Genomic DNA, 143,715 nt, shown 5'->3' with positions numbered 1-143,715 from the left:
TCCCCACTTAAAAGACATAGTCTGGCTAAATGGATTTTTTTTGTTCGTTTGTTTGTTTTTGAGATGGAGTCTTGCTCTGTCACCCAGGCTGGAGCGCAGTGGCATGATCTCAGCTTACTGCAAGCTCCGCCTCCCAGGTTCACACTATTCTCCTGCCTCAGCCTCCAGAGTAACTGGGATTACAGGTGCGTGCCACCACACTGAGCTAATTTTGTATTTTTAGTAGAGATGAGGTTTCTCCATGTTGAACAGGCTGGTCTAGAACTCCTGACCTCCGGTGATCCGCCTGCCTCGGCCTCCCAAAGTGCTGGAATTACAGGCGTGAGCCACCATGTCTGGCCTGGATTTTTTTTTTTAATGATGCAACTATATGCTGCCTACAAAAATACTCACTTCAGCTGTAAAGACATATTTAGAGTGAAAGTAAAGGGATGAGAAAAGATATTCCATGCAAATGGAAAACAAAAGCAAGCAGAAATAGCTATAACTATATCACATAAAACAGGCTTTAAGTCAGAAACACTGAAAAAAAAAAGACAAAGAAGGTCATTATATAACCATTAAAGGATCAATTCAGGAAAAGGATATAACAATTCTAAATATATATGCAACCAACATTGGAGCATCCAGGTATATAAAGCAAATATGATTTGATCTAAAAGAAGAGGTAGGCCAGGCACAGTGGCACATGCCTGTAATCCCAGCACTTTGGGAGGCCGAGGTGGGAGGATCACTTGAGCCCAGGAGTTCAAGACCAGCCTGGGTGACATGGCAAGACCCCATCTCTGCAAAAGTACAAAAAATTAGCCAGGCGTGATGGCATGCGCCTATCGTCCCAGCTACTGGGGAGGCTGAGGTGGGAGGATTGCTTGAGTCTGAGAAGTCAAGGCTGCAGTGAGCTGAGATCGTGCCATTGCACTCCAGCCTGGGTGACAGAGTGAGACCCTGTCTCCTAAATAAATACATAAAGAGATAGACTCCAATATAGTAATAGTTGGGGACTTCAACCCCTCACTCTCAGCAATGGGTAGATCATCTAGACAGAAATCAACAAAGAAACATTGGACTTAAACTACTATACTCCAGACCAAATGGACCTAACATTTACCCAACATTTCATCTAACAGCTGCAGAATATATAATCTTCTTATCAGTACATGGAACATTCTCCAGGATAGACCATATGTTAGGACACAAAACAAGTCTTAGAAATTTTTTAAAAATCAAATCATTTCAAGTATCTTCTCAATAAAAGGAGAAACTTTGGAAACTGTAAAAACACCTGGAAATTAAACAACATACTTTTTTTTTTGAGACAGAGTTTCCTTCTTGTTGCCCAGGCTGAAGTGTAATGGCGTGATCTCAGCTCACCGCAACCTCTGCCTCCCGGGTTCAAGCCATTCTCCTGCCTCACCCTCCCAAGTAGCTGAGATTACAGGCATGTGCCACCATGCCTGGTTAATTTTGTGTTTTTAGTAAAGACGGGGTTTCTCCCTGTTGGTCAGGCTGGCCTCGAACTCCCAACCTCAGGTGATCCGCCAGCCTCGGCCTCCCAGAGTGCTGGGATTACAGGCATGAACCACCATGCCTGGCCCATTTTTCATTTCATTTCATTTCATTTATTTATTTATTTATTTATTTATTTATTTATTTATTTAATTTTTTGACAGAGTCTCACTCTGTTGCCCAAGCTGGAATAGTGGTGCAATCTCGGCTCACTGCAATCTCCACCTCCTGGGTTCAAGTGATTCTCCTGCATCAGCCTCCCAAGTAGCTGGGATCACACATGCGCACCACCACAACTAGCTAATTTTTGTATTTTTAATAGAGTAGGGTTTCGCCACATTGGCCAGGCTGTCCTTGAACTCCTGGCCTCAAGTGATACACCCATGTCAGCCTCCCAAACTGCTGGGATTATAGGCATGAGCCATCGCGCCTGGCCAACAGTATACTCTTAAATGACCACTGGGTCAATGAACAAAATTAAGAAGCATATCAAAAAATTTCTTGAAACAAATGAAACTGGAAACACAGGCCGGGTGCTGTGGCTCATGCCTGTAATCTCAGCACTTTGGGAGGCTGAAGTAGGCGGATCACCTGAGATCAGGAGTTTGAGACCAGCCTGACCAACATGGAGAAACCCTGTCTCTACTAAAAATACAAAATTAGCCAGGCGTGGTGGCGCATGCCTGTAATCCCAGCTACTCGGGAGGCTGAGGCAGGAGAATTGCTTGAACCTGGGAGGCAGAGGTTGTGGTGAGCCAAGATCATGCCATTGTACTCCAGCCTGGGCAACAAGAGCGAAACTCCATCTCAAAAAAAAAAAAAAGAAAAAAAAAGAAAATGGAAACACAACATACCAAAATATATAGGATACAACAGAAGCAGTGCTAAGAGAGAATAGCAATAAGCACCTACATCAAAAAACTAGAACGTTTTCAAATAAACAACCTGACAATGCTCCCCAAGGAACTGGAAAGGCAAGAACAAACCAAACCCAAAATTAGGTGAAGGAAAAGAATAATAATGATTACAGCACAGCAAAACAAAACAGAGTGAAAAAAATTTAATCAATGAAATTAGACATTGTTTGTTTCAATGGATAAACAAACTGCTAGCTAGACTCACCAAGAAGAGAGGAGACCCAAATAAATAAAATCAGAAATAAAAAATGAAACATTACAACTGTTTCGAGAGACATACAACAATTCATCAGAGACTATTATGAACAACTATACACGAATAAATTGGAAAACCTAGAGAAAATGGATAACTGGACACATACCAATATTGAACCAGGAAGAAATAGAAAACTTGAAGAGACCCATAACGAGAAATGAAATTGAATTAGTGATAAAAAGTCTCCCAAAACAGAAAAGCCCAGGACCAGATGGCTTCACTGCTGAATTCTACCAAACTTATAAAGAAGAAATAATACCAATTTTTTCAAACTATTCCAAAACAACTGAAGAGGAAGAAATTCTTCCTAACTCATTCTGTAAAGCCAGAATTACCCTGACACCCAAATCAGACAAAAACACAACAAAAAAAGAAAACAGCAGGCCAATATCCTGGATGAACATCAATGCAAAAATCCTCAACTAAATACTAGTAAACAAAATCCAACAGCACATTGAAAGGATAATACACCATGATCAAGTGGGATTTATTCCAGAAATGCAAAGATGGTTCAACATACATAAATCAATAACCGTGGATGCATCACATCAGCAGAATGAAGGACAAAAACCATATGATCATCTCAATAGATACAGAAAAAGCATTTGATAAAATTCAACATCCTTCATGATAAATATTCTCAACAAATTAGGCATAGAAGAAACATATCTCAACATAATAAACTCCATAAATGACAAACCTACAGCAATCATCATATTGAATGGGGTAATAGAGGAATGCCTTTCCTCTAAGAACTGGAAGAAGGCAAAGATGCCCACTTGCATTACTTTTTTTTTATTTATTTATTTGTTTATTTTTGAGATGGAGTTGTGCTCTGGTTGCCCAGGCTGGAGTGCAATGGCGCAGTCTGGGCCCATCGCAACGTCTGCCTCCCGGATTCAAGTGTTTCTCCTATCTCAGTCTCCCGAGTAGATGGGATTACAGGCATGCGCCACCATACCGGGCTAATTTTTTTTGTATTTTTAGTAGAAACGGGGTTTCTCCATGTTGCTCAGGCTGGTCTTGAACTCCTGACCTCAGGAGATCCGCCCACCTTGGCCTCCCAAAGTGCTGGGATTTCGGGCGTGAGCCACTGTGCCCCACACACTGTCATCACTCTTAATCCACGTAGTACTGAAGTCTTAGCCAGAGCAATCAGGCAAGAGAAAGAAATAAAAGCCATCCAAACTGGAAAAAAGGAAGTCAGTCAGACCAGTGTGAAGGTAGTGAGTTATCTCAATCTCACAGTAAGTTACGGATTGAACTCCTTGTTCTGCTCTTTCCCCACTTCTCACTACTGCACTTGAGTAGTCTTAAAAAAAAAAAAAAAAAAGGCAAATTGTCCCCCTTTGAAGATGACATGATACCTCACATATAGAAAAATCTAAAGATTTCACCAAAAATCTCTTAGAACTGATAAATTCAGTAAAGTTGCAGAATACAAAATCAATATACAAAAACGGAGGAAAAAGACCTCTACAATAAAAACTACAAAACTGATGAAAGAAACTGGAGAGGACACAAACAAATGCAAAGACATCTCGTGTTCATGGATTGGTGGATTGAATAATTAATATTGTTAAAATGACCATACTTTTTTTTTCTTTTTTTGAGACAAAGTCTCGCTCTGTCACCCAGGCTGCAGTGCAGTGGCACAGTCACAGCTCACTGCAGCCTTGACCTTCCAGGCTCAAGTAATCCTACCACCTTGGCTCCCGAATAGGTGGAACTACAGGTACATGCCACCACATCCAGCTACTTTTTATTTTTATTTTTTTGTAGAGATAGGGTCTCACTTTGTTGCCCAGGCTAGTCTCAAACTCCTAGGCTAAAGCAATCCTCTGGCCTTGGCCTCCTGAAGTGCTGGGATTACAAGCATGACCACCACGCCCAGCCGTCAGGTTCTTATTCCTATGTGGGGGCTAAAAGAGTTGATCTTATGGAGGTAAAAACTAGAATGAGAGCTGAGCGCGGTGGCTCACGCCTGTAATCCCACCACTTTGGGAGGCCGAGGCGGGTGGATCACCTAGGTTGGGAGTTCGAGACCAGCCTGCCCAACACGGAGAAACCTCGTCTGTACTAAAAATACAAGAATTAGCCGAGCGTGGTGGCGCATGCCTGTAATCCCAGCTACTCGGGAGGGTGAGGCAGGAGAATCGCTTGAACCCGGGAGGCGGAGGTTGCGTGAGCCGAGATCGCGCCACTGCACTCCAGCCTGGGCAACAAGAGCGAAACTCCATCTCAAAAACAAACAAAAAAGCAAAACAAAACAAAAACAAGAAAATAAACAAAGCAGCACACGGAGGTGGGGCGGCGGAGCGGCGGCCGGGAGGAGGAAGGGAGAGGTAAGAAACCAATGATAAAACAAATGAAGCACATTGTTAACAATAGGTGAATCTGAGCCAAAGTTAAACGTGCGTTCTTTTGCGCTATTCTTGCAACTTTTCCAAATAAAACGTTTCTTTAAAATCATGTTCAGGGGACCTGGATTCCAAGCCGAGCCCCTTTTCTCACTCGGTGCATGACCCTGAATGAATTCCTTCCTCTCGGTTGGTCTCAGTGTTTCAGCACAGATGGTTCTCTCTGGGTCTGGTAATCAGTGTCTCACAACTCTTCGTTTGCAGACAGGGCTTTGGAAGGAAGACGGCCCTTCGTTTCCCCCAAAGGGTCTCAGCCCGCCGCTGATTTCACCATGACTTCCCCCAGAGTTCTGCCTGTCCTCTTTCATCAGTCATAAACTTGCCCCTACTCATTTTTGCCACCAACTGGACGCCCACCTCCTCTTTCCCGGAGCCCTAAGGCTCACCTTGCCTCAGTCTTAGCCGCTATACAGGATAGGCACGTGCATTTAGCCCCCAGGAAACTACAGCTCCCAAAAGGCTTTGCGGCAACATCGTCGCGGTGATCACCAAAGAAAAAACGCTTTTCTTCGCGGGCCCGCCGCTGCATAGCCTTTTGGAAGTTGTAGTTCATCTGTTAAGAGCCGTGGAACCATGGTGAGGTTCTAAGCCACCCTTCCCAGAACTCACAGCTCTCGTCCCCACCAATAGGAAGCCTGGATCTTGGAAAGCGGGCGAGGCAGAGGAGCGCATGCGCAGTATGCGTGGTTGGGGAATTCATGTGGAGGTCAGAGTGGAAGCAGGTGAGAATGGAGGGGGCGGCAAAGGCCAGTCTCTGGGCGTCTCTGCAATCCTGTGCTCCATGATGCGCACTTTGGGCGAGGAGAGTGCGTGCGTGAGTCCGACTTGTGAGGGAGGGGAGAAGGGGCTGAGCCCGGGACGAGCCCGGGGTTGCTTAGAGTAAGGGAGGTGTCCATGGGGGCAGGGTGAGGAATAATCCAGAAGCCATTAGAAATGGAAAGGGCCAGGTGTCCCAGCCTCGGAGAAGGAAGATTTAAATGCACTGGACGAGATAAAGGTAGTCTCAGGAGTTGAGGTCTGGGAAGTAGGGAGGGAGGATTTGAGGCTGGAGCGGGCAACGACGGTGGGGCGGAGCGTTAGAAAGTTAGATGCTAGAGTGATTTCTAGTTAGGTCAACTGTGCTTATGCCCACCCCGCCTCAGCCCCACCCTCCCAGTTATTCCAGAACTCTTTGTCCCTGTGCAACTAGTTAGAGCCTTTCTCCCAAATGGGTTCTTAAGTTATCTTGGCCCCAGGATGTCATCCAGCTCCTGCTTCCATAAGAAGCAGGTCGTTCCTGATACACAATGTTGAGAAGCAGTATGGTGAGGGGGAAAGCTGTGTCTGCTAGCATTAGACTTCTGGGTTCTAATTCTGGTTCTACCACTTAATAACTGCAATCTCGGCTTCTCATGTAACCTCTCTGTGTGCCTCTGTTTCCTCTGTAGTAATATGCTTCATAGGGTAACTGTGAGAAGTAAATAAATTTCTTTTATTAGGCTACCTGATATAAGTGTTAGCTGTAATGGTTACTTTTTTGGTTGGCATCAACATGTAGCACATTTTTCGAGTTATTTTTTCAAACCGTAATTGCAGCAATCCAACCACACAGCCTCTTTTTGGGGGCCTACTTGTCCAGGAAATGAGAGGGTGGTTTAGTATGGTGCTAAATTCTCTATGGATTTCAAGCCCATGCATTGTTTTCATTATTGAACCAAGTGTCCCAGACACCTTACTTTAAATGGTTGAGGAAAAAAAGAGAAATCAGCCAGGTGTGGTGGCTCATGCCTGTAATCCCAACACTTGGGAGGCTGAGGCAAGGGGGACACTTGAGCTCAGGAGTTCAAGACCACCTAGGGCAATGTAGTGAGACCCCATCTCTGCAAAAAAATGAACAAAATTAGCTGGGCGTGGTGGCTAGCTAATTTAACACTTCTGTGGACCCTGCTACTTGGGAGGCTGAGGTGAGAAGATTGAGCCTGGGAGGTCGAGGCTTCAGTGAGCTGAGATTGTGCCACTGCACTCCAGCCTGGGTGACAGAGCAAGACCCTGTCTCAAGAAAAAAGAAAGAAAAGAAACGGGGGGGTGGGGGGGAAAGCAGAAGAATTGATAGTACACTTTACAAGCTACAAAGCATTATTAGGTATCCTTCAATGGATGATTTAGCACTTTCAGGAATGGGGAAATAAATAGCCTGGTTGAAAAGTGACTGTTGTGTGTCAGAGAGGGCCTTCTCTGAGGATTTGGCATCAAGTTTGATTGTATTTTGTTTTTATCCCCTTAGGTGTGAGAGGGTCCAGCAGAAGAAAACATGGCTGCCAAAGTGTTTGAGTCCATTGGCAAGTTTGGCCTGGCCTTAGCTGTTGCAGGAGGCGTGGTGAACTCTGCCTTATATAATGGTGAGGCATGGAGGGACAGTGGGTCACTGCACTTTCCCGGGAGATTTCTGTTGGTCTGCAGAGCCCATGTGACACTCTTGATGGTAGCTGCTGTTGGTGAATATGTTTGTGGCCAAGAGGGCTCATCTCTTGCCATTTCATACCCTAGGACTGCACTGTTACCAGAGCCCCTGACCTTTCAGTCATAGGTTCTCTCAGAGCCTTTATTCAAAAAGAGCCTCCCAGCCCACTTCCTAGTTGGGTGTGTCCAGTGGCTCCTGTCAAGGTGAAGTGAAGCCGCACCACCCAAATGCTGCTGCGCAGTGTCTGGATTGCCCTGGCTATCTGAAATGGAGATCTCATTTGTTCTCCTCTTCTTGCATGTGGAATAACAGCAAAGGCTGCAGATCTGTTTGGGCGACCTTGTCCAGAACAGGAGCTTTTACTCTGCGGAATTTGGATAGTTTCAGAAGAAATATCTTTGAGATGCACTGCCCAGCTTTTAACAGTGTAGGAGGGGGATTAAGCTGGGTTTTCTTTCACTTTACTGTGGAAGCTTCCTCATTGGTCAAGCAATGGATTTGACCTGACTGTATCTGTAGGACCCCCTTTAACTCTGACATTCTAACACTTTCACATGCTGCAAAGCAGCAGTAGATTGACCCATCTGGTGTGTGGCTGGCTGACAAGAGGAGCTTTACTTTCAGAGTGAAGATTTGGACCAGTGATAAAGTTCAGAGAGGCAGCTGATTAGAAAAGCCTGCTTGGCTTATATGACACATCTTAGCAGTTCTGTGATCCTTTTGGCCACACCTGCCACTAGACAGTAATTGCCATCATAAATTTCTCTCTCTGCCAAGACAGCTCTATAACCCCTTAAAACTTTAGAGGAAATAGAGCTATTAGGAAGAAAGAGTGGGACCTCCTAAATGTAGGATTCCCATAATGAGGGTGCTTCTTCTGGGAGCACTAGGTTAAATTGGAGCCCCTTGGATATGTGGTAACTGGGAAGACCTCAGTAAGTTTTAGAAGTTTTGGTAGGTGATTCCTGGAAATATGTTGGTGGGAGTTCAGGGATAGAATGGTCATTCAGAAAATCAACAGCCAGTTCCCTCAAGGAGAAAGGATGCTAAGGAACAGATCCTATTTCCTGACATGTGGAACAGGAAGTGATTGCTTAGTTTTGTAGCTATTTAGAAGTCTCTAGAGACCAGGAGTTGGGGAAGACAGAGAGAAGAGGGGAGACTTAATAAGTGAACAGAAAGCACCAGGGCTCTTTCAAAGACATGATCCTTTTGTTTAAAGGATGAGAAGATTTTTATGACATGTCATTATCCTTTCTTCCTAGTGGATGCTGGGCACAGAGCTGTCATCTTTGACCGGTTCCGTGGAGTACAGGACATTGTGGTAGGGGAAGGGACTCACTTTCTCATCCCATGGGTACAGAAACCAATTATCTTTGACTGCCGTTCTCGACCACGTAATGTGCCAGTCATCACTGGTAGCAAAGGTGAGTCTTGCCTGTGGTTCAGGCAAAGTAGGGAGTGTGGAAGAGGTGCTCTGCTCTTTTGTGTTGCTGGAGCATGTGTGGGATACCAGGATCCAAAAGAGTTTGGACTGTACATCACAGGAATGACTAGACTACTTGCCCTGGAGAGTTCGATATGGAATCTTAGAAATATCCACTTATGGCCAGGTGCAGTGGCTCATGCCTGTAATCCCAGCACTTTGGGAGGCCGAGGCAGGTGGAGCACCTGAGATCAGGAGTTCGAGACCAGCCTGGCCAATATGGTGAAACGCTGTCTCACCTAAAAATACAAAAATTAGCCGGTGGTGGGGGGTGCCTGTAATCCCAGCTACTCAGGAGGCTGAGGCAGGAGAATCGCTTGAACCTGGGGAATGGAGGTTGCAGTGAACTGAGATCGTGCCACTTTACTGCAGCCTGGGCAACAGAGTGAGATTCTGTCTCAGAAAAAAAAAAAGCCTGCTTCTAAACTTCCCACCTCTTTGGGATTTCTTTCTGTACTGTTTTGCAGTTGTTTTCAGGATACATTATGTACCTATTTCTAAAACTATTGATAGGAGCTTCCAGAGATCAGGGAGTTGTCGGTATTAATACATTGCCCACCTCTCTTGGTGCGCAGTTCAGGGCTCTGTCTCATGGGCGCTTGGTCTATATTGTTGACGTCTGTAAGCAAGCCATGACAGTGCTTTGGCTCCTTGCAGGCCTGAATTGTCCAGGGGAAGGTATAATTCTCTCCCTGGATCCTTTAACTGGCCCAAGTAATGAGAAGCAGAACATAGATGGGTCTATTAACCTCTTATATGTGTTACACATTTGACAGAGTGCTTTTATGACTGTTTTTTCCTTCAGTTTTCCCTGACATTTCCTCAAGGCCCAGAAAGCAAATGAAATTGTCCCCATTCTCACAGACAAGGAAATAAGCTCAGGTTGGCTAAGGCTTAGAGAGGCCACATCATTAGTAAATAGCCTGGATCTTTGGACTACTCGTCTAACACGGTTTCCACCAGACCCAAACTAACCTCTCCAAGGCTGACTCCTGACTTGGCCACAATCACCAGAGCCTGGAAAGGCCTCACCCTACAATTCTTAGCATTGGCCTGTCTATTGTCTTAAAATGTTCAGTGTTGCAAGCGTTACATGGCGCCTGGTAGACATATAATCTGAATTACGTGTATCTGAGGGCATTCAGGGGATACCAACAAGCTGCTATCACTGAATGTTCTAAGAAATGATAAACTCTTTGTGATGCTCTGTTGGGTTCTCTGCCAAGGAAACCAGGCGTACCTATTCCTTGCCCTCTAGGATCTTATAATCAGCAGATTTGCTTATAAATTGTAGCCAATTTGGAGCCAGGCACAGTGGTGCGTGTCAGCTACTCAAGAGGCTGAGGCAGGAGAAATGCTTAAGCCCAGGAACTTGAGTCTAGCCTGGGCCACATAGCAAGACCTTGTCTCTAAAAATAAAAAATAAAAATTACCAGGCATAATGGCTCACACCTATAATTCTAGCATTGTGGGAGGCTGAGGCAGGTGGATCACTTGAGCCCAGGAGTTTGAGACCAGCCTGGGAAACATGGCGAAACTCCAGCTCTACAAAAAGTACAAAGATTACTGGGTGTGGTGGTATGTGCCTGTGTAGTCCCAACTACTTGGAAGGTGTAGGTGGGAGGATCAGTTGAGCCCAGGAGGTCAAGGCGGCTACAGTGAGCCTCGATCTTGCCACTGCACTTCAACCTGGGCAACATGTGACCCTGTCTCAAAATACATACATAAAAATTGTAGCAAATTGGAGTAGGAGAGGTCATATAAAAGACCACCTGTGGCTAGGCACGGTAGCTCACACCTGTAATCCCAGCACTTTGGGAGGCTGAAGCAGGTGGATCACCTGAGGTCAGGAGTTTGAGACCAGCCTGACATGGTGACACCCCATCTCTACTAAAAATACAAAATTAACTGGGCATGGTGGTGTGTGCCTGAAATCGCAGCTACTTGGGAGGCTGAGGCAGGAGAATCGCTTGAACCTGAGGTGGAGGTTTCTGTGAGCCGAGATCGTCCCATTGTACTCCGGCCTGGGCAACAAGAGCAAAACTCCGTCTCAAAAAAAGGAAAAAAAAAAAAAAAAAAAAAAAAGCACTTGTTTTCCTACAGTGGTTTTTATTTTTAACTCCAGTGTTTGTCCCCTACCCTAAGATTTACAGAATGTCAACATCACACTGCGCATCCTCTTCCGGCCCGTCGCTAGCCAGCTTCCTCGCATCTTCACCAGCATCGGAGAGGACTATGATGAGCGTGTGCTGCCATCCATCACAACCGAGATCCTCAAGTCAGTGGTGGTGAGTGAACAGGGTCCCTTAGCCTCAAGCCCAGAGCACCTCCCCAGAAGGGTGCCGGGTGGCAGGAAGCGCTTGGCAGTGGGTTGGTTGGGATGTGGCTGCAGTTTCCTGGTTCCTTTTCTGCTTCCTCATTAACCTGACCTGCCCTTCTGCTCCTCCCTTTGAAACCAGGCTCGCTTTGATGCTGGAGAACTAATCACCCAGAGGGAGCTGGTCTCCAGGCAGGTGAGCGACGATCTTACAGAGCGAGCAGCCACCTTTGGGCTCATCCTGGATGACGTGTCCTTGGTAAGATCCTTCGGGAGACCAAGGGGAAGGGGCTGCAGTTCTCGTTAGGTGCCTGGCTCCATTTCTGGGCAGACGCTATTAGGTCCCTGCTTCTGTTTTGCTAGATGTGAGACTTGAAAACACAGAAACATGTTGAGGCGAGGCAGTCTCTGTGGGTTTTTCAGTTGAGGGTTCTTTTGCCTTCCCCCTGCCACACACATTTTTCTTATGACCTTTGGTTGTATCCAGATAGTCCCTAACCACTAAATGTTTTACGTTCTCCAAACTGTGTTACCCAGAAAGTGATGCCTTGTTAACCCTGTTTAACACAGGCAGAAATTGTCTGGTAGAGACCAGAGAACAGCTCGGGTAGTCTTTATCCCTAGCACAGACCTCCCAGCCTGACCCCTGGGAGTTTCCTAACACTTACGGTCTGAAGCTCAGTGATGTAAGTTCTAGGAACCCTAGTGAAAGGTGATAGAGTGTAAACGAATGGTTCGATTCCCCCAGGCCTGGTATAGGGGGCAAGGGACATCTCTGAGGCGTAAGCTATCCTCTTGAGACACTATAGCTTGTGAGTTTATGTGACATTGGATGTCATAACTCAGACAGAAAGCAATACAGGCAGGATAGCGTTTCAGGTTGAGGAGGGTGAGGGGAAGGGTCGTGTTTCTAGATTCTCTGGGAAAAATCATTTGGAGTGATTTGTTCGGGCAGTGAGGTAAAGTGCTTCCTGTTCAGTTCTCCCGTGCATCGCTAGGGAAAGGCACCGCTTCCCCCAGCATCTGTGCAGCTGTTTAAACAGCCACTGGACAACACCCAGTGCTAACCCCGGGACACTGCTCCACCTTGCTCCGCCTGCTGGAACCCGCGGGGGTTTGGGGCTCCCTCTGCTGGCAAGAGGCCAGGCTGCAGCCGTTCTGCAGGCCCTCCCCTGGTAATTACCACGAACCTGAACACCTTGGCTGTGAGAAAATGCTGCGTAAAAACCTAAGGGAAAAGTTGGCATTTTACTAGACTTTAACCACATACTCCATTCTGGGGAAATGTGGGCTGACCACAGGAAGCCCTGTCTAAGAGGTGTGAGAAGAAAATTAGGTTTCATGGGGAATTCGCTGCCCTCAGCTGGCCCTTTTAGAAATAAATTTTATTCCTTAATTACACATTTCATTTTTCATTTCTCAGGATCAGATTTTCTTACCCAAACTTTGACTGAGAGACTAGAAATGGATCAGGCGAAGTACAACAGCTGCAGTTAGAGTTCGGAGCTTAAACATTCTGGGAGAGAATGAGACCAGGATTTACTCATCAGGAGCAGTTCGGGGCTGCTTTTTTAAAAGCGGAGGCTGGGAGAGCGGAGGAAGTGAAACAACTAGAATCTGATGGCAAAACCAATGCTCTCCTCTTGATTCTTTTTCAATAAAAAGTAGGATGAATAAGTAAATTGCTCTAGGCTGGGCATTAGGAATGCTGAGGTCCCTTCCCATTGTTTGTGCTATGGTTAGGGACAGTCACGTCAGACCTGACATGATTAGGGAAGGTCTATGGATCATCAGACTTCTAAACCCTCAGCCCAACCAATGACTTTACCTGCTTTCTCTTTGTTTTAAACCCTTTAACAGAACCATTCACATTGGGAATAGCATGATTTGCGTTCCACCACCCCTCGTCCTCTTCCTGTTCAGTGGTGGAGCTGCTGTGGGAAGAAGTGGACTGGTTAATCCATAAGCAGAGAGCATCAGGCTCTTGGATCCCTGGGAACCAGCAGCCTCCCTCACTCTCAGAGGCCCCGTTTTGCATCTGGCCTTCCTTGGGCTTTGAACAAGGCATCAAAGGCCCTTGGAAGAGCACTAGTCAGTGGCGGGGGTCTTAGAACCCACAGTTCTCCTCTGGGGAGGTGGTCGATTGAATAGATACCTTCTGGTGCCTGTGGGCCCCATCAAAAGCCCCAGGCGCCATTTGCTACATGAGGTCACTCGCTGCACTGAGAGTGACAGAGTAATGTACAGGAGCAGTTGGGCAGCCATAGATGCTGGGTGTAAACTCAGTTTGGATACAGATACAGAGGTGGAAGAATGTTCTGGCCTCACAGATGCCTCCAGCTGCTAGAGCCATTGCTGGCCTCTTCCTTCCAGCGGCCGTGGAGGCGTCCCAGCAGTGCTGTCTAAGCAATCACACTGCCTCATCTTGTGCTCTCTCACTCCCCTTAGACACATCTGACCTTCGGGAAGGAGTTCACAGAAGCGGTGGAAGCCAAACAGGTGGCTCAGCAGGAAGCAGAGAGGGCCAGATTTGTGGTGGAAAAGGTGAGCATTCAACCAGATGGCAGGAGCCTCTCTCCCCTTTCTCCTGCACTCAGCTTCCCCATTTGCTGGGTGGCCTGGAAATTCATCATCTGTCATCCCTTCTTCCGGGATAATCGGAAGGGGCTTGAAGGAATTGTACTTCTGCAATTGGTTCCAGAGTCTTCGGGGGCTAGTCAAGGATATGTGGAGTTATGTTCCGAAATCACCGAAGGGTAATTTTTCTTCCACTTCTCTGACATCAAAAACACTCTCTTACACATGAAAATGTTTCTCCTGGAGTATTTTCAGCTTCACTGAGAAGTCATTTTTAACCATAGTTACATAGTGAAAGCTGACAGCAAAAAAGATCAAACGTTGCACCAGATGTGCTTTCGTCACTAGATTTTTTTCTAGTGCTAAATCCATCCAGATGTGTCAAAGAATGCGATGGGACACAGTGTATTTGCGTAGCAGCCTGGTCTTTCTGGTATTTGCAAAGACGTGTTTATTGTTGTCCCCCTCTTCCCACCACCAGTATCCCTAATTGGTGGGGAGATGGGGGCAGCAAGAAATAAAATGGGAAAAGAGGAATAGATTTAATTTTGGAGAATGAAAACACTGTGTGGGCGGGGACTTGCGTTGCTTTGTATCTTCCATAACTTCAGAGATTATAATAAGTCTAGTATAGTGCCTGGCGATAGTAGGTATACAGTAAATGTTTGTTAAGCAAATAGACGCAGGGCCCAGCCATTTCAAAATTGTATGTAATTTCAGGGAGGCTTAATACTGTCCTCTTCCTCACACTCCTGAAGGTCACACATTTCAGAGAACTGTCTTCCTCTTAATATTGGTAGGGCAGGCCTAGGAGGTCTCACTGTGGGTGCCTGGATTCTGGTCAGGAATTAGCCTAGCCCACAGGCAGCTCTAGGAACAGTCACAAGTGCATGCTGCTCTTCCTTAGCCATCCTGAGGTTTTTTGTTTGTGACAGCGTCTCCCTCTGTGGCCCAGGCTGGAATGCAATGGCATGATCATAGCTCACTGCAGCCTTGACCTCCTGGCTCAAGTGATCCTCCTGCCTCCGCCTCCCAAAGTGCCAGGATTACAGGCATGAGCCACCACACCTGGCCCTGTCCTGGCTTTGATGAAGTCCTTTAGACTTGGGGCTAGAAGGAAAGATGAGCCTTGAGGGTTGATTCCATTTTTCTTTTGCTTCTGTTTTCCTTGGTCTTGGATCCTCCTGGCTCAGAGTAGAGTTGTTAAGCTAGATTGCAATTAATATTAACGAGGACTTTGAAATAAGACAAATATTCATGCAACCAACAGAAATGTATCTCTCCCGTGACGAGTGAGCATGAAAGGGAAGGGGAGGACTGGTGGGCTGTGTGCTGTGCCTCCCCCCGCCATCAGGAGGAGGTAAACTCCCCAAGTTCCTCCAGGAGCCTGGGAAGGTGGCTTTCTGGTGAAGGGCCTTTGGTTGTAGCCTGACATGCGGTGCCCTGAGGTTTGATCTTAGTCTGTCTCCACCTCCATTCTTTTAGGCTGAGCAGCAAAAAAAGGCAGCCATCATCTCTGCTGAGGGTGACTCCAAGGCGGCTGAGCTGATTGCCAACTCACTGGCCACTGCAGGGGATGGCCTGATCGAGCTGCGCAAGCTGGAAGCCGCGGAGGACATCGCATACCAGCTCTCACGTTCTCGGAACATCACCTACCTGCCAGCGGGGCAGTCTGTGCTCCTCCAGCTGCCCCAGTGAGGGCCCACCCTGCCTGCACCTCCGCGGGCTGACTGGGCCACAGCCCCGATGATTCTTAACACCGCCTTCCTTCTACCCCCACCCCAGAAATCACTGTGAAATTTCATGATTGGCTTAAAGTGAAGGAAATAAAGGTAAAATCACTTCAGATCTCTAATTAGTCTATCAAATGAAACTTTCATTCTTCTCACATCCATCTACTTTTTTATCCACCTCCCTACCAAAAATTGCCAAGTGCCTATGCAAACCAGCTTTAGGTCCCAGTTCGGGTCCTGCTGGAGCTCCGGCCTGGGCACCAGCATTTGGCAGCACACAGGCGGGGCAGTGTGTGATGGACTGGGGAGCACAGGTGTCTGCCTGGGTCCACGTGTGGCCTCTGTCCTGTTGCTGATGGAAGATTTGCATATGAGGGCACATGTGGCTGAACTGAGAAGGCAGGCCTCCGTCTTCCCAGCAGTTCCTGCGCAGATGCCGCTGAAGAGAGGTGCCGGGGAGGGGCAGAGAGGAGGTGGTCTATCTGTTACCATAAGGCAGATTCTCTTTAACTGTGCGACCAGCGGAAACAGGTGTGTGTGAACTGGGCACAGATTGAAGAATCTGCCCCTGTTGAGGTGGGTGGGCCTGATTGTTGCCCCCCAGGGTCCGAAAACTTGGATGGACTTGGATAGTGAGAGAGGAGGCCTGGACCGAGATGTGAGTCCTGTCGAAGACTTCCTCTCTACCCCCCACCTTGGTCCCTCTCAAATGCCCAGTGGAATTCCAGCTTGAAGGATTGCATCCTGCTGGGGCTGAACATGCCTGCCAAAGATGTGTCTGACCTACGTTCCTGGCTCCCTCGTTCAGAGACTGCCCTTCTCAGGGGTTCTATGCCTGTGCTGGGAAGGAAGCAACCATGGGAAGGAAACAAATGTGTATAAACTGCTGTCAATAAATGACACCCAGACCTTCCGGCTCAGCCATGAGTTGGTTTTTTTGTTTGTGGGAGCTGTGGGATCAGAACAGAGTGTTCTAGCAGTTTTTGTGTGCACATGTTTGCATTGCCAGCTGGGACAGCGTCTCCAGTAAGGCAGAAAATGCTTTGTTTTCAGAAAACACTTTGTGCTGTGTTCCAGATCCATCCCCAACCCGAAGGGAATCTCTGTGGTAGCAGGTGAGGTTTGTCATGGGATGGGCTAGTAGGCGGTGAAGGTGGGTGGAGGGCAGTTAACTTGTTCTGTGTGTTTTGGTGCCGCTACTCACTGGGAGTTACAGGCCTGCCCACGAACTGCCAGCAACACCTTCCGCCAATGCTAGGGAAGTGGTTGACGTAAAATAATGTGTCCAGTAGTCCTCAGTTAGATGGCTTGGGGTGCTCTGCGGTAGGTTTTTTTTTCTCTTGTTGTCTTTTTTTCTTTCATTTTTTTGAGGCAGGGTGGGTCCCACTTTGTTGCCCAGGCTAGAGTGCAGTGGGATGAACATGTCTCACTGCAGCCTTGACCTCCTGGGCTCAAGCGATCCTCCTGCCCTAGCTCCCTGAGTATCTGGGACTACATGTGTGTGCCACCATGCCCGGTTAATTTCGTATTTTTTATAGAGACCAGGTCTCACCATGTTACCCAGGCTGGTTTTGAACTCCTGGGCTCAAGTGATCCGGCCTTGGCCTCCCAAAGTGCTAGGATTACAGGCGTGAGCCACCGTGCCCAGCCAGTGGGTTTGTACTGCTTATTGTGCTTTGCTTTGATGATAGGGAAATTGGAAATGCCTTGGCATTTGACGGGAGCTGAGTTTGTGCATTTTGGATGGTGGGGAGGGAAAGCTGGCCTCAGGTTGAGAAATGAACTGTGTCAATCACCCACCCCAGATCCTTCTAGGAACAGAGTGGAAACAGCATGCAGTGAGTGGACTGACTGTGCTTTAAATCTGCTCTTCATTTAATCCCCGGGCTCACCACCTGGCCACGGAGAGGGGTCTTTAAAAAGACTCCACAGGCTGCTCTCTGACCTGGCGTCCGTGTTTCCTCCCCCAGAGTGATCGGTCCACCACCTGTCAGCTGGGGAAGAGGGAGACCCGATGCACAGATTTGGGGTGGAGCCAGGGATTGAGTTCTCCCAATCCCTGCATCCTGCACCCCTCCCAGGGCCTCCCAGCAGCCATCCCGGGAGCAGACAATAGTGCGTGATGGGCTCCTGACCCTCCGCTGAACCTCAAACCTTCCTCCCGTGAGCCTCCCCCCCATCCAGCCCATCTCCCTGCCACCTCGCCAGCATCATTTATCTCAGGCCTCAGGATATCTCTTCCCACTTTGTCTTTTGCTATAAGAATAGTGAGGCTTTCAAATGATGAGGTGCCTGAACTCAAAGCACGTTAAAGATTGGAGCAGAAAGAGCCTAATTCCTAAATAAGTTCCAGACTGGCTTCCACTCTGCGCCCTTCCTCCTTTTCCTGCTGTTTATTGCTTTGGACACCCTTTTGGGGGTGGGAGGGCGGGAGGCTCCTCTGTCTTTCCCAGGCTCTTTTTAAAAGAGCAGTTGTGTTTCCTGCATTTGGCGGGAGATTGGATTTCAACCTCCAGGTGTCTGTAGGGGAGCCCTGAGCTGCAAAGCTGCCCTGCACTGCTTTGAGGTTGCTGGTGCCTTCAGGTCAGCCCTTTCAGTGGCAGGCGGGCCAGGTTTCCTGCTGGCTTTGCCATTAGCCTCCCTGCCAGGGATGGCAAAGGCACATCCCAGTGGCAGCCCAGGGGCCTCATTTTGCCTTGACTTCCGCCAAGTAATTCTTTTCACAAATGTTCAAGGGCTGTTAACCAGCTTCTTAGCCCCTGATGGCCTCTGGGTTTCTCTAGAAGCTGCCACAATGGGCCTTTATCAGTTCGGGATTCTCTGGGCCTTAGATCAAAAACCATGTCCTGTCCTGGCCAGAGAAGGGAGAGCAGGAAGTGTCTTCCTCCCTCTCCCCTTTGGTCGGGATGAATAGTTCCCTTGTTCAGGCTATGAAGGGCGAAGAAGGCAGTGCACCCTGGGCAGGGAGAGGAGAGAAAAACCCTCAAAGGGTTGCCGTTTTCCTGACTTCTGCTAGTTTTACACAACTTTCGCCAGTGTGGATTGATGGGGAGGAGGAGCGCTGTGTTCATCTCGATGGGTTTGTTTGAAATACAGGGAAAGACAGTGGAATAGTAGTCAAATCCCACCTTAGCAAATAATCTAGTTACATTCCAGCAGTCCGCCCGGGGATGTGCAGTTAGGACCTCCCCTTGACCTCTGCCATCCACCAATAATTGTGCCAAAGAGGCCACCCAGATTGAAAATTACCTGGGTGAGAAGGCCGCAGGAAGCTGCAACTGATTGGTCTGCTTCTTGTGGATCTTCCATTCATTCTGTACAGTGTTCCAAAGTTCATTTTTCTTTTCTTTTTCTTTCTTTCTTTTTTTTTTTTTTTTTTTGACAAAGTCTTGCTCTGTCACCCAGGCTAGAATGCAGTAGCGCAATCTCGGCTCACTGCAGCCTCAGCCTCTCAGGTTGAAGCGATTCTCCTGCCTCAGTCTCCTGAGTAGCTAGGATTACAGGCATGCACTATTACACCCAGCTAATTTTTGAATTTTTAGTAGAGGTGGGGTTTCAGCATGTTGGCCAGACTGGTCTTGAACTCCTGACCTCAAGTAATCTACCCACCTAAGCCTCCCAAAGTGCTGGGATTATAGACGTGAGCCAACATGCCTGTCCCAAACTTCATTTTTCTAAAGCAGATCTCGTCCCCTCCACAATGAAGAACCTTCAATCTAGTGCAATGTCTTGTCCTGACATTCAAGGTTCTCTGTGTACTGGCTACCCCTTTCTAGCCTAACTATGTTACTGCTTACCTCACAAACCTACCTAGTGGTTCTCACAGGGTGAGGAGTGCCGTTTCAAAATACGAGTGGGCTGGACGCGGTGGCTCATGCCTGTAATCCCAGCACTTTGGGAGGCTGAGGCAGGTGGATCACCTGAGGTTAGGAGTTCAAGACCATCGTGGGCAACATGATGAAACTCGTCTCCACTAAAAATACAAAATATTAGCTGGGTGTGGTGGCGGATGCCTATAATCCCAGCTACTCGGGAGGCTGAGGCAAGAGAATTGCTTGAACCCAGGAGGCGGAGGTTGTAGTGAGCTGAGATCGCACCACTGCACTCCAGACTGGCCACAGAGTGAGACTCCGTCTCAAAAAAAGAAAAAGAGAAAGAAAATATGGAGTTGTTCCTTTGGCCACATACATGCAAATCTACAAGAAAGGTGATACTGTAGACATCAAGGGAATGGGTGCTGTTCAAAACGGAATTCCCCACAAACCTTTCCATGGCAAAACTCGAAGTCTACAGTGTTACACAGCAAGCTGTTGGCATTGTTGGAAACAAGCGCAAGATTCTTGTCAAGAGAATTAATATCCTTATTGAGCACATTAAGCACTCTGAGAGCTGGAATCGCTTCCTGAAGCATATGGAAGTAAATGATCAGAAAAAGACGCCAAAGAGAAAAGTATCTGGGTTCAACTGAAGCACCAGCCTGCTCTGCCCAGAGAAGAACGCTTTGTGTAAACCAAGGGAAAGGCATCTGACCTGCTGGACCTGTTCCCTATGAATTCATGGCATAATAGGCACAAAATAAATAAAAGACTTCTGTACCATTAAAAAACAACAAAAAAACAAAAAACAAAAAAACAGAGCTGGAAGTTGAGACTCTGAGTTCTCCTCTCATGCCATAGGTCAAGTTATCTGCAGCTGCTCCAAATCAGGGTTTTCAGGGTCTAACTGGTCAACCCAACCACCAAGCCACCTCCCTCCCCAAGACCAATTCCTCAGAATAATATATATCTTGCTTCCTATGGGCGTCCACGTGCAGACTCTCCCCTCCCTGTCGCCTACTCATAGCCCACTCTCTCCTGCTTCTGTCTGGAACACCATGCTTCTCTCTTCCCTCCTCTAATTCCTGTCCCTGTCCCTGGGAAGCTCAGCTTAAAATCCCCCTGCTCCAGGAATTCACCTCTGGCTGACCTCTTCCAAGCCTTCCTTGTATATAAAATCTCCCTTAATAAAAGAGGCATTGGCTCTGGAGTTCTGGCAACACCAGGGTAGAGAATTTAATGAAATAGAGCGATAAGGCCTGCCCGGCCAGTAGGGACTGAGGTGCCTCGGTAAGGCCCAGATGCACATAGTCGAGAGAGAGAATGGGTAGAAATGTACTGGGGAAACCAGTTTATAGCTAGGGGCAGGGGAAGGAGGGGTGGCTCTCTAGCACCCTCTAATCAGGCCACTTCAGAAGAGAAGATAAAGCTGAAAGGGTAAGGCTACTTTGAGGGAACTGAAAGCTGTTGCCATCCTTGGAGACTGGGACAACCCACTTGGATTAGCCAGAAAAGCTATAATAAATGAAAGGCTTGGACCATCTGAGTTTGGCTGAAAGAGGTACAAACACTTTGGTCGGGAGTTGGCAAACTATAACCTGTGGGCCAAATACAGCCTTTCACTTGTTTCTGTATAGCTCATGAGCTAAGAATGATGTTTACACTTTTTTTCCTTTCTGACGTTTAACTTGAATTTTTACACTTTTAAGTGCTTAGAAAAAAGTCAAAAGAAGAATATTTTGTGACACATGAAGGCCAGGCATGGTCACTCACGCCTGTAATTCCAACACTTTGGGAGGCTGAGATGGGTGGATTGCTTCAGGCCAAGAGTCTGAGACAAGCCTGGGCAACATAGTGAGACCCCCATCTCTTAAAAAAAAAATCAAAAGATAAAAAATTAGGCATAGGGGTGCGTGCCTGTAGTCCTAGCTACTCAGGAGGCTGAGGCAGGAGAATCACTTGAATCTAGGAGTTTAAGGTTTTAGTGAGCTATGATCAAGACACTGCACTCCAATCTGGGTGACAGAGGAGACCTTGTCTCTAAAAAAATAATAGGGGCTAGCACGGTGGCTCACGCCTGTAATCCTAACACTTTGGGAGGCAGAGGCAAATGAATCACCTGAGTCCAGGAGTCCAAGACCAGCCTGGACATAGCAAAGTCTCATCTCATTTTAAAAAATAAATATAAATATAAATATTGTATAACATATGAAAATGTGAAATTCATACTTCAGTCCATAAGTAAAATTTTTTTGGAACATAGCTATGCTTCTCAGCACTACAACAGCAGAGCTGAATAGTTGCAACAGAAACCATATGGCTTGTACAGCCTAAAATATTTGCTACCTGTCCCTTTATGGAAGAAGTTTGCTGACCCGTGGCTGGGCATGGTGGCTCATGTCTGTAATCCCAGCACTTTGGAAGGCTGAAGCGGATGGATCACCTGAGGTTAGGAGTTCGAGACCAGCCTGGCTAACATAGTGAGACTCCATCTCTACTAAAAATACAAAAAAAAAAAAAAAAAAAAAAAAATTAGCTGGACATGGTGGCAGGTGCCTGTAATCCCAGCTACTTGGGAGGCTGAAGCGGAAAGCAGAGGTTTTAATAGGCCAAGATCACGCCACTGCTCTCCAGCCTGGGCTACAGAGTGAGACTCTGTCTCAAAAAAAAAAAAAAAAAAAAAGAAGTTTGCTGACCTCTAACTTAGGGAATTTGATAGCCTTGGAGAAGAGAGGGAAGAACCCCGGAATTTGTAAGTCTCAGGCACCAGGAGGGGCTGAGGGATTTAAGTCAGATACCAATGTAATTGTCACTAGTTTTTTATTATGTCCAAGGCTATGGTGATCTGAGAAGCAAAGTCACACTGGGGCCCTGGCACACAGATTTGTAACACCTGCTGTTCTCTGTGGCTTACACATGTTTCTGAAATGGCAGTAGATGAGAACAAGGGTAGCAAACAGGTAGGAATTAGGAAGGAAGGTTTCCTGGCAGTCTGAGGTTGAAAACTACTTCTTTTCCACTCCTCTGCTCTCCAGGGACTGTTTGCTGCTGGACTGTCTTTCCAAAGCAAGAAGAGGCCACCGCTAAGGAGGGGAGCCCAGTGCAGCGATGAATCCCAGACACTGGGGCCTCTGGAAGCTTTAGCCTCTGGGTGGAGGAGTGTCTTGACTAAGCCCATGTTGGTCCTGGACAACTAGAGACCCCAAAAGAACCTACAGGTACTCTTTATTGTGAACTGTGCCAGAACTAGTCTTTAAGAGGCATTCAAGAATGAGCTTTCTGTCTCTGGCAAGCAATCGCTTCTTTCCTTTGTTGCCTCTGCCAAGCTCTTATGTGCAGTGCCACTTCCCTCTTCCATGTCCTGCCTTTCCGCTGCTCAAGGTTCTCTTCAACACTAACTTTCTTTAGGATTCCTCTCCTGTCTAGCTCCACCCCCATTGAAACCACAACAGCACAGAACTGAAGAGGAGGCTTTCAGATCCTCAGGAGCACCCCTGCCTTTGGGCAAGAAGGGTGAGGAGGTTTGCACGATGTCCCACGGGGTATGAGTAGCAAAGCCAGGGTTGGAATGTAGGTCCCCAAACTCTCCATCTAGTGCTGTTCCTATCCCATCTCTCAGCTTCAAATGCTCCAATATTTGGGGCACCCTGGCATATAAATCCTTCCTTTGCATCCACAGATGGGAGGCAGCATGTGTCCTGTCCATTCCCTTCATACACACAGTTTCATCCCCAGCTAGACTGGAAAAGGGGGGAGATGGAGACAATGTCTTCTCTTTTGAAAGTCCCTTCATGAGCTGGGCGCGGTGGCTCATGCCTGTAATCCCAGCACTTTGGGAGATTGAGGTGGGCAAATCACCTGAGGTCAGGTGTTCGAGACCAGTCTAACATGTTGAAACCCCGTTTCTACTAAAAATACAAAAAATTAGCCAGGTGTGATGGTGCATGCCTGTAATACCAGCTAGTCAACAGGCTGAGGCAGGAGAATCGCTTGAACCAGGGAGGCGGAGGCTGCAGTGAGCCGAGAGCGTACCATCGCACTCCATCTTGGGCAACAAGACTGAAACTCTGTCTCAAAAAAAAAAAAAAACAAGCCCTTCATCTTCATGCCAGCAAACTACAGCAATGCTTGCTGACACTGTGAAACTGTGCTGGGCTGGACTTCCCAGGGTTCTCACTCCAAAAGGCAGTTTAGTGGAACTAGTGCAGGTTCCAGAACTAGAAAGATGTGCGTTTGGCCAGGCGCGATGGCTCATGCCTGCAATCTCAACACTTTGGGAGGCCAAAGCAGCAGGATCATTTGAAGTCAAGAGTTTGAGACCAGCCTGGGCAGCACAGCGAGACCTCATCTCTACAAAAAAAAATCAAAAAATAAAAAATTAGCCAGGTGTGGTCATGCATACCTGTAGTCCCAGCTACTTGGAAGATTGAGGTGGGAGAATTGCTTGAGCACAGGAGTTCGAGTCTGCAGTGAGCTACGATTGCAACAGTGCACTCCAGTCTGGTCAATAGTATTAAATCCTATCGAAAAAAAAAGCCGGGCTTGGTGGCTTATGCCTGGAATATCAGCAGTTTGGGAAGGTGAGGCAGGTGTATCACCTGAGCCCACGAGTTCAAGACCAGCCTGGGCAACATAGTGAGACCCCGTCTCTACAAAAAAATTTGAAAAATAGCCAGGCATGGTGGCACACACCTGGGTCCCAGCTACTTAGGAGGTTGAGGTGGCAGGATTGCTTGAGCCTGGGAAGTCGAGGCTGCAGTGAGCTGTGATTGCACCACTGCATTCCAGCCTGGGCGACAGAGCGAGAGCGAGACTCCATCTCAAAAAACAAACAAACAAACAAAAGTCTGGGTTTGTATTCTGACTCTGCCACTGAATAGCTTGGGAAACCTTGGGTAAATTACTTAAATACTTTAAACAGCCTTATTTTTTTCCTCAAGAAACTAAAGATATGAATATTCACATTGTAGTGTTATTGAAGAGTATATGAGGTGATTGATGTGAAGATGCTTTCAGCCAGAGCCATGATGCATTTATCAGTTTTACACGAGGACCTTAGGCACTGCTGTTGTTAGAAGGAAGGGTTCCGCCAGGCGCGGCGGCTCACACCTGTAATCCAAGCACTTCGGGAGGCTGAGGCAGGTGTATCACCTGAGGTCAGGAGTTCGAGACCGGCCTGACCAATATGGTGAAACCTGGTCTCTACTAAAAATACAAAAGTTAGCTGGGCGTGGTGGCATGCACCTATAGTCCCAGCTACTCGGGAGGCTGAGACAGGGAAATTACTTGAACCTGGGAGGCGGAGGTTGCAGTGAGCCATGATCTCACTACTGCACTCCAGCCTGGTCAACAGAGCGAGACTCCGTCTAAAAAAAAAAAAAAGAAGAAGAAGAAAGAAGGGTTCCATGGCCAGGCGCTATGGTTCATGCGTGTAATCCCAGCACTTTGGGAGGCCGAGGCAGGTAAATCACTTGAGGTCAGGAGTTCAAGATCAGCCTGGCCAACATGGCGAAACCCTATCTCTAAAAAAATAAATGCATAAAATAAATTTTTAAAGAAGGAAGGGTTCCATGGCTGTGGAAGTTTGAAATCCACTCTCCTAGAAGTGTTCCTCAAAGATTATTTTCATCTCTTAAGTCTCAGACTGAGCCAGGCAAGGCTGTGGCCCCTCTTCTCCACCAGATGGCAGCAACCTGCCTGCTACTAGCCGTGCCAGGCCGTGTCAACCAGCACAAGATGTTCAGAAAAATATCCTGGGGAAAGACTAGGAAAATGTTAGCGCCAGTACTGAAGACAAGTAAACAGGTCGAAGTGACCCTCTGCAGACGACTTCCTGATACAGAACCCCCTGGGCATCTGTGGCTGTAAATATACCAACTGTCCTGCCCCAGCCACCAGCCAAACTGGTGCTACCCATCTCTCTGCCAGGTGGGAGACCCACCACCCAGTTCTGCTTTAACTCCTTCTTAAACCAAGAAGACTCTCAGGGTGCTGGATACACAGCCTTCAGTAGCCTAAGGTGAGTATGGGGAGTATGGGCAGCTTACCCAGTTGTTAATGAATTAATATGGCACAGAGCGGGGCCGGGCGCAGTGGCTCAGGCCTGTAATCACTTTGGGAGGCTGAGGTGGGTGGATCACTTGAGGTCTGGAGTTTGAGACCAGCCTGGCCAAAATGGTGAAACCCTGTCTCTCCTAAAGATACAAAAATTAGCCAGGTGTGATGGTGGGCACCTGTAATCCCAGCTATGCAGGAGGCTGAAGCAGAAGAATCGCTTGAACCTGGGAGGCGGAGGTTGCAGTGAGCTGAGATCATGCCACTGAACTCCAACCTGGGTGACGGAGCAAAACTCCGTCTCAAAAAAAAAAAAAAAAAAAAAAAAGACACAGAGGTGACATCAGATTCTCTTTCAGAGGCCCCAGGAGTTGCCTTCCGATTTCCCAAAACACTCATGAGGAAGGGCAACATTAAATCTGATAGGCTAAGTACTTGGGGAGGCTTGACCTTCTATCTTGTGGGTGCTTTTATCAAAGAACAGACCTGAAAAAGGACAAGTGCTGTGTATACAGTTGCTCCATTCACTCATCCAACAGGTATTATTGAGTACCTACTGTGTGCAGTCCTAGGCTACATGCTTCAAGGGATTCAAAGATGAATTTGATTCAGGTCTTTCTTAAAGAAGTTAATATAATTTAGTCCAAATGACAGGTGATTGGGTCATGGGTATTGAAGTGTTGTATATGGAGTTTTTGTTTCTTCTTTTTCTTCTTCCAGATTTCTGTTCCTTATTGTTTGGCTCAGGCCAAAAATTAAATGATGAGGCCATGAAATGGGGAAGAAAGAGGGAAAGGAAATGGTTGGAAGGAAGCCAGAGAAGGCTCCAACGTTTGCCACAGGACTCCATGAAGTTGGCGGAGGACAAGTGAGCCCGGAAGGCTCAGCCCAGGAGCGTTCTTGGCTTTGCCCAGGAAATAATTCAAGGGGGAGCTGGTGGTGTTAGGCAGCAACTTTTATTGAAGTGGCAGTGTCCAGCAGCAGCAAAGGTACCACTGTTTGCAGAACAGGACTTTCCCATAGGCAGTGTGTCCAGAGTAGCAGCTCAGAGTCAGGGCTGCAGTCATAGTCATGCCCACTCTTAATTATATGCAAGTTAAGGGGCAGATTCTGTAGACATTTTTAGAGAAGGGGTAGTTTTCCAGGTTATCGGGTCATTGCCATGGGAAGGGGCGGTAACTTCCAGGTGTTGCCATAGCATCAGTAAATTGACATGGCATGCTAGTGGGCATGTCTTATGGGGAGGTGTTTTCACCCTGTCCCTTTTTTAGCTAGTCCTCAATTAGGCCCGGTGTCTGAGCTCCACCTCTGGAGTCAAGTCCTACCACCTGAGCTGAGTCCTGCCTCCTACCTCAAAGTGAGGTATAGAATCAGGGACACTGTTATTGATGTGTACAGATCTTAAAGCAAAGCATTTCTTCCATCATCTCCCATTGATTTTCCTGAAGAATTAGTGATCCTAGCTCTGACCTGTATGATCTTGCAAATACAGACTGCCTGATTCTTTAAATTGTCTTAAAAATAAAACTTATTGGTTTAATACATATTGTTTTAAAAGATACACACCGGGCCGGGCGCGGTGGCTCACGCCTGTAATCCCAGCACTTTGGGAGGCCAAGGCAGGTGGATCACCTGAGGTCAGGAGTTCGAGACCAGCCTGACCAACATGGTGAAACTCCGTCTCTACTAAAAGTACAAAAAATTAGCCAGGTGTGGTGATGGGCGCCTGTAATCCCAGCTATTCGAGAGGCTGGGGCAGGAGAATCGCTTGAACCTGGGAGGCAGAGGTTGCAGTGAGCTGAAATTGCGTTCTAGCCTGGGTGACAAGAGTGAGACTCTGTCTCAAAAAAAAAAAAAAAAAAAAGAAGATACAGACCATGGCTGGGCGTGGTGGCTCACACCTTGTAATCCCAGCACTTTGGGAAGCCGAGGCAGGCAGATCACGAGATCAAGAGATGGAGACCATCCTGGCCAACATGGTGAAACCCCGTCTCTATTAAAAATATAAAAATTAGCTGGGCACGGTGGCATGCACCTGTAGTCCCAGCTACTTGGGAGGCTGAGGCAGGAGAATCGCTTGAACCGGGAGATGGAGGTTGCAGCGAGCCAGGATCGTGCCACTGCACTCCAGCCTGGTGACAGAGCGAGACTCCATCTCAAAAAAAAAAAAAAAAAAAAAAGGCCAGGTGCAGTGGTTCACACCTGTAATCCCAGCGCACTTTGGGAGGCCATCTTAAATAGATAGATAGATAAATAAATAAATAAATAAATAAATAAATAAATAAAAGATACAGACCTTGAGGTCTCCCCTCTCGGCTTTGGAGACCCCCTCCCTCTGTCTCTATACAGGGGAGTTTCTTCCTTCTTTCTTCTCCCTTCTTTCTTGCCTATTAAACTCTCCACTCCTTGAAAAAAAAAAAAAAAAAAAAAGAAAAGAAAAAGAGAAAAAGATACAGACCTTGCCAGGTGCAGTGACTCACGCTTATAAATCCTAGCACTTTGGGAGGCTGAGATGGGCAGATCACCTGAGGTCAGGAGTTTGAGACCAGCCTGGCCAAGATGGTAAAACCCTGTCTCTACTAAAAATACAAAAATTAGCTGGGTGTGGGGGCGGGCCCTTGTAATCCCAGTTACAGATTGTGGTGAGCTGAGATCACACCACTGCACTCCAGCCTGGGTGACAGAGTGAGACACCATCTCAAAAAACAAACAAACAAAAGATACAGACCTAGGCTGAGCACAATGGCTCACACCTGTAATCCCAGCACTTTGGGAGGCCAAGGCGGGCAGATCGTCTGAGGTCAGGGGTTTGAGACCAGCCTGGCCAACATGGTGAAACCCCATCCCTACTAAAAATACAAAAATCAGGGTCGGGCGTGGTCGCTCACGCCTGTAATCCCAACACTTTGGGAGGCCGAGGTAGGCAGATCACAAGGTCGAGAGATTGAGATCATCCTAGCTAACACGGTGAAAACCCATCTCTACTAAAAATACAAAAAATTAGCTGGGCATGGTGGCACACGCCTGTAGTCCCAGCTACTTAGGAGGCTGAGGCAAGATAATCGCTTGAACCAGGGAGGCGGAAGTTGCCTTGAGCCAAGATCACGCCACTGCATTCCAGCCTGGGCAACAGAGGGAGACTCTGTCTCAAAAAAATTAAAAATAAATAAATAAATTAGCTGGGTATAGTGGCGGGCACCTGCAATCCCAGCTACTCAGGAGGCTGAGGCAAGAGAATCGCTTGAACCCAGGAGACAGAGGTTGCAATGAGCCTAAATTACACCACTGCACTCTAGCCTGGGCAGTAGAGTAAGACTCTGTCTCAGAAAAAAAAAGATACAGACCAGTCTGGGCAACATAGTGAGGCCTTCATCTCTACAAAAAAATTAAAAATTAGCTGGCCATGGTGGCACACGCCTGTAGTACCAGCTGCTTGGGAGGCTGAGGTGGGAGGATCGCTTGAGCCCAGCAGGTTGAGGCTGCAGTAGGCCAGGATCACGCCACTGCACTCTAGCCTGGGGGACAGAGCAAGACCCTGTCGCAAAAAAAAAAAAAAAAAATACGAAGTGTAAAGAATAAAACAGAATGAACCATAATTTCATTGTCCACAGGTAATATTTTCTAAATATATTACCTCACTCTGCAATGTGAGAAAGATAAATAATGAAAAGAGAAAGCCCTCCCACCCCTTTTCTCTCAAAATATTTCTAAAGTAACCAGTTAGGTTGTTTAAATTTCCTTCCAGAAAAAAAAAAAAAAGTCATGCATTCAGCAGCACATATATCTCTAAGCCTGTATATACTTATCCTCTGCTATTGTAATTATTTGCACAAAAGATCACACTGTACGTACTGTTCTGCACCTTGTTTTGATTTATGGAAGTATCTTGGACATCTTGCCCTGTAGCACAGACTAATCCACCTCATTCTTTTAAACGGCTACATTGTTTTCCCTCGTGTGGCTCTGTGATGTGTTGTCACCAGTCAGCTTTTGCTGTTTCTAACAAAACTGCAGTGCGTGCTGCCTGGTTCTTAAAAGGCCCAGCTATTTCTGCACACGATTTTCCCACAGGCCCCACAGTTGTGCCCAGGGCCCTAGGAAATAACGTTTTGGGTGAGGCGGAAGGCAATGCTTGGGCCCCTGGAGCTGCCCAGTGGCTTCGTATTACGAATGTGTGGCTTTGGCCTCTTTGGGGAAGTTGTCACTCCTCTACCTCCTGTTCGTGACAATCTGGCATGGCTGTTAGCAGGCTGGCCCTCAGGACCATGGGCTGCCCTGGGATGGAGTCCTTGCATCTCCCAGCTGGGTGAGGGCTTGCTGGGTCGGCAGATGGGCTCCCTGGGGCTCTTGGCTCAGGCTGGGGTTGCTCTGCTTGGTTGGTATTCACGGCTGCACGGTGCTGCTCTGAGATTCATAAATAAACAGGAAGCCAGTCCACTTCCTCCTTGCTGGGGTTGGTCCCCAGTCCTTATCAGCCAGTTAGCCCAGAGGGGAAGGAGCAGCCCAGGATTCAGAAGGCTACTTCCTGGTAGAGGTGCTGGGGGATTCCGGCCTCACTGCCAGGATAGCCTCCCCATCTCCGTGCACCTATCTACCCAGTATGATAGCCTTACTGGCAATCAAAGTTAGGCTCGAATTCTCCCCTTTGGGAAGATTTTTCTGATAAACCCTGCACTCTTATTTCTTTGGTTCTGAGGTCAAGTTCTTTTGAACTTGTAGGAAGCAGCTCTCTAGGTGTTTGTGTGTGTTTTCTCTCTGAAGGCAGCACTGACACATTTTCTTCTGCTGCTTCCCAGTCCCCAGCCAGCATGGCTCTCTATTCATGGGGCATGCTCCACAGAGGTTTGAAGACTGAATGACCAATTATAAAAGCGGTGCCAGACAGGGCTGCAGCCTCATCTCACCATGGGGCTGTAAAGCATTGCTTCTTGGGACCATGGGGCAGCTGAACAGGAGGGAGTGGTGAGGACAGTTACCAGAGTGTGAAGCTGAGGTGTGGCTGGGTGAGGCTGGCGATGAGAGCTGCAGATATTCTGTCTAGTCAACAAGTCCTGAAAGCCACTAGACCACATGGAAAATCAGTTCCCTAATTAAAGAGTCACTATATACATTATACTGGGGGTACCCATTTTAAAGGAATTAGAATTTTTAAAAATACAGTCAAATATAAACAATGCGGAACATATTTAATCTTTTGCAGTGAGACTCAAAGCCTCAAAGCACACATCGGGATACCACTGTGCCTCAGGCAATCATTATGACTATCAATTACTTTACAGAACATTAAACTTAGGCCTGCCAGCCTGGAGCGAGTGAGTCACTGTCAGTTGTTTTTTTTTTGTTTGTTTTTTGTTGTTGTTGTTTTTTTTTTTTTTTTTGAGATGGAGTCTTGCTCTATTGCCAGGCTGGAAAGCAGTGGCATGATCTTGGCTCACTGCAACCTCCGCCTCCCAAGCTCAAGCGATTCTCCTGCCTCAGCCTCCCAAGTAGCTGGGATTACAGGTATGCGCCACCATGCCCGGCTAATTTTTGTATTTTTAGTAGAGATGGGGTTTCACCATGTTGGCCAGGCTGGTCTTGAACTCCTGACCTCAAGTGATCCACGAACTCCTGACCTCAAGTAATCCACCCACCTCGGCCTCCCAAAGTTCTGGGATTACAGGCATGAGCCACTGCACCGGGCTTGTCAGTTGCTTTTTTAAAAATCTCTGCTATCACCCTGTTCAGTGGCCACCGTTTTCTGTTTTTAAGAAAGCTGGTGCAGAAACCAAACTAAAAAACACCACAACCAAACCCTAAATGCCCAATTATCTCTGCTTTGCAGCTGTACAGACTTCAAATCAAAGTTTCTGTATTAAGCACCTAGAGTGCAGAGAAGCGTGAGATACACGAGGGTTGGAGACCCGCAGGGGAGGACGGAGTGGAGAGTGATGGGTGGGCCTGGCTGGGGGCTTCCGTAGGAGGACATCGCAGCAGAGACCTTCAGGAATGTGCAAGAGGGGCCAGGGAGTGAGGGCAGAGCCCTCTGAGCTACATCTCAAGGCTGATGCAGACCGAAAGAGAAGCTCTGGAGGCCCCTAATCCCTCCGAAAGGCATCCATGTTTATAATGTGGATCACGAAAGTGGATTGAGGGATGATCCTGGTGGCTGTTCCAGGGACGTGTGAAATTCAAGGGGTTTTTTGTTGTTTTGTTTTGAGACAAGGTCTTCTCTGTCACTCAGACTGAAATGCAGAGGCTCAATCGTGCCAGCGTTGTTGTTTTTTTTTTTGTAGAGATGGGTGTCTCACTGTGTTGCCCAGGCTGTTCTCTAACTCCTGGGCTCAAGTGATCCTGCTACCTCAGCCTCCCAAGTGCTGGAATTACAGGTTGAGCCACTGCACCTGGCCTCAAAGGGCTCCTTCATCTTCATCTAGCGGCAGCATCCTGGGAGTAGGAGTGGGCATGGGGGTGGTGGTGGGGGTGGAGGGGAGGGTGGGAAGTTTAGCTCCTTCCATGCCCTGCACAGTTTCCAAAGTTTCAACCCAGGGCCAGTTTAGGTTTATGCTCCAGATATAGAGGAGGGGGAGCTCCATAGCTCCACAAAGATGGGTAGAGTCAGCACAAACACTGGGCCTAGAGTGACGGATGCGGACTGTAGCCTCTGAGGCTGGCAAAACACTCCTGGCCCTTCCAGCACACTGGCACCCCTGCCCAGCCCAGTTCCAATCAGACGAGAAGAGATAAGTGGAAACCTCAGGTTAAAAATACCCAGTCTTGTAAAGAGAAATAAGAACAGGAAGGAAGTGTGGGGAGGCAAGGCGGAATAGAGAAAAGGCCCCAGAGAAGGAGAAGATGTTCTGAGTGGCCAGAAGCTGATCAGGTGAAGCAGGTGTGGACACCCTCCAGGTGCCTGCCTGGTTGGTAGGCATAGCATGGGGTTGAGATGGGCTTTGCTTTCCTGGGCATAGTTCAGGCAGATCCTCCCAGAGAAATGGTTTTGACTCACTAATACCAGGATTCGGATCCCTTCAAACAGTCTCAGACCAGGAGATGAGTGGATGAGCAGAGGGCCTCCTCCGAGGATGGCAGGCCATTCGTGACAGGAGGGGAGCCTGTCATATCTGTCACTGTCTCTGAGGGGGAAGGGGCCAGCTAAGCCCACAGACCCTCAGCATTGGGAAGGGTGGAAAGAGCATTTAGCTGGCCTTCGGAACAGTAGCCACTCTTGTCAGAGAGAGTGGGGACAGTGAGAAGGCTGAGTGAGGCGGCACAGCGTTGTCTGTATGCCACAGAGGCTAATACTAGGGCTCTGGATCTAGGATGGCTATGTTCAACTCCTGAGACTGTCACCTACTAGCTGTATGACCTGGGACTAACATGTAATCTTTTTTTTTTTTTAATTTTTTATTTATTATTATTATACTTTAAGTTCTAGGTGTTTCAGTTTCCTCATCTGTAAAATGGGACTAACAATAGGTGACCTCATGGCACTGTAGTGAGGGTAAGTGAGCTAATACACCCACAGCTGCTAGAACACTATTTGGGCCCTAGTAATTGCTTTTTAAGCGTTAGCTATTGGGGTTGGGGTAGAGGGCAGTGCAGCAGTGGATAGAAAAGACGTACCTAACACCTCATACCAGTGGAACAGTCCTTCACAGAGAGGCTGACACCACAGCAGGCCAGGAGAAGGCTGGGGACAGGAGGCTGTAGAGCTCAATAGAATACAGGCCCGAGTGCTCAGGAACCAGTATCTCATGGAGGATACAAACAACTAAGCAACCACATTTGAGCATAACACAAGAGAGTTTCATACAAGTGCCAGGGTGCCGAGACACAAAGCAACTTTGTCTGCCTTTAGTGTTTGGAAGAGGCCAGGCAAGCTGGTCTTGGAGGTTAAGCAGGCTGAGAAGAAGGGACATGAAAAGATAGTTTAAGAACAGGGAACACAGTGTACAAGGCGGCAGCTCCTGGGTGGTTGGCCGGGGCTTAGAAGTGAGTGGTGTGGCTAGGGGTGACCAGCCAGGACTGGTCTTGCAACGCTCTGCCAAAAGTTTGCACTTTTCCCTGTGGCAGGAGGCAAACGGAGAGACTGGGAAGTGGGGAAATCAATCAGATTTGTGCACTTGAAAGATTTCCTGGCCAGGCATGATGGCTCATGCCTGTAATCCCAGCACTTTGGGAGGCCGAGGTGGGTGGATTGTTTGAGATCAAGAGTTTGAGACCAGCCTGACCAGGATGGCAAAACCCTGTCTCTACTAAAAATACAAAAATCAGATGGATGTGGTGGCGGGTGCCTGCAAACCCAGCTACTTGGGAGGCTGAGGCAGGAGAATCACTTGAACCCACGAGGCGGAGGTTGCAGTGAGCCGAGAGTATGCCACTGCACTCCAGCCTCGGTGACAAAGTGAGACTCCATCTCAAAAAAAAAGAAAAAAAGAGAGAGAAAGATTTATGTAGCAGAAGCGTAGAGGGTAAATAAGAGGGGAAGGGAGCAGTGACAGGGAGGTCCACTGGTTAAATGGTCCCAGCAGCGGTCAGGGCAAGAGACAATGAGGGAGGGGTCTTAGAGAACAGAGGGGAGGACTCTTAGAAAACGGATTTATCTGTAAGTATGACAAAGAGCAAGGGGTGGAGATCGGCAACTGGACATTTAGTGATGTCCTTAATGGAGATCGGGAATACAGAGAGGGGAGTGGGGGTCTCACTCCCATCACTCAGACTGGAATTCTGTGGCACAATCTCGGCTCACTTCAGCCTCAACTTCTTGAGCTCAGGTGATCCTCTCACCTCAGCCTTCTGAGAAGCTGGGACTACAGGCACGGACCACCACACTCACCTAATTTTTGTATGTTTAATAGAGACAGGGTTTCGCCATGTTGCCCAGGCGGGTCTCAAACTCCTGGGCTCAAGCGATCCACCCACCTCAGTCTCCCAAAGTGCTGGGATTACAGGTACAAGCCGCCGTGCCCGGCCTACAAAGAAGGTTTTAGAAAGGTAATCTTGAGGTGGCTGAGACTGCCAGGAGGGCACAGGAGAGGACAGAAATGGTGGCTGCCACCATGAGAAGGAGGTCCAGCAGGAGATGCCCTTCACACTGAGTAGGGCAAGCTTTACCATGATGCAGATATATGGATGGACACTGAGTCGTGGGCAGAGTGTAGCATGTGGGGTCTCCCGCAGGAGGTGTGGGAAGTGTACTGCAGTGGCTGAGAGGGCTCCCTCGCTCCAGTTCATGGCCAGAAATTTGCAAAGGATCACAGCTTACATTGCCTGGTTAAATTACATAATGGAGTATATGATCTATCATGAACTAAATTAACCTTTACAGAATGAACAAGGGGTTTTAAAAGATTCCAGCAAAAACCCTGCAGATTAAAGATCATCCTAATTTAGCAAGCACAGGCACACAAGAAAATGGAAAGGCTGGCCCTGCTCCTCACAGGAACTCTGCCAGCCCTGTTATGAGGCTAAAAACAGTGACAGTCTAATCAGGGCTAACAGGAAGATGGCCAAAAGATTTTCTTATTTTTTAATTTTTATGGGTATATAATAGTTGTACATATGTATGGGGTATATGTGATATTGTAACACAAGCATACAATGTGTAATGATCAAATCTGGGTAACTGGGATAGCCAGCACCTCAAACATTGATCATTTCTTTGTGTTGGGAACATTCCAAATATTCTCTTCTAGCTATTTTGAAATATACAATAAATGATTGTTAACTATAGTTGCCCTATTGTGTTATCCAACACTAGAACTTATTTCTTCTTTTTTGTAATTTGTAATTATCAAGGTGACTATTTGAAATGTGGACTTTCACATCTACCATTGTTAAAAAACAAACCTCACCCCAAATATATATTGTATCTTGAGGTCCTAATGAGAGTAGTTTGTGTATACAATGTATACATAATTGAACATATATTAAGGGTGCATGCTCAAATGTTATGACTATGAGATGTAACACCTCAGTTTGGGGGTTTTCATCTCATACAGAACTTGATTTGGGCAAAAATTCTTAAGTCATGAGTTTTGGGTCCTGGGGAATGAACTGGTTTCCTGCTTATCAGTTCCCCACATCTGAAATCCTATGTATTGCACTTACCTCTAAGAACAAAGGATGCTTGTATTCCAGAGCGTGGCTGCAATAGCTCATTTGTCCTTCATTACCTTGGTCCTCTCTTCCTTCTGGAGATGAGGGAAAGATTAGCTGAGCTCCCTAGAGAAAAGCTTTATGTAAACACAAAGTGTTGCTGAAGTTATTGTTTTGATTTTCAACAACACTAAGAGGCAGCAGTGGAGTATGGTGCTCCAAGGAGTTCTAATCAGGATCCAGGAGTGGAGCGGTTCTAACCTCTTAACACCATATGAATCCAGGGGTCCTTCTGGCGTATGAGTCCTATGGGGCCTGGAGGCTGCTGGGGCTTAGAAAAGATGACCCATGTGCAACACTTGCAGGGAATTAAAATAAAATAAAATAAAAAATAGAAAAGATGAAGCCCCCAAAGGGTAAGATTATCATTCTCTAAGAAGGGAAGAGCCCACCTCCTACTAGACAGAGTCTGAGATGGAACTGGACCAGTCACTGGTCAAGGAAAGGGTTCCTAGTGTCAGCCCAGGAGCCAAAGCCAGAGAGCTGATGTCTTAATGGAGACTTGGGTACCTGCATTCTACCTACAGAGGAGGCTGGGGTGGGGGTAAGGGGCCTTCCTGGCCTTTGTACTCTATTTCTCTCTCAAACCAATAATACACACTCATAAAATGTTATATTAAACAAACATTTTGGAGCTAGGGAGACAGGGTCTCGCTCTGTCACCCAGGCTGGAGTGCAGTGGTATGATCTTGGCTCACTACAACCTTTGCCTCCCCAGCTCAGTCAATCCTCTCACCTCAGCCTCCTGAGTAGCTGGGACAACAGGCATGTGCAATCATGCCCAGCTAATTTTATTTTTTGTAGAGATAGAGTCCCACTATGTTGCCCAAGCTGGTCTGAAACTCCTGGGCTCAAGCAATCCTCCTGCCTCAGCCTCCCAAAGTGCTGGGATTATAGGTGTGAGCCATCACACCTGGCCTAAAATAATTATTTTTATTTTTTGAAACACAATTGTGGGGCAATTTAATAGAGTGGGGATGATTATTTTCCACAATGTATGTCCAGAACTTATATATTGATCCCATGCCCTGTGTGCAAGGTGCTGTACTATCCACCATGGAGATACAGAGATGAACGAAACATCAGGATGCTGATGATTAAGATATGCACATGCCCACAGCACAATGTGAGTACTGGGGCTTGAAATGGTCTGAGGAAAAGGAAGCCAGGTTCCAAGGTGGATGAGGGTCAGGCATAATCATGGAGGAGATGACCTCTGGCCTGGGTGTTGAAGGCTAGGAGGGTCTTGCCAGGTAGAGGTAGAGGTGGAAGGAATGACATTCCCAAAGAAGGAGCAAAATCCCCAAATGGAAAAGTATGGGATGTGCATGACCAATGGTGAGTACTTCCTTCCAGCTGGCATCCCAAAGGTAAAGGAGAAGAGTGAATTTGGAAAGGTGGCTTAGAACCAGATTTCAAATGGCCACGTGCTAGACTACTAGATCCAGAGTTTATCTTCACTGAGCCATGGAGATACTTGAAAAGCTTTTGGACAGGAGAGGCAGTGAACCCAAAAAAGTTAAAAAACAAAACCAAACCTGTCCAGGGACCTATGGTGAATTAGTTTAAGGCCCAGACTGGACTTGAATCCAGATTTGGATTGACACAAGTGAGGCGCCTGGCCCTCACATTGACCAGACATAGATGGGTCTATGGGAAAGTGCTCCAGGCCAGGGGTGGGCAGACTGCTTCTCCCAGAAGCCCTGGATCACGAGTTCCCAAGTAGCTGGGTGTCTTACCCTGCTGCTGGCTTAGGTCTTGGAGCTGAATCTTCCCAGGGAACCTGGGTGGTGGACGAGCCGGTGGCTGGACTGCAGTTCTTGGGAACCCAGATGGGTTGGGCTGAGAATGGCAGAGTGTGGGATCACTGCAATAAAATAAAGGGAGAGGAGTCCTTGCGATGTCCTGGGGTGTGAGGCACACAGGGTGTGGGGCCTTGCATTCCTGGATGGTTGAGACGCCGCAGCTGATTATTATCATTATTATTCCTGTTTTGGCTTCTCCGAGCTTTCATCCTGCAGGACCCTGCCTTGCTAGGCCAGCATCACCAACTAGCAAGAGGCGGGGCAGGGCAAGCGTCTCCTGGCTGCAAGAGAACACAGCATGACTATGGGTTTCTCTCCCAGGGCTGAGCTCCTTCCTAACCCTGGAATAATTTCTCAAGGGGAAACTGAGGCACAGAGGCAGGGAATGATTTGACCACATTTCTGTAGCAGAGATTTCTTCTCTCCCCCATCACCTCTCACTCACTAGGCCATCCCTGTCCTCCCTCCATTGGGGCAGATCTCGCTGGCCTGGAGGGGAGCCAAAGAAGGTGTGGATTCTAGAAGAGAGAACTGGACTGCAGCCAGGACAGCAGAACTGGTACCCTCTGTGCCAGACGCTGCGGGCACCATGAGGTCAGGCTCCTGGTTTCGCGTCTCTCTGGAAGGTTCTGCCATATGGGTGGATCTTCCCCAATCCCCTGAGGGAAGGCAACACTGCAGACGTGCAAAATGCCCAGCTCCCTCCCGTCAGGGGCCAGATTCAGCATCCTGGGATAGGAAAAGCCTGGATCTCTGGATCTCATAAAGATGGGCCAGGCCCAGGGGCAGAGGGCCAGACGATGGCTCAGAGACAGGGAAAGGTGTGTATGTGTGTGCTGTGTGCACATTTGCTAATGCCAGGCTTCCAGTGGTGGCATGTCCCTGCCTGCTGAGATGAGATGAAAGGGAAAGAGACTAGAAGGGAATGTGAGTGACACTCTGAGGAGTAGGTGCAAGTAAGTGGAATATTCTACAAAAGCCTAGGTCCTGCCAGACAGTGGGTACCCCGAGGAGGATGGAGTTGCAAGCTGCAGGTGGAGACCCAGTTTCCTTCCTCAGTACCTGCTGTCCATGTGGACAGTAGCAACCTTTGGGGACATCTTCTGGCTTCAAGGAGAGGTGGGACAACACAGAAGGGTAGACTGAGGAAGTTGGAGGAGAAAGGATGATAAACACTGCTTCCGTGGCCTCCCCAAGCTCTGGCATCATCCCTGCCTCCCAGAGCCAGCCAGGCAGCCAAGCATTCGCGTGTCAATTTATTAAGCAGCTGCTCTGTGCAAGGAGCTCTGCTTGGAGCTGTGGGTGTAGATGGATAAGACATGTCCTCTGCCTTTAGGAGGTTCTCCCTGAAGAAAGACAGACCTTACTTTGACTTCACTTCTCTCCACACCATCCAACACCAGACTCCTGGGCTGAGCCCCAAGGCATCTTCTTCCTCCCTGGCCATTTTTGGCCATGACTGCACTGACCCCTGCCTCTGCCATCAGATTGCCTATCAGCTCTCTGAGATCACACGGGAACAGTGCTCACCAGAATTCTTGCTGGGTTTCTTGTTTGTTTGTTTGTTTGTTTTTTGAGACAGGGTCTCACTCTCTCACCCAGGTTGGAGTGCAACAGCATGATCACAGCTCACTGAAGCCTCAACCTTCCAGACTCAAGTGATCCTCCCCACCTCAACCTCTGGAGGAGCTAGAAGCACAGGCACATGCCCCCACACTTGGCTAATTTTATTATGTTTTTATTTTTGTAGAGACAGGGTTTCCTTATGCTGCCCAGGCTGGTCTCAAACTCCTGGGCTTAAGAGATCCTCTGTTTCGGCCTCCCTAAGTGTTGGGATTACAGGCGTGAGCCACCATGCCTGGCCTCTTGCTGGTTTCTTGACACCCACCCAGCTGAAACATTCAGCCCTCAGCCATAAAATTGTCTCTTGAGCTTGCCACTGTGATCAGGCTACTCCAAGACTCACTGTTTGTGATCCTACTGTCTTCCAGATCAAATACACCTTTCAGCCTGTAAAGCCACCACCCGCTTGCCTACTCATGACCTAAAGAACCTGCAGTGGCTCCCTCTTGCTTATTAGATACAATTTGAATTTTTTGGGCTATTTTCCAGGGCCCTCCTACATGTTTCAAGCACTTATTATTACCCAACAGTGTCCCTTCCTGTCCCCAGCACACAGTGTTTGTAATGTAACTCTACATCTGAACAAGAATGAAGACCTTTTTAAGGGAATCATTTTGATGTTTATAGTTGATTTATTCAACAAACATTTACTGAATAACTGCTATGTGCCAGGCACCGTGACAGGTACTAAGACAGTTTTGATGGTGACTAGGGCAAACATGCCTGCTCTGGGGGAGCCCATGAGCTAGCAGGAAGGACAGGCACTAATGATGAAAATAGAATGTGCTGGCCGGGTGCAGTGGCTCATGCCTGTAATCCCAGCACTTTGGGAGGCCGAGGAGGGAGGGTGGATTACTTGAAGTCATAAATTTGAGACCAGCCTGGGCAACATGGCCAAATCCCATCTCTACTAAAAATACAAAAATTAGCTGGGTGTGGTGGTGCATGCCTGTAGTCCTAGTTACTCAGGAGGCTGAGGCAAGAGAATCGCTTGAATCTGGGAGGTGAAGGGTGTGGTGAGGCTACATCACGCCACTGCACTCCAGCCTGGGGAAACAGTAAGACTCTATCTCAAAATAAATAAATAACAAAATAACAAAATAGAATGTGGTAAGTTGTCAGATGGGACAATTTTGGAGTCCCTGACAGTCCTGCTGAGCTGCATTTCCACTGTGGCCTCATAGATTTTTTTTTTCCTGCCTGGGTTCTTCACAGAGCAGAGTGTGCCTTGCTGGGAGAGAATGGAGACTGTTCCAGGAGGATGTTCACATGGCAAGCCTAGAAGGGCGCCAACCCCAATCTGTTCTTCCCACCATTGGTGAAGTCTCCCTCTTCCCAAATTCAGTGTCCTCTGGAAGTGACACGGGAAGCAGGGACAGAATTAAATGTCTAGGAATTCCAAAAGCAAACCCTTTGGATGATGAAATTATGAAGGGCTGCAAAAAGCACTTCACAATTTCACCATGTTAGGAAATAATAGTTCCCACCCTCTCCAGAAAGCAGCTTTTTCTGTCTTGTTGGGTGTGATCTATTCTCTTCTGTTCTGACTAAATTGCCCATGACAGGTAGTGCTCCCACGTTTTTGAAACTTGTCCACGAATGAAGGCTCTGACCCCTCATGCAGTTGTTTGATGCTGAGTCAGTGTTTAACCACTATAATTGGCAGAAAAGTCTTCCAACTGTCTCACCAAGATGAGATGCTGCACGTTCCACCCTCTTGCTTGTCTGCTACCCTCTGCAGAATGGAGAAAACAAGGAAAAGTTATAAAGTATTCTCTACTCTGAATGCTCCATAAAAACTCCTACAAAACTGATATAAGTAAAAAGCCACTGGATTTGATGACCCTCACTATAACTGTCAACATCCCCTATGGACAATTTTTAGAGGATGCGATAGGGAAAAGAAGAAGACACAGGGTTTGGGCATGCTTGGGTGCTCTCCGAGGGCCTTCTCCTGAGTGGGGTTTTCTCCCCACTTGGTGCCTTTGTCACCAAAGCACATTGGGCTGAGGGTAACATTCCTGGTCATGGAACTGGAATGGATCCCAAGAAGGCTGGGGCAGAGGGAGGATGTACATACGCAGCACAGCGGTAAAGAATTCCTTTTTAGGTGTGCCTGGGAAAAGTGAAAGTGACTCGATTACTGAAGGGAAAAAGGCATTGGAGAAAGAAAATTTTCTTTTCTTTTCTTTTCTTTTTTTTTTTTTGAGATGGAGTCTTGCTCTGTCACCCAGGCTGGAGTGCAGCGGTGCAATCTCAGCTCACTGCAACGTCTGCCTCCCGGGTTCAAACGATTCTCCTGCCTCAGCCTCCCAAGTAGCTGGGACTACAGGCTCATGCCACTATACCCAGCTAATTTGTTTGTACTTAGTAGAGATGGGTTTTCACCATGTTGGCCAGGCTGGTCTCGAACTCCTGACCTCACGTGATCTGCCCCCCTTGGCCTCCCAAAGTGCTGGGATTACAGGCGTGAGCCATGGTGGCCAGCTGAGAAATAAAATTTTCAAAGGCTGCTGCACAAAGTTTGTGGAAGTTTCCTAAATCAAAGGGCAAATCCTTTCCTCTCTCCCTTCCTTCCTTTTTTCTTTCCTCCCTCCCTCTCTTCTTTTCCTCTCACTTTCTTGCTTTCCCTCAGAGTCTAAAACAGTGAGTCCCCGCAGAAGAACGTCTTTGTACTTGCTGGAGTCCATAGCCTGGAACACCCTTCCCCTTTTATCTTCCAGACGCAATCTTACTATGCTTTCAGCTAAAATCTAAAGTTCTTTATGCCCCCTTCCCCATCCAGATAAGCTCTGGCTGAACTCTCATTTCTCCCAATTCTCATTTAATTTCACTAAACGACGTGGCTTGATATGATTACATAATGTCTCATGTTCTCCGGCTGTGTAATGCAGCACATGAGTCTTGTCTCCTCAACCAGGTTGTAAATGTCTGGAGGGCAGAGCCCAGGCCTTCCATCTGGGAGTCCCTCAGAACACTGAGCACAGAGCTGGGTGTGTAACAGGCCTTTACTGAGACCTTCACTTGCCTTTTGCTTCTCATTAAACATCAGAGAATTCATACTGGAGAAAACGTTTAAGTGTAATAAGTGTGCATAAGCTTTTATTTGAGTGGAGTAATCATATTCTACAACATCAGAGAATTCCTACTGGAAAGGAACCTTGTGTCTGGCTATGTCGTGGGAGAGCCCTCAGGGAATTCGGAGGCTTGGAAGGCACGCTTTACTCAATACCATGGAACTCAGTTACTTGAATGTAGTGACTGTGAGGAAACCTTCATTCAAGATGATATCCAACATCAGCAAGCATCTTAGAGAGATGAAACTATGACCCTAAAGATTGTGAGATGTCCGAACACGGTGGCGCATGCCTGTAATCCCAATGCTTTGGGAGGCCAAAGTGGGCAGATTACTTGAGCTCCCAGGAGTTCAAAACCAGCCTGGGCAACACAGTGGGACCCCATCTCTACAAAGAATTAAAAAAAAAAAAAAAAAAAAAAGCTGTGCATTGTGGTGTGCATCTGTGGTCCCAGCTAGTTGGGAGGCTGAGGTGGGAGGATCACTTGAGCCCAGGAGGTCCAGGGTCAAGGCTGCAGTGAGCCATGATCGCACCACTGCACTCCAGCCTGGGCAACACAGCAAGATCCTGTCTCAAAAAGAATGCGAGAAAGCCTCCTATAAGATTTTTACCAACTAACACCAGAGAGTCCACCTGAGAGCAAAGAATAGTGCTAGATGCTGGGGATACAATGGGGTACAAAGCAGGCACAGTTCCTGTCTTCATGAAGCTTGTCTCTAGATCCATTTCCCAAAGGGATTGATACTTGGAGAGGAAACATTATAGGGAAGGAGGGAGAGGGAAGGGAAGGGAATATTACAAAACTTTGGCCAGGCATGGTGGCTCACACCTGTAATCCCAGCACTTTGGGAGGCTGAGGTGGGCAGACTACTTGAGGTCAGGAGCTCAAGACCAGCCTCGCCAACATGGTGAAACGCCGTCTCTACTAAAAATACAAAACTTAGCCAGGCATGGTATTTCGGGTGGCTGAAGCACAAGAATCGCTTGAACCTGGGAGGGAGGGGTTGCAATGAGCTGAAATTGTGCCACTGCGCTCTAGCCTGGGCAACAGAGGGAGACCCTGTCTCAAAAAATTTTTTTTGAGAAAATAAAAGAAAGATTACAAAACTTTGATAAGCACCTTTTTCTTTTTTGAACCCAAAGCACTTTCATTTCTGATTTCCTTTGTCCCTATCTCTTACTAGAGAAGAGAAGGGATGGCTGACCTAATGCATGTTACTGATGGAGAGGTGGAGCTGGAGAGGTTGCATATTCCAGTCCAGGGCATCCTGGTAGGCAGGGTAAGAACTCATGTCCCTGGGGACCTTTATTTGATGAGCTGAGGACCATGCCAGGTGCTAAGGGAGACCAAAGGTGAAAAGGGAGGCCCTATCCCCTCACGTAGCTTACAGTCCAGTGAGCAAATGAATAGCTCCTTAAAAGTACAGGAGCTGCTTTAAATGGAGTGGATGTAAAACACAGCGGAGGCACAGGAAAAGGAGGCCTAAGTCCCTTTGGGGGAAATAGGAAAGGCTTCACAGAGGAGGTACTGTTTGAGCTGAGATGTAAAGGATGAGGATTTTGCCAGATAAACAAATAAGGAGAGGGTGTTCCAGGTGGAAGAAACAGCACAGGCAAGGGCATCGATGTAAGAAAGGGCATGGCCTATTAAGGATGCTGGAGAAGTTCCATATGCAAACCCTGGGGGAGTGAGTGGAGAGACCAGGCTTGCCAGGCAGGTAGGCAAGGGCCAGATAGCATGAGGCCCTCGAGTGCCTTGCAAAGCAGTTCAGACTTCCCTGTAAACAACGGGGAACCAAATTTATTTCCTACAGCCGCTATAATAAACTACCATAAATGTAGTGGCTTAAAACAACCCAAATCCATTACCTTACAGTTCTGGGCTTAAGTCAATCTGTCAGCAGGGTTGTGTTCCTTCTAGGGCTGCTCGCATTTCTTGACTCCTGTCCTTCTCCCACCTTCAAAGTCAGCAGTCACATCACTCTAATCTCTGCTTCCATAGTCACATACTCTGAAGCTCCTGCCTCCCTCTTCTAAGGACTCTTGTGGTTACACTGGTCCCATCAGATAATCCAGGATAATTTCTGCATCTCAAGATCTTTAATCACATCTGCAAGTCCCTTTTGTCATGTAAAGTAACATATTCACAGGTTCCAGAGATTAGGATATGGACATCCTTGGGGGCCATTGTTTTGCTCACGGTGGTAATCCCAGCACTTTAGGAAGCAGGTGGATCACCTGAGTCAGGAGTTTGAGACCACCCTGACCAACATGGTGAAAATACAAAAAATTAGCTGGGTGTGGTGGTGGGCACCTGTAATCCCAGCTACCTGGGAGGCTGAGACAGGAGAATTGCTTGAACCTGGGAGGTGGAGGTTGCAGTGAGCTGAGATCGCACCATTGCACTCCAGCCTAGGCAACAAGAGCGAAACTGTCTCCAAAAAAAAAAAAAACTGTCTCAAAAAAAAAAAAAAAAAAGAGCCCTCAGAAATAATACACACATCTACAGCCATCTGATCTTTGACAAACCTGACAAAAACAAGAAATCGGGAAAGAATTCCCTATTTAATAAATGGTGCTGGGAAAACTGGCTAGCCATAAGTAGAAAGCTGAAACTGGATCCTTTCCTTACTCCTTATATGAAAATTAATTCAAGATGGATTAGAGACTTAAATGTTAGACCTAAAACCATAAAAACCCTAGAAGAAAACCTAGGTAATACCATTCAGGACATAGGCATGGGCAAGGACTTCATGTCTAAAACACCAAAAGCAACGGCAACAAAAGCCAAAATTGACAAATGGGATCTAATTAAATGAAAGAGCTTCTGCACAGCAAAAGAAACTACCATCAGAGTGAACAGGCAACCTACAGAATGGGAGAAAACTTTTGCAATCTACTCATCTGACAAAGGGCTAATATCCAGAACCTATAAAGAACTCAAACAAATTTACAAGAAAAAAACAAACAATCTCATCAAAAAGTGGGCAAAGGATATGAACAGACACTTCTCAAAAGAAGACATTTATACAGCCAACAGACACATGAAAAAATGTTCATCATCACTGGCCATCAGAAAAATGCAAATCAAAACCACAATGAGATACCATCTCACACCAGTTAGAATGGCAATCATTAAAAAGTCAGGAAACAACAGGTGCTGGAGAAGATGTGGAGAAATAGGAACACTTCTACACTGTTGGTGGGACTGTAAACTAGTTCAACCATTGTGGAAAACAGTGTGGCGATTCCTCAAGGATCTAGAACTAGAAATACCATTTGACCCAGCCATCCCATTACTGGGTATATACCCAAAGGACTATAAATCATGCTGCTATAAAGTCACACGCACATGTATGTTTATTGTGGTGCTATTCACAATAGCAAAGACTTGGAATCAACCCAAATGTCCATCAGTGACAGACTGGATTAAGAAAATGTGGCACATATACACCATGGAATACTATGCAGCCATAAAAAAGGATGAGTTCGTGTCCTTTGTAGGGATATGGATGCAGCTGGAAACCATCATTCTCAGCAAACTATTGCAAGAACAGAAAACCAAACACCGCATGTTCTCACTCATAGGTGGGAATTGAACAATGAGATCACTTGGACACAGGAAGGGGATCATCACACATCGGGGCCTATTGTGGGGATGGAGGAGGGGGGAGGGATAGCATTAGGAGATATACCTAATGTAAATGACGAGCTAATGGGTGCAGCACACCAACATGGCACATGTATACATATGTAACAAACCTGCACGTTGTGCACATGTACCCTAGAACTTAAAGTATAATAATAATAAAAAAAAAGATGGAGTCTCACTTTGTCACCCATGCTAGAGTGCAGTGGTGTGATCACAGCTCACTACAGCCTCCATCTCCCAGGCTCTGGTGATCTTCCCACCTCACCCTCCAGACTAGCTGGTACTACAGATGTGTACTACCATGCTGGCTTTTTTTTTTTGTAGGGATGGGGTCTTGCTATGTTGCCCAGGCTGTTCTCAAACTCCTGGACTCAAGCAATCTTCCTGCCTCAGCCTTCTAAAGTGGTAGGATTACAGGGATGAGCACCGTGCTCAGACCCTGCTTCCTCTCTGTTGGCATAGAGAAATGAGGTCTAGAAGCTGCCCATCTGTTCCCACTTTACAGTGGGATTCTGTCTAGGTTGTTGGATAACATTAAAGAGTAGATGATATTTTGTTTTAGGCTTTCTGTCCTGAGATCTCTGAAAGAACTGTTCAATTTGACATGGAGGCCAATCAAAGACTTTGCAACATCTTTTTTCTTTTCTTTCCTTTTTTTTTTTTTTTTTTTGAGACAGAGTCTCGCTCTGTCGCCCCCAGGTTGGAGTGCAGTGGTGCAATTCCGCCTCCTGGGTTCACGCCATTCTCCTGCCTCAGCCTCCCAAGTAGCTGGGACTACAGGCACCCACCACCACACCCAGCTAATTTTTTGTGTTTTTAGTAGAGATGGGGTTTCACCATGTTAGCCAGGATGGGCTCGATCTCCTGACCTTGTGATCCACCCGCCTTGGCCTCCCAAAGTGCTGGATTCCAGGCGTGAGCCACCGTGCCCAGCCAGACTTTGCAACATCTTACCCATGCACCCAGTGCTTCTCAGAGTCAGTGGGCACCTGGTTCTGGATCCCTTGCTTCCCTAATACATTAAACCTCCTGTCTCTCCATTTCCTAGTACTAATGAATCTGAAGCTAGCAGAGTATCTTTCTCCCTCCTGTTGATTATTTCCTCTGGAGAACTCCCAAGGAGTAGATATGGTTCTCCTAGCAATGGACCTGCAAGAAAATGTACTAGGGTGTTCTTTTTTTATTTTATTTTTTATTATTTTATTATTATTTTTTTTTTGAGACAGAGTCTCTCTGTTACCCAGGCTGGAGTACAGTGCCATGATCTCGGTTCACTGCAATCTCCACCTTCTGGGTTCAAGCGATTCTCGGCCCTCAACCTTCCAAGTAGCTGGGATTGCAGGCAGGCATGTGCCACCATACCTGGCTAAATTTTTTGTATTTTTTGTATATATTTTTGTATTTAGAGACAGGGTTTCACCATGTTGGCCAGGCTGGTCTCGAACTCCTGACCTCAGGTGATCCACCCGCCTCAGCCTCCCAGAATGCTGGGATTACAGGCATGAGTCACCGTGCTGGGCCGTAGGCTGTTCTTTCTGTTTTGTTTTGTTTTGTTTTGTTTTGTTTTTTGGTTTGGTTTGGTTTTGAGACAGAGTCTCGTTCTGTCATCCAGGCTGGAGTACAGTGGCACAATCTTGGCTCACTGCAACCTCCACCTCCCAGGCTCAAGGGATCCTTGCACCTCAGTCTCCCAAGTAGCTTAGACTACAGGTGCATGCCGCCAGGTCTGGCTAATTTTTTTTTTTTTTTTTTTTTTTTTTTTTTGGTAGAGACGGGGTCTTGTCATGTTGCCCAGACTGGTCTTGAACTTCTGGGCTCAAGCAATCCATTTGCCTCAGCCTCCCAAAGTGCTGGGATTGCAGGCATAAGCCACTGTGCCCAGACATTCGGCTGTTCTTACATTGCTATAAAGAAGTACCCGAGACTGGATAACGTATAAAGAAAAGAGTTTAATTGGTTCACAGTTCTGTAGGCTGTACAGGAAGCAAGGTAACAGCATCTGCTCCTCTTCTAGGGAGGCCTCAGGGAGCTTTTACTCATTGTAGAAGGTGAAGTGAGAGCAGGCTTGTCACATGGCAAAAGTAAGACCAAGACAGCGAGTGATGGGGGTAGGGGTTGGTGGGGGGCGGTGCCACATACTTTGAAACAACCGGATCGAGAGAACTCACTATGGTGAGGACAGCACCAAGCCATGAGGGATCTGCTCCCATGACCCTAATACCTCCTATCAGGCTCCACTTCCAATACTGGGGATTATAGCTGAACATGAGATTTGGAGAGGATGTCTAAACTGTATCAGTAAGGTTTCCAGACAAAATACAGAACACCTTGTTAAATCTGAATTTCAGATAAACAGCAGATAATTCTAGTACAGGCTGAGTATCCCTTATCCAAATGCTTGGAACCAGAAGTGTTTTGGATTTCAGATTATTTTGTTAGGGATATTCAACCTGTATAAGTATATCTCAAATATTACTAAATGTTGAGTGCTACTTTGTTAACCAGATTATTTGATTAACGAGAACACTCCATTCCCTAACTTCACCAAATAATACTTTACTGTATGTTCTCTGATGCAACCTATAAGGCAGATTGTTATTCAAGCCCTGAAAGTTCCAGTACCTTCTTACAGATGACTTTGTAGTAATACAGGTAAGAGAAGAAAGGCTATGATTCTAAAGGAATAGGGGAGGGGCCTAAGGTCAGAAGAGTGGGGACTGGTCCCTCTTATTTCATAACATAGATTCTTCTGCTGCCCAGCTCTGAGATTCAGATAGGCTTAGCTCCTGCTCTAGATCTCACCTGCCCTTTCATTAATGGACAGCATCATGCCCCCGCCCCATGACCTAAGGACCACCATTCTGTTTAAGTACATTAAGGTTTTGTTTTCGTTGTTGTTTAAAAAAAGGTGTTGCCCAGGTGCAGGGTCTCATGCCTGTAATCCCAACACTTTGGGAAGCCAAGGTGGGAGAATTGCTTGAGCCCAGGAGTCCAAGACCAGCCTGGGGAACATAGTGAGACTGCCATTCCTACAGAAAATTTAAAAATTCACTTGAGGTCAGGAGTTCAAGACTAACCTGGCCAACATGGTGAAACCCCGACTCTACTAAAAAAAAAAAAAATACGAAATTTAGCTGGTTGCCATGGTGCATGCCTGTAGTCCCAGCTACTTGGCAGGCTGAGGCAGGAGAATTGCTTAAATCTGGGAGACGGAGGTTGCAGTGAGCCGAGATCGCGCCACTGCACTCTAGCCTGGGTGACAGAGTGAGTCTCTGTCAAAAAAAGAAAAAAAGAAAGAAAAGAAAAGAAAAAAGAAGGAAGGAAGGAAGGAAACTCAACTCAAGTCCCATCTGAGAGCACCAGCCTGAAGAATGGTGCTGCAGTGAAGAATGGCCTGGAAACACCCCTGATACTGCATGGCGAGGCCCTAATTGGCTGAGCCTCTGCTAGAGATGGGGCAAGACTTCAGGCATCTGCCCAGGCGGACCAAGAAGGGAAATTTAGAGCAAAGGCTTGAGGGGAGTAAAAAACCGAGTTTTCTCAGATTGGGGGAATCACATGGGATAGAGGTTGCTCCAAAAGCCTTGAGCAAACCTTAGTGCCAATTGTGGCTGGCCTTGCAGAGTTAAACATAGCAGCAATTACTACAAATTATTGTATATGCACCAATCCAAAGACAGACTTTGTATTCACATCTGGTAGATGAGAAAGTCATCATCATTATTCCAGTCAAATATCAAAGGCAGCAATATACAGTATGCGTTGTATAGTACCTTTATTTATTTTTTATTTTATTTTAGACAGAGTCTTGCTCTGTCACTCAGGCTGGAGTACTGTCACTCATGCTGAACCTTCCAGGTTCAAGCCATTCTTGATTCTCGTGCCTCAGCCTTCTGAGTAGCTGGGACTACAGGCGTGAACCACCACACCTGGCTAATTTTTGTATTTTTAGTAGAGACGGGGTTTCATCATGTTGGCCAGGCTGGTCTCGAACTCCTGGCCTCAAGTGATCCATCCGCCTTGGCTTCCCAAAGTGCTGAGATTATAGGGATGAGCTACCGCTCCTGGCCGAGTTTTCAACATCAAAGTTGTGTAGGCATCTACACAACTTGTGTAGGTGGCGATTTCTGCACTCATTTCATTTAAGCATCGTTTCAGAGACTTTAGATAATGCAAAAAATTAAAACAGTTTATGATGCCCTAATGGAACTCCGGATGTTATTCCTGTGTAAATGAACTAACCCAGCCAGCCAAGGGCAGGAGGCCTAGCGGACTGGCCACAGGACACGAGTTATGTCCTCAGGTGCACAAGAATTGTCTGTGTCTGCTTGCATCAGTTACTTTTTAGGAAAAGGTGGCCCTCAGGGGCCAGGGGAATTAATGAGTTAATGCCTACAATCTCTAGGAACAACTTTCTCCAGATAAGGTCTCATTATCGTTAATTGTTATTATTATTGTTATTAACCCAACTCCTAGGAAAAGCTGCCACAGCTTTGTTAACGACCTCAGGTAAGGGGTTTAATTAACACCTCCTCTGAGTGCTGAGGCCTCAGGCACCATGTTACCGCCCCCACACCCAGGCTCCACCTCCTCTGAGCTCCGCCCATAGGTCTCTCCACCCTCGGATCCTGCCGTTTCCTACCTGAGCTGCTTTATCGTTCTCACGCCTGCCAACCCCTTCCCCTTCCATTCCAGCCCCATGGCTTCCCCTCCCCCAAAATCTCATCCGCCCCTCACATACTTCCATTTGAATTTCCCGTCCCCTTTCCCCAGTTACCTACTCCCCCCAAACAGTTCTCACGAGCTAAGTCTTTGGGGGATCATGAAAGTGAAGAGTGTGTCCCTTGAGCCCCGCCGTTCCCCCTTGCAAGCCCCCTTCCCTGCACTGTTTCCCAGCACTTCCATCCCATCTCATCTCCATGAGAGCTGCAGGGATTGTTCCTCAGGTGGTGAGGCCAGTTGGGTTGGTTGGCAGGTTTAGGGTTACAGAGCTTGGCACCAACTACCAGGCCCGTGCAGCTGCCTTCTTTAATTAATTAATTCCAATTTTTTAAAAAAACCATCTCAATTGAACCTCAGTGCCTGCCTCTGGGGCATATGTCACATCAATTACAGACAACAATTAAGCTTGCTGCTTAAAAGGATTTGTGAGTCTCTTTAAAGACTCAAACACCATTCAGGCCTCGCTGCCTTAGATCCTTAGATCACTCTACTGGAGACAGAGCCTGAGGCAGAACCCCCGAAGGATGAATTGAGGGCTGCAACAGTCTGCTCTGAGATAGGAGGATAGGGAATTCTCTGGCTGCTGGTCTTTGCCCACACTACCTAACCCCAGGGTTCCCTTCTACCTTTGCTTAGGGATCCAGGAAGCGAAGCTATTGCAGGTGGGTGGTGGCCTCACTTCTCTAGGATAAGACCAATTTCTCTAAAATTCAGAAGTCCACCTCTTCATTGTCCTACTCAACTGTCCTGCATGGATAAGGATGAATCTCAGGCCCTCTAAAAATAGGACGGGTATTCAGTTGACGTGTCCTTTTTTCCAGCAGTAGAGATGGTATATACAGGATATACATTTTCATCCCAGTGGTTGGAATTAGGCAAATGGTTAAGGATGTTGCTCGAGGGCACAGATGAATTTTTTTTTTTTTTTTAGATGGAGTTTCGCTTTTGTTTCCAAGGCTGGAGTGCAATAGCATAATCTCAGCTCACTGCAACCTCTGCCTCCTGGGTTCAAGCGATTCTTCTGCCTCAGCCTCCTGAGGAGCTGGGACTACAGGTGCATGCCACCACACCCAGCTAGTTTTTTGCTTTGTTTTGTTTTTTGTATTTTTCGTAGAGACGGGGGTTTCACCATGTTGACCAGGCTGGCCTCGAACTTCCGAGCTCAGGTGATCCACCCGCCTTGGCCTCCCAAAGTGCTGGGAGTATAGGCGTGAGCCACCGCGTACGGCACAGAGATGATTTCTTAATGGTCCTTCATTCCCACTTTGTGTTACACTTGGTAGCTGCTCAGGGAAAGTTTACAGATTGTTGAAGACGAGGAGGGGAAAGAGTTTGCATGCAGTTACAAATATTTTTCCAGGTGCAAAGCAAGTAGGCAGAAATGGGACTGGCCCAAAACCTTAGCCTTATTAACATTGCTCTCTACTCAACCGGAATTTAAAAAATATCAGTAGACCAGGTAAACATGCCTTTCCTTATCTATTTAACTCAGTTATTTATTGCGTATGTGAGTTGACACTAAATCACTTTGTCCTTTTATGTTTGCCAGAATCGTGGCTGTCCATTTGAGTCCAAACTTTCAGAGGGCAGAGACCACATCTGCTTAGTTTGCTTTGTATGGTATCCAGCAAAGGGCTGCAGTAGGGTGTCATAGAGAAGTGTTGGACTTGGACCTTGGAGACCCACGTTTTAGTTCTTGCTGCATGGCCCTTAAAATCCAGACTGCATTTTTATTTGCTGTTAAAAACAAAACAAAACACAGCAAGGGGCCAGGTGCAGTGGATCACTCCTGCCTGTAATCCTAGCACGTTGGGAGGCTGAGGCAGGCAGATCCCTTGAGCCCAGGAATTCGAGACCAGCTTGGGCAACATGGCAAAACTCTGTCTCTACTAAAATATTAAAAAAAAAAAAAAAAAAATTGAAGTGGGAGGATCACCTGAGCCTGGGGAGGTCGAGGCTGCAGTGAGCTGTGATCGTGTCACAGGACTCCAGTCTGGGCAACAGAATGAGATCCCATCTCATTAAAAAACAAAACAAAACAAAACAAAAAACAGGGGCCAGATCTCCCAGCACTTTGGGAGGCTGAGGCAGGAGGATAGCTTCAGTTCAGGAGTTGGAGACCAGCCTACTCACATAGTGAGACCTCGCCTATACTAAAAATGAAAAGAATTAGCCAGACATGGTGGTATGTGCCTGTAGTCCCAACTACTTGGGAGGCTGAGGTGGGATCACCCGAGCCCAAGAAGTCAAGGCTACAGTGAGCTACGATCATGCCACTGCATTCCAGCTTGAGTGACAGAGCAAGACCCTGTCTCAAAGAAAAAAAAAAAGAAAGGAAACAAACCAAAACCAAACAGTGGAAAACAGTGGGAACAACATTTTCTGTCCTTCCTTCTCAGGATTGAGAGAAGGATTAAATGAAGCAATGCAGAAGAAAGATGTGTAGAAATTGCCACATAAATATGTTTTTCTAACACTATAAAATGCATTTTTTTGTGGGCTTTTTGTTTGTTTGTTTTGAGATGGAGTCTCACTCTCTCACCCAGGTTGGAGTGCAGTGGCGTGATCTCAGCTCACTGCAACCTCCACCTCCCGGGTTCAATCGATTCTCCTGCCTCAGCCTCCTGAGTAGCTGGGACTACAGGCGCCCGCCACCACGCTGGCTAATTTTTTGTATTTTTAGTAGAGACAGGGTTTCACCACGTGGGCCAGGATGGTCTCGATCTCCTGACCTCGTGATCTGCCTGCCTTGGCCTCCCAAAGCGCTGGATTACAGGTGTGAGCCACCGCGCCCGGCCCATAAAATGCATTTTGATGTTAACACCAGAGTAGTCAAAATTCAAATTCTGAGATGTTTCAAATGGAGAAGCTGATGTACAGAGACCAGAGCTTCTGGCTGCAGTCCAGGATTGCTGCAATGCTTGCTTTGAGGGCGGTATTAGGGTAGAAGAAAACTAGCTAAAACCAAACTTTAGACCTATGTGACATTGGCTATCCCAGTGGCTTCCTTATCTCTACAGCTGCACTTACATATCTGGCCTCTTAGTACATACTCTTTTGTTCTTCCAAGCATCCTGACATTTTATTTAATTAATTAATTAATTTATTTATTTATTTATTTTTTATTGAGGCGGAGTTTCACTCTTGTTGCCCAGGCTGGAGTACAGTGGCATAATCTCAGCTCACTGCAAGGGCCTCCCAGGTTCAAGCGATTCTCCTGTGTCAGCCTCCTGAAGTAGCTGAGATTACAGGTGCCCGCCACCAGGCCTGGCTAATTTGTTTGTATTTTTAGTAGAGATGGGGTTTCTTTCTTTTTTTCTTTCTTTCTATTTATTTATTTATTTATTTGAGATGGAGTCTTGCTCTGTCGCCCAGGCTGGAGTGCAGTGATACGATCTTGGCTTACTGCAACATCGTCTCTCGGGTTCAAGTGATTCTCCTGCCTCAGCCACCCAAGTAGCTCGGATTACAGGTGTGTGCCACCACACCCAGCTAATTTTTGTATTTTTAGTAGAGTTGGGGTTTTGCCATGTTGGCCAGGCTGGTCTCGAACTCCTGACCTCAGGTGATCCACCCACCTTGGCCTCCCAAAGTGCTGAAGATTACAGGAGTGAGCCACTGTGCCTGGTCCTGGCATTTATTTTACTATTTACTAAAATTCAAGTAGGGCTGGTGGGAGGTGGGGGGCCACAGAGTGAAGGTGCCCATGACCCATATCCCTTTAAGAATGAACATATACATACACTTGTGCGTGCATGCGTATATACACACAAGCCCTGTGACAAAAAACCAAAACTCCAGCTTTCTGAACTGTCTCCGGATACTGTCACTTAGAGATATGAGAAAAAGTGAGGAAAAAACGGGAATCTAGGACAACTTTATTCATTCTGTAAAAGGGGCAGTTTCTTGTAGGAAGGGCTTAGGCATGATCTTTGGATAGTAATTCTTAGGAAAGGAATGAAATTGCAATGTATTAATGAACATAATCAAGTCTTTAGGTTACAATCCTGGGTATCAGATCTGGAGGACCCTAATAGCCATATAACTCCCCCATATTTATTTATTTATTTATTTATTTATTTATTTATTTATTCATTCATTCATTCATTTGAGATGGAGTTTCACTGTGTCACCCAGGCTGGAGTGCAGTGGCATGATCTCGGCTCACTGCAACCTCCGCCTCCCAGGTTCAAGCGATTCTCCTGCCTCAGCTGCCTCAGAGTAGCTGGGACTACAGGCGCATGCCACCACGCCTGGCTAATTTTTGTATTTTTAGTAGAGACAGGGTTTCACCATGTTGGCCAGGCTGGTCTCAAACTCCTGACCTCAGGTCATTCACCCGCCTCGGCCTTCCAAAGTGCTGGGATTACAGGCATGAGCCTCCGCACCCGACCAGTCTTCCCTTTTTATAAAGCCTAAATGATGAAATGATTGAGTAAAGGTCAAGTATGAGAACCTAGGAGGCCATGACCAGGGCTCTGGCTCTAAGTCTGGTGCTGTAGGATGTGATATTAGTTAATAGGCAAGCAAGGAGCCATGGCCACTGACCCTGTATATGTACAGGTGGTAAAAACTATTATTCACTGGAGGTACATCCCTAGGAATTTAGGAAGTGAGGAAATGCAGTGAGCAGGGAGCTTGTATCAAGACATCCTGTTCACTTTACCAGGAACCAGATATCTCTGCTGCTGTTTAAATGCGTGAAGGTTTTAAGAATTCTCAAAATGTACAGAACTTTTAAATAATTTTAAATCAAAAAACAGGTTCTGGGCCGGGCACGGTGGCTCAAGCCTGTAATCCCAGCACTTTGGGAGGCCGAGACGGGCGGATCACGAGGTCAGGAGATCGAGACCATCCTGGCTAACACGGTGAAACCCCATCTCTACTAAAAAATACAAAAAACTAGCTGGGCGAGGTGGCGGGCACCTGTAGTCCCAGCTACTCGGGAGGCTGAGGCAGGAGAATGGCGTAAACCCGGGAGGCGGAGCTTGCAGTGAGCTGAGATCCAGCCACTGCACTCTAGCCTGGGCGACAGAGCAAGACTCTGTCTCAAAAACAAAACAAAACAAAACAAAACAAAACAAAACAAAAAAAAACGGTTCTGGGCTGGGTGTGGTGGCTCGTGTCTGTAATCCCAGCACTTGGGGAGGCCAAAGCGGGCGGATCACCTGAGGTTGGGAGTTCGAGACCAGCCTGACCTATATGGTGAAACCTCATCTCTACTAAAAATACAAAATTAGCCGGGCGTGGTGGCGCATGCCTATAATCCCAGCTGGTCGGGAGGCTGAGGCAGGAGAATCACTTGAACCCAGGAGGCAGAGGTTGCGGTGAGCTGAGATCATGCCATTGCACTCCAGCCTGGGCAGCAAGAGCAAAACTCCACCTCAAAACAAAACAAAACAAAACAAAAACAAAACAAAAAAACAGGTTGTGGCCAGGCTTAGTGGCTCGCACCTATAGTCTCAGCACTTTGGGAGGCTGAGGCCAGCGGATTGCTTGAGTTCTGGAGTTTAAAACCAGCATGGGCAACAAGGCAAAACCCCATCTCTACGAAAAAATACAAAAATTAGTTAGGTGCAGTGGCAAGCACCTGTGGTCCCCAGCTACTCAGGAGGCTGAGGTGGGAAGATTGCTTGAGCCCAGGAGGTCAAGTCTGCAGTGAGTTATGACGGCGCCTCTGCACTCCAGCATGGGTGACAGAGGGAGACCCTGTCTCAAAAAACAAAACAAAACAAAAAAACCCAAAAAAGAAAACACAGGGTTCTGCTGCTTTCTGCCCACTGCCTTAAAAGTTAGTGAAGAACTATCCAAGGCCAGGAAACCAGGATGACAGAAGCCTGATCTTCCAATGAGGTCAGATGTGGGAGCTAAATGTTGCCTTCAATGACTGCCAAGCTGCAGTGTCAGCAGCTGAACAAGGGAGGCACTGGAACTAGCCCTCTTGTGGTCTGTCAAGTGGTAACATTGGTTGGCAGCCCTCACCCTCTACCTGGGACAGATGTGTGAGGAGAAAGAGGTAAAGGAGGGCGGGCAGAGGAACTGAAATCTCCAGAAAGGAAACTTGCTAGCCCTGAGGCCCAAGGCCCTCCAAAGCACCAGATCACAGAGGCAAGTCCCAGGCTTCTGGGGAGAGAAAGAAAGAAGAAGAAGGAAAAAACATTGAATAAAGGAGATGGAGAAGGAGAACTGAATGTTAGAATTATTCTCCATCACATGCTAAGGGCACCTGTTTTCACTCCGTGGGAATAAATGGCGGATTCTCAGAGTGGGCCTGTCAAAGCCTCTGAAAGACCAGCAGGCTGGGAGTCAGGGAGGCTGGGGCCTGCTTTGGCTCTGCTCCACTGTTTACTGAACTGGGTGACTTTGCTTGAGCCATTAAACATTCCCTGGCCTGAATTTCCTTCATTGGGAATAATACCTGTCCTGTCTGCCTTGCAGGGTTGTTGGAAGGTCTGATAAGATAATGGACATAAGTCCGGACATGGTGGCTCATGCCTGTAACCCCAGCACTTTGGGAGGCTGATGCGGGTGGATTGCCTGAGGTCAGGAGTTCAAGACCAGCCTGGCCAACATGGTGAAACCCCGTGTGCGCTAAAAATACAAAAATTAGCTGGGCGTAGTGGTGCACATCTGTAATCTCAGCTACTCGGGAGCCTGAGGCAGGAGAATCACTTGAATTCAGGAGGCAGAGGTTTCAGTGAGCTGAGATAGTGCCACTCCAACCTGGAAAACAAGAGCAAGACTTCGTCAAAAAAAAAAAAAAAAGAAAAAAAAGAAAAAGAGATAATGGACATAACCTCCCTGCAAAAAACATACCTAGTTACTAAGAACCCTTCAGAGAGTTGAAGAGTCACAGACGCCGGGAAAGTCACCTCATTCATTAGCCATCACTCTGCACACCCTCTTCCAAGCTGGATAGCTCTGACTAGCAGAGGGTGGGGAATGGATCAAATGTCTAAGAAGGCAAAGCGAGACATCGATCTCACTGAGATGTCCCAGGCTCACCAGCCCCTATGGATACCATGTTCTTTCTCACATTGAATCTGTCTCTCCTTTTATTACTTCTGCTTATTTCCTCCTGTTCCACCTGAAGATTTTCTCTCTACCTGCTGAAATATGGTATCGTTTTTAGTGTTTATTCACTGAAAAAAACTCATTATTGAAAAACATGACCCAAAGTTGCCAAAATTATCCCTGGAGTCCAGAGACCAAAGTCAAGCATCTATTCTGGGAAGGAGTCAAGGACAGAGTCAACTCTTGGACCCCTTTGCTTAGAAAGTTTCAATCTTTTCCCTAACCTTGTCCCAGATTCAGGTCATCTTACTCCCTGCAGGACTTTGGGTCACGGGAGTGGGGTGCTTGTTGGAGTCTATTTTGTGTTGCTGTAACAGAATACCACAGACTGGGTAATTTAAAAAGAATAGAAATTTATTTCTTACAGTTCTGGAGACTGGGAAATCCAATATCAAGGTACCCTCATCTGGTGTGGGTCTTCTTGATGCATCATCCCCTAGCAGAAGGCAGGAAGGCAAAAGAGTGCATGAGAGAGCAACAGAGCAAAGGGGTCCAAACTTGATTTTATAACAGGCCCACTTTTGAGACAACTAACCCACTGTTTATTTTTTAAATTAATTAATTAATTATTATTTTTTGAGACAGAGCCTCACTCTGTCACCCAGGCTGGAGTGCAATGGCGCGATCTCAGCTCACTGCAACCTCCGCCTTCCAGGTTCAAGCGATTCTCATGCCTCAGCCTCCTGAGTAGCTAGAATAACAGGTGCATGCCACCACGCCCAGCTAATTTTTTTTTGTATTTTTAGTAGAGATGGGTTTCACCGTGTTGGCCAGGCTGGTCTCAAACCCCTGGCTTCAAGTGATCCACCTGCCTTGGCCTCCCAAAGTGCTGGGATTACAGGCATGAGCCACTGCGCCACTGCGCCCAGCCTGGAGATAACTAACCCACCGTTTATGATATTAATCCATTCATGAGGGCAGAGCCCTAATGACCTAATAACCTCTTATTAGGCCCCAGCTTCAACACTTTTGCATTGGGATTATTAAGTTTCCAACATGTCAACTTTGGGGGACACATTCAAACCATAGCAGTGCTATTTTAGGAAAAAGTAGCTGCATGTGTATTGAAAATGTCACCTAGGTATGGTGGCTCACACCTGTAATCCCATTACTTTGGGAGGCTGACGTGGGAGGATTGCTTGAGCCCAAGAGTTTGAGACCAACCTGGGGAACATAGGGAGACTTTGTCTCTACAAAAATTTAAAAATTATCCAGGTGAGGCAGCACACTTCTGTAGTCCAAGCTACTCCAGAGGCTGAGATGGGAGGCTCATGTGAGCGTGGGAGGAGGAGGCTGCAGTGAGCTGTGATCATGCTACTGTGCCCCAGCCTCGGTGATAGAGTGAGACCCTGTCTCAAATAAGAAAGAAAAAAAAAGAAAAAGAAAATGTTTATGTGCTATTGGGGTCAGCCTTAGCACAAGAACATTAGTTAAGTGTGCTTTTAATAATGGAAGGAGTTCCAATTAAGATAGGATTTGGATAACTTCAGGGAAGTTTGGTTTACGGTGGGAAAGGGAACCCTGACCTCAGAGTTGCTGTCTTGGGTCTTTTCCATCACAGACCTTCACCTTGCCAGGTACATTGCCTCTCCCTGTACCCTAAACACTTTCAATTACGGACACTCTCTCAGCTCTGAACTCGGATAAATGCTACCTTGTTAACTAATAGTACCATTTAGTATATTAATGATTAATAGCTAATTAGTCATAATACTGTAATACAATGGAGGCTTCCTTTACTGCAGCAGCTGTAGGTCTCAAGCACACACATCCCCTTCCCTATTCCTGGCCACAGGACAGGCGAGGCTCTAAATCTGTTTTTCTGAGCACCCTGGCAATCTCGAAACTGTTCCAGTTTTTAGCGGTACCATTCATATGGCGAATGACCACTACTGCTTGCATGCTGCCGAGCTGATTTCTGTCCCCTGTCACTCCCACTGCCCTCCAGGAACAAGGAGGTCAGCAGTCGTTAAATTTTTATTCAAAGTCTCTTTTACTTCCAAATCTCACATCGACCCACTTTTCTACTTTGGCTCCTTTCTTCACTTTACCTTCCCCCATCCTAATGCGCGCCTATTTTGTGGAATCCCACAGTAGCGCCTGCTACAACCCCCCGAACTGTTCGCTTTGGCTTCCTTTCAGCAACCACGCCCCCCGACCCAAGGAGAGCGCCGCGCATGCGCACCTCTCGCCTTTACCTGGGCGCCGGGAGTGGGCGGAGTGGGAAAGGGCGGGGGTGGCGCGGGGAGCCGGCGGTTATCTGGGCGGCGGAGCGCTCACAATGTGGCAGGAGGCAAAAAAGGTGCGCCCGGGCCGGCCCGAGGGCTGCGCATGCGCGCCGCCGCTCCCAGCGGCCGGGATGCCGAGTGGGGGGGGCGGAGGGAGGTGTCGGGATCCCTGTTGGGCGGGGGGGCCGGCGAGGGAAGGGGCCGCGGGCGCGCGCGCGCGCCCTCGCAGCCGCTCGCCTCCCTCCCTGCCCCCTCCGGCACACACATCCACAGACGCACACCCCCTCCCCTGCCGCCCGCCCCGTGCTGCCCGCCCCGCCGGCCCCGCTCGCCCTCGCGCGCTGGGAAGGGAGTCGCGAGACGTCGGAGCGGCGGCCACGTAGCGCTGCGGCGGCGGCGGCGGCGGCGGCAGCGGCAGCGGCGGAGGCCGGGTCTTGAGGAGCGGCCCTGAGGACAGACGTTGGGCAGGGGGGAGGGGCCGGCCCAGCCGGCGGTTGTGACTCGAGCGGCGCGGCTGCAGGCCCCCGCCGCAAGGATGGACCGCCGAGGCGGCGGCCGGGGCGGCGGAGGCGGAGGCGGCCGGCCCGGGTGAGTAAGGGCCCCTTCCCCCACGCACTCGCCACCGTCGCAGCGGCGCCCCCGGCAGCCCTTCCTCTCCGCCGCCCGCCGGGCCGGCCCGGGCTCCGGGGGCCGGCGTAACCCTTCGCCGAGGCAGCTGCGTGCGCTAGGCCGGAGCAGCCTCCATCCGGCTGGGAGGCCCCGGGCGCTGAGCTCCTCGGGCACCCAGCTTGTGCTGAGGGTGCCCCGCTCCTGCCCTTTCGCTCCCTCCCTCCCGGACCCGGGCTTGGCTGCAGTTTTGCAGCGGGTGCGCTCGCCCCGAGGCCTGAGGGGAGGCTGGGGCGGCACGGGTTAGCGGGCCGAGGGGAGATTTGCACCGGTCCTCCTGCGAGCGTTCTCCTACCCTGCAGCTGGTGGCTTGCACCCACTACCTCCCCCGCCCTGCGGTTGCACCCAAACCTCCAACCCCCGGGAGTATTGTGCCGCTAGCAGATAAAATGCGTCTGATGTACACCCGCCACCGGCCGCCCCACGCTCACACCAGTGGGTAATGCAGACCTTTCTCCACCCCCACCTCCTCCTCCCCTCCAATCAGACTCTGCTGAAGATTCTTAGATCGGAGACACCAAAGGTAGTGACACCCCTGTTACATCTCCACGTAACATGTTCATTGTCGAGGGATGTCTCCAGTAGAAATGATAAATGCTCCTGCCTCACCTCGAAGTCTGTCTTCAGGATTCGAGACCTTCTCTGAAAAGGTCCAGCTTTGATCACAACTAGAGCATCCCTCCCCCACAACACACAGACACACTCATACACTCACTTCCTGATTGCTGAGCAGCCCCTGTCACCGGGATCCATTGTCAGAAATGGCTTGTGCCAATCAAAGGAATGTGATTGTGCCTTTGGAGAAGGGTGCTTTCCACATCCACGTTCACGGGGTGTTCCTGCGTGAGTCTGCCTTTGCCCCCAGATTGTCCCCGTGTTCAAGCATCATTATCATAATGTTTCCCTTACGTGCATCTCCCGTGGACCCTCAGGAACACCTGAGTGATGCTTTTTTCCCAGTTAATTAGATATGGTGTGTGCAAGTTTCTCCTATTTTGTTGTAATGTTTGGGATCTATGATGAAGGCATAGTGTATTAGTAGGGTAGTATTCAAGAAAGAATGGGAATTTTTTTTTTTTTTTTTTTTCCAGAGGATGGCCAGGCCCGTATTGTTCTGGGAATGGCAACTAGCACATGCTTTGTTGACAACATGTGTGTGCTTAGGGATTGAGGAGCTGCTGTTGCTGGGATGTGTGGTGTCTGAGCTGAATACAGGTGATGTTGCCGAGTGGGGCTGTTTTGTGGGTGGGGCTTGACACTGATTATCAGTGGTGGCAGGCAGCTTGGTTGTTTATATCAGGACGGTGCACAGTATTCAGATAATATCTTTAGTATAATTTTGTTTAAACTGTTCACTAAGTTTTAGTGATCCTGTCTTCAGTGGTTAGTAATCTTTGGGGTCATGGAAGTCTTTAGAACCATCTTCTCCATTAAATAGACACATTTTGTGTGCCACTACAGTCAAATTGAAGCTAGTCCTAGGACTTCAGGTTAAGATCTATGTTACGCAAAAGTGAAAGGAGCTTGGGTTGTGTGTTTTGTTTAGTTGGTTAGTTGTTTTTCTTTTTTCTTTTAAGGATTAGAGTTACATTGTCTGGCCCTGAGCAATGAACAACAAAGTAGCTTATGCATGTAACCTTGTGTTTTGTTCTTTGATTAGGATAAGTTAGGTATTTGTAAATTACCATTTCCTTGTCTTACTGTAAAAAGGAAATGTATGTGAGAGTCTTTCAGAAATAGTTAAAGCTAGAGTCCAAATAATTTGCTTAGACTTGACCAATTGGTAATGTATGTTCCTGGCACCAGATTCTAAATGTAGCAAATTTCAACAGCAAAGTCCAAGGTCTGTTTTATAATGCCTATACCGAATCTTTATGTGTTGGCTGAAGTTGATCTGATCTCTCAAAAGAAGGCTATATCATTCTCATAGCGGTGTACCTGCTCCATAAAAAGGATTTTTTTTTTCAGCTTTGTTAACTGTGATTTCATGTCTCAATGGTGATGGTGCCATCAAAATCATTCATTTGGAAATTTTGTTTTAATGGAAGGATTTTAATTGTGGTTACGGAATTCAGCCTTCATATTTAGAATCTGGAACCTAGAATGAACTTTGCACCAGCTATCAATAAGCAGGTGATAAATATCAGCTATTTTTGTTTAAATTACTCTGCACCCAGCTTTTGCCTTTTGGTCGTATTGCAATCAAGAGATATTTATTCCAGCTTGTGATAGTGTTGGAATGGGTAGTAACTTTAAGCACAGTACCGGTTCTCTAGGAGCTTACGATTCTGACATTTTTCGCTTAAAGAATCCTTTGAGACCTTCATATTTTTTGCATTTGGTTGGGGGGGGGGGGGTTTCTGAGAAGCTAAGGAGTTTATGATATTAACTGACACTTTGGTAGGCAAGGAAGCCTTGGAATCTTGCCTATAGAACCTGTTCTATACACCTGAAGAATAGCATTTATTCTAATAATTATGCAGCGTATCCAGAAGTTTGAAAGCATGCTGAAGTTGCAAATATTGCCGTTTTTATTATCTCATAAACATGCTGCCAGTGCCTTATATTACAAGTTACATTTTTTGTTCATGTCATGCCTGAAGTTTTACTGTCTGAAATCATTTGGCTATTCTAAACCCAAACCATTTCAGAGTTGCAAATAGGTTACTTTTCTTTGTATATACTTTGTAGTATACTGACAGACCATTAAAATATCAGGGGACAGTGTGCTTCCTTGATTTAGTATTGCAGAACCTCTTCTAAACCAGTCACTTACCTAGTTAAACACCCACACATCATAGAGCAGCTGATCATATAACACATACGGTTGTGAGAACAGCATTCTCTCCCTGCCAGATTCAGAACTTGGAAGCTGGAAAACAATTGCATAGCAGTGAAACACTTAAGGAGTAGTGGTGCCAGCAGTTCACTCTCATTAATGCAAACAGCTTGCTTTAGTTTCTCCAACACTCTTCTTCAGACACCCTTCCCTTAGGAGGTTTCAGATCAGCAGCTCCTACTCAAGGGAAAACAGCACCTACTTTCTGCAACTGTGGTCTCAAGATCTGATTTGTGACACCCAGAGCTGTTTCCATTTCTGTTCTAAGTATGGGAAGTAATCTCGTAGTGTGGTAAGAAAATACTTTTCAAGTCTGTAGGAAAAAAAAGTTGATTAGTAATGCTACTGATGTGATTTTGTTTTTGAATGTCTGAAGCCTAACGAAGAGGTAAACTAGAATATGAACTTTTGAAGTCACCCTTTTCTCAGGGGTTTTAAATCATTTTACTTAAAAAAATGTGAATATACTCTTGAGTTTCATTTCCCTTGTTATAAAAAGTCAGTTGACAGACAACAGGAAAAAAAAGTGGATTGTCTTGTATTTTGAACCATAGCCTTTAAAACTAGTTATTCTAAAGGACATAACTGCACCTCCTTGTTGTGAAGTATTGGGTCTTGTGCTACCATTTTAGGTGTGATATTTTTCTCAGGTGTTGTTGTCATTTCAGACAATCAGCACTTGAGTTTACTTCAATAGAGGTGAACTGGTGCTGCGGTTAGTGACGTTAGCTGAAGAAGGCTCATGGAGATGATGCTTTGGAGCCAGGCATGACTAGATTTAAAACCCCAGCTCCACCATTTACTGGTCTTACGATATTGAACAAGTCACTTTGACCTCTCTGGCCTCAGTTTCCTCATCAACAGAACGGGATTTGTTATGAGGATTAGAGATATTGTATGCAAACTCCTAGCAGTTCGTGGCATATGATCATATTAGAGACTCAATACATGTTAGGATATGGAGCATGTTGGAGTAAAACTACAGATCATTTTGTCTTATGAGAAGATTTAGAAGTCTGGCACTGCGATCTGCATTTTTTTCATTTGTGCAGATTTGGGATGAAAAAATTGCAAATATTTGACTTGGAGTGTACCTAAGTCTTGCAGGTGCAATGTGCTTATGGGAACTTTGATTTGTTGCTCTATGGCTGGCTGAACTTGGTGGGGACAGTAAAATCTAGCTCCAAATTCTACAGTGCTACCCACAGGCTGTGCTTGTTTTAAGCCTATTCAGAGCTTATGTAGTGAAAGGGGTGTTTTAGGACATTAATGGGTTCTGTGTCCAGAGTTGAATCACGTGCAAAGCCTTGTATAAATTTTCATGGTTAATGCAAGCCATGAAGTGCTTTATAGAATCAGTGGCAATATCAGTTGTTTATTTTAATCTGTTTGTTTATATAGTAGTTATGTTTGATTTTTAAAAATACTTATGAACATTTTATCTAATACAATTTCCATTGCTCTTCTGAGATTTTGATTATAAACTGCTCTTGGGGCTATAGATTTGAGTGCTTTATGAATTTTTACTTTGGCAAGGAAAGCAAAGAAAAGTAAGGTCTCTTTACCTGTCAGATTTTATGAACTCTGCTTTAGGCCTATAGATTATATGTGTAGTTCCTTCTCTTGTTTTTTTTAGCAAAAAGGCAGCTTTATGATAAAGATGACATTATCTTTTTTTTTTTTTTTTTTTTTTTTTTTTGAGACGGAGTCTTTCTCTGTCGCCCAGGCTGGAGTGCAGTGACATGATCTCAGCTCACTGCAATCTCCTTCTCCCGGATTCAAGCAATTCTCCTGCCTCAGCCTCCCAAGTAGCTGGGATTACAGGCACGCGCCATCATGCCTGGCTAATTTTTTTGTATTTTTAGTAGAGACAAGGTTTCCCCATATTGATCAGGCTGGTCTCAAACTCCTGACCTTGTGATCCGCCACCTCAGCCTCCCAAAGTGCTGGGATCGCAGGCCTGAGTCACTGCACCCAGCCTCTTTAAAAAAAAAAAAAGAAATAGTTCAAGTGATTGATTACCTTGAAAAGTAAATTCAATTAGGGCCATGTATACAGTTTTAGTACATGCATACAGCTTTAAAAATAGGATTTCCTTAGGTTACTATAGAATGAAATTATTCTGTAATTTTTTGCAGGATAGCATTGTGATAAGTCCGTGAGCCCGTAAGAGTTACCTAGAGACTTTTCAGGTAAGGTAGACACATCAGTAATACAGTAGGATTTACCTCAGGAGAATCTGCTAATCCTTATTTTCTTTTATTATTGAGCCACCTGCAGGCTTGCCCATCAGTGGACTCAGTCACTAGTATGGAATTGCTGATAAAGAGGGATTGGCATATGGTGGCCTTGGACTCACCTTAGATTTTGCAGCATACTGAAAACAACTTAATTTGGCCAGAATGTATAATAACAGCCCTAATGCTGTGTGAGCCCAGAATGACTAAACAAACAAAATGTAGGTGATTGATTTACTATCATACATTTTGCTAAGTAAACTTTTTGTGAGGAGGGGTGGTTTGTTTGTTTGTTTTTTGGAGACAGAGTCTTGCTCTGTCCTCCAGGCTAAAGTGCAGTAGTGTGATCTCGGCTCATTGCAGCCTCTGCCTCCCAGGTTCAAGCGATTCTCATGCCTCAGCCTCCTCCAAGTAGCTGGGATTATAGGCACGTGCCACTACACCTGGCTAATTTTTGTATTTTTAGTAGAGACAGGGTTTCGCCATGTTGACCAGGCTGGTCTCAAACTCCTGACCTCAGGTGATCTGCCTGCCTTGGCCTCCCAAAGTACTGGGATTACAGGCGTGAGCCACTACCCCTGGCCTGTATTTTGTTTTTTACTGTTATTTTTCCCCAGTTCACTGAAGTCAAATGGCCTAGCAGATAGTTGGTTTCTTCTGTTAGTTCCTTGATAAACCAGTGACTATGTGGCGAGAAGGGATTTTTGGGAGAGAACAAAAACGGGAAAGAATGGCTACACAGCCTGATTTCTTGGTCTTTACTGTGCATGTGGCATCAGAGGGTTATGACTCTTAGCTGGGTTAAATAAAGATACACAGTGTTGGGTTATTCATTTTGTCTTTTAATGCTAGTGCAGAATATAGTCTTTAATACATTTATACTTTTCAGCTTTGGAATTTTGATTCCGTTTTTGGGGACTCAAGGAAACCTAACTTTTTACAGAAAAGTAGAGAAACCATAGGTGTACAGTTTGATGAATTTTCTCTGTATAATCAGTACCAAGAATAAGGAATTAAGATTAATGTCTTGGTAACCTCTCATGCCCTTTCCCAATTACTTCTCTCCCAGAGTTTTTCACCATCCTGAGTTCTGCAATCATAGAGTAGTTTTTTGAACTTTATATAAGTGGAATACATATAAACTTGTTTGTGTCTGGCTTCCTTAGCTTAAAATTGTGTTTATGAGATTTGTCCATATTGTTGTATGTAACAATAATTTGTCCTCATATAAACCACAATTATAATATATACATTGTATGTATATAATTTATTTGTCCATTGTATCATTGATGGAAATTTAGGTTGTTTCTGGTTTTTGGCTATCATGAATAATGCTACTGTAGTCTCTATATATTCTTTTATACTTAAAATTTTGATGTATGTGAATGTATACCTATTAATTTTTTTAAATTTAAAATATACCCCCCACTGATCCATAGGAAGATTGTAATATCCTTTTTTTTTCTTTCTTTTTTTTTGAGGCTGAGTCTCGCTCTGTTGCCCAGGATGGAGCACAGTGGCAGGATCTCAGCTCACTGTCCGTCCTCCACCTCCTGGGTTCAGGCAGTTCTCCTGCCTCAGCCTCCCGAGTAGCTGGGACTACAGGCATCTGCCACTGTACCTGGCTTATTTTTGTATTTTTTAGTAGAGATGAGATTTCGCCATGTTAGCCAGGCTGGTCTTGAATGCCTGTCCTTATGATCCGCCCGCCTCAGCCTCCCAAAGTGCTGGGATTACAGGTGTGAGCCACTGCGCCCAGCCCTGTAATATCGTATTTTAAACAAAATAATGAAGTATTTAGTGGGGGAAAATTTTAATATATTCTCAAAGACCTAGCTTGGATTTTCACAATATTAAGAGAATTCCCAAGTCAACCTAAGAGCAAACCCTGTATTCTTTTATCCTTAAATAAAGAGGGGCTAAAATGATGGAAAATGTATTTAAAATGATTATTACACTTGAGAGATTTGTTTTGTAGATACTGGGTTTTTTTTTTTTTGAGTTGGAGTCTTGCTCTGTTGCCCAGGCTTCAGTACAATGGCGTGGTCTCAGCTCACTGCAACCTCTGCCTCCCGGGTTCAAGCAATTCTCCTGCCTTAGCCTCCTGAGTAGCTGGGATTGCCTGCCACCACACCCGGCTAATTTTTGTATTTTTAAGAGAGATGGGGTTTCACCATATTGGCCAGGCTGGTCTCAAACTCCTGACCTCATGATCTGCCCGCCTCAGCCTCCCAAAGTGCTGGGATTACAGGCTTGAGCCATCACGCCCAGCCACTACTAATTATTTTAAGTTTTTATTTTTTATTTTGAGACAGGGTCTCACTCTGTCACCCAGGCTGGAGTGCAGTGGTGCCATCTTGGCTCACTGCAGCTTTCACCTCCCAGACTCAAGAGATCCTCTCTCACCTCAGCCTCCTGAGCAGCTAGGACTACAGGTGTGCACCACCATGCCTGGCTTATTTTTGCATTTTTTGCCTCACTCTGTTGCCTTGGCTGATCTCAAACTCCTGCTGGGCTCAAGTGATTCTCTCGCCTCGGCCTCCCAAGGTGCTGGGAAGATAGGCATGAGCCACCATGCCCAGGCAAATTTTTTCTTTTACTGTCTCATTTCATAATATTGAAATCACAATCCCTCATGAATTAATTATTAAAACTTTTTTATTTAATGTAACTTTTACAAGTAACATATATTTAAACTTTTTAGAACCCCAAAGTTCTAAACAAAAAAGCAACATGAAGAACTTAAAATAGTTCATCTTGTTTTGAATATTTTGGAATTTGGAAGACCTGTCAATCAATTGGTTGATGAAATTGTATGTAATTGTATGTAGCCATGCTCTTTAATAACTGTCGATATGACTGGGTGCAGTGGCTCATGCCTGTAATCCCAGCACTTTGGGAGGCCAAGGCAGGCAGATCACTTGAGGTCAGGAGTTCGAGACCAGCCTGGCCAACATGGAGAAACCCCGTCTCTACTAAAAATACAAAAATTAGCCGGGCGTGGTGGCGCAGGCCTGTAATTCCAGCTACTTGGGAGACTGAGGCATGAGAATCACTTGAACCTGGGGGGTGGAGGTTGCAGTGAGCTGAGATTGCACCACTGCATTCCAGCCTGGGTGACAGTTGAGACTCCATCTCAAAAAAAATAAATAAATAAATAAAGGAAGCCAGGTAACTTTCAGAATAATAATGGTGTTTTAGATATGAAGATTTTAGAATAAGTTTGAGTGGACAGGTTTTTTTTTTTTTTGGAGACGGAGTATCGCTTCCATGCCCAGGTTGAGGTGCAGTGGCGTGATCTCGGCTCACTGCAACCTCCACCTGCCAGGTTCAAGTGATTCTCCTGCCTTAGCCTCCCGAGTAGCTGGGACTACAGGCGTGAATCTTCTTAAAAATAAGTTATTTATAGTCTGCTGGTGGCTAAAGCCAAATTATCTTGGAATATAGCTTTTATCTGAAAGGTTATTCACAAAGGGAAAAAGCCTTTTTATATATTACACAGCAGAGACTTAGCAGTATAATTTTCTTAAAAGCAGATACATTTACCTTTTTTCCCTCTTTTTTATTATTTTTATTTTTGTGATATTAATGTGTCTTACCCTGCTCTAATAGAATATAATTTGGTTCTTTGAGATATATTTAAAGCTTGTATGATATAATAAGTTAAGAAACCATTGCTAAGTGAGAAAATGTTTAAACTAAAATTTGGAAATGATATGTATAGTAGAAATTATAAAATTTCATATGACTAATTTCTTCTTGTTGGATTATGGTAAAAAAATAAACACTTCTGCATCTATTCTAATTTGTCAGGTATTATTATAATTAATATCCAAAAGGTAGTTTGTTCTGCCTTCCAGTCTCTCCTCAATCCTTTCATCACCTCGTATGGAAAGTTAGATTTTTTTTTTAGATATTTTTTATTTCTTTAAAGATGATTTATGTCTGTAAGGCCAGGTGGTGCACTGTGTACTAAATACATGTTCACAGAAGCCAACTCTTGCAGGGCTGGACTGTTCTAAATCTAGAACTGTTGTTTATTTAATTCCCTCTAGCAGTATTTCTCAAACTTTTTGACTGTGATCCACAGTAAGAAGCAGTGCATGCGTGCCCACACATATTCACATTCATACCTACACCCACAACTGAAACAAAAACTTGGAGACAGTACTTACTCTTACTAACTGTGAGGCAATCTGTTAGAATTTTTATTCTGTTTTATTTCATTTAGAAAAATTGGGTTGGTACGGGCACTTTGAAAAAACCACTGCCCTATATAGTGCTTAACAAAATATATTTCCCCAGGAGGTGGAGGTTGTAGTAAGCCAAAATCACATCACTGCACTCCAGTCCAGGTGACAGAGCAAGACTGTGTCTCAAAAAAAAAAAAAAAAACAATTAATTTAAAGAATTTGGCTGGGTACAGTGTCTCACACCTGTAATCCCATCACTTTGGGAAGCCGAGGCGGAAGGATCAGTTGAGGATAGGAGCTTGAGACTAGCCCGGGAAACATAGTAAGACCTGTCTCTACAAAAAAATCAAAAAATTAGCTAGGTGTGGTGTAGTCCCAGCTACTCAGGAGGCTAAGATGGGAGGATCACCTGAGCCCGGGACGTGAAGGCTGCAGTGAGCCAGAATCATGCCACTGCTTGCCAGCCTGGTGACAGGGTGAGACCCTGCCTGCCCCCCGCAAAAAAAGAGTTTGAAATTTATAGGTATTTCTGGCTTTTAGAAACCGGAGACTGAGTACATAATTTATTTTAATTTTTAAATTAATATACAGTGAAATTGATATTTTGATATTCATACAGTTCTGGGAATATCAGTTTGTGCAACCACCACCACCACCACCACCACAGCCAGGACACGGAACAGTTCCATCACTCCAGATAACTCCCTCCCACTGTCCCATTGCACTCATACCCTCCCCTCACCCTGGGCAACTATCGATCTCTTGTCACTATAGTTTTGTCTTTTGCAGGATGTGACATGGACTCATATAGTATGTAACCTTTAGAGACTGGCTTCTTTTACTCATAGTAATGCCGCTGAGATTTGTCCAAGTATTTGGGTTTATCAACAATTTGTTCCTTTTTATTGCCAGGTAATATTCCTTTGTGTGGATATACCACAGATCACTTACATCCTTAACCATTTGAGGGACATTTGGCTTCCAATTTCGGGTGATTATGAACAGAGCCACTGTAAATGTTCATGGCAGGTTTTGGGGTGAATATAAGTTTTCATTTCTCGTGGGTAAATACCTAGGAGTGGGACTGCTAGGTCATATGGTATGTATCTTTAGCTTACAAGAAATTACCAAGCTGTTTCTCCATCCCTACTGGAAAGACAGAAAAATTCTACTTGTTCCACATTTTTGTCAGCAACTGGTATTATTAATATTTTTATGTAGGAATACTTCATTTTGAGCCTTATGAGAAAAATCTGGGTATTAGGCTCAGCTCTGCCATCAGCTAGCTGCTGACTTTAGAGGAGCCATTTAACTTTTCTGAACCTCTTGTTTCCTCATCTCTCATATAATAGGTTTATCTTGGATACATTATAAGTTCTCTCAGCTCCCAAATTCATTGATTTGGAAAGGTTAGTCCTTGGCAAGAAGAAGAGAGATTTGTCTGCTTGTGCAAAAAAAAAAAAACACAAAAAACTATTGACTGATCTTCTCAACTAAAGTACAAACACTATTAGTAGTATATATATTTACAAATGGAATTTATATGAAATAACTTGATATTTTAAATTACAGTTTGTCCATTGGCATTAAACAGTATTGTGGGCCGGGCACGGTGGCTCAAGCCTGTAATCCCAGCACTTTGGGAGGCCGAGATGGGCGGATCACGAGGTCAGGAGATCGAGACCAGCCTGGCTAACACAGTGAAACCCCGTCTCTACCAAAAAAATACAAAAAACTCTAGGGGCGAGGTGGCGGGCGCCTGTAGTCCCAGCTACTCGGGAGGCTGAGGCAGGAGAATGGCGTAGACCCGAGAGGCGGAGCTTGCAGTGAGCTGAGATCCGGCCACTGCACTCCAGCCTGGGCGACAGAGCAAGACTCCGTCTCAAAAAAAAAAAACAAAAAAAAACAGTATTGTGGTGGTGTATGTTATATCTGTAAGCTAAAATTATGTAGCTAATGTTGCAGTTAACATTGACAACCTGTGAACTTAGGGTCTTTTGGCCGTTGGCTTTTTGTTTATTTTTTGTTTTTGAGACAATCTTGCACTGTCACCCAGGCTGGAGTGGTGTGATTGCAGTGGTGTGATCCTAACTCACTGCAGCCTTGAACTCCTGGGCTCAAGTGATCCTCCCACCTCAACCTCCTGAATAGCTGGGCTTACAGATGTGTGCCACGGCACCTGGCTATTTTTTGTACTTTTTCCTGTATAGATCGGGGTCTCACTATGTTGCCCAGGCTGGCCTCAAACTCCTGAGCTCGAGCAGTCCTCCCACCTCAGCCTCCCAAAGTGCTGGGATTACAGGCGTGAGTCACTACATCAGACTACATGCTTATGTTAAAACTAAGGATTCTAGAAAAATATGAAGAAAAAAAAGTATGGCCTTCTCTGCCTGTACTTCTATCCTGAGACATCTCTCAATATGAGTGTACATATATATATATATGTCCATGGTTTTAAGTAGTGAAATTGCATGACGCCATCCTCACATGTTCTTTAATCTTTTTTATATAGATGTATTTCTATGTCAGTTATTATAAATCTGCATCATAATTCCGATGGCTATGCAGTATGCCTGTGTCTGTATGTACCATTATTTATGTTACAATAAAAAATGCTATAATGAATGCTCTTGTATACACTCTTTTTATACTTACCATCTTCTGGTGGTGAATTCTTCAATGGCTACATCCAAAAATATGCACCTTTCACAGTTAGGAAAATAGTGCTGAGTTCCCATAGTGTTATGATCTGTAAGCAGCCATGCCAGTTAATGTCAGAAGTCAGTCAGGTTTTCTTGGCATTAGCCAGTTTGGGATTTGTGCCATAAAGAATACTTACACGTGTTTGTACATGGATTCTAGTGAAAAAACCAAGTCCATTTGCTAATTGGTAGTCTTTACCAAAGAATCCTAATAATGTCTTAAAATATCAAAGTTTTTAAAAAATATATTTATGTATATAAATATATGTGTGTGTGTGTATGTGTGTGTGTGTGTGTGTGTATATATATATATATATTTTTTTTTTTTTTTGAGGCGGAGTCTCACTCTGTCGCCCAGGCTGGAGGGCAGTGACGCAGTCTCGGCTCACTGCAACCTCTGCTTTCTGGGTTCAAGCAATTCTCCTGCCCCAGCCTCCTGAGTAGCTGGGATTATAGGAGCCTACCAACATGCCTAGCTAATTTTTGTATTTTTAGTAGAGGCGGGGTTTCGCCATGTTGACCAGGCTGGTCTTGAACTCCTGACCTCAGGTAATCCGCCCGCCTTGGCCTCCCAAAGTGCTGGGATTACAGGTGTGAGCCACTGCACCCAGCCGTTTTTTAAAAGTCTCACTTTAAGGTGATAAAGCAGCCTGCCTTTTTAAATCAAAGAAAATCTGTTAATTGAAGTGATTATAACTCACTAACTCACTTTATGCTGTTACAATAAGTTCTCGCTACAATTTTGTTTGTTTGTTTGTTTGTTTGTTTTTAGACGGAGTCTCTCATCTCTGTCACCTGGGCTGGAGTGCAGTGGCGCGATCTCAGCTCACTGCCACCTTTGCCTCCCATGTTCAAGCAATTCTCCTGTCTCAGCCTCCTGAGTAGCTGGGATTACAGGCATGCAACACCACGCCTGGGTAATTTTTGTATTTTTAGTAGAGACAGCGTTTCACCATGTTGGCCAGGCTGCTCTCGAACTCCTGATCTCAGGTGATCCACCCACCTTGGCCTCCCAGAGTGCTGGGATTACAGGCATGAGCTACCACATCCAGCTTACAAATAATTTTTTTTTTTTTATTTTTGGAATAATCTTAAATTTACAGAAAAGTTACAAGTAGAGTGCAACCCTGTACCCATAAACTCCTCATGGTTTCTTTTGTTAAAGTCATAACCATGGTGTGTTTCTCAAAACTAAGAAACTGACATTGGTATATTACTATTAACTACACTTTATATTTCAGATTTAATTTGATTTTCAACTAATATCCTTTTCTATTTGGAAACATCTTAAGCTTTTAAACTCTATTCTGAAGCCTGAATATCTGTTCATAGATTCGCTTTGGTTATAACATAGATTGTACGTATATATGTACTATATATAATGTAGCTGGATCTCTGTATTTGTTAAACAAATGTAAGTTATCTTTGACATTAATTCTTTAGGAGTTATCTTTTGACATTCACAGATAGTTCTGCCCAAGGCCATTTTAAGGTAGGGCAGAATTTTCCCCACCCTTCTTGTATTCCATGCAGAAACATGATTTATCACTTCTGTGAGTATAGTTCTTGCACAATAGTACCCTTTTCAGTATAGTTATAAGCCCCTAAGTCCATTAGTATATGGAAAATAGCCAACTTTTGTTTACTAGGAAATTAACTGAGAGTAGTAGTCAAGAGTCTTCGTGCAGGATGGTTTCATGTCTTGCTCTGAGAAAATTTAAGTATTTAGTGATTCTTGAAGGAGAAAAAGCTACTGATCTTGAAGCGGAATGCCATTGTAGATAGGGTAGTACTTGGGTATCTTTCACTCCACACTTACTAGTGCAAAGAATCCCTGCTGTGGCAAACCATGGCATCCAAACTCACTGCATTACATTTTTTTTTCTTTCTTTCTTTTTTGAGATGGAGTTTTGCACTATTTCCCTGGCTGGAGTACAGTGGTGTGATCTCGACTCACTCCAGCGTCAGCCTCCCGGATTCAAGCGATTCTGCTGTCTCAGCCTCCCGAATAGCTGGCCTAGCAAATTTTTGTATTTTTAGCAGAGGCAAAGTTTCACCATATTGGCCAGGGTGGTCTCGAACTCGTGACCTCAGGTGATCCACCTGCCTCGGCCTCCCAAAGTGCTGGGATTACAGGTGTGAGCCACCGCACCTGGCCACTGCATTAAATTGAATAATTCCTTGAAACAGTTTAGTTTATGGCAGAGGAGTAAGGAATTGGCAATATGAAGTAGATATGGATTTTTCAAAAATCCCTTTTTCTCACAGCTTAAGAACCCTTAAGTATTCCTTCCATTAGCAAATCACTTTTTTAAATTCTTATTTTGTTTTGTTTTTCATTCAACAGTTTCATTCAGAAGCATACCACTTTTTAGAAAAAAAGAAAAACTCCCCTTAAGCATTCTAGGAAACAAAAATGCATAGAGATAACTTGGCAGTTCCATAAGAAAAAACACACTAGGATGAGTACAGTGTACGTACCTGTAATCTCAGAACTTTGGGAGGCTGTGGCAGGAGGATTGCTACACTCACTACACTTCCCTACCTGCCCCCTCTCATTTTAAAGAAGCTCCAGACAACATATCATATTATTTATAAAAACTTCCTGAGCATCATCAAGTATTCAGTCAGTGTGTATATGTCCCAGTTGACTCATAATTGTTTTTTCAGTTTGCTTGAATTAGTGTCCCAAGAAGTGATTGGGTAGGTTTGTTTTCTTTCTCTCCCCTCCCGCTTTGCTTCTCCATTCCTCTCCTTGCAGGGTTTTTTTGTGTTTTTTTGTTTTGTGTTTTTTTTGGTGGGGGGCAAGGTCTTGCTCTGTCACCCAGCCTGAGGCTCAGTCTTGGCTCACTGTAACCTTAATCTCCTGGGCTCAAGTGATCCTCTCGCTTCAGCCTGCCAAGTAGCTGGGACCAGAGGCACACACACACCACCATGTCCAGCTAAATATTTTGTAGAGATGGCGCTGCGGGAGGTTCTCACTGTGTTTCCCAGGCTGGTCTGGAACTCTTGATTTCAAGAGATTCTCTCACCTCGCCCTCCCAAAGTGCTGGGGTTAGACATGAGCCACCATGAGCAGCCTCCTTGCAGTTTTTTGTTGAGGAATCCAAGTCATTTGTTGTATAGTTTTCCATAGTCTGAATTTTGCTAATTATATCCACGTGGTGTCATTTGATATGTTCCTCAATCCGTTTTATTTCCAGTAAATTGGTTTTTAGATCTATAGGCTTGATAAGATTAAGGTTTGGTAGGGTGCGGTGGCTCACGCCTGTAATCCTGGCACTTTGGGAGGCCGAGGCGGGTGGATTGTTTGAGCCCAGGAGTTTGAGAACAGCCTGGGTGACATAGTGAGATCCCCATCTCTACAAAAAATACAAAAATTAGCTGTGTGTGGTGGCGCACACCTGTAGTCCCAGCTATTCGAGAAGCTGAGGTGGGAGGAGTGATTGAGCCTAGGAGGTTGAGGTTCTAGTAAGCTGTGATCATGCCACTGCATTTCCAGCCTCAGTGACAGAGTGACTGTGTCTCAAAACAAAACAAAACAAAAACTGAGGTTCAATTTTTCTTGCAGGCATGGGGCAAGATTACTTAATAGGTAGTGGTGTATAATTCTAGGAGATATAGAAGCTGGTTGCTTCTTTTTGGATATTGTTATGAGTCATTGATGATCTTTTTGCCTATATCTATTCATTAGGGGTTGCAAAATTTTATATATATTTAAAGACAGAGTCTGGCTTTGTCACCCAGGCTGGAGTGCAGAGGCATGATCACGGCTCACTGCAGCCTCTACCTCCCAGGCTCCAGCGGTCCTCCCACCTCAGCTTCTGGAGTAGCTGGGACCACAGGCATGTGCCACCATGCCCAACTAGTTTTTGTATTTTTGGTAGAGACCAGGTTTCATCGTGTTGCCCAGGCTGGTCTCAAACTCCTGAGTTCAAGCAATCCACACATCTTGGCCTTCCAAAGTGCCGGGATTACAGGCATGAGCCACCACGCCTGACCGCAAAATAATATTCTATAATTTGTTTTTCAGTTATTAGCTGGAATACTTATATAAAATTTCCCCTCAACTGTTTAGTTTCCTTAGGGTACAGATCTGATAGGAATGATTTTTGCCCTTCATTTACCTGTTTTCAAAAGAATCAGTTGGATGTCTTAGCATCCTCTAAAGGTGACCAGTGGATTTAAGCATATTTGGTGTGTTGCAATCCACGACTCTTATTAATCCTTTGATACTCAATTGTCCTATCTTTGCCAGATAGGCATTTATCAGGCTGGTTCCTCACGCTTTTTGACACAATCCTGATAGTTTTTGATAGCTTCCTTTCCTTCCCTTATGACAAGATATTCCAAACTCATACATTTCCTGCCCTGTTTCCTTTTAGAGGGAAATATCTAGAAACCATAATATGTTCTCAGTACTAAGATAGGCACAAGCTGGAATGCTAAAGTAGTATTTTAAAAAGAGCTACCTGCCCTCAAGGGCCTTGGTCTTTGACATTTTGATTTTTTAAATTCATTTGATTTAGTTTGTATACATTTTGATGTGATAAAATCAGAGTTGATTTCCTCTTTTTAAACTGAAGCAAATATTTGCTTTCATTATGTAACACGTACACATCAAAATAAGAAGAATGTCTAAAATAAGTTTGAAGCTAAAGATTAAAATCTTAATATACATTTTATAAACATGTGGCCCTATAGGTACAGTAATTTTTTTTGCTTGTTTGAGACAGAGTTTCACTCTTGTCACCCAGGCTGGAGTGCAGTAGTGTGATCTCAGCTCAGTGCAACCTCTGCCTCTCAGGTTCAAGCAATTCTTCTGCCTCAGCCTCCCAAGTAGCTGGGATTACACGTGCACACCACCATGCCCAGCTAATTTTTGTATTTTTAGTAGAGACAGCATTTCACCATGTTGACCAGGGTGGTCTCGAGCTCCTGACCTCAGGTGATCTGCCCGCCTCGGCCTCCCAAAGTGCTGGAATTACAGGCGTTAACCACTGAGCCCGACCTGTTTGTTTTTTTATAAATAAAGTAACCATGTCACTTGTCCAGACTGGGAGACCTGTGAGGGGACATCATTAGCATTATTCTAGGAGAAAGCAATGATAAACTAGGACTTTTCCCAGTAAACTAGGACAAATGCTTACAATCTATTTATAAATGAATTGTGAGACTGTAAGCCTCCTGAGACCAGGAATCCTGTCTGTTGTACTACACTTGTAGTTGTGGCTGCAGCACTTGGCACATAGTAGGTGCTTAATAAATATTTTGTGAATTTAATAGAAGTCTGATATTTTGAGGCTTGATGTTGATTTTAAGTGTTTCTTATGCTTACATTATGTTTGTGCTTTTTTCAACATCCTTTTGTTAACACTTGGCATCTAAATGATCTTAGGCATTGCATTTAAATGGGTTTGATTACTTCATTTCTTTTTATAGTTTAGGATTAGTTGTTTTGTTTGTTAAAGAAATAACACGGCCAGGCACGGTGGCTCACGCCTGTAATCCAGCACTTTGGGAGGCCGAGGTGGGCGGATCACTTTAGGTCAGGATTTCACGACTAGCCTGGCCGACATGGTGAAACCCCATTTCTACTAAAAATACAAAAATTAGCTGGGCTGGTGGCACATGCCTATAATCCCAGCTACTTGTGAGGCTGAGGCAGGGGAATTGCTTGAACCCGGGAGGAGGAGGTTACTGTGAGCGGAGATTGCACCACTGGCCCTCCAGCCTGGGTGACAGAGCAATACTCTGTCTCAAAAAAAGAAAAAAAGAAAAATCTAGATAACTTCCTTACTACCACCCCTCACTGCCCCTTCCAAAAAGTCACAAATCATCTGAATGGATTTTATCTTAAGGGAGAAGAGAGCATAGCAGTTAAAAATTTGGCTAATTCTTACTCTCAGGGCCGCTCTGACTCATTTTTTAGCCAGTGGGCCTTAGTTTCCTGCATTTATAAAAGAGACTAATAATTATTTGACAAGAATCTTTTTTTTTTTTGAGACGGAGTCTCGCTTGGTCGCCTAGGCTGGAGTGCAGTGGCGGGATCTCAGCTCACTGCAAGCTCCGCCTCCTGGGTTTACGCCATTCTCCTGCCTCAGCCTCCCGAGTAGCTGGGACTACAGGCACCCGCCACCTTGCCCCACTAGTTTTTTGTAGTTTTTTTAGTAGAGACGGGGTTTCACTGTGTTAGCCAGGCTGGTCTCGATCTCCTGACCTCGTGATCCGCCCGTCTCGGCCTCCCAAAGTGCTGGGACTACAGGCTTGAGCTACTGCACCCGGCCGACAAGAACTTTTTGATTCTTAGATATATGTGCTTTTTTTGAGGGGGGGTTAGGTGGGAGTTGGGGAAGGAGGGAATGCTAACTTGAACAATGTTTCTGTGATCAAAACTGTCTTTGATTGCCCTAGCCACATTCCTTGAAGATGTTAGCAAAAGTAGGGATAGAAAATTTGCTTTGATGGGCCAGGCACGGTGGCTCACGCCTGTAATCCTAGCACTTTGGGAGGCTGAAACGGGCAGATTGCCTGAGCTCAGGAGTTCGCGACCAGCCGGGGCAATACGGTGAAACCCAGTCTCTACTAAAATACAAAACATTAGCCAAGCATGGTGGCGTGCGCCTGTAGTCCCAGCTACTTGGGAGGCTGAGGCAGGAGAATCGCTTGAACCCGGGAGGCAGAGGTTGCAGTGAGCCGAGATCCTGCCACTGCATTCCAGCCTGGGTGACAGAGGGAGACTCTGTCACAAAAAATAAAAATAAAAAATAAAAATTTGCTGTGATGTGAGCTAATGTGAAAATTCTTTGATTTTGGTAAGGGAAGTATATTTGAAGAATATTATATATATTAAAAAACATGGTTAATTGAAATCTTTTCTTCAGCATAAATCAATGAAGGGGAATACATTTTTTTCTTGTCTTTTGAGACAGGGTCTCACTCTGTTGCCCAGGCTAGAGTGCAGTAGTGCAATCACAGCTCGTTGCAACTTTGAATTCCTGGGCTCCAGTGATCCTCCTGCCTCAGCTTCTCAAGTAGCTAGGACTATAGGCATGCATCACCATACCTAGCTGATTTTTAAGTTTTTTGTAGAGATTGAGTTTCACCGCGTTGCCAGGCTGGTCTTGAACTCTGGGCCTCAAGTAGTCTGCACTTTGGCCTCCCAAAATGTTGGGATTGCAGGCATGAGCCACTGTGCCCAGGTGGGAATTAAACTTAGTTATGTGTACCCACGGCTCTGGGCAACCTGCTTGGTTACATCCTTGGTTTGGTTATCTTGACCACACATTGGATTTGGGTTATTTAAAAAAAAAAAAAAAAAAGTTATTTTTTTTAAAGGCAAGCAAGCAAAAACAAAACGTTTATTAAGACTTTCAACTGATGACATCTATTTATAGCACATACATTGTGAAGAGCTGTGGTTTCCTTTAGATTAAGAAAGATATTGTATAAAAATCATCTCCCCACATAAATGTTTCCACCACCTACTCATTTGTCTGCAAGCCAGGAGTCTGTTCACTTCCTCTTGGGCTCTGTCACTTTGGTGTTCATAGGCTAATTTTTAGACATTCCAGTGCAGTTAGAATGTAAATGTCTATGGTGTGTAATGTTACTAATGGGTTTATCTTATATCCTAAAAGTAACTTCTCTGGAGTTTATAGGGAGATAGTGTCTTGAACAGGTTGTTCATTCAGAAATGTGGATGTTTGGGACTTTTGTCTTACTGAAATATGCAGTCATTCGTTGTACATTATAGAGAACAGTATTTTGGGAAAAGATAGTTAAGAATTACATGTGGGCCGGATGCAGTGGCCCATGCCTGTAATCCCAGCACTTTGGGAGGCTGAGGCGGGTGGATCTCGAGGTCAGGAGCTCGAGACCAACGTGGCCAACATAGTGAAATCCCGTCTCTACTAAAAATACAAAAATTAGCCAAGTGTGGTGGTGTGCACCTGTAATCCCAGCTACTTGGGAGGCTGAGGCAGGAGAATCACTTGAACCTGATAGACGGAGGTTGCAGTGAGCTGAGATCGTGCCACTGCACTCCAGCCTGGGTGACAGAATAAGACTCCACCAAAAAAAAAAAAAAAAAAAAAAAAGAATTCTATGTGGAAAAAATTCTTTGTATATTTGAACATCTTCCATCAGCTTTCCCAATTCGTGTTATTACTGACCAGTTGTTGTGCCAGTGACAAATAGCTAAGAATTTTATGTGATACTGAGGGGGGTTTTCTCCTCACAAGCAGATCATTAAATTGTCACGTTTTATAGTTCAGCCTTGAGTTGAAATCTTCATGTGGTCACCAGTAGCTGAGGTTTGTCAATATGATACACGTGTGTGTTCATAAGGACTATGCTTTTCTTCTTTTAAACTGAAGAGTTAAGATACGTTGTAGCGTGAAAATGTATTGATTTCCCCCCCACTCCTTTATCTGTTATCTGGCATTTAATGAAAAAAGTCTTGCTCGAAAGTTGCAGATCCCTTGAGGGCAACAAACACTATACTCAAAATGAAACTAGGTTACCGTTTCTGCAGCATGCAGTGGTTTGTGTCAAAAGCTGTTCTGGTCTTAACTTCGACATTATCCCGTTTTCTTTGAAGTGGTCATGTTTTAATTTGGAGTGGTTTTACATTTTAGAATTTCCTGAATTTAACATAAAAAATTTTAAATATTTTCTTATGTGGTTCTTGTACAGAAGTTTATAGAAAGCTTATCTCAAGGCAACATACTTCTTCAATAAGACCAAAGCAAAAAAATACTTCAGATTTGAGAAAATTTTTTTTTTTTTTTTTTTTTTTTTTGGAGACCGAGTCTTGCTCTTGTCATCCAGGCTGGAGTGCAGTGGCACAATCTTGGCTCACTGCAACTTCTGCCTCCCGGGTTAAAGCGATTCTCCTGCCTCAGACTCCTGAGTAGCTGGAATTACAGGCACCTGCCACCATGCCCAGCTACTTTTTGTACTTTTAGTAGAGATGAGGTTTTGCCATATTGGTCAGGCTGGTCTTGAGCTCCTGATCTCAGGTGATCTGCCTGCCTCGGCCTCCCAAAGTGCTGGGATTACAGGCGTGAGCCACCGCGCCTGGCCAGATTTGAGAAAGTTTTGAAGACTGAAAGTGTTTTAAGGGAATATTCCAAATGGTTTCATGTAGTTGTATTATAGATTTTCTTAGCTCTTAAAGTACCTGGGCTTTTGTGGTTTAGTACTTTGAGTTTGTGTTTTAATTATGGAATGATCTTTGTAATATAACCAAGAGAAAATTAGGCACTTTACTATTTTCTATTACTACTTTTTAAAAAGGTATCCTTTTTCTTTTTTTCTTTTTTGAGACAGTCTCAGACAGTCTCACTGTTTCCCAGGCTGGAGTGTAGTGGTGTGGTCACAGCTCACTGCAGCCTTGACCTCCCTTGCTCAAGCGATCCTCCCGCCTCAGTCTCCTGAGTAGCTGGGACTATTGGCATGCACCACCACACCTGGCTAATTTTTTTTTTTTTTTTTTGGTAGAGATGAGATTGTACTATGTTGCCTAGGCTGGTCTCAAACTCCTAGGCTCAAGTGATCTTTCCACCTCCGTCTCCCACAGTGCTGGGATTACAGCCATGAGCCTCCTTGCCCAGCCATCCGTCTTTTTTCTTTTCCTTGCCAGGCCATCCATCTTTTTTTTCTTTTAGTCGATGTGCTCTGAAATGAAGCAGAGTTTAAGATTGTGACTTTGTCATAGTTTTTCTTTACTTTTCTTTTTGAGACAGTCTCGCTCTGTCACCCAGTCTAGAGTGCAGTGGCCTGATATCGGCTCTCAGCTCACTGCAGCCTCCACCTCCTGGGTTCAAACGATTCTCCTGCTTCAGCTTCCCGAGTAGCTGGGATTACAAATGCCTGCCACCATACCCAGCTAATTTTTTATATTTTTAGTAGGGTTTCACCATGTTGGTCAGACTAGCTCGAACTCTTGGCTTGAAGTGATCTGCCCACCTCAGCTTCTCAAAGTGCTGGGATTACAGATGTGAGCCACTGCACCTGGCCTAACTTTTTCTTCTATATATAATTTTGTTGTTGTTCAGACAGGGTCTCACTCTGTGGCCCAGGCCCCAAGTGTTCCACTCCACTGCAGCCCCAGCCTCCTGGGCTCAAGCTATCCTCCTGCCTCAGCTTTCCAAGTAGCTGAGACTACAGGTACACTACCCTACCTGGCTAATTTTTTGTATTTCTTGTAGAGATGGGGTTTTGCCATGTTTCTCAGGCTGAACTCCTCAGCTCAACCTATCTGCCCGCTTCAGCTTCCCAAAGTGTTGGGAGTATAGGTGTGAGGCACCATGCCAACCAATTTTTGAAAGCTTAACGAACTAACCTCCTATAATGAATTCCAAAATGTATTTCTTTCTTTCTTTTCTTTTCTTTTCTTTCTTTTTTTTTTTTTTTTTTTTTGAGACAGAGTCATGCTCTGTTACCCAGGCTAGAGTGCAGTAGCGTGATCTCGGTTCACTGCAACCTCTGCCTCCCAATTTCAAGAGATTCTTCTATCTCAGCCTCTGAAGTAGCTGGGATTATAGACACATGCTACCACACCCGGCTAATTTTTGTATTTTAGTAGAGACCAGGTTTCGCCATGTTGGCCAGGCTGGTCTCGAACTCCTGACCTCCGGTGATCCACCCGCCTGGGCCTCCCAAAGTGCTGGGATTACAGGTGTGAGCCACCGCGCCCAGCTGGGATTCATTTTTCTATCTTTGGTAGAGATAGGGCTTTGCCATGTTGGCCAGGCTGGTCTCAAAATCCTGGCCTCAAGTAATCCTCCCGCCTTGGCCTCCTAAAGTATTGGGGTTACAGGCGTGAGCCACTGCGCGTGGCCCCAAAATGTTATTTCTGTAATAGAGTTTTGTAATCAGAGGTGATCTTTCCCTTCAGCAGTTAAACATGCTGTTTCTCCCATCTTTAAAAGTCCAAACTCAAGGTTGGGCCTTGAGTGAGTGAGACTCCGTCTCAAAAAAAAAAACAAAAAAAAAAAACACCGCAAATTCAGACCTTTTATTTGTTTTGAGTTCTACTCCAGCTCTGTTCCTCAGCTTCCATTCCCTCCTGATCACACTTTTAACGAGTGCGACCGGTTAAGTATCACCCACAGCTAGTGAGTGATAGCTCCAGAAGTCAGCCCAAGTCTGAGCCCTTAACCATTATGCTAATGAAGTCTGGTGTTTTTTCAGAGAGGAGGAGGCTGGTGGAAGGACAAGGGGACCTTCATGTTAAGGAATTATTGAGTCACTAAATTCGGTGGTCATTTTTCTTTGTCTTTTTTAACCTCTTGGCTTCTGTGCACTGCACTTGAGTGTTTTTGTTTTACCTCACTGTTAATTTCTTCTTTCTTCATTGTTATCCTTTTCTTTTTTGCCCTTGGGGTGCCCTAAGACTTGGTGCTTAACCCCTTCTTTTCTGTTTATCCTGTGTCCTCAGCCCCCAAATGTAAATGCTTTCTGTTTGCTGATATCTCCTAAATATATAGCTACAGTGTTGACTTTTCCTTTGATCAGGTGCTTCTATCCAGTTGGCTATTGGACAACTCTACTTAGTTGTCTAATTTGCATCTCAAACATGACCAGGTACATTATTAGGATGCTATAGACTTCAAGTAATAGAAAATCCTATTCAAAATAATTCACAAATAAGGAAAATATATCCTTACAAGTAACAAGATCCCTCAGTCTAGGGTTGGTTTAAATCTGTGGTTTAGTGACATCAGTCAAGACCCTAATTCTTTTCACCCTTCTGCTCTGCCAGCTTGAACATGTCTGTCTTGTCTTTTGGCCAGCACACATTATAGATGCAAGATGGGTACCACAGTTCCATGCATCACATCCAGGCAAGGTGACATCTAGCAGAAGGTGTTGATTCTCATTCTTATGCTTTTTAAGAGTTCAGAAACTGGTGGAGTGCAGTGGCTCATGCTGTAATCCCAGCACTTTGGGAGGCTGAGGCAGGAGGATCGCTTGAGGCAAGGAGTTTAAGACCAACCTGGGCAGACCAACACAGTAAGACCCCGTCTCTACCGAAAAAAAAAAAAAAAATAGCCAGGCATGGTGGCATGTTCCAGCTACTCAGGAGGATGAGGTGGGAGGATTACTCGAACCTGGGAGGTCGAGGCTGAAGTGAGCCGTGATCGTGCCACTATACTCCAGCCTGAGTGATGGAGTGAGACCGTGTCTCAAAAATAAAAAATTGTTGTATTTGGCAATCATGACTTATTTTTTGTGCATAGGTCTTGCTTCTCAACCTAACTTTAAGCTTGTGAACGTGAGGGTCAATACAATGATTATTTTAAAGAATAAATATTTTCTCTTTATATTAGCCTCTTGGTACTTTGCATGTAGATAATAGTCAAAGCTTGTGAATGCATGAATAGAATGTAGGAATTGGACAGACAGTGCTTAGTGTGTAAACCCATGAGACCTATAAACTTCACATTTTAATTAGAAAAGAAAAAGGAATTTCTGCATTCAGGGAAAAAAGGAGACATGGGCTCCTTGTTTTTTATTTACCTCTAGATAAAAAATAAATCACTTGTTTGAGTAGCAACAGTTTTAGTAACACAGAGTCCCATTACTTCTAAGAGTGATATACTGGATGTCTCGGGAAGATTCATAAAGCATAACTCAGTATATTTAGGGTAACAACTCAAACCCCAGTAATCAGTCTCTTCTCTGTGTTCAACTGTACCTCCCAAAAGGGAGGAAGGATCCACTGGATCAGTTTGCCAACCTCCAGTGTAGAAAACCTCTATTGAGTTAAATTTTGTTCTAAGTAAGCAACCTACAGAGTTGTTGGGCATTTTTGCTTTTAACTTTTTTTTTTTTTTTAAAGAGAGAGGGTATTGGTCTGTTGCCCATGCTGGAAGGCAGCAGCATGATCATAGCTTACTATAGCCTGGAGCTCTTGGGCTCCAGTGATCCTCCCACCTCAGCCTCTTGAATAGCTAAGATTGTAGGCATGCACCACCACACCTGGCTAAGTTTAAAAATTTTTTTGTAGAGATAGGGTCTCGCCATGTTGCCCAGGCTGATCTCAAACTCCCAACCTCAACTGATCCTCCCACCTCAGCTCCCAGTGCTGGGATTACAGGCATGAGCCACCATGCCTGGTGACCTTTAATTTTAACAAGTTATGTTAAAATTTAACAGTTGTGGCATTGTTACCAGATTTTATTTCACGCAACCTGTGACTTATGTACTTAAAAAAACAAAAACAACAAAAAACACCATTAAGAAAAGTAGACTGGGGCTGGGTGTGGTGGCTCACGCCTATAATCCCAGCATTTTGGGAGCCTAAGGTGGGCTGGTCTCACACTCCTGACCTCGTGATCCAACATGGTGAAACTCCATCTCTACTAAAAAAAATACAAAAACTAGCTGGGTGTGGTAGCGTGCGCCTGTAATCCCAGCAACTCAGGAGGCTGAGGCAGGAGAATCGCTTGAACTCGGGAGGCAGAGGTTGCAGAGAGCTGAGATTGCACCATCGTACTCCAGCCTGGTTGACAGAGTGAGACTCTGTCTCAAAAAAAAAAAAAAAAAATGGCCGGGCACCGTGGCTCACACTGTAATCTCAGCACTTTGGGAGGCTGAGGCAGGCAGATCACTTGAGGTCAGAGGTTCAAGACCAGCCTGGCCAACATGGTGAAACCCCGTCTCTAATAAAAATGCAAAAGTTAGCTGGGCATGGTGGTACATGCCCGTAATCCCAGCTACTTGTGAGGCTGAGGCAGGAGAATCACTTGAACCTGGGAGGTAGAGGTTGTAGTGAGCTGAGATCATGCCATTGCATTCCAACCTAGGCCTAGGTGACAGAGTGAGACTTTGTCTCCAAAAAAAAAAAAAAAAAGGCTGGGTGCAGTGGCTCATGCCTGTAATCCCAGCACTCTGGGAGGCCGAGGCAGACAGATCATGAGGTCAGGGGTTCAAGACCAGCCTAGACAACATGGTGAAACCTCGTCTCTACTAAAAGTACAAAAATTAACTGGGCATGGTGGCGCGTGCCTGTAATCCCAGCTACTCAGAAGGTTGAGGCAGGAGAATTGCTTGAACCCAGGAGGTGGAGATTGCAGTGAGCCAAGATTGTGCCACTGCACTCTAGCCTGGGTGACAGAGGGAGATTCCATATCAAAAAAAAAAAAAAAAAAAAAGTAAAGGTATCAATAGATATGACAGGTCTTAGTCTTCATGGATTTATTCTACATCCTTTTCTGCATATTGCCTTAAATGCTTTCTGACTAAGGCAGAGGATTGTGAATAGAATCATCCGAGGAATAGTGTTAAGTGTGCTCATGTCTCTATCTACCCTAAGAAAGTATAGTGGACTCTGTGTTGTGTTTAGAAAAACCTACCTATTCCATGGTTAAGGTTGTGGGGTCATTTCCATCAAGCATCATATTTATTTAAAGACTGTGGACTGTTTTCTTAACTCAAGAATCTCCAAACTGAGATTCATAAGCTAATTTTTGTGTTCAAAGAGTCAAATTGAAATTGTGGTAACACTTTACAGTGTAACCAAAATATCATAACTGGCTGTTATATATATTTGATTAGTAACAAAGGTATGACCTCAATGCAAATTCTTAGACACAGTTTTTTTTTAATAATAGGAGAGAACATGGTGGGGTAGGGTGGGGTAAGGGGTGTGTGATAACTCTTAATACTGAAAGGTTGGGAATTACCTGTGTGGCAATAGGTGACCAGATGAATTAGGTAACAGAATAGACACAGATAATCAACACAAACTTATAGAACATTAAATGTCAGTTGTGGAAGGGAATCCCTTAAGTTCATGGCTGAAAAAAACAGAGCTAGAAAGGTGGAATAACCTGCCCAGCAGTATGGAAGAGTTCCAAATAGAACCCATCCAGATCTGTTGACTCTCCACACTGTGGGTGTTATTTCCCACTCAGCCTCATTACATCACTGCTGTTAGGGCCCAGGTTGCAGTTTATGAGCTCTCCAGTAAATCGATAATGTCATTTTATACAAAATATTGTAATTTATTTTCATATGATCTTATTACTTCAGATCACCTTTGAACTATTTATATCCAAATAGCCTATTTGATTTTATTATTGAAATATACATTTACTATAAAATTTATCATTTTAAAGCATACAAGTCTGCAGTTTTTAGTTTATTCACAAGATTGTGCAACCATCACCTATATCTAATTCCAGAACATTTTTATTGCCCCCAAAAGAAACCTGGAGCCCATCAGCAGTCACTCCCCACTCCTCCCTACTCCCAGCTCCTGTTAATGATGATGTACTTTCTGTCTCTATTTGCTTATTCTGGCTGTTTCATATAAATAGAGTCATACAACTATGCAGCCTGTTATGTCTGGCTTCTTTCACTTAGCATAATGCTTTCGGGGTTTTTCCATCTTGTACCACGTATCAGTACTACATTCCTTTTTTTTTTTTTTCTTTTTCTTTTTGAGATCAAGTCTTGCTCTGTTGCCCAGGCTGGAGTGCAGTGGCAAGATCTCAGTTCACTGCAACCTCTGCCTCCTGAGTTCAAGCAATTCTCCTGCTTCAGCCTCTCAAGTAGTTGGACCACAGGTGCATGCCAGCACTCCCAGCTAATTTTTTGTATTTTTGGTAGAGATGGGGTTTCACCATGTTGCTCACGCTGGTCTCAAACTCCTGAGCTCTAGCAATTTACCTGCCTTGGCGTCCTGTAGTTCTGGGATTACAGGCATAAGTCACCATGCCGGCCATTTCTTCTTTTTGAGACAGGGTATCGCTCTGTCGTCCAGACTGGAGTGTGGTGGAACGATCATGGCTCACTGCAGTCTCAACCTCCCAGGCTCAAGCAATATTCCCACCTTAGCCTCCTGAGTGGCTATGACTACAAATGTGCACTGCCATGCCCAGCTAATTTTTGAAAAACTTTTTGTAGAGACAAGTTCTTGCTATGTTGACCAAGCTGGTTGCAAATTCTTGGGCTCAAGCGATTATCCCACCACAGCCTCCCAAAGTGCTGGGATTACAGGCATGAGCCACCACACCTGACTTCTTCATTCCTTTTTATAGCAGATAATATTCCATTGTATGATTATATATTTTGTTTATCCACTCATCAGTTGATGTATATTTGGATTGTTTTCACCTTTTGGCTATTATAAATAATACTTCTGTGAACATTTGTTTACAGATTTTCATATGAACATATATTTTTGGTTCTCCTGTGTTTATACCTAGAACTGGAATTGCTGAGTCATATGTTAACTCTAATTTTTTAAGGAACTGCCAAACTGTTCTCCAGTGTACCATTTTATATTCCTACCAATAACATATGAGGCTTACAATATCTTCACATCCTCTCCAACACTTGCTGTGTTGCAATTTTTTATTATAGCCATCCTAGTAGGTGTGAAGTGGTATCTCATTGAGATTTTGATTTGCATTTCACTCATGACTAATAATGTTAAGCATCTTTTCCTTTACGCATTGGCCATTTGTATATCTTCTTTTCTTGTTTTTGTTTTTTTTTTTCTTTTTTGTTGAAACAGTGTCTCGCTGTGTTGCCCAGGCTGGAGTGTAGTGGCACAATCTCGGCTCACTGCAGGCTCCACCTCCCGGGCTCATGCCGTTCTCCTTCCTCAGCCTCCCGAGTAGCTGGGACTACAGGCACCTGCCGCCACACCCGGCTAATTTTTAAAAAATTTTTTTTAGTAGAGACAGGGCGTTCACTGTGTTAGCCAGGATGGTCTCGATCTCCTGACCTTGTGATCCACCTGCCTTGGCCTCCCAAAGTGCTGTGATTACAGGCGTGAGCCCCCGCACCTGGTCCTTTTGTGTATCTTCTTTAGAGGAATGTTTTCATATCCTTTCCGTTTTAATTTTTTAAATTATTTTATTTTGGCCAGGCGCAGTGGCTCAAGCCTGTAATCCCAGCACTTTGGGAGGCTGAGGCGGGTGGATCATGAGGTCAGGAGATGGAGACCATCCTGGCTAACACGGTGAAACCCCGTCTCTACTAAAAATACAAAATATTAGCCGGGCGTGGTGACAGGCGCCTGTAGTCCCAGCTGCTCGGGAGGCTGAGGCAGGAGAATGGCGTGAACCCGGGAGGTGGAGCTTGCAGTGAGCCGAGATTGTGCCACTACACTCCAGCCTGGGCACTCAAGTCTGGGCGACAGAGTGAGACTCCGTCTCAAAAAAAAAAAAAAAAAAAAAAAAATTATGTTATGTTATGTTATTTTCAGACAGGGTCTTCTTGCTCTCTTGCCCAGGCCGGAGTGCAGTGGTGCAGTTATAACCCACTATAGCCTTAACCGTCTGGGTTCAAATGATCTCCTGCCTTAGCCTCCCAAAGTGCTAAGACTATAGGCATGAGTCTTGTTAATTCATTTCTGACCATAGATATGCTGGAGAAATTGGGAGAAAAGGGGGTAGGGAGAAGAAGGAAAGATGGTAGAGAAAAATTTAATTTACAAACTTTGTCTAAGTAAATATATGCTACAGGCTGGGTGCAGCGGCTCACACCTGTAATCTCAGCACTTTGGGAGTCCAAGGCAGGAGGATCACTTGAGGCTGGGAGTTTGAGACCAGCCTGGGCAACATAGCAAGACCTCTGTCTTCAAAAAAATTTAAATATATATCACAAGGAAAGGTATAATCTGCTCTGTGATGAGAGTTTTTAGCCTGGGGTTTTGGGATCCCTAGAGAATCCATGGATGGATTTCTGGAAATAGGCAGATCCCTTGAAATTGTTTGTAAAATTGTGTGTGTTCCTTTTGGGAGGGAGAGGATTTATATATTTCAAAAGAATCAGAGAGGAAATATACAGGCTTATGGGAAGGAAAAGGCAGAACGTATGTTAGCAATTTGTCTTTTTCTGTTGGCTATGTTTTGCATACATTATGGTTTGGGTTAAAACTTCCTACCTGGTTTCAAATATTTTTGTTTTAGACTGTTTATTTATACCTGTTGGTTTAACACTAGTTAAGATGTTTTCAAAAATGTTATATTTATTTATTCATTTATTTATTTATTTTGAGGCAGTGTTCCCAGGCTGGAGTGCAATGGTGTGATCTCAGCTCACTGCAACCTCAGCCTCCTGTGTTCAAGCAATTCTCCTGCCTCAGCCTCCCAAGTAGCTGGGATTACAGGTGCCAACCACCACGCCCAGCTGTTTTTGTATTTTCGGTAGAGACAGAGTTTTGCCACGTTGGCCACACTGGTCTTGAACTCCTGACCTCAGGTAATCCACCCACTTTGGCCACCCAAAATGCTGGGATTACAGGTATGAACCACCATGCTTGCCTTTTATTTTATTTTATTTTTTGAGACGAAATCTCACTCTCACCCAGGATGGAGTACAGTGCTGCGATCTCAGCTCACTGCAATCTCCATCTCCCTGGTTAAACCGATTCTCCTGCCTCAGCCTCCCAAATAGCTGGGACTACAGGCATGCATTACCATGCATGGCTAGTTTTTGTACAAAATGTTAATTTTTGAAGTGTCAAAGAGTTTTTGTTAATGAGAAAACAGTAACACTCCTTTGTCTTTTTGTAGGCCAAATGTGTAAAATAAATTCCCAGCATTTTCTGATGTTATCCACAAATCTAAAATGTTTGTGGTTTTTATTTTTATAGGATACTAGAATGTAATAAAGGCATTTCTGAGTTATTTTCATTCTCTAAATGAGTTTTAAATTCAGGTTCACAATGATCTAGTCAATTTGACACCTCTCTTAGTGGATTATAGGTAGCCACAATGTGAACATCTGTACCTATAGTTATACCTGATAGATATACCTCAGCTCTAATTTGGGGTGTTACCTTTAGAAGTTTAAGAAAAGGCACATTCGGCCGGGCACGGTGGCTCACGCCTGTAATCCCAGCACTTTGGGAGGCTGACGTGGGTGAATCACCTGAGATCAGGAGTGAATTAGTATTTGATTTCTTCTTTGACCCTGGGCGTGGTGGTTATTGGTGAAAGTTAAGATTGCTTCAGCTGACTTGTGTGATGACTAATGCACATTAGTTTGTATTATCTTATATGGAAATGTGGAAACTGTTGATGCTTGAAGGTAATTAGGTAGTACCTAGGAAGAATGCATCTCTCCTTTGTCCTCTTTTACTGGTTGCACTTGCACATTATTGAGGAAACACAATGGCAGTCTCGTTTAAATGTGTGTGTAAAAAACTACAGTGAAATTTTATTTTTATGAAAGCTTTGTCTAAAACTGAAGGTGACAAGCATTTCTCAATTTCACTTCTTACAGAGAGTGGATTAGATGGACTGCTTAAAAATTGTTTGACATAGTACATTTTTATTAAATGAGACTGTAGTTCTGGTTTTTGACCATATAAAATATAGGCATCTGAGAACAGCTTGTAATGCTTATCCAAAATAAGGCCCAGTGATATATGACATTTGAGGTTTTTGTTTGTTGTGAAGATGACTGTTACAAGTTGACATTGGTAGCTTTTTGAGTGTATTTCAGGTCAATATTGTGAGCACCTTTGGAAATGAAGGACATTTATAAATATGCATTGATACTGTGATAACAAAACCCTTTTCGATATAAATTTTGTTTCTATAACTTCTACTTTACATACAAAATTCAAAGTTGACAAGTTTATTTAGGTTTTACCCGTTTGAAAGCTTACCATTTTGTTGCAAGAAGATGAACTAAAAATATACTTTAAATTTTGAGTCTTTAGTTTGTTAAAAGTGGTTACTGTGAAACTCAGACTACAGGTGAATCAATTTGAAAATCAGAATGTATCCATATGAATTAACCTAACTTTCTAGACATTCTGAAGGAAGGTATGAGTTTCACTAGCTAAGGATAAAATTTACACCCTCAAACACGGGTCTGGAATTCTGTTATTTGCTTTGTATTGTAAAGGTATTTTGTTGTTCAAAAACCTAAGTACATCTTTTGAGTCTGTTGTTTACCATTAACTCAGTAGGAGACAGTATGGTAAATTTGGACTAGGAGTTAGAAAAGCATAATTCAAACACTTGTCCCATCACTTACCAGCAATGACAATGGGAAAGTTGAGCCTCATCAGTAAAATGGGAGCAGCATTTGTGTTAGTCTGTTTGCACTGCTGTAAAGGAATACCTGAGGCTGGGTAATTTGTAAAGAAAAGTGGTTTACTTGGGCTCGTGGTTCTGCAGGCTGTAGAAGCCTGGCAACGACATCTGCTCGGCTTCTGTTAAGGGCCTCAGAAAGTGTACAATCATGGCAGAATGCAAAGGGGGACACAGGTGTATCACATGGTGAAAGAGCAAGCAAGAGATTGCCAGTGGGGGGAAGTGCCACTGTCTTAACCAGATCTCATGTAAACTCAGAGCAAGAAATAACTCATTCCCTCGAGGACGGCACCAGTCCATTCATGAGGGATCTGCCCCCATGACCCAAACACCTCCCACCAGGCCTCACCTCCAACATCGGGGATTACATTTCAACATGAAATTTGGAGAGGACAAAACATCCAAACCATATCAGCATTCCAAGTCATTGTAGGGTAATCATGCATAAGTAGGTTAAAAAAAAAAAACAAACCCCACATGGTTTCATTCCTGTCATTTTCCTGTGGTGTTGCTTGTGTGCAACATTCTTACCTTCCCCCTTCTCCATCTGACTTCTGCTTGTCCTTCAAGACCAGCCGCAGCTCTCATCTCTGAAACTTCCCGTGGTCTGTTCACCACCTCCCTTCACACACTGCCACTGTATGTTATGTGTATAGGTGAGTGTATTTATTTAGCAAATACTTATAATAGTGCTTACTGTTGCTAAGTATTCTCATAAGCATTTATACCAGTAATCCATGAGGTAGATACTACTACTATCTCCATTGTACATATACAGAAAATTAGACATAAAGAAGTTAAGTAACTTACTCAAGGTCATGACCCACCTATGAGGTTTTAGAGCCAGATTTCTAATGCACGCAGTCTGGTTTCAGAGTTTGTGCTCTTAACAGCTATACTGTGTTTTTACTTTTTAAAAAATTATGGGCTCATGCCTGTAATTCCAACTCTTTGGGAGGCTGAGGCAGGCAGATTACTTGAGGCCAGGAGTTCGAGACCAGCCTGGATAACATGGTGAAACCCTATCTCTACTTAAAAAAAAAAATATATATATATATATATATATATATTTAAAAGTAGACACAAAGTCTCGTTATGTTGCTCACATTAGTCTTGAACTCCCTTGCTTCAAGTGATCCTCCTGCCTCAGCCTCCCAAAGTGCTGAGATTACAGGCATGAGCCACTGTGCCTGATCTGCTATGCTATATTTTCATGTCTGTCTCTCCAGGTACACCTTTGAGCACCTTGATGGTTCCAACTCCTACAATACCTAACACGTAGTAGGCAATTCATAAACATTTAACAAATACATGATAAATATGCCTTATGTAGGCCAGGCACAGTGGCTCACGCTTGTAATCCCAGCACTTTGGGAGGCTGAGGCGGCGGATCATGAGATCAGGAGTTCGAGACCAGCCTGGCCAACACAGTGAAAGCCCGTCTCTACTAAAAGTACAAAAATTCGCTGGGCATGGTGGCAGGGGACTGTAATCCCAGCTACTAGGGAGGCTGAGGCAGGAGAATCACTTTGAGACCCAGGAGGCGGAGGTTGCAGTGAGCTGAGATTGTGCCACTGCACTCTAACCTGGGCAACAGAGCTAGACTCTGTCTCGGCGGGGAGGGGGAATATATATATATATATTCAGCTCCAGGTGCTCTAACCACATCCACAGTTCTTTTCTTACCATACTTCTTTCTTCTTTTTTTTTTTTTTAGAAAAAAAAATGTTGCCCAGGCTGGTCTCCTGGACTCAAGCAATTCTCCCTCAGTACTGAGATTACAGGCATGAGCCACTGCACCTGGCCCATACTTCTTATGTTTGCTACATAACTCTGCTTTATTAGTCCCATACTTCTTCCTTAATTTTGAATACAGATATTTCTGCTATACTGCCATATATGCTTTTCCAAAAAGTCCCCATTCTGCAAAATTGTGCACTAAAGTAAACAGGATTTATGGTGAAAATAGAGTTGAGGCAAACCACTCTAAATCTGTGGAACACCGTAGTCCTTGCACTAACAAAAACAAAAATAAATGTTACAACTCTTTTAGAATTTGTCTAGCAGGTTTTTTGGTCTTCGTGGAAAAAACCCCAAAAATAAAAAAAAATTAAAGAAAATAAAATTAACCATAATAAAAACATATTAAATCTCCACTGGCATATATTTCAGTGTTTACAGACTTAATTCCTTGGGTGGTGGTTTCCTTCTCTGAGATTTTGGACCATGAGGACCTTTGCTTCCAATACAGACCAGTTTCATCAAAATAATTTTTTTTTTTTGTTTTCTTTTGAGACAGGGTCTCACTCTGTCACCCAGGCTGGAGTGCAGTGGCACAATCTTGGCTCACTACAGCCTCTGCCTCCTGGGTTCAAGCAGTTCTCGTGCCTCAGCCTCCCAAGTAGCTGGGACCACAGGTGTGCAGCACCATGCCTGGGTAATTTGTTTGTGTGTGTGTGTGTGTAGAGACAAGATTTCACCATGTTGCCCAGGCTGAAGGCCTCCCTTGTTTTATTGCACTTTGCTAACAAATTGAAGGTTTGTTGTAACCATCCATCAGGCAAGTCTGTCAGTGTCATTTTTCCAACGTGCTCACTTTGTGTCTCTGTGTCTCATTTTTGTAATTCTCCCAATATTTAAAACATTTTCTTTGCTATCTGTTAATGGTGATCTGTGATAAGTGATCTTTGATGTTACTGTTACAATTGTTTTGGGGTGCTATAAACCATACTCATATAAGATGACACACTTCATTGATAAATAGCATATGTGTTCTTACTGTTCCACAGACCAGCTGTTACCCTATCTCTCTCCCTCTCCTCAAGCCTTCCTATTCCCTGAGGCACAACAATATTGAAATTAGGCCAATTAATAACTCTACAGTGGCCTCTCGGTGTTCAAGTGAAAGGAAGAGTCACCCCTCTCTCATTTTAAATCAAAAGCTAGAGATGATGAAGCTTAGGGAGGCATGTCAAAAGCCAAGACAGGCCAAAACGTAGGCCTCTTGTGCCAAACTATCAAGTTGTGAACGCAAAGGAAAACTTTTTGAAGGAAATTTAAAAGTGCTACCCCAATGGGCCAGGCACGGTGGCTCACACCTATAATCCCAGCACTTTGGGAGGCCAAGGTGGGCAGACCACCTGAGGTCAGGAGTTCGGGACCACCCTAGCCAACATGTTAAAACCTAGTGTCTATTAAAAATACAAAAATTAGCCGGGCGTGGTGGTGCGTGCCTGTAATCCCAGCTACTCCGTAGGCTGAGGGAGGAGAAATGCTTGAACCCGGGAGGTGGAGGTTGCAGTGAGCTGAGGTCATACCACTGTACTCCAGCCTGGGTGACAAAAGTGAAACTCCATCTCAAAAAAAAAAAAAAAAAAGAAAAGTGCTATCCGAGTGAACACACAAATGATAAGAAAGTGAACCAGCTGGCTGGGTGTGGTGGCTCTCTCCTGTAATCCCAGCACTTTGGGAGTCCAAGGTGGGCGGATCAACCAAGGTCAGGAGTTCAAGACCAGCCTGGCCAACATAGTGAAACATTGTCTCTACTAAAAATACACAATTAGCCAGATGTGGTGTACACCTGTAATCCCAGCTACTTGGGAGGGTGAGGCAGGAGAATCGCTTGAACCCAGGAGGCGGAGGTTGCAGTAAGCTAAGATCACGCCACTGCACTCCCAGCCTGGGTGACAGGTGAGACTGCGTCTCAAAAAAAAAAAAAAAGTGAAACAGCCCTATTGCTGAGATGGAGAAGGTTTTAGTGGTTTGCATAGATCAAGCCAAACACAACATTCCTTTAAGCCAAAGCTAGAACAAGGTCCTAACTGTTCAATTCTTTGAAGGCTGAGAAGTGAGGAAGCTACAGAAGAAAAGATGGAAGCCAGCAGAGAGGTTGGTTCATGAGGTTTGAGGAAATAAGCTATCTCCATAATGTAAAAGTGCAAGGTGAAGCAGCATGTGCTGATGTAGAAGCTCCAGCAAGTTATCCACATCTAAGATTTTCTGGTGTAGACAAAATAGCCTTATATTGAAAGAAGATGCCATCTAGGACTGTCATAGATAGAAGTGAATGCCTGGCTTCAAAAGATAGGCTGACTCTCTTGTTAGGGGTTAATGCAGCTGGTGACTTGAAGGTGAAGCCACTTTACTATTCTAAAAATCCAGAGAGCCTTATGAGTGATGCTATATCTACTCAGCCTGTGTGTTAGAAATGAAACAATAAAGCCTGAATAACAGCACACCTGTTTACAGCATGGTTTACTGAATATTTTAAGCCCACTGTTGAGATCTACTGCTCAGAAAAAAAGATTCCCTTCAAAATATTATGGCTCATTGACAGTGCACCTAGTTACCCAAGAGCTCTGATGGAGATGTACAAGGAGATGAATGTTGAATGTTGTTTTCATGCATGATAATTTAACATTCATTCTGTAGCCCATGGATCAATGAGTAATTTTTACCTCCTAGCTTTATTTATAAAATTGATTTTGTACTATAGCTGCCATAGATAGCGATTCCTCTGATGGGTCTGGGCAAAGTAATTTGAAAACCTTCTAGAAAGAATTCACCACTCTAGATACCATTAAGAACATTTGTGATTCATGGAAAGAGGTCAAAATATCAACACATACAGGAGTTTAGAGGAGTCGATTCCAAGCCTCATGGACAACTTTGAGGGTTTCAACGCTTCAGTGGAGGAAGTCACTGCAGATGTGGTGGAAATAGCAAGAGAACTAGAATTAGAAGTGGAGTCTGAAGTGTGACTGAATTGCTGCCATCTTTTGATAAAACTTGAACAGATGGAATCTACTTCTTGAGATGGAATCTACTCCTGGTGAAGATGTCGTGAACATTATTGGAATGACAAAGGATTTAGAATATTCCATAAACTTAGTTGTCGAAGCAGTGGCTGGGTTTGAGAGGATCGACTCCAATTTTGAAAGAAGTTCTACTGTGGGCAAAGTGTTATCAAACAGCATCATATCCTACAGAGAAATCTTCTGTGAAACGAAGAATAAGTCAATGCAGCAAATTTCATTGTTGTCTTATTTTAAGAAATTGCCACAGCCATTCCAGCCTTCAGCAACCACCACCCTGATCTTGCAGCAGCCATCAACATTGAAGCAAGACCCTCCATTGACAAAATGATTGATCCACTGAAGGATCAGATAATCGTTAACAATTTTTAACAATACATTATTATTTTATTCTTTTTTTTTTTTTTTTTTTTGAGACAGAGTGTCGCTCTGTCGCACAGGCTGGAGTACAGTGGCGCAATCTTGGCTCACTGCAAGCTCCGCCTCCCGGCTTCACATCATTCTCCTGCCTCAGCCTCCTGAGTAGCTGGGACTACAGGCGTCTGCCACCATGCCCAGCTAATTTTTTGTATTTTTAGTAGAGACCGGGTTTCACCATGTTAGCCAGGGTGATCTCGATCTCCTGACCTCGTGATCCGCCCACCTCAGCCTCCCAAAGTGCTGGGATTACAGACGTGAGTCACTGCACCTGGCCACAATAAATTATTTTTAAATTAAAGCATGTACATTGTTTTTTAAGGTACAAAGCTATTGCACACTTAATAGACTACAGTGTAATGTAAACATAACTTATATGCACAAGGAAACCAAAAAATTTGTGTGACTTGCTTTATTGAGGTATTTGCTTTATTGCGGCAGTCTGGAGCTGAACCGGCAATATCTCTGAGGTGTGACTGTTCTCTCAGCTTCATCAGGTATAAAGTGGAAAGAGTTTTATTCATGAAGTCACTGAATGAACCATTGCTTGCATTAAAGGAAGATACAGAAGTAGAGTGTTGAGCTTTTTTCTTGAGGTCTTCATGTATTGCTAAGGCTTGCTTTCTCTGTAATTTTGAGAAAGCTTGCTCTGATCACTTCAGACATTTAACTTGGGAAAATCTTGTATAAACTAACATTGCTTCTGAGTTATTCTGCTATCATTTCCCTATTTACTAATAGCATTTGAATTAATTCACATTAGAGAAATACGCTTTGTGGCAGAACTCATCTTTAGTCTCTTTTAAAAAGCTATTTTATTGAGTACCATCTTAATCAGTGATTGTGAAAGCCAAATATTTGATTTGATCTTTGCCTCAAGACTGAATTCTATACAGGCTTTGTAGCTCAAAGATTTCAGTTTTACATTAAGCACTTGCCTCTTCTTACTCTGCAAATCCCTGACTTTCTGGATTTATTTTATTCTTGATTATAAATTGATCATTATTTTCTGAATTCATCCTTTTCATGTGATAATTTGTTAAATACAGCTAACAGTGTTACAATACAAGGCACTTGTAATAGTCCATTTTCCCACTGGAGCTGTTAGCTCTTGTGGTATGTTATCTACCTTCTGGGATAGCTGATAGTTTCAGTGATCATTTCACCACTGTATAATATAAGTTGCTGATCTTTTAGCCTCCAATAACGTTCCTTGCCTCCTTCTACCCAGCTCCTAAGGCTTTGTCATATATTTTAGGCTTTTTGGTAAGGCAGCACCCCACTTCTGGTGTCTACTCGTAGCAGCTTGGATAAGCCAAATTATGCTGTGGTAATAAACAATGCAAGATCTCAGTGGCTTTAAAAACACACCGTGTGGCTGGGCACGGTGGCTCACGCCTGTAATTCTAGCACTTTGGGAGGTCGAGGCGGGTGAATCACCTGTGGTCAGGGGTTCAAGACCAGCCTGACCAACATGGTGAAACCCTGTCTCTACTAAAAATACAAAAAAGCTGGGCGTAGTGGTGGGTGCCTGTAGTCCCAGCTATTCAGGAGTCTGAGACAGGAGAATTGCTTGAACCCGGGAGGCAGAGGTTGCAGTGAGCCGAGCCTGGGTGACAGAGTGAGACTCTCTCTCAAAACAAAACAAAACAAAACAAAAACACCAAGAAAATACACTACGTCTATCCAGTAGGTCGTCTTAGTTGTTAGGAGACCAGAGGGAGAACAACCATCACCTGAAAGATTGCTAGCCACTGTGCCAGAAGGAAAAGAGATCTGAAGGATTTCATATTGGTTAGTAAATGCCCTGCCTCTCCCTGTCACTTCTCATAATATGCTAACCAGAAGTAGTCACAGGACCCCATCCAACTACAGGGAATAGGAGTTGTGGGCGTGATTTAAAAAGTGTAGCCTAGGCTGGGTGCAGTGGCTCACACCTGTAATCCCAGCACTTTGGGAGGCTGAGCCAGGAGAATTGCTTGAACCCGGGAGGTGGAGTTTGCAGTGAGCTGAGATTGTGCCACTGCACTCTAGCCTGGGTGACAGAGCAAGACTCTGTCTCAAAAAAAAAAAAAAAAAAAAAAAAATGAGCTGGCAATGGTGGTGTGTATAGCCCCAGCTACTCCAGAGGCTGAGACAGGAGAATTGCTTGAACCCAGGAGGCGTAGTTGCAGTAAGCCGAGATTGCACCATGCACTCCAGCTTGGGCGACAGAGCAAGACTCCGTCTCCAAAAAAAAAAAAAAAGATGTAGCCTACCATGTGCCCGGAAAGCCGAGAGTCAGAAATATTTGGAAAATGAATTAATAGCAGGCCGGGCGCGGTGGCTCAAGCCTGTAATCCCAGCACTTTGGGAGGCCGAGACGGGCGGATCACGAGGTCAGGAGATCGAGACCATCCTGGCTAACACAGTGAAACCCCGTCTCTACTAAAAACACAAAAAACTAGCCGGGCGAGGTGGCGGGCGCCTGTAGTCCCCGCTACTCGGGAGGCTGAGGCAGGAGAATGGCGTAAACCCGGGAGGCGGAGCTTGCAGTGAGCTGAGATCCGGCCACTGCACTCCAGCCCGGGCGACAGAGCAAGACTCCGTCTCAAAAAAAAAAAAAGAAAAGAAAGAAAATGAATTAATAATTACTCTTTATTCTTTTTCTTTGTCTTTCTGGTTTTTGTTTAACTTCTAGCTTTTGCTAGCTAATTGAATTTTAAATCACTCCTCCCTTACTTAATTTGAGATAATTAATATGAGTTTGTTTAAATGATACTCATAGTAGTTCACATTTCCATGGGTGAGAAGTTTTGGCACATGTAGAATAAGGTTGCTAGGATTTTCCTACTTAAAATATGAGGCATGAAACTGGTACAAAAAGATAAGCAGTTAAAAGAATAGTTGAGTTTAAATTATTTCAAGGTGTCATTTGTCATAGTAGAAATAGACCATGAGCTTTGGAGTCAGGCAGGCCTGTAGTCAAATACTACGTCTGTCATTTGATAGACTTGTGATCTTAGACAAATTATGTTGCCTCTCTGAGCCACAATTTTACCATTTATAAGTACAAGAAAGTATGAATATATCTATTCAGATGTCAGGTAAAACATGGTAGCACTTATTACCACAAATTCCTGAAAATCCATTAAAGCAAAAGTAAAATAATTTTTTTTAAAAAAGAAATTCACAAGGAAAAAGAAAATGGAAGAGAAGACAAAGGACTAGTGTAGGAGTGATAGAAATAATTGTGAACTACTTATAGTCATAATATTAGTCATAAATACTGATTTTTTTCAAAGTTGTGATATAACTATATTGGGAGCATGAGGGAAGAGTTGGGAACAATAAGGTAAAAAAACTAGAGAGCCAGGCATGGTGGCTCACGCCTGTAATCCCAGCACTTTGGGAGGCTGAGGTGGGCGGATCACGAGGTCAGGAGATCAAGGCCATCCTGGCTAACACGTGAAACCCCATGTCTACTAAAAATACAAAAAATTAGCTGGGGGTGGTGGCGGGCGCCTATAGTTCCAGCTACTCGGGAGGCTGAGGCAGGAGAATGGCGTGAACCTGGGAGGCAGAGCTTGCAGTGAGCCGAGATCACGCCACTGCACTCTAGCCTGGGTGACTGAGCGAGACTCTGTCTCAAAAACAAACAAACAAAAAAGAAAACTAGAGAGAGACAAGGTAATATCTGAAATTGAAATAAAAAGTGTCCAGAAACAGAAATATAATCAAATTATGTAGAAATATGGGATTAAATGGAGAGAGGGGCAGCTAAAACAGCCTTATTGCCTCCAGGGAATGGGACTGAGATAAATTGGAGTACGGCCAATACATTTGAATTGTGAAACTATGAATTTTTAAAATGATTATTTTGATAAAAATTGAATTTAAAAACCAGTCCCACCAGCCTGGGTAACATAGGGAGACCCCATCTCTAAAAATTTTTTTTTTAATTAGCTGGGTGTGGTGGCACATGCCTGTGGTCCTAGCTGTTTAGGAGGCTGAGGTGGGAGGATCACTTGAGCCCAGAAGGTTGAGGCTGCAGTGAGCCATGATTGCACCACTGGACTCCAGCCTGGGAGACGGAGTGAGACCCTGTCTTCCCCCCCGCCCCTCCAGATGGAATCTAGCTCTATTGCCAGGCTGGAGTGCAGTGGCATGATCTCAGCTCACCACAATCTCCACCTCCCAGGTTCAAGCGATTCTCCTGCCTCAACCTCCTGAGTAGCTGGGATTACAGGCACGCGCTGCTATGCTCAGCTGATTTTTGGATTTTCAGTGGAAACGGGGTTTCACCATGTTGACCAGGATGGTCTTGATCTGACCTCATGATCCGACTACCTTGGCCTCCCAAAATGCCAGGATTACAGGCATGAGCCACAGCACCTGGCCCAAGACCCGGTCTTAAAAAAGAAATCAACCCCACAGTTTTGTGGTAGATATTAAATAATGAACAGTAAAAACTATTATAGTGCCTATGTCCATAGCAGGCATTTAATAAATACTAATTACCAGCCGGGCGCGGTGGCTCACGCCTATAATCCCAGCACTTTGGGAGGCCGAGGCGGGCGGATCACAAGGTCAGGAGATCGAGACCACGGTGAAACCCCGTCTCTACTAAAAATACAAAAAATTAGCCGGGCGCGGTGTCGAGCGCCTGTAGTCCCAGCTACTCAGGAGGCTGAGGCAGGAGAATGGCGTGAACCCGGGAGGTGGAGCTTGCAGTGAGCCGAGATCGCGCCACTGCACTCCAGCCTGGGCAACAGAGCGAGACTCTGTCTCAAAAAAAAAAAAATACTAATTTCCTTCCTTTTGTCAATTGTTGTTTACAGTAATATTCATACGACTCAGAGGATAGGTGGGTTGGCTAAATAGCAATGTGAGTATGTCACTAAGCAAATTATATGCCCTTCTAAGCTTTTTAAAAATTAATATTGGATGGTTTTATTTTTCTTGGAACCATATCAACTTGATGGGTATGGTTTCTTAGAATTTAGACTCCTGTGCAACTGACACATAAAAAAATCACCCACTTACTGAGTGGGTGTAGTGAGCTATGCACAGAACAAATGTTAAAATATTTGACAACTTTGAAATTACTCCAATAAACCTGAAAACAATTATATTTATACCTAGATTATAAAGTATTTAAGGCCAAGGACATTTTTCTTCTCTTCTATAGTTATGTCAATTAGCTATTATTTCCAGGGACCACAGTGCCTACCCCACTACCACCTTTGTTCTGCGAGCTCTCACTGTGGTGGACATGTGATTGATGTTGAAAGAAAATCAGCCAATATAAAGCTGTTGTGTGTTTCATGTCCAACACATTGTAAACTAGACTGTAAAGGTCTTGTGGATAGAGACCATACGTTTTGCCATATCAGCATATTCTGTAGTATCTAGGAAAATGAATGCTGTGCAATATTATTTTATTCATCAAATATATACTGTATGCTAGATACTGTGCTAAGCTCTGAGGATATCTCAGTGAACTGGACAGATGTGGCTTTTGCTGTTGTAAAATTTATAGTCTAACAGAAAATGTTTCTGAATTCCTGTAATCAAAATAATGGCCCATACTGAAACATTTAAGCAGTTAAAAGCATTGTGTATGTAAAGAGTTTAATAATTTTGGCCGGGTGTGGTGGCTCATGCTTGTAATCCCAGCACTTTGGGAGCCCGAGGTGGGTGGATCACGAGGTCAGGAGTTCAAGACCAGCCTGGCCAAGATGGTGAAACCCCGTCTGTACTAAAAATACAAAAATTAGCCCAGCGTGGTGGCAGCTGCCTGTAATCCCAGCTACTCAGGAGGCTAAGGCAGGGAAATCGCTTGAACCTGGGCAGCAGAGGTTGCAGTAAGCCAAGACTGCACTACTGCACTACTGCACTCTAGCCTGGGTGACAGAGTGAGACTCCATCTCTAAATAATAATAATATTTAATAATTATTATTATTTAAGCTATGTTTCTTGTGATTTAAATTCATGCTATAAAAAGGAAATAGTGGTATTATCTGATGTTTTTTCCTCTTTGCTTTTCTTTGTAGATAAGATGCTCCCAAGTCCCTTGCAGCTCTCTTCAGAAGAAACATCACTAGTGCTCTGCTCTTGCCGTAATACCAAACCTTTTTGACTCATGCTTTGGTGCTGCAACACTGGAAGAATTGCACACAATTTCCAGGAATATCTTTTTTTCATTTGAGTGATTCTTTGTGGATGAAAAAAGATTTGAGTCTTAATAATGACCTTGTTTTAAAGCTATTTTCTTTATAGTCTGAACTGCTTAATAAATTGGGCCACTTACCAATGAGCCAAACAGCCAGTTCTTGTCAGGAACTGGTTGAAAACTGTGCTGTGCATGTAGCAGGAATGGCACAAGAAGATAGCCGTCGTGGTCAAGTGCCATCTTCCTTTTATCATGGTGCCAACCAAGAACTTGACCTGTCCACCAAAGTGTACAAAAGGGAGTCAGGAAGTCCTTATTCTGTGTTAGTGGACACCAAGATGAGCAAGCCACATCTCCATGAAACAGAAGAACAGCCGTATTTCAGGGAGACAAGAGCAGTGTCTGACGTGCATGCTGTTAAGGAAGACCGGGAGAATTCTGACGACACAGAAGAGGAAGAGGAAGAAGTCTCTTACAAAAGGGAGCAGATCATAGTGGAGGTAAACCTTAATAATCAAACATTAAATGTGTCTAAAGGGGAAAAGGGTGTCTCTTCTCAGTCCAAAGAGACTCCTGTTCTTAAGACAAGCAGTGAGGAGGAAGAGGAAGAGAGTGAGGAAGAGGCCACAGATGACAGCAATGACTATGGAGAGAATGAAAAGCAGAAGAAAAAGGAGAAGATAGTAGAGAAAGTCAGCGTTACACAAAGGAGAACCAGGAGAGCTGCCTCTGTTGCCGCAGCTGCCACTTCCCCTACTCCCAGAACTACAAGAGGTCGTAGGAAGAGTGTAGAGCCACCTAAGCGTAAGAAGCGGGCCACAAAGGAGCCCAAAGCACCAGTCCAGAAAGCTAAGTGTGAAGAGAAAGAGACTCTGACCTGTGAGAAGTGCCCCAGGGTATTTAACACTCGCTGGTACCTGGAGAAGCACATGAACGTTACTCATAGGCGCATGCAGATTTGTGATAAATGTGGCAAGAAGTTTGTCCTGGAAAGTGAGCTGTCCCTTCACCAGCAAACAGACTGTGAAAAAAACATTCAGGTAGGTTTCATCACCGAGAGGGCAAACTTTTCAGGATAAAACCTGGCTGTTCAGATTCATCTGGTATCCGCCCAAGAGAATAAATACAGTAGAGGCTGAAGGGACAGATTTCACCAATTTATCATTTGAAAAGCTCCTGCTTTGGTCTTTTCTAAACCAAGGCTTTTATTTCGAAAGCATTAAATTTGACGCTGGACTAGTGGGAACCCAGGCACACTGGAAGGGGGATCTGTTATAGTTGATTGACCAGGAGGTTAAAATCAACACCAACTTTGCACTGAGATTCACTGTTGTAGGACATGTAATAGAATTCATTCTGGCATCTTCTCTGTGGAGGTAGGAGTTACTGATTAAAGGTTAGGAGTAGAGAAAGGTCCCTTTCTGGGTTTATAATGATGCCAGATTCTAGTACAGCTGATGGGGACAAAAACCATCATGACTCAGACCGGTGGAAATGGAAGATCTTCAGCAGTGAGTTTGCTTTTACCATTGGAGAGATGACAACACTAAATTTGCCAAGAGGCTGAGCCCATGGGAATATGCAAACTTTAAGCAGAGGCTGAGCTGGTTGAAAATGTTGCCCACCTGGCACTAGGTTTACATAATGCCACTGTACAGTATTGTTAAGGTAACAAAATAATGGTATTCAAACCAGGTTGGTGTCGTGAAAGGACTATATTGTGATAGGTTAAAGAGGTATGCTAATTATATTATGTCAAATGGATTGCAGTTATATTGGTTTGCACATGTGAATGCATATTAATGAATATAAGAGGTAAGTCTATTCATGTCTCCATAAGATATGTAACAGAAATATTTTGTACCATATTTAAGCTAAACTTATAAAGGATAAATTGTGTTGGTTTGTTTTGTTTTTTTGGTGTGCTTCTAATATTGGTAGTTACTTTTTAAGTTTCACTTTTCTTTCATTGCTTTTAATCAACAACTGAGATCATTGCTCTACTTTAAAGAGTTTTAAAAAATGGAAATTGCATTTGCTAAAAATTCACCACTTTTGATTCATCAGTTGTGACTTGATCTCCGACATGCTGGGTAAATAAAAGAAGACCGAGTCATGGAGCCCATATCCTCCGGTAACTGCCAGTGCCCTGGCTTGGATAGGAGTTGTCTGCAACACTTCAGGCCAAAGGGAGTGTGGTGCACTGCTGCGCGCTAGGGAGTGTGGTGCACTGCTGCGCGCTAGGGAGTGTGGTGCCCTGCTGTACACTAGGGAGTATGGTGCCCTGCTGCGTGCTAGGGAGTGTGGCGCACTGCTGCACTCTAGGGGTCAAACTTGGATTCTGTAATGATCTGTTACTGAAAGTGTTCTTGATCTTTATATATAGGTTTTGTGGGGTATTTTTTTTTTTTTAAACTTAAATCTGTTTAGGTTACAGAAAAGAAAACATTTAATAAATACTTTTTGTATGTGACTTTCCTCACAATTCTTCATCATACTACTATTAAATTTGTGTTTTAAGTTTTGTGGATTCTGCTAAATGAACTTCATTCAGATTCCTACAGAACACTGTACTTTGTTCTTATGTATAGATCCTAATAATCCTGATGACCTGGTAACAAGTAAAAACTAAAACCCCAGGCTGGGCATGGTGGCTCACACCTGTAATCCTAGCACTTTGGGAGGCCAAGACGGGTGGATCACCTGAGGTCAGGAGTTCGAGACCAGCCTTACCAACATGGAGAAACCCCGTCTCTATTAAAAATACAAAATTAGCCAGGCATGGTGGTACATGCCTGTAATCCCAGCTACTCGGGAGGCTGAGGCAGGAGAATCGCTTGAACCTGGGAGGCAGAGGTTACAGTGAGCCGAGATCGTGCCACTGCATTCCATCCTGGGTGACAGAGCGAGACTGTGTCTCAAAAAAAAAAAAAAAAAGAAACTAAAACCCTGCCCTAAGGCTGGGTGCAGTGGCTCACGCCTGTAGTCTCAGCACTTTGGGAGGGTTGCCTGAGCCCAGGAGATTGATCCTGCAGTAAGCCATGATAGCACCCCTACATTCCAGCCTGAGCAGCAGAGTGAGACTGTCTAAACAACAACAACAAAAAACCTACCCTACAAAATGTCTGATAGTAGTAGTCTGTCCTTTTCTAGAGCATTTTCCAACCAGAGGTTTATATTTTAACTCTTAGAGTTCTTGTTTCCTGAAGTGACAATGATGTTTAGAGAGATCTTTATTTACAGTGAATTATTTACATGTTCCCATAAGTGTCCAAAAGCCTAATGATTACCAAGAGCTTTCTAGTATTGTTTTGCTTTAACTAGAAATACTCTGATACACATGATGCCTAATATTACAGGCTATTAATGATTCATGATACAAGGAGCTAGGCAGTATGGCATGTGTTTTCTACAGATTCTTGCAAGAGAGCTCTGGAACTGGTCTGTAAGGGAAAAGGGATAGACTTTAGTTAATTAAAGTTTAGACCAAAAAAAACTTTTTAAAAATTTTTTAAGAGTGAGGCTGGGTGCAATAGCTCACACCTGTAATCTCAGCACTTTGGGAGGCCGAGGCAGACAGATCACGAGGTCAGGAGTTTGAGACCAGCCTGGCCAACATTGTGAAACCTCGTCTCTACTAAAAATACAAAAATTAGCCAGGCATGGTGGCCCTGGCTACTCGGGAGGCTGAGGCAAGAGAATCGCTTGAACCTGGGAGGTGGAGGTTGTGGTGAGCCGAGATCACGCCACTGCACTCCAACCTGGGTGACAGAGTAAGACTCCATCTCAAAATAATAATAATAATTTAAAAAGAGAGAGAGAGAGTGATACTAAGAGTTTAGAGGGTATATTCTGCCAGAGGGAAGTGTTTGAAATTGTAAATTAGATTTGGGGAAATATAATAACGTTTCAATTATTCATGTTAATAAATGCTGCAAATGCATTTTTTTTTTTTTTCTGAGACAGTCTCGCTCTGTTGCCCCGGCTGGAATACAGTGGCGTGATCTTGGCTCACCACAATCTCCGCCTCCCAGGTTCAAGCAATTCTCCTGCCTCAGCCTCCCAAGTAGCTGGGATTACAGGCATGTGCCACCATGCCTGGCTAATTTTGTATTTTTAGTAGAGATGGGGTTTCTCCATGTTGGCCAGGCTGGTCTCAAACTCCTGACCTCAGGTGATCCCCCCGCCTTGATCTCCCAAAGTGCTGGGATTACAGGCGTGAGCCACTGCGCCTGGCTCCAAATGCATTTTCTAAGGCGTAAGAACATTTTTATATTTCTACATACCTATAATACCTATACCACTAATAATGTATTTTGTTTCATCTTGTCTTTATTATACTAATTTAAAATTAGTATATATTCTCTGGTAAACCCTTACTAACTGATGTGGAGGAGGCAGCCACATTTGCTTAATACATATATTTTTAAAACTTGAATCTCTTGCAGCTTCTGTTTAAAAATAAAAAAGCTTGGCTGGACATGGTGACTCATGCCTATAATCCCAGTACTTTGGGAGGCCAAGGCAGATGGATCACGAGGTCAGAAGATCGAGATCACCTGGCAACATGGTGAAACCCCGTCTCTACTAAAAATACAAAAAAATCAGCTGGGCGTGGTGGTTCCCACCTATAATCCTGGCTACTTGGGAGGCTGAGGCAGGAGAATCACTTGAACATTGCTTGATGTTAGTGGAACTTTCCACTTTTTGTCTTAGTTTTTGCCATTGTTTTCATACTCCCAAAGAGTGTCTAAAAGATGCATCTTAGAAAAAGAGAACATACAGATGTTGGTTTTGGAATCTGGGCTCTGTGGAAGAATAGCATTTATCTGGATTCTGGCCTTGTGCCATGAACCTGAAGCACATCCGTTTCATCTGCCAGTAGGCTGGTATGGCATTCTGTAAGCCCCTATAAATATTATTTCTATTTATCCTGCTCAGTGTGTTTCCTGTAACAAATCGTTCAAGAAACTCTGGTCCCTTCATGAGCATATCAAGATCGTCCATGGATATGCAGAAAAGAAATTTTCCTGTGAAATTTGTGAGAAGAAATTCTATACCATGGCTCATGTGCGGAAACACATGGTTGGTAAGTTTTTCTGCTTTTCTCTCATACCTATAATCTTCCCTTGCTCTTCTGTGTACTTTATGCCTTGGGTTGGGCAGAATATGAGGAATTGCCCTAATCAGTTTTGACCTGTTGAAACTGAATGCAATATGTCTTCAGTAAGTATCACCAAATTGGATGGTATAGTCTTCCACACCCAGATTTCTTTTCAACATTATTTTTCTCTTCAGATATTACTGTTATAGCCTCACAAAGGCCTGGTGTGGTGGCTCGCGCCTGTAATCCCAGCACTTTGGGAGGCTGAGGCAGGCAAATCACATGAAGTCAGGAGTTTGAAACCAGTCTAGCCAACATGGTGAAACCCTGTCTCTATTAAAAATACAAAAATTAGCTGGGTGTGGTGGCGCATGCCTGTAATCCCAGCTACTCGGGAGGCTGAGGCAGGATAATCACTTGAATCCGGGGGGCGGAGGTTGCAGCAAGCCAAGATCGCACCACTGCACTCCGGCCTGTGCGACAGAGCAAGACTCCATCTGAGAAAAAAAAAAAAAAGGCTCAGAAATCAGTGTAGAAAATTAGGAGGGCATATTTGTTTTACAGTAGGATACATTTTTAGTTTGAGCTTTTTGGTGGATTTGTTTTGACACTAAGTACATTCTGTGTTGCAGCACACACAAAAGACATGCCATTTACATGTGAAACCTGTGGAAAATCATTCAAACGCAGTATGTCACTCAAGGTGCACTCCTTGCAGCATTCTGGAGAGAAGCCCTTCAGATGCGAGGTAAGGAATGTGCTACCTACAGGCCCAGGCCTAGGGGTTAGTGTTTGCATAGATGGCGGACCAGTGAGAGAGAGGTATGCTGGAGCAGGAGGCACAAAGCTGCCTTCCACAGAACCTTCAGACATGTGTTCTGAGCTCGGTGTGTGCTGTCACTGCCTGAGCTTGGTGTGTGCTGTCACTGCAAGGTAGAAAAATGTCACTTTTAACACACTGTTAACTCTTAGATTAGGTTAACTTAGAAGTAACACACAATGACTTATTTTTCTTTTCTCAGTGATTCTGAGAAGTCGAGTATACTTCAGTGGTAATTTTGTGAGAAAATTTCCCTTTTATTAGTAACTCACCTGCAGAAATATAGCAAAGCCAAATAGCTGACACAAGCAGGTTCTATTTTGAGTATGAAAAATAAGCCTAATATCAGAGACTATGTTAGGGTGGGCTCAGGTAAAGCTACTATGCTTGGCATTCAAAAATCTCCAACTGTGTCCAATGCAGAACTGTGACGAAAGGTTTCAGTACAAGTACCAGCTACGCTCCCACATGAGCATTCATATTGGGCACAAACAGTTCATGTGCCAGTGGTGTGGCAAGGATTTCAACATGAAGCAGTACTTCGACGAACACATGAAAACACACACTGGTAAGAATTTCTTGGGAAAGATACAGATAATGTCTCAAGCACTTGTTGATCATCTGTGGGTCTGTTTTTTAAAAAATCAAAACCACAAATTTGCATATGAAGCAAAAATCTCACTTTAAATAAACCTAATATGTAAAAATGTAGATTAGTAATACTGAAAAATTTAGCTCTAATAACTCTGATTGTTTAAAAAAGAATTGTTTGTGAGTGCCTTTTAACTTTGAGCTCTTTTAAGACAATGAGGTCTTTGCGTGGGGTTCAGGAACTCTTGAAATTGTATGAAACTTGTTTTGTGTATGTGCATATGTTATTTTCCTAAGGAAAGTGTTCTAGAACTTACAAGGATAGAGGACACTGATTGCTTTAATAGAATACCCTTCTCTCTGGTTTTTTTTTTCTTTCTTTCTTTCTTTTTTTTAAAGACAGGGTCTCGCTTCCATTACTCAGGCTGGAGGGCAGTGGCGCAGTCTCAGCTCACTGCAGCCTCTACCTCCCAGGCTCAAGCCATCCTCCCACCTTAGCCAACCAAGTAGCTGGGACCACAGGTGCACGCCACCATGCCTGGCTAATTTTTGTATTTTTTGTAGAGACAGGGTTTCACCATGTTGCCCAGGCTGGTCTCGATCTCCTGGGCTCAAGCGATCTGCCTGCGATCAGTCTCCCAAAGTGCTGGAATTACAGGTGTGAGCCACCAAGACAGCCCCTCTCAGTGTTCTTAAAGTTTGATTTTACATGATTTACAAAAATTCACTACTTCTCAGGAACACATCCATTCCGTGAGGTTAATTAATATTTTAACCACTTTGTGGTTTTAGGAGCATATGTTCCATAGCATGGATTTGAGTCTTACAAGCATTTGATTATCCTGCTTCCAGGGAACTGGCTAAAATAATAGCTCCCCTATAAACACTATCATTGTATCTCAGTCTAAACTTGATGTTCTGGGATTAGTCATCTTCGCATAAATTGAACAGGATGAAACATTTTTCAGGTTTCTAAATAAAATATAATGACAGGATTCCAGGTTCCATTAGTCTACAGAGTAGTGAAGCTAGAAAGAACAACAGAGATTATCTTGCTTAGCCTGCTGTTCTTTTTGCTTAACTAGTGGTGAGGAAATTCTGCCCATGGCTGGATCTCTTTAGTTTGCAGTTCTCTGTTGAAGCCCAAAGAAAAACGCCTACCTAGTGGGCTTCTTTCTCATTCAGAACAGAGCACCCTCAGATTTTAAGGATTTTTAGTCTAGATGAAGAGTCATGAAAGCAGTTTAATTAGTTAAATTAGACCTGAAAAGAAAATGATAACTTTGCAGATATAGCCAAGTGGATGGCAGGATACATCAGAATAGTTCACAGATTCTGCTTATAATTTGGTGGCTCTTGGATAGGCTCTTAGTTCTAATTCATTTTTAGGGTTCAGGTTTTTTTGTGTGTGATACGGCAAGAAAACATGGAACTAAACAGAGCGTAAGTTTTGGGGGGTTTTTTGGTTTTCTTTCTTTCTTTTTTTTTTTTTCCCTAGATGGAGTCTCGCTCTGTCACCCAGACTGAGTGCAGTGGCATGATCTTGGCTCACTGCAGTGCCACGATCTTGGCTCACTGCAACCTCCACCTCCCCGGGTTCAAGTGATTCTCCTGCCCCAGCCTCCCGAGTAGCTGAGATTACATGCATTCACCACCACGCCTAATTTTTTTTTTTTTTTATTTTTAATAGAGACAGGGTTTCACCATATTGGTGAGGCCAGTCTAGAACTCCTGACCTCAAATGATCCACCTGCCTCGGCCTCCCAAAGTGCTGGGATTACAGGTGTGAGCCACCACCCCTGGCCAGAACATAAGTTTTTTGTGAAGGTGGAAGTTGTGTCATATTCACACACATTGCTTGGCACATAGATGCTTGGTAAATGTCACAGAATTGAAAAGAACCTCTAGCACTTAAGTCTCTGCCTCTGCATCCCCCTTATCTTACCTGCCTATCTCCCTGTGTGCTTTTCTCCCCATTCCTTCCTCCCTCTTTCTCCTGTATTTCTTTGTTTCTTCTCCTTTGTCATTTTTTTCTTTGGACCCTTAAATGTTCATAATGTGAAACTGAAGTGTTTCTTTCATGATTATTTTAGTTATTGTATAAATTTATGTTGAGTATTCGTCTTTGATCAAATAGGCAAACTGAATACTTCTTGTTTCTTCTAAAGCAATACAACTACCTAAATTCCCAACCCCTAAAAAATTATAATAATAATAATAATAATTATAATTATTATTATTATTATTATTCAGACGGAGTCTTTCTCTGTCACCTAGGCTGGAGTGCAGTGGTGTGACCTCCACTCACTGCAACCTCCACCTTCCAGGTTCAAGCAATTTTCCTGCCTCAGCCTCCCAAGTAGGTGGGACTACAGGTGCACACCACCGTGCCTGGCTAATTTGTGTATTTTTAATAGAGATGGGGTTTCACCATGTTGGCCAGGCTGGTCTTGAACTCCTGACCTCAGGTGATCCACCTGCCTTGGCTTCCCAAAGTGCTAGGATTACAGGCATGAGCCACCATGCCCAGTCCCCCAAATTTTTATCTTTCTCATTAAAGGTGTAATTCATATACACCTGGACGTGGTGGCGCATGCCTGTAATGTCAGCACTTTGGAAGGCCAAGGCAGGTGAATCTCTTGAGCCCAGAGGTTCAAGACCAGCCTGGGCAACATGGCAAAACCCCAGCTCTGCAAAAATACAAAAGTTACCCATGGGTGGTGACACACGCTTGTGGTCCCAGCTACTTGGGAGACTGAGGCGGGGAGGAATGTTTGAATCCAGGAGATCGAGGCTGCAGTGAGCTGTGATTGTGTCACTTCACTCTAGCCTGGGCAACAGAGCAAGACCTGGTCTCAAAAATCCAAACAAACAAACCAAAATAAGAGTAACACATACTTATTAAAATATATGAGAAACTATGAAAATTGCAAACAAAATAAAATCATGCCACCAAGAGATCACCACTCTTAACATTTTGGCATATACCCATTAAAAAAAACTCTTCAGTTTCTTAACACACATATAGACAGATACTTTGCATAAGTGTTTATGTGTTCATGTGTATAGTAAAAACAAATGTTGGGTATTTATACTCTTGTAACCTGCTTTTTCTTTTGCTGTATTATGTCAGCAATATAATTTTAATGGCTATATAATATTTATTCTTGTAAATTTGCTATAATAGTAGCTATAATTTATTATGCACATGTATGTCAGGCATTATCTTAAGTGCTTTATCTCATTTAATTAATGTACCCTTTGGAACAATCCTATGAAGTGAAGGATTTGTTTTGTTGTTGTTTGTTTTGAGATGGAGTTTTGCTCTGTCGCCCAGGCTGGAGTGCAGTGGCGCGATCTCAGCTCACTGCAACCTCCGCCTCCCATGTTCAAGCAATTCTCCTGCCTCAGCCTCCTGAGTAGCTGGGATTATAGGCTCATGCTGCCATGCGCAGCTAATTTTTTTGTATTTTTAGTAGAGACGGGGGTTTCACTGTGTTGGCCAGGCTGGTCTCGAATTCCCAACCTCATGATCCGCTCGCCTTGGCCTCCCAAAGTGCTGGGATTATAAGCACGAGCCACTGTGCCTGGCCTTTTTTTTTTTTTTTTTTTTTTTAAGACAGAGTCTTACTCTGTTGCCCAGGCCTGGCCCGATCTCGGTTCACCACAACCTCTACCTCCCAGGTTCAAGTGATTCTCCTGCCTCAGCCCCCAAGTAGCTGGGATTATAGGCACGTGCCACCACGCCTAGCTATTTTTTTTAATTTTTAGTAATAACGGGGTTTCACCATGTTGGTCAGGCTGGTCTTGAACTCCTGACCTCAGGTGATCCACCCGCGTCAGCCTCCCAAACTGCTGGGATTACAGACATGAGCCCCACCCCTGAGCTTGGCCAGTGAAGGATATTTTCTCCACTTATTTAGCCAGTTCCCTGCTAGACATTTATGTTATTTCTGTTTCCAATTTTTCTACTGTTATAAATAGCCACAGGCCAGTGGCTCACACCTGTAATGTCAGCACTTTGGGAGGCCAAGGTGGGTAGATCACTTGAAGTCAGGAGTTTGAGACCAGCCTGGCCAACACAGCAAAACCCTGTCTCTACTAAAAATACAAAAAATTAGCCAAGTGTGGTGGCGCACACCTGTAATCCCAGCTACTCAAGAGGCTGAGGCAGGATAATCACTTGGGCCCGGGACAGGGAGGTTGCAGTGAACTGAGATCACGCCACTTTATTCCAGCCTGGGGACAGAGCAAAACTCCGTCTCAAAAAAATAAATAGCTACAATATTGTTTATCACAGTGTTATCACAGTCGTAATTATTTACTTAGGATAAATTTTTGGAAGTAGGATTATTATAGCAACGAGATACATACATTTTTAAGACTTAGTGTCATGTATTACAAAATGCCCTCCACATATACTCCCGCCAGCTGTACGAAAATGAAAATACTCATTTGCGGCCAGATGCACTGACTCACGCCTGTAATCCCAGCACTTTGGGAGGCTGAGGTGGGAGGATCACTTGAGCTCAGGAGTTCAAGACCAGCCTAGGCAATATAATGAGACCCCCCATCTCTATTAAAAAGAAAATTGAAAAAACCCAGAGGGAAAATACTTGTTTGCCCAGCCCTTTATAATTATAAATAAAATCCTTGCTGATTTGATAGGTGAGAAATGATTTCTTATATTAATTTGTATTTAATTACTAGGTAAGAGTGAACATTTTTATTTGCTTAATAGTTATCAATGTATTTTCTTTTCTGAATTGCTTGTGCCTTTTCTGTGTTCATCTTTCCATTAGTGTTTGACTTTTTTTATTTCATTAATGTTGAAATACTTACCTCTGGTTTGTCATCTGCCTTTTAATATTATTCAGAGTGTCCAAACTGGAAAAGCAGCTAGATGGTAAAGTTGGACAAACCTGGCTCTGCCAATCACTAGCAGAATTGTGTAACCTCTCTAGGCCTCTGGTTTCTTGATATTAAATAAGAATGACAGTAGTACCTGAAGGGTGCAGGAGAAATGTTGGTTTTAGAGAAGGATTACCTTTAGAGAAGGAAGCGGATACAGATAGGTCTCTAAGGCTGAATGAAACTACATTTAGAGACAGCAGTGTGTTTGGTTGGGATTAAGGACATTGTATGAACTGACAGTATTGGACTGTTTCTTTGCAGTTAAAGAGAAATGAGTCAGACCTTGTCTAGGAAGGCTGACCGGCCATCAGTCAGGGTTTACTAGGATGGTGTGGACATAGGGTGAGTTCAAAATAGAATACCTACTGACTCTCCTTATACCAGGCACAGTGCTATGTGCCTAGAGACACAAGGATGAATTAAGACCTGGTTTCTGCTCTTAAGGAGCTTATAATCTGCTGAATGGTAATGATGGTGTTGATGGTGATGATAGTAGCAGGTAAAATGCATTGAGTACTGTGTGCCAGATACTGTTGTAAACACTTTACCAGATACTGTTGTAAGCACTTTACTTGTGTTTTGTATCATAATAATCTATTAAGGAGATTATTATCTTTATTTTATTTATTTTGTTTGAAACAGAGTCTTGCTCTGTCACCTAGGCTGGAGTGCAGTGGCGTGATCTCAGCTCACTGCAACCTCCACCTCCTGGGTTCAAGCGATTCTCCATCTCAAAAAATAATAAGGTAAAATAAAATAAAATTTATGGTAATGGCAACTGATGAGATTAAAGTTATCACTTTAAAAGTGATACAAAGTAGAACTTGGTGAATTGACTGGATATCAGTACTATGAAAATAGTATTCAATCACCAAGTTTGAATGAACTTTTATTTATTTATTTGTTTGAATGAACTTGGTCGATTGATTGGATATCAGTAGTATCAAAGGGTAGCATAGAAGGGAAGAATCAAGGGTTAGTCCCAGATGTGAGGTATAAAACTATTTGTCAAGATAGAGAATAGTAGAGGGAAGAGCAGGTTTGATAGATAGGATAATGAATTTAATTTTGTACTTGTTTTGAGATATCTCTGGGGCATTCAAGTAAGCAGTCTGAAAAATGGGTTTAGACCGGGCGCAGTGACTCGCGCCTGTAATCCCAGTACTTTGGGAGGCTGAGGCGGGCAGATCACGAGGTCAGGAGATCGAGACCATCCTGGCTAACACGGTGAAACCTCGTCTCTACTAAAAATACAAAAAATTAGCTGGGCATGGTGGCGGGGCCTGTAGTCCCAGCTACTCGAGAGGCTGAGGCAGGAGAATGGTGTGAACCCAGGATGGGGAGCTTGCAGTGAGCCGAGATTGCACCATTACACCCCAGCCTGGGCAATAGAGCGAGACTCTGTCTCAAAAAAATAAAATTAAAAGAAAAATGGGTTTAAAATTCAAGAAAGATTTCGGTTAGATGTATGTATGTATGTGTGTGTGTGTGTATATATGTATGTGTGTGTGTGTGTATATATATATTCTGCCCAAAGATATTCACCCTAAGCAGACTGGAATGCTTGTGTTTATTGGACAGACCACATACAAAAGACAACTAGCCTAATTCTTGCTCTTTCCTATCTTCTCTGTAGGCTCTCTGTCTTCATTTATACTGTTTTTTCTTCAGACTCATTACATTGCTGTACAATTAGGTTAGCTTTATCTACATGTAAAAGTTCGGTCATATCTTTAGAAATATTAATATACATGCTTTTCCAGTTACCTTGATGAATTTAGCTGTAATTATATCTTCTTGCCACCCATTTACCAGCTCTTCCTTAAAGTGGAACATTGTACAGGTAGTTGATTTTAAATGTTACATTTGTATTTATCCTTGTTTCAACCTCATTGTAATCTTAACCTTGAAGTTTCAGAGAAACCTTAATATCAACCATTAAACACATTTAGGAGATGGGGCGTAATAAACAATGAGATTTAGAGGCGGATGGGATTGTGGATTAATGTCAAGTGAAGGTCTGGAACAACAAATGTGGACATTAAGAAGTGAATAAAAGATTACTAAGCAGTAAAAAAGACCAATTTTAATTTGAATCCAGGCATTTGTAGTAGGCTAGTTCTAGTAGTTTTTGGTCTTTCTGCGGCAAATCACTTATAGTATAGAAGACTACAAATGAGGGCCGGGCATGGTGGCTCACACCTGTAATCGCAGCACTTTGGGAGGCTAAGGTGGGTGGATCAATTGAAGTCAGGAGTTTGAGACCAGCCTGGCCAATGTGGTGAAACCTGTCTCTACTGAAAATACAAAAACTAGCCAGGTGTGGTGGTGCATGCCTGTAGTCCCAGCTGCTTAGGAGGCTGAGGCAGGAGAATTGCTTGAACCCGGAGGCGGAGGTTGCAGTGAGCCAAGATGATACCTCTGCACTCCAGCCTGGGTGACAGAGTGAGACCCTGTCTCAAAAAAAAAAAAACCAAAAAAACAGATAAGCGTAAAGAATAAAACATCACCCGTGATCTTATTACCTAGAGATAATCACTGGTAACATTTGTTGTATTTTTTCTTTTAATAGAGTTGGGGGTCTCACTATGTTGGTCAGGCTGGTCTTGAACTCCTGGCTCAAGCAATTTGCCCTGCCTCAGCCTCCCAAAGTGCTGGGATTACAAGTGTGAGCCACTGTGGCTGGCCTGTTGTATTTCTTTCCATGTATATATATTTTTAAAAGGTAGATAATACCATGCATGCTTTTCTTTTTTTTGAGATGGAGTCTTGCTCTGTCACCCAGGCTGGAGTGCAATGGCACAGTCTCGCTCACTGCAACCTCTGCCTCCCGGGTTCAAGTGATTCTCCTGCCTCAGCCTCCCCAGCACCTGGGACTACAGGTGCGTGCCACCACACCCGGCTAATTTTTGTATTTTTAGTAGAGATAGGGTTTCACCATGTTGGCCGAGCCTGTCTCGAACTCCTGACCTCAAATGATCCGCCTGCCTCTGCCTCCTAAAGTGCTGGGATTACAGGCATGAGCCACCACACCCGTCCTCATGCATGCATGCATTTTCATAACTTGCTTTTATTTAATAGACCATAGATAAACTTAATAGATTATACATTTTCATGTTAATAATTACATTTCTGGGCTGGGCGCATGGCTCACGCCTGTAATGCCAACACTTTGGGAGGCTGAGGCGGGTGGATCATAAGGTCAGGAGATCAAAGCCATCCTGGCTAACACGGTGAAACCCTGTCTCTGCTAAAAATACAAAAAATTAGCCGGGCATGGTGACAGGCGCCTGTAGTCCCAGCTACTCGGGAGGCTGAGGCAGCAGAATCGCTTGAACCCAGGAGGCGGAGGTTGCAGTGAGCCGAGATTGCGCCACTGCACTCCAGCCTGGGCGACAGAGTGAGTCTCCACCTCAAAAAAAAAAAAAGGAAAAAAGAAATACATTTCTGTACTTTATAACATTGTTGTTCTAAGATAGCATCTCTCTGTGGCTCAGGCTTGAGTGCGGTGGTGCAATCTCAGCTTACTGCAACCTCTGCCTCCCAGGCTCAAGTCATTCTCCCACCTCAGCCTCTTCAGTAGCTGGGACTGCAGGTGCACACCACCACACTTGGCTAATTGTTTGTATTTTTTTGTAAAAACAGAGTCTTACCATGTTGAGGCTGGTCTCGAACTCCTGGGTTGAAGCAATCCTCCTGCTTCAGCCTCCCAAAGTGCTGGGATTCCAGGTGTGAGCCACTTTACCTAGCCTGTAACATTGTTTTCAATGGTATTTTCCATCAAACAAATATACTATAATTGATTTGCTTAATTCTATTTAGCACAGAAGTAGAAGGGCTTTTGTTTGTTTTTTAATATATAGACAGGGTGCCACTGTGTTGCCCAGGCTGGTCTCGAACTCCTAGCCTCAAGTGATCCTCCTGCCTTGGCCTCCCAAAGTGCTGGGATTACAGGCTTGAGACACCACACCCTGCCAGAAGTTGAAGTTTTAAAGATGGTTGGAGGAAATTGATTAAAAAGAAGGAAAACAAACTGGGCTCAGAATTCATCCAGAAAGATGAATATGAGTCACAGTAAGGAGCCTAGCTATGGCAGTGATTGAAGAATGAAAAGTGTAAAGAGGGCCAGGCGGTAGCTCACACCTGTAATCCCAGCACTTTGGGAGGCTGAGGTGGGCAGATCACCTGAGGTCAGGAGTTTGAGACCAGTGTGGCCCATACGGTGAAACCTCATCTCTACTAAAAATACAAAAATTAGCTGGGTGTGGTGGCACGTGCCTGTAATCCCAGCTACTCCAGGGGCTGAGGCAGGAGAATCGCTTGAGCCCAGGAGACAGAGGCTGCAGTGAGCTGAGATCGTGCCACTCACTACACTTCAGCCTGGGTGACAGAGCAGGACTCCATCTCAAAAAAAAGTGTAAAGACGAGAAATATGATAGGTTTCAAATAATACTGATAGATATGGAGAAAATTGACTCTTCAATCTCTCAGGAAAATGAGGAAAATTCTGGCTTCCATGGAAGAGGCCATAGAGGATGTCAGTTTTCTATTATAATGAAAAGCTGGAGACAAGAAATTTGTACTATGAGTAAAGAGGTGTTTTCTCCTAGGAATATAAGAAGGGGCCTGGGGAGGGGTGGGAAAAAAGGAGTCCCAAAGTAGATGAGAAAGTAAGAAAATACATCCTTTCATGCATGCAGAAATGCAAATTGAGTGGTTTGTGAAATACTGTGGTTTATATGTCAAAAACATAAACTCTAGAACCAGGCTGCAGATTTTAAATCCTAACTCTCCATTAGCATATAAACTTGAGCAAGTTTATTAATTCCCTTATGAGTAAAATAAGGGGTAATAGTGTACCTGCCTCATACAGTCACTGTGAGGATCACCAAGGTTAATAGATGTAAAGCAGTTAGCAGTGCCTGATACACAGTAAGACCGAATACACATGAGTAGAATAAACACACCTGTTGGGAGAAGAGGGAGCAGCAATGGAAGTGACAGCAACACTCTTACAGGAGTTAATGTAAAGAGACGAGCTATAGATATGGAGGACTGATGCAGGAATTGATCAGTACAAGCGTGTGGTTCACCGAAGTGCATGTACAGAAGTACTCCCCGCCTCACCTCAGCATCCCATATAAAATGATTGATGGACATACAGAATCAAAAAGCATTTTATTTTCTACAGCCTGGGTAGAGAAGCAGACAGACACAGAATGGAACTAAGCAGTAAGTTCAAAAGCAAGTTAGGGAAGCTTAAAAATTAAGCCCTCAGAACCCAAACCTAATTTCCTTTCTAAATGCCCTAAGAACTCTGGGATTCTGTCTCCTTTTTTGACTCATTGGCCCAGTGGTCCTCAACTAGGAGCAATAACCCCCAACACCCTCCCTACACCCACAGACATTTGGAAATGGCATAGGGGCATTTTTTTTGTCGAAATCTCTTGTGCGTATTCAGTAGGCTGGCATCAGGAATGCTGAATGCCAGATAGTCCCACATAATGAGGAATTGTCTGCAGAAATGCTGGTAGCACTCTCATTGTGAAACACTGTGGTGTGAAATTCATATTGTAGGTTTGTCAAGCCAGTATTTTCTAAATTCAGTGCCAAAAAGCAAGCTGTATGCTAAGGATTCTGTAAGAATAGACAGGAAGAGACTTCTTTGTTCCACAGGACATTTTCAGAAAATTCTTACTTTTGTTTGGAATATCAGAAATTGCTTACAGGACAGGGCCTTAGCTCATGCCTGTAATCTCAGCACTTTGGGAGTCTGAGGCGGGAGGATCACTTGAGCCCATGGGTTCGAGACCAGCCTGGGCAAAATTCGGAGACCCTGCCTCTACAGAAAAAAAAAAGATAGCCAGATGTGGTAGCTGGCACCTGTAGTAGGCCCAGTTACTTGGGAGGCTGAGCTGGGAGGATTGCTTGAGCCCAGGAGGTTGAAACTGCAGTGAGCTGTGATCACACCACTATACCCCAGCCTGGGTGACAGAGCAAGATCCTCTTTAAAAAAGAAATTGCAAGGCCAGGCACAGTGGCTCACGCCTGTAATCCCTGCACTTTGGGAGGCCGAGGCAGGCGGATCACAAGGTCAGGAGATCAAGACCATCCTGGTTAACACGGTGAAACCCTGTCTCTACTAAAAATACAAAAGATTAGCCGGGCATGGTGGTGGGTGCCTGTAGTCCCAGCTATTTGGGAGGCTGAGGCAGGAGAATGGTATGAACCCAGGAGGCACAGCTTGCAGTAAGCCAAGATCGCGCCACTGCAATCCAGCGTGGGCGACAGAGCGAGACTCCATCTCAAAAAAAAAAAAGAAGAGAAAAAGGAAAAAGAAATTGCAGCTGGGCACAGTGGCTCACGCCTGTAATCCCAGCACTTTGAGTGGCCGAGGTGGGTGGATCACCTGAAGTCAGGAGTTTGAGACCAGCCTGGCCAACATGGTGAAACCCCGTTTCTACTAAAAATACAAAAATTAGCCAGCATGGTGGTGCACGCCTGTAGTCCCAGCTACTCGGGAGGCTGAGACAAGAGAATCATTTGAACCCAGGAGGTGGAGGTTGCAGTGAGCCGAGATCGCACCGTTGCACTATAGCCTGTGTGACAAGAGCAAAACTCTGTCTCAAAAAACCAAAAAATAAATAAATAAATAAATTGCTTACAGATTAACTTGCCTAAATTTAAAGGCAAAGAGTCATCTAGGATGTTTCCTTGAGCACAGAAAGCCATTTGAACTGTTCTTTATGTAGGATGTAGAGGATCACTAATGTAGATGCCTTCTCCCCCATCTTTATCTTCTTCTTTTAGCTAAGCCCAGATGGTAGGGTGTATGTAAGTTTTAGTTGTATCTACTCTGATCTGTTAAGTCCAAATTTGAGAGGATTTTTAAATGACTCTAGAATACAGTCTCATAGGCCAGGTGCAGTGGCTCACACCTGTAATCCCAGCACTTTGGGAGGCCCAGATAGGAGGATCACTTGAGGCCAGGAGTTCGAGACCAGCCTGATCAACATAGTGAGACTCCATTTCTATTAAAAAAAAAAAAAGAAAGGAAGAAAAGAAATAGCATGAGCACACAATTACCACCTAATATGTTAATAATTTTTATGTCTGTGTTCATCTCAGGAGAGAAACCCTTTATCTGTGAAATCTGTGGCAAAAGCTTCACCAGCCGCCCCAACATGAAGAGACACCGCAGAACTCACACAGGCGAGAAGCCCTATCCATGTGATGTGTGTGGCCAGCGGTTCCGCTTCTCGAATATGCTTAAGGCCCACAAGGAGAAGTGCTTTCGGGTGACCAGCCCCGTGAATGTGCCACCTGCTGTCCAGATCCCACTTACAACTTCCCCAGCCACCCCAGTTCCTTCTGTGGTGAACACACCCACAACCCCAACCCCTCCAATCAATATGAATCCTGTAAGCACTCTTCCCCCTCGGCCCATCCCCCACCCCTTCTCACACCTGCACATCCACCCACACCCTCACCACCCGCACCACCTTCCCATCCCTCCAGTCCCTCACCTCCCCCCACCTCCAGCTCTCTTTAAGAGTGAGCCTTTAAATCATAGAGGCCAGGGTGATGACAACTTTCTGCGGCACCTGGCAGAGAAGAACAGTTCAGCACAGCATCATTAACATCCGTCTCCTTAGTGTGTTCTCCAGGAGACATGTCCCCATGTGTGAGCATGCACAGAGGGAGTCAGTGCGCATTTCCTTAGTTCTCAGACTCTCCTCCGCCTCTACCAAGAGCTTCGCCAGTGTCACTGAATCAACAGATCCAAGGGAATGAACAAGAAGACTACCTTGAGCTCACAGAGGGACTGTCATCTAAACCAAGGGAACCACTGAACTAAAGCCCAATTTGCTTGCATTTTCTGATGACTTTTATAAGTTTCAAATACTCAGACTTGTGGAATTTTATAATTTCATATCAGCTGATGAGGTATGCTTGCTTTTATATCCCGGACTTCTCCTCAAAGAGGGGATAGGCCTGGTTTCCTTTGTACTAATCGGGAAGGCTGTGAGATTAATCCAGAGCATTAATTGTATCACTGTGTATGGTAAGGAATTCTTTTCAGCTTTTGGTGCCAGCTACAGAGTTGAGCTGGCCATGATTCACAGTATATCAAGCATTATAGAGAAAGACAAATTTTCTTCGTGTAGCTCTCCTAACGCACTCTTTATTTTACTACAGAAATTATTTTAGAGTTTTTGTATAGACTTCTTTAGTAGTCTGTTTCTAAAATGAAATGTATTTCAATAAGCGGTGTAATTTTTTCAGTGTAGCTGAACCTATGTTGTAAAATAGAAAAAAAATTTTATAATCATCAAAATGTGATTCTTAAAGATGCATATAACTTCTATAATTCAAAGTTATTCTTACATCCGTACAACTCAAAAGGTGCTTCAGAGACTCGATGTATCTGAGAGGGTCTCCACACCAGGTTACTGCAAAAACGAGGCTTTGCTTTCAGGATTTGGCATAAATACTTGGTAGTTTTGACATCTCTGCGTAACACTCAGAGAGGCTCCCTAATGTGCTCCTGTCCTCCGTGTTCTACTTGGCTTCGTTAGTGCATTACATGAAATGATTTGCAGGGGATGGGGCCTTTTCCAGGGAAGTCACCTAAAGCTTCCATGTTTTGAACATTTGAATAAGGCTGTTTGCTGACAGGAGGAGGAAGTAGTGGAGATCATTTAATCTCAGTCACGTCTGTTTCTCACTTCCCTTAGGAACTGTGTTCATGTTTAGCTTTTATGGAATGACAAGTTGAAATCTCTCATTTTGAGGTTACCTTATTTTTCTAGAATTGTTATAAGAAGCTAAAATAGTAAACTTAAAATCATAAACATGATGTTGCTGATAGTGGCTGAGAAATTCAGATGAGAAGGCAAATTGGTTATGAATTTTGAAATATCGATTATATGTGAAATATGGATATGTTCATAACCTTGAGCTATTTTAACACAGTAAATAGTAGTGAGGGAAAACTCCTAAGTTTTACTGCCCTGTCCTCTGCAAATTATGTAATACCAGTATTCTTAGGTGATAAAGAGAGCAGCACCTCTAATACCTTTAGGCAGATTACTTTTTCAAGTTTGGGGAACTTCAAAAGAATGTAATCAACCAGGAGCTTATTATAGGAAAGGCTGAACAGAAGGGCTAGTGTATTGATTACACTTAACTGATCAAATTTATCCAGACTCATTATAATTTAAAATTTTGTATTTCTTTATCTCAGATAACTGAGTTCCCAGGCTAAATCACTTACCTCCCACCCCCTCTCCAATTTTTTTTTTTTTTTTTAAGACAAAGTCTTGCTATGTTGCCCAGGCTAGAGTGCAGTGGCTATTTACAGGTGCAACTATAGCACACTACAGCCTCCAACTCTTGGGCTCAAGCAATCCTGCCTCAGCTAACCAAGTAGCTGGGACTACTGGCACACACTACCATGCCCAGTCCATTTTTAAATCTTGAAATTTCTTCATTTTTCTTTCTTCAGGTTCTTAAAATCATTGCCTGAATCAGAATGCTGGCTTTTTTTTTATTTTCAATGTTAAATGTGCAGATATGCTTTGAGCACTTTCCTAGCTAATGAGCTCTGTGGTAGGAAAAAATAGAACTCTTTCAACTGAGATTAAGTCTGTATTTTTTAAACATCGCACTCTCTATTAGCTTTTTGGTTTAATGTTTCTAAATTTTCTCCTTCTGATTTTGCCTGTCTTGTATAATGAGCATAGGAAACTTTTGGAATGAGGCAGAAAAGTATCTCAAGATATACTTTTCTTCCTGGTTTTGGATGTAAGTTTTAAAAATGGTATTTTTAATATTTGTACACATTCTTTGAGCACCCAGGTATCCAAGCCAATGAGGAAAGTTAATTCCTTGCATTTGACGGTTATATCTTTAGTGGTTGTCTCCCCTCCCTCCACAGTCTCCTTGGCATTCCATGACAAGTTTGTCAACCTACACTTTTATATAGACATATCATTATTTCATGGTCAAGCCTGTAGTATTAAAATGATTTTTTTTAAAGATGTAAATTGTGCTTAATTGGTTATATTGTGTGTTTTTTTTTTTTTTTGAGGCAGAGTCTTGCTCTCTTGCCCGGGCTGGAGTGCAGTGATGCGATCTTGGCTCACTGCAACCCCCGCCTCCCGGGTTCAAGTGATTCTCCTGCCTCAGCCTCCCGAGTAGCTGGGATTACAGGCATGTGCCACCATGCCCGGCTCAGTTTTGTATTTTTAGTAGAGACGGGGTTTCACCATATTGGCCAGGCTGGTCTTGAATGCCTGACCTTGTGATCCGCCCACCTCAACCTCCCAAAGTGCTGGGATTACAGGCGTGAGCCACCATGCCCGACCGCCTTATTTTGTTCTAAATAAATTTACAGTATTGGGCAGCAATTCTGAATTCTAGACTTGAGACTACAGAATCAACCATTTCATGAGGTTGTACTATAACTATACACTGGAATATTCAGGTAGTCATCTTTGATTTTTCATTCAAGTAAATATAGCCATAAGAAAATATCTGCTATACAGGAAAACCAGTATTAAGCAAATAATCACCACCATCCTTAACAGAAGAAAAAAAAAAAAAAAAAAGATTATTTTGAAAAATTAGCATTGTCATATAGTACAATTCTTAGTGAAATATATTGTGGAACAATTTAGAAACTTCCTTTTTTTCCCCTAGATTAAGGATACTTTCCTTGACTTGAGATTTGTGGTCTTCAGGAAAACTGCTCCGAATATAATGACTCCTCATCAGTATCATATTGCATATGAATAATGAAATGCATTAAGAATATTCACAACATTAATGCTTCTGAATATAAGAACTGCAGGATTAAGCCTTAAACATATATGTGCAACACGTTTAACATACTTAAGACTCAAACTCAGGGTTGAAAATTTGGTTGGGGTCCTCTTTGTAAGATAAAAGTTGCATTATGTGGTATGTTCTCTTCCATATATGCTACAGCACCCCATGAATTCTTCAAGACTTTTTATCTACTTGTTATCTGTTTATGAAAAAAATAATTATGGAGAAGTTTGAGTTCTCAGCCCTTATCTGTGCATGTCTGTTAAAGACAACAAAGGCCGCATTTAAGCATTATGTAGATAACAAATTGAGGCTGTCTCTCATTACTTAGTTTTACTGTCTTCAAAGGCTTGTATCATTGCTGGGGTTAAGACTTATTTGAGGATGAGTTGGCATTGTATTTTGTGTGTGTGGGTTGGTTGGTTTGTGTGTGTTTCATTTTTATTTTTCTGCTTTCTCTCATAAGATTTATCAGTAAAATATAAACTCTTCCTTAGCCTTAATAAAGGCTGCTGCTTTCTCAAATTGAGTCAGGTAGGCTCATTCTGAGTTAGATTTTTAAATCTGAATGAAGAAAAGACAACAATTTAAAGACATGTGGCTTCATTTCCACATGTATTTGTGACTGGATTCTTCTTTTTAGCAAGCAGGGGAGATCTCCACAAAAAAACTTTACTGCAGTTCAAAGAAGCCTGTGCAAATCAGTTACCTGTACTTTCATAGTCTACCATTTATATTAACTGTTCTAGATTAATGACTGAGCGTGGACATTACCATAATTATACCATTTTTTTAAAACCACATTGGTTCGAAGTATCCTTTTCTAGTGGTTAGAACTTTCCCTGTAATTTGATTATCCCTCATATACTAACCGAAAGCAAAATGCTCTGATGAGATGCTTATAAACTATGGATTTTTTAATTCTTGAAATTTTTTTTCAGTTTTTATGTTTGTTGAATAGATATGTATGTTTAGTTTCATTATTATTTCACTGGAAGTTTTAAATTTTGAGAAGATGAAGCAGAAATAGAAATCCATTGCAGATATATGTATATTTACACCATCTTGCAGATTTCGGTTAGTAAAACACACAATGATAGGTCAGTTTTAATGTTTAAAAAAAAAAGAAGAAAACTAAAGTTAGAGAAACCTTTCTGTTTGAGCTACTGTATAGAAAAGACAACTTTTATTGCATTGCTGGTCCACGTGATAAATATTTAAATGCTGTTCTAGACTGTATGAGAAGTATTTAATGAAAAAAGGGATACATTACATTTAAGAATTGTATCAGCTAATTACTGTTTTTAAAAAATCAACTCATTTGGAATTCTTCAGACTATAAAATTGAGCAAGTAAAGTTTGGGTTTTAATTTTCCTTTGCCTGAACCAAGATAGGAAATTTCTCAAAAGAATTTTTTTTTTTTTTTTTTAAGGAATGAAAGGTCATAAGCCATTAGAAATAGTGGCATTATTATGCAATAACAACACCCTAGCTAACCTGCTTTTGTCATCTGTAGCACTTACAATAAAGAATGATGACCTTCCAACCCTGGACACTACCTCGATAAAGCAAACCAGAGATCCTCTCTACACTTTCTATGGAAGCCATAAAAGTTGCCATCAATATATCCACTTTCATAGTTCTATACTTTTATACTTTCTAGACTTTTTTATAGATTTTATGATCACATCTTTTTGTCTTAGAGGATAGGTTTTGCAAGATTCAAAGGAAAATCAAACTCCTTGGTCGTTCCAGCTTTGAAGCTTTTGCTTCAGTAAATTTGTTTAAAGAACCAGATCACATACCATTTATGAAATTCTTTATTTAAGTCAGAACTACTTTGCAGACATGCATATTTGGAAAACAAACTCTTTCTTGTTCTCTAGATAGAATCTGTATTGTTGTAAGAAACTACTTACAAGGTGGCTTTCTTTCTGCTTTGTTACTCTATGTATTACTCAATAATATATGTATGGTCACATGTTCCTGGAGTTGTTTTGTTTCTTTATGACAGATACATGAGTATGCACCTCTCTCTAATCCTCTGATGTCACTGCAGCTTCAGTCTCTCTCACTCTGTTTTTGAGTGCCTTCAAAATGCCAGCATCCTGGAACATTCTTTTCCTGATCTAAATCCTACCTCTGACTATTTCATTATCCATGAATATTGGAATTCACCCATATTCCAGTGGGCTTAACTCTACAAACTAGCTAAAACCTTGGACAAGAATTTTGACTGAATTTCTGTTTTGTTCCTCCATGTCATTTTTAGGTTACATGTTTAACTTTTATTTATATCTTATTCACATATTACATCTCCCTGTTGAAAGATTTTATCCTTATTTGACTCTTCACCTTCTTTACTTTCACCAGAAATTCGACGTTCCTTTAAAATTAAAGGTCATTGAATATGTCTTTTGAACACCTTTTTCTCAACTGAAGTCTTCCTGAATGCCTCCCCTTTCTGATGAAGGGATCCTGAGTGCTGCTGTTGCTCTGCCCTGCTCCCATGTGCCCACTCTTTTCCATACACATTTTGCGAGACTATACTCTTTTAGTCAAATGTATTTAAAATTGCTCTCTGGGTTTCTGCTTTCTCATGGCCCTGTCCCTCAGAAACTTCTGTTTATTTTTTCTAGCTGTTTTCATCTAATTGGTTTAAAACGTATGATGGAGCCATAATATATGAAGGATGTAATGAAAAGGAGGTTGCAGTGTTTTCCATGTAATATGATCGAGCACCTCCGTGATCAAACATTTAGCAATTGACTAGTCCGTCACAGCCAGAGCGGAAGTTTGTGCTGTGTACAGTTCTTTTTACTCCCTTCCAGTTCTCCTCCAAAACTGGAGAAAAAGAAAAAAAAATGAACTCTTTCAAATGAGATTTGATTGCATTTTTTAGGTGAATGAAAGCTTGGAGTTGAGTGTTTGGGCCTTAGCATTTTTCCTTTCTAACTTAAAATCTCATGTCCTTTTCCTTAAAGTTAATAGTACTCAGGTTTTTAAGACTAACTGATAACCACACGAGGTGGGTGTCTAAGAAGGCAGCTGTTAATACATTCTCCATCTTTCCTGTCTGGCAACAGACACTATATTATTGGTGAGATAGTGCAAAATTGTGAGAATTGGTTATGTTTGATGATGAATAAATTCAAGATTTTTGAAGGCTTCACTGCTATTTGGGATGGGAAGATGAGTTTACAAAATGAAAAAGGTTTTATGTTACAGAAATCAGTAACAAGGATTTTTTATTGTGTTAAATACCTTTCACTTCATTTGCCGTGATGTTTCTTCCTCATTATTGATCTAGAAGTTTGCCTCTTGGATAGTAACTAGCTACTTACAGTATCTACTTTAAAATTTGTGGCTTTTCTCTTCAGAGTCCCAGGCCATAAAACAATGGAGACCTGTACTTGCTTGTCATTTGGAGGAACCATGTCTTTGAGACAGCCTGCTGTCTTGTATGTCTTCAGTAGGAAACTTCTGATACACGCATCCAAGGGAATTCCTGCCCCTGAGCGTGTTCCCATAGCTTTCCAAGTCGCAGGTTACTTTCACACTACGTCAGCTTCTCTGGTGAGATCAGGGATGTTACATATTACTTGAAAATGATTTCATAGGAAGTGAGGATGGGCCAAGAAAGGGGGTGGAAGCTGAATTTTGCTTAACTTCAGAAGGAAATCTGATACTTGCCTTGGCTAGTTCTGATCAACTGAAGAGCCTGTGTCTGTACTGGATGTGCCAGAGAATCACGTTGTTTCTGGAATATCCAGCTCCTCTGAATGAACACAGCTTCCTCCCTACCTGTCTTTTACAGGTGAAAAGGGACCGTCTGATGAGCATGATAGACTTTAACTCACATCCTGTACAGGACTCAAGACTGTTTCATTGCATTTGAAAGTTGGTGGGAAGTATTTTATTCTGCTAGAACTTCTAACCCTCCTAGAAATATCTTTTCATGCTCTATTAATTCATTAGGTTAAAAAGAAACAGTGTGACATAATTTTTGTGTTTACTTCTTAAGTTGTCTCCCCAAGGGCATATATGTAGCCTCTGAAAATAGGATGATTTCTTCTCAATCTTCCATAAATTTGAATATGTATTTTATTCATTTCTTGACATGGGCTGTGACTGTTTTCCATCAGCAGTTCTGGCTTTGTCCACAAGGGAGCAATAAAGTACTTTAGCTTTATTCTCAACCTGCTAAAGAAAGATTCCACTTTTAAATCTCTTCTGGAATAGCCTCTTGGCTCGAAGCTTATTCATATATTTTGATTATTTAAGAAGTGTTCCCTTATTACAAAGTCCAGTCGTCGTTCATCCCTCATGATGCAAGCAATGATTGACGTGTGGGTCTGGAGTCCTTGTGGGTCAGGCATCTTAGTTAATTCGACTTTTTACATGTTGATGACCTCCAGATTGAAAGCCAGGACCTTCCCATGGGGGCGCCTTTGTGTGCTGAAGGCAGAGCAGGCAGGCTTCCCCGCTCCTATCTCCTTCACAGGCCACCACCATCACATCTATAGAAGGAGGAACAAGAGCACTGGGAGAACTCTGGAGTATGAGTAAGGAAATGCTTCTCACCTTCTCTGCTCCAAAGGGATATCTGTTACATCAGGGAACAAGTCCTCTAGGTCAGACCCTTCTTCCTGACCAGTGCAACAGGCACTCCAGGTTAGAAACTGTGCGCTCCCCCTCTGTCAGTTACTTTGTCTAAGGGCTTCTAACCATGATCGTCAGCTCTCTGACCATGAGTTCTGTTGGTGCTTATTGCAGCAGCATCTTCACAACAAACAGGTCAGTAATCAACCTGGGAAGGGAAAAGACCAGACAGTAAATATTACCCCAGTAGAGCTGGGAGGCATTTACACCTGGAATGGCCTTCTTAACTGATTTCTGCCTGGTCCCCTCACCCCCAGCCAAGTCTGAACCTAAGCAATATCAGGCACAGAGGGTGGTGTCTACTTGTAACTCCAACACTTGACAAAAAACAAAACTGAAGCTGTGATTGGTTTAGGCAGCAAGTGGCCAGGTGCAACTTGTTTGTTTTTATTTTTGTTTTCCCCAACAGTACTGAGATCACTTGCACTTTTCCTCATTTCTTAAGAAAAGAAAATCCAGTTTGCTTGCCATGACTTGTTTAGCGTTAGGTTTACAAAGCTTGTTGTTGAATGTTGAATATTTGTCCAAAGGAGTTTGACAAAATAGAAGCTGCTTGGTCCCTGTTCTGCCTGCTAGGTCATAAGGATGAAGGCCATGTGGCTGGGGTACTTATGTCAAGTCCAGAATGGGGCAGTGTCCCTCTCCTACCTCTGCGGAGATGCAATTGAAGGTCAAGTAGACTCAGTGTAGGGCAGGCAGCTGTCATGCTGCAAAGAAGTTTAGAGGAGTCTTTGGGTTGGGGAGGTGACAGGTAGGTAGGACAGGACCTCTTAAGATGGGAAAGATACTGGGGAGAGGAGGGCTGCTTGGCCCCAGGGAACTGCAGTGAGGTGGAACTGAGCTCCGCTCCTGAATCTCCAAACGAGCCCATGCTGCCCAGCTTCCCTGAGTCGTTTTTTCCAGCATCCTGTCAGATCCCTCAGTGTACTGATTTCCCCCTCGTGTTAACTATATCAATATTATTTTTTTAGCAATTGAAATGCACTTTTTTATTTCAACTCAATCATGATTTTAAGTATAAAAAATTTATAGATTGTTAAAAACTACTTTTTTGTGTATTTTTAACCACTCAATGTAGCATTGTATATTTTTTTCTTGTGAGACTCTGGTACAGGTGTGCCGCCTAATGAATTTTCTGAGATGCTGGGCCTTTGGATGTGTACGGTAACCAACTTAATGCTAATGTTCAAAGTAAAAAAAAAAAAAAAAGCAGCCATATCCCCTTTGTGTCTTTCTTCATTTCTTCCATACCCTCAGGTGACAACATTTTGAGGTCCCCATTGCTAACAAATTGCCCTTTTTGAGAAAATGAACAATCCTGCAGTCCTCTTCTGCTGTTACTTGTTTACTTGTTGTTTCTAGTGATGGTGGTAATAGGCTGACCTACCCCAAACCCTGCCTGATCTCTTCATGAATAACATGTTTTCAAGGCTGTTAACCAAAGGCAGAGTGATTAGTTCTCTGTCTGCAGCGCTGTTTGGTTTCAGTAACACTAGTGTGTGCAGCCGAGCAATAATCTGAAAGTATCCTTGAGAATAGTGTTTGGACAAAGGATCAGGATTGGGTTCTGAACCAGTTTGAAGAAAAATCAACACAGATTGAAACAGCTTACAAAGTACAGTCAGTGGAAAGCAATCATTATAAAATATGGTACTTGGGATGAGGCAGCTTTCCCTGCCTCTATGCCCGTCATTCAGTCAGTCATTCATTCATTTATTCCACGAATGTTTATTAGATGCCTAATACATGCTGGGCATTGATCTGGCCACTGGGGATTCAGCAATGAGCAAGACAGGCTCTACTCTCACAGACCCTGCTTTCCAGTGGAGAAACCCTGACAATAAACAAATGATGATCTTATATAATGTCAGGTGGTGTGGGCCCTTGTACTGTGAAGCTTGCCCTCAGAGCTGTGACTGCAGTCAGCTGGAAGATCGACTAGCTTCTGTCATCATAAGCCTCCCCGGTCCATGAGCCACCCGATTTTGTTCCTTCTAAGGATTCCATTGAGGGAGTTGAGTGTATAGGAAGGAAATCTTATTGTTCAAGTTTTCCTTTGAAACCTCTTAGAATGGAATAAAACTGCCCAAATCATAGAATTACCATTCTTTATCATCTTGTATCTCTAACTTGATGTAGATGTTAACACAGTTTCTTCATAGATACAGGGTAGGTAATCACTCCCACCTGAGTATATAAGTGCTTTCAAACTTTCACCATGACCCCATAGCAAGAAATATTTTTACCACTACTTTGCTATTCAATACACATATATAGATGAGCTTACTTATATAAGTGAATAAAAGGTTCAAGAAAAATATATGTGCTGCACTTTGATTTTTTCTTTTCTATTTTTTTTTTTTTTTTTTTTTTTTTGAGATGGAGTCTCTCTCTGTTGCCCAAGCTGGACGGTAGTGGTGTGATCTCAGCTCACTGCAACCTCCGCCTCCCAGGTTCAAGCGATTCTCCTGCCTCAGATGGGGTTTCACCATGTTTGCCAGGATGGTCTCCATCTCGACCTCGTGATCCGCCTGCCTTGGCCTCCCAAAGTGCTAGGATTACAGGCGTGAGCCACTGCGCCTGGCCTCTGCCTTTATTTTCCTTTCTTGAAACATGCCTGCCAAGTAAAAATCTCAGGCTAGACCAGAGCAATGAGAGCTGTATCGAGACAGAGTTCCAGCTGTCCCTGCCCAGCTCTAGACATGGGTGAGGACATCTTGGACCCACCAGCTCAGCTGACCCACAGGTAAATGCATGCTTAAGAGTCCAGGCGAGGCCAGGGGCGGTGGCTCACACCTGTAATTCCAACACTTTGGTAGGTTGAAGTGGGTGGATCACTTGAGGTCAGGAGTTCAAGACCAGCCTGGGCAACATGGCGAAACCCCATCTCTACTAAAAATACAAAAATTAGCCAAGCCTGGTGGTGGGCGCCTGTAATCCCAGCTACTCAGGAGACTAGGGTAGGAGAATCACTTGAACCCAGGAGCCAAGGTTGTACCACTGCACTCCAGCCTGGGCAACAGAACGAGACTCCATTTCAAAAAAAAAAAGAGTTCAGGTGAGACCAGCAGAATAACCTCCCAGCCAACCCATAGGATCATGAGATATAAACTATTATTATAGTATTATTATAAATCACTAAGATTTGGAGTGGTTTGTTATACAGCAATAGATAACTTGAAACAGCCCCCAGATTTAGGTCTAAGAGTTACTGAAAGCTTGTATCTTTGTACAAGTTCCTTGTGCAAGAAGCTTGACTTTTTTGGCCATAACTGAGTACAGGTTGAGCATCCCTAATCCAAAATTTAAAATGCTCCAAAATCCAAAACTTTTTTTTTTTTCTTTGAAATGGAGTTTCGCTCTTATTGCCCAGGCTGGAGTGCAATGGTGCGATCTCGGCTCACTGCAACCTCCGCCTCCCAGGTTCAAGCGATTCTCCTGCCTCAGCTGCCTGAGTAGCTGGGATTACAGTCATGTGCCACCACGCCCGGCTAATTTTGTATTTTTAGTAGAGATAGGGTTTCTCCATGTTGATCAGGCTGGTCTCGAACTCCCGACCTCAGGTGACCCACCCACCTTGCCCTCTGAAAGTGCTGGGATTACAGGTGCGAGCCACTATGCCTGACCGAAAATCCAAAACTTTTTGAGCACTGACATGACACTCCAAGGTCATGCTCAAAGAGAATATTCATTGGAGCACTTCAGATTTTGGATTAGGAATACTCACCCGGTAAGTATATCAGGCAAATATTCCAAAATGCAAAAAATTTCAAAATGCTCCTGGTTATAAGCATTTCGGACAAGGGATATGCAACCTGTAAGAGTTTTAGTTCATTTGTTTCTAGGTCCCTGCTACCTCTATTTCCAATTCATATTTAGCAACTGTGGAACTAGAAAGGAAGGTGTTCACATGTCCACAGCAGATTTTACCAGCAACACAACTGTTTTGGAATTCCTCTTCACTTTGTCTCCTGGCCTGCTTTTCCATGTTCCCAACCTTATTCCTGAACTTTGGGGCTAGGAAATGCCTGGCTAAATTTAGAGCCCTTTGACTGGTACATCTCCCCCTCAGGTCCCGCACCTACTGCAAAGTAGCACCCTATTTAGCTTCAGTATTCTGCAACACTTTGATTCCTCTCAGCTGTTACTGTGGGAGACAATATAGCAAAAGAGTTAAAAAACACACAGCCTTGTCCTCAAACCTGGACTAAATCTTTTCTCTCCTACATAGTAATTTGTGTGGCTTATGAGCAAGTAGTTTAACCACGTTGAGCTTCTTTCCACATCTGCAGAGGGAGGTATTAATAACTACCTTAAGGTGGCTGGGCACGGTGGCTCACGCCTGTAATCCCAGCACTTTGGGAGGACGAGGCGGGCAGATCACGAGGTCAGGAGATCAAGACCATCCTGGCTAACATGGTGAAACCCTGTCAAGACCATCCTGGCTAACACGGTGAAACCCTGTCTCTACTGAAAAAAAAAAAAAAAAAAAATTAGCTGGGCGTGGTGGCGCGCGCCTGTAGTCCCAGCTACTTGAGAGGCTGAGGCAGGAGAATGACATGAATTCAGGAGGCGGAGCTTGCAGTGAGCCGAGATTGCACCACTGCACTCCAGCCTGGGGGACAGAGCGAGACTCCAAATAATAATAAAATTAAAAATAACTACCTTAAGGTTATTGTAAGTATTAAATAAAATAGAGCAGGTAAAATGCTCAGCTCAGTGTTCGGCAGGTAATATTTGAGACGTGCAACTCTAAAATGTCCCCAGTGATCCCACTTCCTAGTATTCACGCCTTTGTGTAATCTCTCCCCCCGCTGCCCACTGGATTTGCACTGGACTCGGTGACTTTTTTTTTTTTTTTTTGAGTTGGAGTCTCGTTCTGTCGCCCAGACTGGAGTGCAGTGGCACAATCTCGGCTCACTGCAGCCTCTACCTTCCGGGGTTCAAGGGGTTCTCCTGCCTCAGCCTCCCAAGTAGCTGGGACTACAGTTGCCTGCCACCATGTCCAGCTAATTTTTGTATTTTTAGTGATGGGGTTTCACCGTCTTGGCCAGGTTGGTCTCGAACTCCTGACCTCGTGATTCCCCTCGGCTTCCCAAAGTGCTGGGATTACAGGTGTGAGCCACTGCAACCGGGTAACTTTTTTTTTTTTTTTTTTTTGAGACCAAATCCCACTCTGTTGCCCAGGCTAGAGTGCAGTGGCACAATCTTGGCTCATTGCAACCTCTGCCTCCCGGGTTCAAGCAATTCTCCTGCCTCAGCCTCCCGGGTAGCTGGGATTACAGGTGTGCACCACCATGCCTGGCTAATTTTTTTTTTTTTTTTTAGTAGAGATGGAGTTTCGCCATGTTGGCCAGGCTGGTCTTGAACTCCTGACCTCAGGTGATCACCTGCATCGGCCTCCCAAAGTGCTGGGATTACAGATGTGAGCCACCCCACCTGGCCAACTCAGTGACTTCTAACAAATACAATATGGCAGAAATGATGTGATGGCACTTCCAAGATTAAGTTATTATACAAAGAGACTTGGTGTGGTCTCTTGCTCTCCATTCACCAGCTGCCATGTCACGAGGATACTTAGGCAGCCTGCGGAAGTCGTGTGGTGGATCGCAAGCCTGCCAGCACCCAGTGAGTGGGCTTGCAGTGGGTCTTCTGAGGCCTGCCGACAGTCACGTGAGTGAACTTGGAAGTGGTTCCCTCCAGCCACAGCAGAGTCTTGAGGTGCTTCTAAGCCAGTAGCTTGATGACTGTCTCCTGAGAGCCCCTGAGCCAGACACCCAGACTCAGATTCATGACCAGCGGAAACTATGAGGTTACAAATATTTGTTGTTTTAAGCCACTAAGTTCAGGGGGTAATTTGCTGTGCAATAAACAATTAATACAAAGTACAAATATTAACTATTGAGAGATGCAGAAAATAATCATGGCAGTGGATGCTGGGGGCTGCCACCCAGGTCCCCTCCCTTCAGGAACTGAGGCACTCATCCTCCTGGCTGTTTGTGCCAATAGCTCTCAGCTGTGTCCTCTCCTGGACTAGCGCTCAGCTGAGGAGAGCCATCTTCCCTCCCCGAGGCAGTTCACATACAATGGCTGGTTGATGAAGAGGCATAAAGACCCTTATCTGTGCCTTGGGTGGGACAATTCCGAAGAGCCACCCTCTCCCAAACTCCAGTGAGATCACCTGAGGCCCTTGTTGTGACTGCATGACAGTTCACTTCTGCACCCTACATGGCCTCTGTCCAAAATCCTGCTTCCTTGAGTCCTCAGGTTTTGGTTCTCAGTCGTCGTGTCGGTACCTGGGGAACCTGATCTAATACAGTTGGCACCAGGAGTGGTGTGGGGAAGCCAACTCTAGAAAGGAGTTTGGGGGCCGGGTGCGGTGGCTCGCGCCTGTAATCCCAGCACTTTGGGAGGCTGAGGCAGGCGGATCACCTGAGGACAGGAGTTCAAGACTACAACATGGTGAAACCCTGTCTCTACTAAAAACACAAAAATTAGAGGTGGTGGCACACACCAGTAATCCCAGCTACTTGGGAGGCTGAGGCAGGAGAATCGCTTGAACCCAGGAGGTAGATGTTGCAGTGAGCTGAAATCACACCACAGCACTCCAACCTGGGTGACAGAGCTAGACTCCATCTCAAAAATAAAATAAAATAAATAAATAAAAAATAATAAAATAGGGTTTTGGATTTGGATCACTTGCCAGCCATCACTGGTGGCAGGAGGAACGGATATCCTGAGTGTACTGAAGTGGTAGAATTGTTCAGACTTTCACTAGTGGTGAACCTGTGGAAGCGAATGCGTGGTGGTGCGTGCAGTATCATAGACTTTTTTTTAGAGACCGAGTCTCGCTTTGTTGCCCATGCTGGTCTTGATCTCCTGGCCTCAAATGATCCTCCCACTTCAGTCTCCCAAAGTGCTAGGATTGCAGGCAGGAGCCACCATGCCCGGCTATTATAGGCTTCTGAGAGGTTGGAGAGAGTACTGATTCTAAAGATGGTCAAGGCTTCAGACTCCAAAGAATCTGAAGGCTTTTGGTGAACACCACTGATGCATTCAAGAAAACTAATGAAAGGTTGCAGGCGTTTAGCCACCAATTGAGGTCATGTGTGAAAATCAGAAGGCCTTGTGCTGTTTAAAGCTACTACATTTGCGGTATCTGTTATGCAGCACTAGAGGAACTAAGAGAGATGTGCTACTCAGAAGTGGAGTGCTTTAACAAATATCTAAAAATGTGGGAATGACTTTGGAATTGGGCAATGAGTGAAGGCTGGAAGAATTTTGAGGAGCTTGATAGAAAAAGCCTAGATTTCCTTAAACAGACCTTTCTTAGACATATGGATACCGGCTGGGCACTGCAGCTCATGCCTGTAATCCCAGCACTTTGGGAGGCCAAGGCAGGCGGATCATCTGAGATCAGGAATTCAAGACTAGCCTGGGCAAAATGGTGAAACCCCATCTCTACTAAAAATACAAAAACTAGCTGGGTGTGGTGCACACCAGTAATCCCAGCTACTTGGGAGGCTGAGGCAGGAGAATCGATTCAACCCAGGAGGCAGAGGTTGCAGTGAGCCGTGATCACACTACTGCATCCAGCCTGCGACAGAGCGTCTCAAAAAAAAAAAAAAGAAATATGGATACTAAAGACGTTGCTGGTCAGAAGAAAGTCAGGAGAATCCTAAATTCTAAAGAATGTGTAGAAATTCTCAATTGTCTTAGATAAAGGTTCACTCTCCATGAACAGACCGTTAGTAGAAATCTGACTTGACACTGACAGTGGGAGCTCAGGAGGAAGTGAAGAACATGTTATTGGAGGCTGGGGACAGGAGATTCTTACCATGTGGGACAGAAAGCTTAGTGGAATTGTGTCTACCTGTTCTATGGAAAAACAGAACTTGTAAGCAATGAATGTACATATTTAGCCAACGACATTTTTCTAGGCAAAGCCTATTTTCTTTTTGCTGCTCATAGTAAAATACAAGAGGATAGAAATAAATTGAAGAGGCTGGGCACAGTGGCTCACGCCTGTAATCCCAGCACTTTGGGAGGCCTGGGCAGGCAGATCACCTGAGGTCAGGGGATCGAGACCAGCCTGGCCAACATATAGTGAAACTCCATCTCCGCTAAAAAATGCCAAAATTAGCTGGGTGTGGTGACACACACCTGTAGTCCCAGCTACTTGGGAAGCTGAAGCAGGAGAATTGCTGGAACCCAGGAGGCAGAAGTTGCAATGAGCCAAGATCACGCCATTCTACTCCAGCCTGGGCAACAGAGTGAACTCCATCTCTCAATCAATCAATCAATCAAGGAATAAATGAAGGAAGAACTGTTAAAGGAACCAAGGATGGATGCCGTGGCTCACACCTGTAATCCCAGCACTTTGGGAGGCTCACGAGGAAGGATTGCTTGAGCTGAGGAGTTTGAGACCAGCCTGGACAACATAGTGAAACCCTGTTCCTACAAAAAATGAAAAATAAAATTAGCCAGATATGGTAGCCATGTACCTGTAGTCCCAGCTACTTGGGAGGCTAAGGTGGGAGGATCACTTGAGCCCAGGAGGTCAACGCTATGATGAGCTGTGATTGCACCACTGCACTCTACCTTGGGCAACAAAGTGAGAGTCTGTCTCAAAACAAAAAAAGAAAGAAAGAAAGAAAAAGGAATCAGGACTTGACGATTTGGAAAATTCTCAGTCCATCCAGGTTGCAAAAGAGGCTAAAATTCAGAAGTGCCTGCCCAAAACTAACATAGAAAAAAGTCCAAGTATGGGACTACACAAACTTTTGCTGACATCTCAGAAAGATCAAAATGTCAATCATGAGTAATAAAAGATTGTATTAGTTTCCTAAGCCTGCTATAATTTGGTACCTCAAACTGGGTGGCTTAAACAACAAAAATGTATTGTCTCTGGCTGGGCATGGTAGCTCATGCCTGTAATCCCAGCACTTTGGGAGGCCGAGGTGGGTGGATCATTTGAGGTCAGGAGTTCGAGACCAGCCTGGCCAACATGGTGAAACCCCGTCTCTACTAAAAATACAAAAAAATTAGCTGGGTGTGGTGGCGGATACCTGTAATCCCAGCTACTTGGGAGGCTGAGGCCCGAGAATCAGTTGAACCTGGAAGGCAGATGTTGTAGTGAGCCAAGATTGCACCACTGCACTCCAGCCTGGGTGACAGAATGATAAGACTCTGTCTCAAAAAAAAAAAAAAAAAAAAAGAAAGTACTGTCTCAAAATTCTAGAGGCTACAAATACAAGATCAAGGTGTCTGCAGGGTTTGTTCTTGTTGGAGTTGGACAATCTGTTCCATGCCTCTTCCCTACATTTTGGGATTTGGTTTGCTGGTGATCTTTGGTGTTCCTAGGCTTGTAGAAGCATCACCCTTGATCTTCACTTCCACATGGCATTCTCCCTGTGTGTATGTCTGTGTTCAAATCTCCCCTTTTTATAAGAACACCAGTCACATTGCATTAGGGGCCCACCTGACTCCAGGTTGACCCCATCTTAACTAATTAGCTCTGCAACTACCCCATTTCCAAATAAGGTTACATTCCAAGGTAAGAGGTGGGTGGTTAGGACTTAAACATATGAATTGGAGGAGGGGGTGGAAAGGACACAATTCAACCTGTACTAATGCTATCTTCATAGATCTCACTTAAACCAGGGTGTCTCTAGGAAGCTTAGGAGGTATTATCCCTTAGCCTTCCCAGCAGGAGCTGAATATCAAGAAGGGACTATTTTGGCCAGGCACGGTGGCTCACGCCTGTAATCTCAGCACTCTGGGAGGTCGAGGCAGGCGGATCACGAGGTCAGGAGATCGAGACCATCCTGGCTAACACAGTGAAACTCAGTCTCTACTAAAAATACAAAAAATTAGCCAGGCTCAGTGGTAGGTGCCTGTAGTCCCAGCTACTCGGGAAGCTGAGGCAGGAGAATCACTTGAACCGCGAGGTGGAGGTTGCAGTGAGCCGAGATCGCGCCACTGCACTCCAGCCTGGGCAACAGAGCAAGATGCCATCTCAAAAAAAAAAAAAAACAAAAAAAAAGAAGGGACTGTTTTAGAAAGATCCGTGGAAGAGCATTTGTCTAATGGAATGAATCCCTACAAAATCGATGCAAAGCCCACAAGGTTCTAGAGAAGTTTATACCAGCAAAAACACTGTGAGCTTGGACTGAGAGGGACAGAACAAAATAAAAGAAAATCTAGGCCAGGTGCGGTGGCTCACGCCTATAATCCCAGCACTTTGGAAGGCCAAGGCGGATGGATCACCTGAGGTTGGGAATTCAAGACCAGCCTGACCAACATAGAGACACCCTGTCTCTATTAAAAATACAAAATTAGGCCGAGTGCGGTGGCTCACACCTGTAATCCCAGCACTTTGGGAGGCCAAGGTGGGCGAATCACGAGGTCAGGAGTTTGAGACCAGCCTGGCCAACATGGTGAAACCCCATCTCTACTAAAAATACAAAAATTAGCTGGGTGTGTAGTCCCAGCTACTCCAGAGGCTGAAGCAGGAGAATCCCTTGAACCCGGGAGGCAGAGGCTACAGTGAGCCGAGATCATGCCACTGCCCTCCAGCCTGGGTGACAGAGCAATACTCTGTCAAAAAAAAAAAAAAGATTAGCCGGGCATGGTGGCATATGCCTGTATTCCCAGCTACTTGGGAGGCTGAGGCAGGAGAATCGCTTGAACCCAGGAGGCAGAGGTTGTGGTAAGCCATTGTACTCCAGCCTGGGCAATAAGAGTAAAACTCCGTCTCAAAAAAAAAAAGAAAGAAAGTCTTTGAGTCCCCAAAATTTTAGTGGCAGAAAGCAGGTTGATAAAACTTAGCTGCAGGCTGGGCACGGTGGCTCATGCCTGTAATCCCAGCACTTTGGGAGGCCGAGGCAGGCGGATTACAAGGTCAGGAGTTCAAGACCAGCAGCCTGGCCAACATAGTGGAACCTCGTCTCTACTAAAAATACAAAAAATTAGCCAGGCATAGTGGCAGATGCCTGTAATCCCAGCTACTTGGTAGGCTAAGGCAGGAGAATCACCTGAACCGGGAGGCAGAGGTTGCAGTGAGCTGAGATCGCGTCACTGCACTCTAGCTTGGGGAACAAGAGTGAAACTCTGTCTCAAAAAAAAAAAAACAAAAAACTTAGCAGCAAACATGTGCTGTGTTTCATGAGAAAGTAAAGATGACTCAGGAGTTGGACCCAAGAGTACAAAGGATAGAGTCAAGGGCCATGAAGGGTTATTTCCAGGCCTTGAAACCTAATGGAGTTTGCTCAACTGTATTTAAAACTTGCTTTGGACCAGTGACCTTTCCCCCTTGTTGGACCAGAATATAACTATTATCCTTTGCCTGTCCCACTATTGTATGTTGGGAGTGTCAGGGACATACAACTTGGGTTTTTGTGTTTGTTTTTGAGACAGGGTCTCACTCTGTCACCCAAGCTGTAGTGCGGTGACGAGATCACAGCTCACTGCAGCCTCGACCTCCTGGGCTCAAGTGATCCTCCTGCCTCATTTTTTTATTTTTTGTAAAGAGATGAGGTCTCACTATGTTGCCCAGGCTGGTCTCAAACTCCTGGCCTCAAGTGATCCTCCCACTTTGGCCTCCCAAAGTGCTGGGATTACAGGCATGAGCCACCGTGCCCAGTCACAACATCCCTTTTTTTTCCTTTCCTTCCTTCTTCCTTCTTCCTTCTTTCCTCCTCCTCCTCCTCCTCCTCCTCCTCTTCTTCTTCTTCCTCCTCCTCCTCCTCCTTTTCTTCTTCTTCTTCTTCTTCTTCTTCTTCTTCTTCTTCTTCTTCTCCTTCTTCTTCTTCTTCTTCCTTTCCATCTCCCCTTCCCCTTCCCCTTCTTCCTCTTCCTCTTCCTCTTCCTCTTCCTCTTCTTCTTCTTCTTCTTCTTCTTCTTCTTCTTTTTCATAGGGTCTTGCTGTGTTGCCCAGGCTGCTGGTCTTGAACCTCCTGGACTCAGATGGTCCTCCCACCTCGACCTCTCATCGTACCCAGCTTCAATTTGTTTAATTTCCTAGGTCCATAGATGGTGAGGAACTGTGTCCAGGAGCTATACTTAGTAGATCATACACAGGGAATTCATCTGTACCTGATTTAGGTGATATAATTTTGGGCTTTTGAGCTGATGATGTTTAGATAACATTTGAGACTTTGAATTTATGCTGTAGTAGGATGAGACCTTTGCGATCCTTCAGAGGAGGTAAATGTATTTTGCAGTGGGGATGAGGAGGATGTGAATCTTCGGCAGCCAGAAGGCAGACTGTAGTAGGCAAAGTTCTAAAAACAAGCCCCCCTTGGGCTGGGCATTATGGCTCATCCTTGTAATCCCAGCTCTTTGGGAGGCCAGGGCAGGATGATGGCTTGAGCCCAGGAGTTTGAGACCAGCCTTGGGCAACAGAGTGAGACCTTGTCTCTATGAAAAAAACAAAACAAAAACACTAGCCAGCCATGGTGGCCCTTGTCTGTGGTCCCAGTTACTTAGGAGGCTGAAGCGGGAGGTTCACTTGAGCCTGGGAGGTGTTGACTACAGTGAGCTGTGATCACACCGCTGCACTCCAGCCTGGGTGACAAAGTAAAACCCCTATCTCTTTTTTTTTTTTTTTGAGGCGGAGTCTTCACTCTGTCGCCCAGGCTGGAGTGCAGTGGCGTGATCTCGGCTCACTGCAACCTCTGCCTCCTGGGTTCAAGCGATTCTCCTGCCTCAGCCTCCTGAGTAGCTGGGATTACAGGCATGCAATGCCATGCCACTAATTTTGTATTTTTAGTAGAGACGGGGTTTCACCATGTTAGACAGGACGGTGTCGATCTCCTGACCTCATGATCTGCCTGCCTCTGCCTCCCAA

General features: G+C 44.4%; 2 protein-coding genes and 1 non-coding gene across 5 annotated transcripts; all 3 read left to right on the top strand.

Moving 5' to 3' along the window:
• The first annotated feature begins 5,712 nt into the window (after window positions 1–5,712).
• PHB1 (prohibitin 1) lies at window positions 5,713–15,777 on the top strand. Of its 3 annotated transcripts, none has more exons than XM_008013060.3 (7): window positions 5,713–5,821; window positions 7,363–7,477; window positions 8,805–8,966; window positions 11,171–11,313; window positions 11,485–11,601; window positions 13,791–13,886; window positions 15,405–15,777. In XM_008013060.3, the coding sequence occupies exons 2-7, from the start codon at window positions 7,390–7,392 to the stop codon at window positions 15,615–15,617; spliced, it is 819 nt and encodes a 272-aa protein (XP_008011251.1). In that variant the 5' UTR covers window positions 5,713–5,821; window positions 7,363–7,389; the 3' UTR covers window positions 15,618–15,777. The 3 variants fall into 3 exon arrangements, with proteins under 3 accessions (XP_008011251.1, XP_037849734.1, XP_008011252.1); XM_037993806.2 differs by having other exon boundaries at window positions 5,794–5,905; XM_008013061.3 differs by having other exon boundaries at window positions 5,811–5,911.
• A 44,215-nt stretch (window positions 15,778–59,992) lies between these two features.
• ZNF652 (zinc finger protein 652) lies at window positions 59,993–131,384 on the top strand. The gene is made up of 6 exons (XM_008013059.3): window positions 59,993–60,430; window positions 103,822–104,980; window positions 108,882–109,029; window positions 109,677–109,792; window positions 110,288–110,432; window positions 122,498–131,384. The coding sequence occupies exons 2-6, from the start codon at window positions 104,081–104,083 to the stop codon at window positions 123,007–123,009; spliced, it is 1,821 nt and encodes a 606-aa protein (XP_008011250.1). The 5' UTR covers window positions 59,993–60,430; window positions 103,822–104,080; the 3' UTR covers window positions 123,010–131,384.
• Window positions 94,588–94,650, top strand: LOC119622208 (U7 small nuclear RNA). Its single transcript, XR_005238879.1, has one exon. It is a non-coding gene; the product is annotated as a U7 small nuclear RNA (small nuclear RNA).
• Window positions 131,385–143,715: the final 12,331 nt, after the last annotated feature.

This window comes from Chlorocebus sabaeus, chromosome 16 (genome assembly GCF_047675955.1).
Source record: "Chlorocebus sabaeus isolate Y175 chromosome 16, mChlSab1.0.hap1, whole genome shotgun sequence".
Taxonomy (NCBI): domain Eukaryota; kingdom Metazoa; phylum Chordata; class Mammalia; order Primates; family Cercopithecidae; genus Chlorocebus; species Chlorocebus sabaeus.
This window is presented reverse-complemented; position numbering and strand designations above follow the sequence as displayed.

What these genes read in the sequence shown, in the direction of transcription:
- PHB1 (XM_008013060.3), top strand. Translation starts at nt 7,390, where the DNA reads ATGGCTGCCAAAGTGTTTGAGTCCATTGGCAAGTTTGGCCTGGCCTTA. An exon ending in AGATCCTCAAGTCAGTGGTG is followed by an intron (nt 11,314 to 11,484) that starts GTGAGTGAACAG and finishes CTTTGAAACCAG; the next exon opens with GCTCGCTTTGATGCTGGAGA. An exon ending in CCAGATTTGTGGTGGAAAAG is followed by an intron (nt 13,887 to 15,404) that starts GTGAGCATTCAA and finishes CCATTCTTTTAG; the next exon opens with GCTGAGCAGCAAAAAAAGGC.
- ZNF652 (XM_008013059.3), top strand. Translation starts at nt 104,081, where the DNA reads ATGAGCCAAACAGCCAGTTCTTGTCAGGAACTGGTTGAAAACTGTGCT. An exon ending in AGAAGCCCTTCAGATGCGAG is followed by an intron (nt 109,793 to 110,287) that starts GTAAGGAATGTG and finishes TGTCCAATGCAG; the next exon opens with AACTGTGACGAAAGGTTTCA. An exon ending in ACACATGAAAACACACACTG is followed by an intron (nt 110,433 to 122,497) that starts GTAAGAATTTCT and finishes TGTTCATCTCAG; the next exon opens with GAGAGAAACCCTTTATCTGT.